We start from the raw sequence: 144179 nt of genomic DNA, 5'->3' as shown, positions 1-144179 counted from the left end.
TAAATTTACTAACTTATTAATTCCTCGTGACTCCACTATAGACTTGGAATTGCACTCTTGAATTCATAGAACGCTCTATAACAAATATAGATACGCTATTAATTATCCATTGTTACAACCATAATTGTCACTCAATCCTCTATAGACGGTCTACAATGAGATAGGACTAAAATACCGTTTTACCCCTCATTGTATTTTATCCTACACTTAGTTCCTTGTAAATGATATTTCAGTAAACTAATTTAATTACTGAAATGAGATCTCTATCATTTAACACCTTGAACCAAACTAAAAGGAAACCATCGTTTCACTTCTTCATCAGAAGCTATAGATGTTCATATCTATGATTAACACTCCCACTCAATTATACTACCGAGTTCCCAAGATGTAAGTATGGGCTAGTCCGTAGGGTAAGCTGGTAACGAACAAGTCAAAGAACTCAAATAATACAATCAGTTAGAATACTAACCACTCAGAATTGAGATTGAATTGACATATGGTCAACTATATGATATGACTAGAATAGATAATAACGGTATGTTTACTTATCTTATCAACTGTCAATATCGGTCCTGTCCGATGTAACAAATACATCCGATCTTATCTACTTTGCTAATGTTCTGGAAAGAACATAACACTGTAATGTGTAAGTAGATCATATCATAGATTGGCAAGTCAGTGTAAATCCGGTGCACTGACTAATCTTAGGACTAACTTATTTTTGAACATATAATCATATTTATATTCCACTGTGATTACGTCACTATAAATAAGATTAGCTATATGCTCGGGATTTAATAGAAGTTTATATTAAACAAATAATCATGAAAATAAAACATGTGAGCAAAGTGATTGACTAAGTCAAAAAATGATTTCTATTCTTTTATTGATAATAAAATGAGATTACAAAGAATTTGGGTTTTAATTAGGGCATAAAACCCCAACAAGTAACACATCACTTTATGAGGAATAAGTTTCCTAATCTCCTTACTCTTGTTAGGTTTGTAGCGGGGTGAATCACATTCTAGGCAAGTGTCCATATCTGCATACTCTTTACGATATAACACACAATCGTTCGGACATGCATGGATCTTCTCATACTTCAAGCCTATGCAATTTAAAGTTTTCTTCACTTCATACATAGACTCAGGGAAGCAATTATCTAACGGCAAAATCTCTTTAAAAGCAGCTAAAAATTGACTAAAACATTTATCGCTAACTCCATTTTATGCTTTTATGTTGTAAAATTTTACCATCGTTGGTAATCTTTGTTTCAGACAACCATTGAATAATGGTTTATCTGCATCTCTAACCAATTTATCAAATTTTGAAGGATCATCAACAAACTCTTCTTGTGCTTCATTGAGCCATTCCACAGGATGATCGTCAAAATCACTATAACCCAAATCATCAACCCCTCGCCTCCCGAATGGATATGGATTATTATTTTTCAATGATTCCCCATGCCAATACCATGTACGATAACTTGTATCAAATCCCCGACAAAATACATGATTTTTTATCATGGTAATATTTCCTTTTGTTCCATTACCACAATCTATACATGGACAATGAATTCTTTCCGGATCACTACAATTTGTTTGGCAAAATTCTAAAAATTGGTTGAATCCGTCTTGAAATTGTTGTGTTTCTCTATTCTCAAGAATCCATGACTTATCCATAATGATAATATCTACCTAATTCCTAAGTTGATAATGAAAAGAAAATTAATATAGTAATTGAAAAAATTATGTTCAATTATTAAATTATAAAATGAAATGGGCAGAGTTTCATTTATTTCTATAACATATCCAAAATTCATATGTATTTACAATTTCAACAAAAACAAAAACATTATTATTATATATAGTAACTTATAAAACATGTTCAACTAATATCATCAAAAAAAAATTGGGCAGAGTTTCATCTGTATTTATAGCATATCCCAAGTTATCTACCTATAAATTCACATCAAACAAAACATATAACAAACAACATGCATGTTCTCAACCATAAGTCACCGCAGCACACAGAAAATTCACAGATCATACTTCACTAAGACACACATATTCTCAATCTTCTGTTATCTCCGTAGCACACAATTTTATCTCAGAACCTACTTCACTATGGATGAATATCTAAATATCCAAACTCCTCTAACAATAGTTTGTAAATATAAAAAATAAAAATAAAAAATTAAGTAGTAATTATTACTCACCTTCAAAATTAATATTCAACAATTTCAACCTCACACTCAAACAAATATTTCCTACAATAAAAAGTTAAACATTAGTAAATATATGGTAATTGAATTGATCCTAAAATAATATAATTAACAAAAATATACTTTAAAAAACCATTACCTAAATAATATACAAAATTATCCAAGCAATAATTTTTAATATAAAAAATTATGTAAACAACATTATTATAAATAAAATAATACAAAAATACCCTAAAACCGAAATATACATTAAAGAAATCAAGTTTAGTGATCAATACACGTTTTAAACAATGAAAATGTCTTCCAATCCTATATAAAATTTCAAAAATATTAAAAAAATAACCATATAAACATACATTGAAACCACCATTAAACCCACACAATATTTCTTCATTTTTACCCTAAAACTTCAAAATAACTCAAGATTAAGTATATTTACATGATTTCAAGCTTTAATATGCAAGAAAATGGAAAAAAAAAAAAACAAAAAAAAAATAGACAATGTGGGGCTTACCCGTGGCTGGGGACGGTGGTGGGAGCTTTGGCCGTGCCTCTCTGTGAAGGGATGAATATGTGCAAATGAGAGGGAAAAATAGGGTATTGTGCTGAAGTAGGTGGAGACCACTTTTCTCCGCGGTTCTATACCCAAAACCGCAGAGAAAAGTGCTTTTCTTTGCGGTTTTGGGTCTAGAACCGCGAAGAAAAGTGTAGAAGGTATAGAACCGCGGAGAAAAGTGTAGAAAAGGACTACACTTTTCTCTGCGGTTCTAGACCCAAAACTGCGGAGAAAAGTGACTCATTCAAACTTTTCACTGCCTTTTTTTTAAAATCGCAATAAAATAGGGCACGGACATTAAATATAATTTTTTTGACTCTTTCAAACCTTTTCTCTGCGCTTTTTATTTATTGTTGAAAAAAAAACGTAGAGAAAGCCTATATTTGTAGTAGTGACAATTTGCAACTTCCAAGCAAATGTCTCACAATTAGATAGTTAATTTGGTAACCATTCACTAATTAGGTTACTAGGTGTGATATTTGAAAGATTTTGACTGTGTCTAGTGTTACTTATATCTCCAATATCTCATTTACTCACTCAACATCCCTTCTAATGAAGAGAAATACATCATTTATACTCACAATTAGCAACCTCTGAGCTAATAAATCATAACTTGAGAACTAACTTGGTAACGATCCACTAATTAGGCTACTAGTTATGATATTTAAAGAATTTGACTATGCATAGTTCCACTAATTGTACTAACATCCCCTAATATCCTACTTTGTTACTCAGGAGCCCTAATAATGAGGTAACCACATCATTTGTATCCACAAATTGCATCCTCCAAGCTAATCTCTCATAATTTGAGAACGAATTTGGTAACCATTAACTAATTAGATTACTAGGTGTGATATTTGAAATATTTGACTATGCCTAACGCCACTAATAGTGCTAACATCCTCTAATATCATATTTAGTTACTTGAGAGCCCTACTAATACAGAAACTAAATGTAAATCGCAAAATTAAACTAACAAAAAGAACACGAGCTTAACATTGAAATTAAAGAAACAAAAGAGAATTACTTCAATAAATAGCGAATTAGGGAATTTAATATCCTCTTCTATTAACTCTACTATTTCATTAATGCTAGATTTCACTATCACTCTTCTTATTAAGAGAGCAACTTTACAAAATATTTTATATTCAGATTAAGATATATAAAATTCGACCTAGATATGAATTTTCTATATTTTTATGATAAACTCACATATAAGAAGTATTAAGATCAAAAGCTTAAAAACTACATAAATAATATTGATAGTCTCGTTCAATATTAAAATCTATGTTCAATCAATTGTAGCATGTTTAAATCTCTCCTTTAAGATTTTGACTCAAACTCACATGGATTATGTAAAAGATGGCCAATCAATCACATATAATAAAAACAAATTGAAAGGATCTTAAAGAAGAAGAAAGAAATATAAACTTTGCATTAAATCATTGTAAAGTTTCAAGAAATTCAATTAAAAACCCTAAAAATAAAATTAGTTCATCAACATGGCAAAGAAATCCAATATCAGCTTTGGTCATAAGGTATTTGGGAAAGAATAAATGGAATAAATGAAAAGTTGGGGTAGATGAACAAGGACATAAACACTTTTTTTAATATGAAAAAGTCTACCCCTCCTTTGAGTATAACCGGTTGTGAGTAATAAATCCATTCATAAAGATTAGCCTGCCCCTACAAAAGTAGACTGTCAGCAGTCAATCAATTGTCAGTTAGTCCTCTCCTCCCAACCAATCTCCCCATCCACACGATGCAACCTATGGCCGATGAACGACTGGGATGCCTTGACGAGACCCGTCTCGCCTCCGTACTGGGCGAGACAACATCGGGGTCCTAAATAGACATATATATATTATATACAATGAAATGAATAAGTTTCTTTTGCTACATATAAACCTATACAAAGCAGCAATAGCATTCAAACCCCAATAATGGATCCAATTGGGACATTTATAAGTTTCTTTTGTTTTATGCTTCTCTATATTATCTTCATCTCTTCAAATAAGATTATTTTATCTATTCTATTTTTCTCTATGCATAAACCCAAGTGCACAACAACTTTACTTTTACGTTTTCTATTTTAGTGTATGATCTTTTTTAACACTAAAATACATATAAAGTAATTTGGTTAATTTACTAAAATATTTAGCAATTACGAGAAGGGAATTCACTCATTTGGTACCCTATGTTTTTGCAAAGTATCATTTTGGTACCCTCTGTTTTCAATAATACTCATATGGTACGCTGTATTTAAAATTATACATATTTGATACCCTAGACTCAAATTTGATAGATAAAATTTTGTTAATATGATCAAACTGTCATCAATTATATGTAATTAAGTAATTAAATTTAAATTTGGAATTTACATAATTGACAGCAGTTTGATTAAATTGGTAAAATTTTATTAATTAAATTTGAGTTTAGGGTACCAAATATGTACGATTTTAAAATATAGGGTACCATATGAACATTATTGAAAACAGAGGGTGCCAAAATGATACTTTGCAAAAATACAGGGTACCAAATGGTTACCTACCCTTAAGAGAAATACAAATGTTTGGTAAAGAAGAGAGAGGAGTGGATGAAGAGAGAATCCTTTATTTTTCAACAGGGAGAGGTCTCCCTCTAAACCATTAAATTCAATCTATTATGTAAAATATTATTATTATCTTTTTTAAAATGTAACTAACAAATATTTATACTACAAAAAAATAATATGTTAATTTAAATAACTAATCTCCTCTCTATTCTTCTAACGAAAATTATATTATCCTCTCCATCAATGTAATCTCGTCTTACTAAACTCCACAAACATCCTACTACTCTTTCCTTCAATTCATAGATATAGTTTTTTTTTTTAGAATTGTATGAAATTGTATTGATCAAAGCTAGAAAGAAAGAAGATAAATGAACGCCATAAAAAAATTTATTTATAATTTCTTCTCTTCTTTTCTCTCTCGGTGAGATTTCCCAGTGCCATGGCAAAAAGGGCAAAGATGCAAGGGAAAGCTAGGGTATCAGGCAAGAAAAAGAAACGGGGACTGACTTCTTCAGATCGGGGTGTTAAAACTAGATCCATGGATGAGATTTTGGGAGTTAAGGAGCTAGAAATTGTGGATGATGAAGATGAGCCATTTAAGCAAGGGGCAGTACTCTCACCTAGATCAACAGAGGCATATCTGAAGCGACAGAGTGAGATCAGGCGGGATTTTTTGAATTGGTTGGTGGCTTCTAATCGCACTGCACAGGACATTGCTACAGGCAAGTTGACATCTCCTCCCATCCTTCGTTCTGGGAAATTAGTCAAAAATCTGGATAGTAGCTTTGTGAGCTCGAAAACATGGGAGAAATTGCAGGATGAGGAACATATGGAGAGGACAATTGGGGTTAAAATCGAGCTAGAAGACATTGAAGAGGAAATAAATTACTGGCAATCGTCGATTGTTTGTTATGTCCTAGGTGCTAACCCACCTTGACATGTGCTAGAAGGTTTTGTGAGAAGGATTTGGAAGCATAATGGAGTTGATAAAGTTGGTACTCTGTCTCATGGTGTGTTCATTGTTAGGTTTCAGAATATGGAGGATAGAGATAAGGTCATAAACGATGGTTACATCTTCTTTGATAAGAAGCCTCTTATCAGGAAAATGTGGAAACCTAGTGATGATTTTACAAAGGAGGATGTCAAGACAGTTCTTATCTGGGTTCAACTTGGGGGTCTAGAGATAAGGCATTATTCAAGATTGTGGGTTAACTGGGTAAACCAATTCAGGTGGATAATATTACAAAAAGAAGGGAGAGACTACACTTTCCAAGGATAATAGTTGAGGTATCGATTACACAAACATTTCCACATGTAATTTCATTCATCAATGAATTGGATCAAGATATTGAGCTTACTGTGAATTATGAATGGTTGCCTGTTCATACGACATCTATATGCAAGAAGAAGGGGCCAATCACTGGTGCAACACAGCAAACCTGGGTGCCAAAGAAATCAGTAAACAGTATGCATGCAGAGGGGAAGAAGCAAGTGGTGGAAGCGGATGGTTTTCAAAAAGTTGTTAAAGGGAAAAAAGTGCCAACGTCAGTGGAAAATATCATAGAGGTGAATAATTCTTTTGAGATGCTGGATTCAAGGTTTGACTTGGATCAGGAGCAGAGGCAAAATATTAATGAGGGGGGAAATCCCTCTATCTCTAATGGATAGAATCATATGTTGGAATATAAGAGGGATTAACAACCATCAAAATCATACTGAGATCAAGCAATTGATCAACTCCAAGAAGATTGGTTTAGTTAGTCTCTTAGAAACAAAGGTGAAGAATAAAAATATGGGAGTTATTTACAATAGCTTATTTTCTGGTTGGTGCTTTATGAATAATAATCCTTGGGTAGATAAAGGAAGAATAATAGTGGCTTGGAATCTTTGTATGTGTACTATAGATATTAGGGTATGTACAAGCCAATTAATTCATTATGTGGCTCAATCTCCACACCTAAATGAGAGGTTTTATATTACCTTTGTCTATGGTTTCAATGATGAAGTAGGAAGGGAAATGTTATGGCAAGAGATTACCGGATTGGCCAGTAACATTGATGAGGCTTGGATGATTTGGGGGGGGGGGGGGGGGGGGGGTTAATGATATTCTTTACTCTGATGAAAGGGTAGGGAAGAAGACTAATAAGAAACCATCCAAAAGATTTAGAGATTGTTTGCTGCATTGCCAGATGGAAGACCTTAAGTACTCAGGGTGTTTTTATACTTTGAACAACAAGCAGCAGGCGGAAGACAGAGTTTGTTCCAAAATTGATAGAGCTGTGGTGAACTCGAAATGGGCAGATGCATTCCCGAATTCTGAGGTTGTTTTTCTCCCAGAAGGTGCATTTGATCATAGCCCGATCCTTTTCTCGTTTTACCAAGATACATACAAAGGGCATAAGCCCTTTCGGTACTACAGAATGTGGAGGGATGTAAAGAATTTTGGTGTACTTGTAAAAGCTAGTTGGGAAGAGGCTATCTCAGGTACTGCTATGTATAAAGTAGTCAAGAAGCTGAAGAGATTAAACAGGGAAGGGTTCGATGATATCCAAGTAGCTGAGTTACAAGCAAAACAGATCATGCTTGCATGTCAGGATGCTTTACAACAGGATCCTCTAAATGGTATTCTCATAGATAAGGAAAAGGAGGCTCGAGGAAATTATATTCAATTAAGCAAAACTTGTAGTATGTTTTTAGCTCAAAAAGCTAAGACAAACTGGGTTCACCTTGGGGATGAAAACACTGCATTTTTTCATGCATCATTGAAGGCAAGACGGGCGCATAACAGAATAAATTCAATTAAGAATGGGAGAGGGCTTTGGGTAGATAATTCAAAAGATGTCAAGGCTGCTTTTTTGGATTATTATCAGGAGCTTTTGGGGTACTACTATGACTGATAGGCTGACAGTTATTAAAACTATAGTGGAAATGGGACCGTTGCTTTCAGCTCATCATTTTCGAATTCTTCAAGCTGATTTTACTAGCAAGAGGTTAAAGGGATTTTCTATGCTATTCCTGGGATGAAGGCGCCAGGGCCTAATGGATATGGCAGCTTCTTTTTTTAGGATAATTGGGACCTAGTTGGCTCAGAAGTTTGTGATGCAGTTCTCTCATTCTTAAGATCTGGAAATCTCTTAAAAGAATTAAATGTTACAATGATTACACTTATCCCAAAATCTAAATGCCCAGATAATGTGAGCGATTTCAGGCCTATAGCTTGATGTAATGTGTTATATAAGGCAGCCACGAAGTTAATTTGTTCAAGATTGAGGAAGATTCTGCCTGATTTAATAGCTGAGAACCAGGGGGTTTTGTTCGTGGAAGATATATAGCTCATAACACCATGGTTTGTCAGGATTTGGTGCGTCATTATGGAAGGAAAAGTAGTCAACCGAGCTGTATGATAAAGATTGATTTGAGGAAACCGTATGACGCGGTGGAATGAGATTTTATTGAAGAAATGTTAATTGCTTTTAAGTTCCCCTAGAATTTTACTCACCTCATCATGAAGTGCATTAGAACACCGAAGTTCTCTTTGATGATTAATGGAGCAATGCATGGATTTTTTTGCTTCCAAGAGGGGTTTGAGACAAGGTGATCCGATGTCATCGTTGTTGTTTGTGCTAGGCATGGAATATTTGTCTCGGATAATGTTTAAGGTTGGAAATATGGCAGGATATAAGTTTCAAGATAGGTGTGCTCAATTGAGATTGAATCATTTGTGCTTTGTAGATGATCTTCTTCTATTCTGTCATGGAGATTTTGTGTCAATCTTATTAATGTTGAGGGGGCTCAAATTGTTCTCTAAAACATCTGGCCTTCTCCCTAATGTAACAAAATCAGCAATCTATTGTAGTGGCATGGCAGAAGAGGAAGTGAGAAGAGTGTTGGCTGTTTCGGGATTCACAAGAAGTCATTTACCATTCAGATACTTGGGTATTCCGATTTTCTCAAAAAGACTCAGTTCTGCAGATTGTGGAAACATCATTGATAAAATGGTTCAGAGAATTCGTATGTGGAGTTCGAGGAATCTCTCTTATATGGGGCAAGTAACACTTATAAACTCAGTTTTGATCTCAATTCATTCTTATTGGGCTTAAATCATGATTTTGCCTAAACTTTTGTTGAGGAAGGTGGAAGCAATTTGTAGAGCTTTTATTTGGAAAAGGATGGCTGAAGGCTCAGGTCCAAGTCAAGTAGCGTGGGAGAATATTTGTCTACCTAAATTGGCTGGAAACTTAGGTTTTCGCAATGTGATTGATTGGAATACAACAGCTATGGGGAAATATGTTTGGGCGATTGTTTCTAAAAAGGATAATCTTTGGGTTAGGTGGATACATAGTGTCCACTTGTCTTATGGGAATGAGAATTGGTGGAATTATACAGTCCTTCCTAATTGCAGCTAGTATTGGAAAAATGTAGTAGCAGTCAAGAACATCATCAAAGCTAAGATTGATTTGAGCACTTTTATCATTGAAGGATATAGCATCCAACAACGGCATGCCTTCCTTTATCCTATTACTGATCGAGTACAATGGAACAAAGATGTTTGGGGAGGACTCAATATTCCCAAGCATAGATTCATTTTTTGGCTGGCAATGAAGGAGAAACTTCGCACTCGAGTTTAGATTAGTAAATATGATCCATCCATTGATCGCTCTTGCCTACTGTGTGGAGATCAAGATGAAGATGAGAAATACTTATTTTTCGCTTGCCCCTACATTCGAAGATGCCTTGTTCGACTGAAAGCTTGGCTGAGTTGGAGAACTCGGGCAGAGAATATTGGCAGATTACTTCTTTGGATAAATAAAACAAAGCAAATAAACAAAGTGAGGAAGCAAATCATTATTGCTGATGTAATGCCAAGGAAGACAAATAATGTAGATAGAAATTGGTTTGAGCATATATGTAGAAACATACAGGGAGAGTTTAGATTGGGTGGTTCAGGGTATATGAAATTTGTAAGAATTAGTTTGATGTAATTGAGTTTTGCAAGCATGATTCTTATTCTCAAAAAAAAAATAAAGAAGATAAAGAGATTGAAGAGCAATTATTACATGTATGTAAGACCTTGTGAAATAAAATAATAGAAGAACTTTTTTCAAGAGTAAAAGTTAGATTATGCGTTACTATAGTTTAGTTTTGTCTGGTAGTTGTCAAAGTAAATTAATTGTGTGATAACACAACACAATGTGGTATAGGAGGATATAAGCACTGCCAAACAAAATCTTTTGGTTCATCTCAAAGGAGTTTGGGAAAGAACATACAGCAGCTTTGCATGCAAAAAAGCTGCAAAAATATATATAAACGTGAAATATAGAGAAGACAAGTCGAAAATCTCTCTTCCACCACATCCCATAAAGTACGAACTGTGTCATCTCTGAGGCCAGAGTCTTCCTTCCCAAGATAGATCCATTGTTCTTTCCCACCACCATCACTATAGTCTATATATTTTCTAATCTTATCAGCTAGCTAGATCTCTATTATTTACAGATCGAGTGAGCTTTAAAGCTAGCTAGGGTTTCGTCTCTCCGAGCCAGACTTGTTTCAGCACTATAGTGCTATCACCATATATACTACCAGTACGGACGTACATACTACTCATCATACTGATGAAAAGGAGCAATTATTCTAATGTGCCAGACTATATTATTTCAAACCCTATACATATATAGCGTACTGTTCTATTCTCATCAAAACTCATTTCACACGTTTCTGTTTTTTTTAATGTAAAAATGAAAAGTGTATATATGTGTGGTAATTAATTATTATTTCAAAAAAAATTAACAAGAGGGGTCAGCTTTTTTTATGCTTTATAATCATCACAAACCTTCTTGATGGGACTACACATGGTGTATTAATTAGATAAAAAAAATTATTATTGATTATATTTTTGTTTAATTTGTTGCAGCCGCCTACGTAAGACAAAGAGAAAAGAAAATGATGGGTCAGTGTCTGTGTGGTCTGATAATACTGCTGAGATGTTGTTGTACCTTGCTTATTTATGTTATTATTATTATTAATTTCCAAGTAAACGACTGTCTTTCTGTCGTCGTCTGCTATATTTTAGTGTATGGAATAATATTGGAGACTACTGATCGATCCAACTTAAGTCTAACTTTTACAGTTACTGGTGCAAGAATAAGCATTCATTGGCTGGTTCGTTTGGCTTCGAATTTAAGTGACCAAAGTTTTTGGTTTATGTGAAACTAGACCGGTTGAGTTTGAATTAGTAGCACCGTATTTTACATAATAATATCATATTCTTCTACTCTGCTACATATTCACAAACAGTAATAATTGATTTAGTTTTTAGGTTTCTTTAGCATTTGTTGAGGTTCATTATTGTTTCAAATGTTAGATTTATAATGTGAAGATGAATACAAAATTATATAAACTCAAACTCATCAACGTCAAACACAAAGTAAATAATTTTCATATAATATTTGAGTATATGAATGAAACTTTTTATTAGAAACATACTTCTTAAATCATGAATATAACGAGCCATTTGCAGTCTATAATATGCAAAACAACAAAAGAAGAGCAAGAGGGATGGATATACATGAATGCTAACCCACCATACACTCTCACCCATTCATCCATTATTTCCCTTATATCTAACTGTTTCACGAGTTTTTCGGAAACTATATATATTGATAAATAAGAGCTAAAAACAAAGACAAAGAAATGAACAAATTCACAGTTTTTACGTAGTTGAGGTGTTAATAAGCCTTAGTGCACGAGTCACTTATATTAAGCTTTAGAGAGTTTAACAATAGAGGTTTTCTGCAAGTTTAGCAACGTTTATGCATACAAGAGAAAATCGGGATCTTTGCTAATGTGCACGAATGACCCTATTTATAGGCAGTCATATGACTTGGGCCGAACTAATTCGGGCCCAATAAGGATATAATCATAAGTGCTCTCTAAAAAAGCTATAGTACAAGAGTGTAATGTAATTGCAAGTTATTAATCTTGGCCCATTGGGCCGGCTTAAGTGTAGTAGAGCCTTACAAGTGCCATTTGTACGTTGCTACAGACTGATCCATGTGGGCTACCAATGGGATCTTGGCGACTGGATATGTTAGAGTAGTGGCAGTACCGTTTTCTAGGAACATTGTTGTAACGCTCTGGTTAGCCAAGACTGTTACACTGTGTATTTTAATTAGTGCTAAATTCGCTAAACTAGTCATTTGGTCATAAACGTGCGACTAAATCTGATTAATGGTCCAGGGTTAAAAATTTTGGTCAAAAGGAATAGATATTTCGTTAAAACGTTAAGTTGTACATGGGATCCCATAGTAGAGTTGTTTACAGTTCCAAAAGGTTAATTACAACTCAAAAGTTACAACCCGTCGACCTAAGCAGCAAAAATATGGTTTAACCCTAGTTCCTCTGAGAAACTTTGGTCGTGGTGGTCAAGCAATCGCATATGTACACGTTGCTACCTAAGCTCTCAAACTCATGGCTGGTCCAGCTTCCCTTTCCCCTTACCTGCACCACATAGCACCTGTGAGCCAATGCCCAACAAGAAAACTTAAACATGCTCATAAGCAGTTAATAATACGTTACCAAACCATAATAAGCATGTGTAACGACCCCAAATATGCTAATAAGGCTTAAGGGCCTTGATTAGTGTGCCGGGATGGCATAATTGAGTTAAATGTGATTTGAGTGAGTTTATTGATTTAAATGCATAATTATGTGATTAAAATGCCTGTATGATTATATTGATATTAATGTGATATATATGGTATTTGTGAGAACCACATTATTATGTGGGTAGGTTTGCAGAGCACGACTCGAGGCGTTCCTTGGGCTAGATAGCGGGAAAAGTCACAACGGGGCTTAACAGTTGACTTTGGATAAGTCAGGGGTACTTCAAGTATCGGGTAGTTATTTAGACTATCGGGTTATGAAAATAAATATATGGAGATATATTTGAGGTTAGGAAGTCTAGGCGGAAATATTGGGGAATTTTACCGTTTTGCCCTCGGGGATAGTTTCGCACCCCGAGCCTCAGGATTGACTTAACGGGATAAGGGTAGACTAAATTTAAGGAAAATAATAGAACACAAAATAAACCGACCCTTTATTCTCAGTCGTTTCTCTCTCTTTTCTCTCAAGGAAAACACAAAGCACAGAGAAAAAGCAAGTGAATTGAGTTGGGATCTCTGAGAATTGAAGGTAGGATTTAGCAAATTAACTCAAGGATTATCCAAGGAACTTAATCAGGACTAAGGTAAGCATTGAATTCCCTTCTTTGTGGTTAGAAATTCTGAGTTTTGGCTGGGTATTGAGATAAGTGTGATTTTGATGTTTAAGGACAGAATTAAGGTGGAAAGCTTGGGAATTAACTTGGATTTTGCTTAGAGAAGTGGTTCAGCAGAAGAGGTAAGCTTCAATTTGTGAATTAGAGGTTTAAATTTGAGTGTGGTATGGCTGGTTTTAGTGTTTGAAGTTCTTGAGTTTCAGAAATTAAAAGTAGGATTTCAATGAGTTTTAAGTTAGGTTTTTAGTTGAATTATGTTGTTAGAGTCATTCTAAAAGTGTTGGGATTAATTGGTTTTGAATTAGGAAGCTTTGGGATGATTTTGGGTAAGTTTTAGAGGTTGAAAATAGTGGAATTTCTGGGCACGAAGGGAAGGGTTGCGGCTCTGTTCTAGAGCGCTGCGGCCCTAGGATGCAAAGGAGCTAGGGAGGCTCGGCCAGGGGTAAGCGCCGCGGCACCCAAAGGAAGGGCCGCGGCATGTGTCTTCTTCCAGGGGTGGCCATGGTTCTGTTTTAGGGCAGGGTCGCGACTAGGCTTCAAGGGCCGCAGCCCTTAGGTGTGTACTTGAGCATTTAGGGTTTTAAAGCACGGGAATCTAGCCTAGAGTTCTCGGGATCGATTTCACCACCGTGCTTGGTGGAATTCGATTTCCCGGAAGCTAATTTTGTACCCGAAAACCTATATTTGGATATTAATGGGATCCATTACCTTGGTTGTGATTAGGTGTTAAAGCTAGGGCTCGGGAAATGATCGTGCTCGAGGGACGTCGCTTGTAATTAATAAACGAATAAGTTAAAGGTAAGAAAACTGCACCCGGTTGTGTATTTGTAACGGGACTAAGGGTTCCCTAATATGTATACTTGAAAGAATGGTATTATGCCATGTAAATAGTAAACCAACAGCCTAAGCGTGCCAAGGTTAAACTAGCGCACAGGGCGCGGCTCGGCCACTGGTAGCCGAGGACAGCTTATTATGCACTGAGCTGGGTTTAAGCGGGCTGGAGTCAATGGGTTAAATAGAGGGTGCGGCCTAAGTCGTCAGCCTTGATTATTGTGTAATTTGACTATTATTGATGTTTACTTGTATCTTGGATTCTGATTTTATGCTGTATAGTTAATATGAGTATTGAGTGATTAAACATGCTTAAAGGGTTAATTGTTTGCTAATACTGTATGTGATGTGTATTATGTTTTCTTGCTGGGCCTTGGCTCACGGGTGCTGCGTGGTGCAGGTAAAGGCAAGGGCAAACTCAATCAGCCCTGATTTGGAGAGCTCTGCAATGACCGGCTGCTCAGCCGCCACGGTTGAGAGGAAGGCAGGGACGAGAGGACCAGAAATGTTTATTTTGCCTTATTATGGCTGATTACTGTTTATAATTTTTGAGATTTTGTAAACCAACTTTTAAACACTAATCTTTTTGGGATCCCATATGTAAAACTGTTTAATTTTATAAAATATATCTTTTGAGACCAAAACTTCTTTTTAACCCAAGCACACTTTTGTTTAGTGACATGTTTTAATTAAATGACTTGATTAGCAAGTCCCACACCTTTATAAACACACAGTGTAGCGGTCTTGGCTATCCAGGATGTTACAACTTGGTATCAGAGCGTCCTAGGTTTAAGGGTTCCTGAAGACTGGCTGGACATGTACATTTGCTGCTAGAGACAAGCTCGATTCAGGGTTTGGTAATGTGTTTATGTGCTTATGTGTTTATATGCCTGAAATGAGTTATGAATATTATTATTTATTGGATTAATAGGAAGCATGAGATACTGATAGGGCCTGGCCCTTGACTGCTGTATCAGAATATTAAGGCATGCTTATCAGCATTGCATTGCATGTAAATGAATATCTGAATGATTAACTGTATATTGTATACTAGTGAATGCTTTTATCTTAGCTTTAGTATGATAATGTTGGAGCATGCTTATTAGCAGCAGGTGCATGTGGATGAATGCCTATATTGTGAATGTTTGTGATTGGTTACGTTACTTTGATGGGTTTTGGGAGAAGCTTTTGCCCTATCATCATGGTTTAATTGCCGAGTCGTTGATTGCAGATTGACTTGGATAGCTATGCGTCCAAGAAAATCTACGCGACTAGCCGGCACTAGGTCTGGGGCCGGGGGTGATGACCAGGGCCATAACCCTCTGCTAGTCCCTGAGAATTGGCAACAACTCATGGCAGATATGCAGGCTCGATTACAGAGCCAGGATGAACAGATTCGCTTACTGCGACAGCAGGCTACATCGGAGAGTGCTGCCCTTATAGTACCACCTGCAGTGGTACTAGTTGTGCAGTCAGGAGAGGTTGGGAACAGATGGGAACAGTTGTATGAGCGGTTCAGGAAACAGCAGCCCCCGATCTTTGAGGGTGGACCTGATCCATTGAAAGTTGAGCAATGGCTAACCATGATTACTACAATTCTGGATTTCATGAGAGTAGAGGGGCATGATAGAGTGGCCTGTGCCACTTATATGTTGAAAGAGGATGCCCGCATCTGGTGGGAAGTGGCATCGCAGACCAGGGATGTTACCACTTTGAGTTGGGAAGATTTCAGAGACTTGTTCAGTCATAAATACTACAATGTTGCCGTCAGGGCAACAAAAGTTAATGAGTTTGTGAGTTTGGTGCAGGGCAATATCACCGTTACAGAATATGCCTTGAAATTTGATAGACTTGCGAAGTTCGCACCAGACCTTGTACCTACTAATGCTGCTAGGCAGGATAGATTTATCAGGGGGCTTAACGCTATGATAGCCCGGGATGTTAGAATTACAACGGTACCTGGAGGAACAACTTATGCCCAGGCCATTGAGAAGGCTCTTAAAGCTGAGGAAGCGGAGAACAAGATTTGGAGGGAAAGTGCGGTGAGGCGCGAGGGCCGTAGAGTGGTACCTCCTTCTTCAGGTACAAGTAGGGGTAGAGGCCCCAGTGACTTCAAGAGAAAGGCTCTTGACACTTCTACCGCTCCTGGTCCTGATAGGAGGGGTCGGGGTGGTCAGGGTGGCCGTTAGGGTGCCGGCGAGCCATGGCAGACCTATCCAGAGTGCCCGAGGTGTAGAAGGCGTCTCTTGGGCAAATGTCGAGCCAAAGCTTGTTTTGTGTGCGGAACAGTGGGGCATCTCAGAAAGGATTGCCCAACAGTGAAGAAAGGTGAAGCAGGGAAAGTGGATAGCTTGACTCTAGCTCGAGTATTCACTTTGACGCAGGCAGAGGCCGAGGCTAGTCCCTCGGTAGTGACAGGTCAGCTTTCTAGCACTGGCACTTCTTTTACTGTATTGATTGATTCTGGTGCTACACATTCATTTGTTTCTAGTAAAGTGATTGATAGGTTGTGTAGACCTAGTGAATATCAGACTACGGGGTTTGGGACCTTATTGCCTACAAGGGAACTGGTAATTTCTAGAAGATGGATTAGGGCATTGCCAATGATGGTTGATAGTAGGGAACTTTCTGTAGATTTGATTGAATTAGATATGGAAGATTTTGATATGATTCTGGGGATGGACTGGTTGGTTAGGTATGGGGTTACTATAGACTGCAGGAAGAAGATGGTGAATTTTGAGCCTAAGGGCGAGGATCCTTTTGTTTTTGTGGGTGCGGTGTTTGGACCCCGCGTACCCATGATTTCAGTATTGAAAGCCAGAGACTTGTTGCAGGGAGGATGCATAGGTTTTCTGGCCAGTGTTGTGGATACTACTAGGGTTATGCCGGCAGCGCCGAGAGAGACCAGATTGGTGTGTGAGTTCTTAGACGTATTTCCTGAGGATCTACCGGGGTTGCCGCCGCGCAGGGAGATTCAGTTTGAGATTGAGTTAGCACTGGGGACAGAACCAGTATCACGGGCACCGTATAGGATGGCACCAGCAGAATTGAAAGAATTAAAGATATAATTGCAAGAACTTCTGGATTTAGGGTTTATCAAACCAAGCTACTCACCATGGGGTGCTCCAGTTTTATTTGTGAAGAAGAAGGTTGGGACATTGAGGATGTGTATAGACTACCGGGAATTGAACAAGCTAACCATCAAGAATAAGTATCCCTTACCAAGGATTGATGACTTGTTCGATCAGCTGCAGGGTAAGACGATATTCTCGAAGATTGATCTTCGATCTGGTTATCACCAGCTGAGGATCAAGGACGAGGATATTCCGAAGACGGCCTTCTGAACGAGGTATGGGTACTATGAGTTTTTGGTCATGTCTTTTGGTTTGACCAATGCCCCAGCAGCCTTCATGGACTTAATGAACAGGGTGTTCAAGGACTTTCTGGATCAGTTTGTTATCGTTTTCATCGACGACATCCTAGTGTACTCCAGTTCAGAGGCAGAGCACGAGTTTCATCTCCAACAGGTTTTGCAGAGGTTGAGGGAGCATCAGTTGTATGCCAAATTTAAGAAGTGTGAGTTTTGGCTATCAGAAGTGACATTCCTTGGACATATTGTTAGCGCTGATGGAATTAAAGTGGATCTGTCAAAGGTGGAAGCAATCAGAGATTGGCCGAGGCCAAGGAACGCCTCGGAAGTGCGGAGTTTTCTTGGTCTAGCGGGTTACTACAGAAGATTTGTGGAAGGATTCTCCAAGATTTCTTCATCAATGATGGAACTAACAAGAAAGAATCAGAAGTATATCTGGACAGATAAGTGTGAGGAGAGTTTCCAAGAGTTGAAGAAACGACTGATTTCTACACTTGTGTTAAGTCTTTCTTCGGAGGAAGGAAAGTTTGTAGTTTACTGTGATGCATTGAGGATGGGTTTAGGCTGTGTGTTGATGCAGAATGGGAAAGTTATAGCTTATGCGCGCGACAGCTGAAGGAGTATGAACAGCGGTATCCTACTCATAATTTGGAACTAGCGGCAGTGGTATTCGCACTGAAGGTTTGGCAGCATTACTTGCATGGGGAGAAGTGTGAGATATACACTGACCATAAAAGTTTGAAATATTTCTTCACTCAGAAGGATTCAAACATGCGACAGAGGCGCTGGTTAGAATTGGTTAAGGATTATGACTATGATATCCTTTACCACCCAGGGAAAGCCAATGTGGTGGCAGATGCATTGAGTAGGAGGGGTCCAGGACAATTGTATAGTTCCATCCAGATCTCGAGAAGATTAGCTGATGAGATGGTTAGAGAAGGGATAGAATTGGTGGTAGGCCGGTTGGCCAATATTACTCTACTGTCGACCCTGCTAGAACGGATTAGAGAAGGACAGTTGGTAGACGCTCAGTTACAGGAGGTTAGAGAGAATGTCATAGCGAGAGTAGCTAAGGACTATTATATTTCTGAGATTGGGTTGCTTCGGTATCAAGGGCAAATTTATGTGCCAGACGACGCAAGGATTTGACATGAAATACTAGATGAGTCTCACACTACGCCATACTTGCTTTATCTGGGTACCACGAAGATGTATCAGGATCTACGGACATTATACTGGTGGCCCGAGATGAAGAAGGATGTGGTTGAATATGTGGCCAAATGTTTGACATGTCAGCAAGTGAAGGCTGAACATCAGCAACCAGCGGAATTGCTAAAGCCTCTAGGCATCTCAGAGTGGAAGTGGGAAGATATTATGATGGATTTCATGGGAGGTTTGCCCAGAATAGTTGGGCTTCATGACTCGGTGTGGGTGATAGTGGACAGATACACCAAGTAAGCTCATTTCCTTCCAGTAAGGTCGACATACACTGTAGATCAGTATGCAGAATTGTATGTGAGGGAGATCGTTCGTCTCCATGGGGTTCCAAAATCTATTGTGTCAGACCGGGATCCTATTTTTACCTCCAAGTTTTGGGGAAGCCTGCAGAAGGCTATGGGGACTCAGTTAAAGTTTAGCACAAATTTTCACCCTCAGACCGATGGTCAGACTGAGAGAACAATTCAGGTGTTGGAGGACATGCTTAGAGCATGTGTGATTGATTTCGAGGGATCTTTGAGCAAGTATCTACCATTGATTGAGTTCTCGTATAATAACAGTTATTAATCTACAATTGGAATGGCTCCTTATGAAATGTTATATGGAAGAAAGTGTAGATCACCCATTCATTGGGATGAGATGGGTGAGAGGAATTACTTAGGGCCAGATATGGTTCAGAAAACCAATGAGGCTATTGAAAAGATCCGAGCTAGGATGCTCGCCTCACAGAGCAGACGGAAGAGCTACGCTGATCCTAGGCGTAGACATGTGGAGTTCCAGGTTGGGGACCATGTGTTTCTGCGAGTTTCACCACTGCGAGGGGTGAGAAGATTTGGAGTAAAGGGCAAGCTGAGCCCTCGGTTTGTTGGACCTTTCGAGATCCTAGAGAGAATTGGATAGGTGGCTTACAGGTTGGCCTTGCCACCGTCACTGTCATGAGTTCATGATGTATTCCATGTCTCCATGTTGCATAAATATGTTTCTGATACAACACATGTGCTGGTGTATGAGGACTTAGAGTTACAGACAGATTTTTCCTATGAAGAGCGACCAGTTCAGATTTTGGATCGGAAGGATAAAGTTTTACAGAATAAGACAATTCCGTTAGTTAAAGTATTGTGGAGAAATAGCAAGGTCGAGGAGGCGACCTAGGAGCTCGAATCAGCAATGCGGGATCAGTATCTCGAGTTATTAAGGTAAATTTCGAGGAAGAAATTCTCATTAGGAGGGGATAGTTGTAACGACCCCAAATTTGCTAATAAAGCTTAAGGGCCTTGATTAGTGTGCCGGGAGGGCATAATTGAGTTAAATGTGATTTGAGTGAGTTTATTGATTTAAATGCATAATTATATGATTAAAATGCTTGTATGATTATATTGATATTAATGTAATATATATATATATATGGTATTTGTGAGAACCACATTATTATGTGGGTAGGTTTGCAGAGCACGACTCGAGGCGATCCTTGGGCTAGATAGCGGGAAAAGTCACAACGAGGCTTAACAGTTGACTTTGGATAAGTCAGGGGTATTTTAGGTATCGGTTAGTTATTTAGACTATCAGGTTATGAAAATAAATATATGGAGATATATTTGAGGTTAGGAAGTCTAGGCGGGAATATTGGGGAATTTTACCGTTTTGCCCTCGAGGACAGTTCCGGCACCCCGAGCATCGGGATTGACTTAACGGGACAAGGGTAGACTAAATTAAAGGAAAACAATAGAACACAAAATAAACCGACCCTTTATTCTCAGCCGTTTCTCTCTCTTTTCTCTCAAGGAAAACACAAAGCACAGAGAAAAATCAAGTGAATTGAGCTGGGATTTCTGAGAATTGAAGGTGGGATTTAGCAAATTAACTCAAGGATTATCCAAGGAACTTAATCAGGACTAAGGTAAGCATTGAATTCCCTTCTTTGTGGTTATAAATTCTGAGTTTTGGCTGGGTATTTAGATAATTGTGATTTTGATGTTTAAGGGCAGAATTAAGGTGGAAAGCTTGGGAATTAACTTGGATTTTGCTTAGAGAAGTGGTTCAACAGAAGAGGTAAGCTTCAATTTGTGAATTAGAGGTTTAAATTTGAGTGTTGTATGGCTGGTTTTAGTGTTTGAAGTTCTTGAGTTTCAGAAATTGAAAGTAAGATTTCAATGAGTTTTAAGTTAGGTTTTCAGTTAAATTATGTTGTTAGAGTCATTCTAAAAGTGTTGGGACTAATTGGTTTTGAATTACGAAGCTTTGGGATGATTTTGGGTAAGGTTTAGAGGTTGAGAATGGTGGAATTTCTGGGCACGAAGGGAAGGGCCGCGACTCTGTTCTAGAGCGCTGCGTCCCTAGGATGCTAAGGAGTCAGGGAGGCTCTGCCAAGGGTAAGCGCCGCGGTGCCCAAAAGAAGGGCCGCAACGCGTGTCTTCTTCCAGGGGTGGTCGTGGTTCTGTTTTAGGGCAGGGCCGCGGCTAGGCTTCAAGGGCCACAGCTCTTAGGTGTGTACTTGAATATTTAGGGTTTTAAAGCACGAGAATCTAGTCTAGAGTGCTCGAGATCGATTTCACCACCGTGCTTGGTGGAATTCGATTTCCCGGAAGCTAGTTTTGTACCCGAAAACCTATATTTGGATATTAATGGGATCCATTACCTTGGTTGTGATTAGGTGTTAAAGCTAGGGCTCGGCAAAGGATCATGCTCGAGGGACGTCGCTTGTAATTAATAAACGAAGAAGTTAAAGGTAAGAAAACTACACCCGGTTGTGTATTTGTAACGGGACTAAGGGCTCCTTAATATGTATGCTTGAAAGAATGGTATTATGCCATGTAAATAGTAAACCAACGACCTAAGCGTGCCAAGGTTAAACTAGCGTACAAGGCGCGACTTGGCCACTGGTAGCTAAGGACAGCTTATTATGCATTGAGCTCGGTTTAAGCGGGCCGGAGTCAGTGGGTTAAACAGATGATGCGACCTAAGTTGTCGGCCCTGATTATTGTGTAATTTGACTATTATTGATGTTTACTTGTATCTTGGATTCTGATTTCATGCTGTAGAGTTAATATGAGTATTGAGTGATTAAACATGCTTAAAGGGTTAATTGTTTGCTAATACTGTATGTGATGTGTATTATGTTTTCTTGTTGGGCCTTGGCTCACGGGTGCTGCATGGTGCCGGTAAAGGCAAGGGCAAACTCAATCAGCCCTGATTTGGAGAGCTCTGCGAGTTGAATGTACATGACCGGCTGCTCAGTCGCCACGGTTGAGAGGAAGGCAGGGATGAGAGGACCGGAAATGTTTATTTTTCCTTAGTATGGCTGATTACTGTTTATAATTTTTGAGATTTTATAAACCAACTTTTAAACACTAATCTTTTTGGGATCCCATATGTAAAACTGTTTAATTTTATAAAATATATCTTTTGAGACCAAAACTTCTTTTTAACCCAAGCACACTTTTGTTTAGTGACACGTTTTAATTAAATGACTTGATTAGCAAGTCTTGCACCTTTATAAACACACAGTGTAGCAGTTTTGGCTATCCAGGACGTTACAGCATGCCTAGTAGTAATAGGCCTACTCATGCATGCATACCATTCATAGAAATGACTACAGCGTCATATGGGATCAGTTGCTCTAATTAAATGATTAATGAATCATACTAGGGCCTAGCGCCAAACCACATGATTAATAAATCATATCGGGCTCAGCGCCTCTAGCGTAACAAATTTGCTAATAAGACTTAGAGTCTTGATTATCGTGTCGGGATTATTTAATTATGCTAATATGTGAATTTAGTGATTATGTGATTAGAAATGCATGTATAGGTGAATTAAATATGTATGTGGGCACAATTTGGTTATTAGAGGCTTGTTTGTAATTTTAGCCCGTTGAGGGCATAAATGCAATATATTTGTATGATGTGCTTGATACCACAAGAGTGTGGTGATATATTTGTGAGATGCGATTTGAGACAGTCCTAGGGAGTGGATTAGCTAAATAGTCACAACGGGGTCGAATACCCGGCTCGGGAGGAGCCTAGGGGTATTTTGAAAACATTGTTGGTGTTTGGGATTTACTGGGTAATGGGTAGTAATTTAGCGATTATTTGGGCATGTTGGGATTAAATGGGAATTTGTAGGAACACTCGAGGATTTAGCGGGATGTGGCGATTGACATAATTCCCCTTGGTGGCACTATAGGATTAAGATGACCTTAAGGGGTATTTTAGACCTTTTGGAGGCTGGGGGATAAGTTTGAACTTAGACATTACACAGCTGAGACTCTAGAATCACTTAGAAGAAACACATAATTCTCATAGCTATCTCACTTTCTCTCTCTCGGTTACCTCTCCCTCTCTTTGGTGCTTGGAAATTTGAGGAATTCTTGGGACTCTAGGCCAAGGAATTGGAGGATTGGAGTTGCTAAGCTTGGGGATTAGCTTAAGGTTGAACATATCTCAGAGGTAAGGACCTAAACTTAATCTTTTTTTGTATAATTCTGTTGAGAATTGGAAGTTTGCATGGGAGTTGGATTTTGATTTGGTTTTGAGTGTTTGGTAAGGGTATGTAATTACATCTGAATTGTTGTGATGTTTAGGCTATGTGGATGAGGATTCTAGAATTGATTCTAGGTTTTAATGGTGTTAGGAGTGTGAATTATTGATTTAGGCTCAGGGAAAATGCAGTAGAAAGCTTGGTTTCTGGGTTTCAGGGGCTTGCGCTGCGACCCTGTTCATCAGGTGCTGCGGCCTGTTTGAATATTGAGGCCTGGGGGCCTCAGAAATTTTCCTAGGCGCCACAACGCAGGGTATAGTGCACACGACCCGTGTCCTTCAGCAGAGAGAGCTTTGTTCTCTGACTTGAGCGCGCCGCGACCCTTAAGGGCTCGGCCATGCTCAAATTGTAAATATTGGTTGTTTGAGGGTTTTAAGCTCAGGAACCCAAATGTTAAGGCTCGAGGAGGATTCTACTACTCGGTTTAGTAGAATTCAAGGTCTCAGAGGCTAGATTAATATTTTGATGTTCTTATTTGGTTTAGGTCTTGATGGATGGTTATTATGAATGTGTTGTGACTAGGTTTTCAACAAAGCTCGGGTTAGAGGACTGTACTCAGGATCGCAGTACTCAATCAGCTCAGGACATAGGTAAGAAATTTGTTGTACCCATAGAGCAGGGCATGGCCTTATTGTTTGTGTTTCAGAGGGTGGCCCTATTATTTATGTTTAATATATGTGTGAATATCTGCGAATGTTAGGATGTGTTATGCATGTTTATGAATGAATGGCGAGGGCCGGGAACGATAAGGGCCGGAAACGGCAAGGGCTGAGAACGGCGAGGGCTGGGTACGACACGAGGCCGGGATCGACGTTGAGCACACTGAGTGCAGACTGCTAGGGCGAGACCCTCTAAGGGTAATGTATCCACTTACTCGGTGAAGACCGCAAACCCATGGCCTGGTAAAGCACCTAGGTCGGCATAGGTTGCTATGTGTTTAGTATGTCAACTGTTTGTGTTATTATTATTGGATTGGATTATGCTTTGTATGCATTGGGTTTTCTTACTGGGCTTTGGCTCATGGGTACTCTGTGGTGCAGGTAAGGACAAAGGAAATGTCGACCAACCATGAGTTGGAGAGCATGGAGCAATGGGTACATGTTCGACTTACATGGCTGCCACGACCAGGGTCATTTTAGGACATGTATTGTCACAATTTTCTTTTGTCGCTTAGGTCGACTGTATTTATATTTTGAGTTGTAATACATTTTCTAAACAGTATTTTGGGATCTTGATTGTATAACCTTTTTATGATTTCAATGAATGTCCAAATCTTTATTAATGTCGTTAAACGAAATTTATTTCAATTTAGTCACACTTTTAACCTAAAATCTTGATTAGCGAGCTAATGGCACATTTATAACTCACATGGTAATGGCTCTAAGGTAGTAGGGTGTTACAACTTGGTATCAGAGCGTGCCAAGGTTTATTGTTCCTAGAGATCGACCAAACATGTACGCTCGTTGCCAGTGACAAGCTCGACTCAGGGTTGGTTGGTATTTAATGAACTATATGTTTAATTTCTTGTTTAAGTTGCCCTGTTTGCCTGAATGTATAGATGGAGCATGATGAATGTGTTGATATGTGCATGATGCCAGGGCATGGCCCCCTTGACTGTTATATGCTATGTGCGATATGTGGAATTATTGATTGTGGCTGATTGATGAGATTGGGATGTGGTTTTGGATGTTGTTATCATGCCTGGTGTGCAGCATCAATGATTGCAGGCATATTGCAGTAATGCCTCGACAATCAATCAGAATCCGCGGCAATAGGGCTGAAAATGATAACGAGGGTTAGGACCCTCCACCTGCCCAACCGAACTAGCAACCGATGATTACCGAAATGGAAGCTAGACTTCATCTAACAGAAGAGGAGCTTCGAGAGTTGAGGCAAGAGGCCCCTCCTCGGGGTATTGGGTTAGAGGTTCCACAGGTTGTGGCACTAGTGCCAGCCCAACCTCCTATGGAAAATAGGTGGGAACCTTTGTACGAGAGGTTCAGGAAGCAGCATCCTCCCATATTTGAGGGTTGTCCAGACCCACTGTGGGCAGAGCAGTGGATGAACATGATTTCTGCCATCCTGGATTTCATGAGAGTGGAAGGGAATGAGAGAGTGGCCTGCGCCAACTATATGTTAAGAGAAGATGCCTGCATCTGGTGGGACGTTGTGTCCCAAAGGAGGGATGTGACAGTTATGACCTGGGAAGAATTCAGAAACATCTTCAATGAGAAATATTATAGTATTGCAGTTTGAGCTACAAAGGTGGACGAGTTTGTTAACCTGACTCATAATCGGATGACGGTTACAAGTATGCTTTGAAGCTTGATCGGTTAGCGAAGTTTGCACTGGACTTGGTGTCGACTGATTTGGCACGAAGGGATTGGTTTGTGTAGGGATTGAATGTTATGATCGCCCATGACGTTAAGATAACTCTAGATCCGGGAACTACCACCTATGCACAGGTAGTGGAGAAGGCCCTTACTACTGAAGGGGTCGAGGATCAGATATGGAGAGAAGGCACCGCTAGGCACGATGCTCGGAGGACGGTGCCTCATTTTACTTGATCTATCCAAGGTAGTGGCCCTAGTGAGTAGAAGAGGAAGGCTCTAGATTCTTCTGTTCCTCCTGGTCAGATAGGAGGGCACGGGGTGCTTACAGTGGTTGTCAGGGCGGGGGAGGCAACTTGAGGAGTTTCCTAGTGTGTCCTCGATGCAGGCAACGACATCAGAGAGAATGCAGGATCAAGGCTTGATTTGCTTGTGGGAGCATTAGTCATTTGAGGAAGGACTGCCCACAAGCCAGGAAAGAAGAACCGAAGCAGAGCGACAACCTCACTCCTGCCAGTGTTTTTACCTTGACCCAGACTGAGGCTGAGGCTAGCCCCTCGGTCGTGACAGGTCAGATTTCTAGTACTGGCTCTTCATTTACTGCATCGATTGATTCAGGGGCTACCCATTCATTTGTATCTCCTAGAGTGATAGATCGGTTGTGTAGACCTAGTGATTTGTATGCTAGGGGATTCCGGACTTTGTTCCCAACTGGAGAACTGGTAGTCTCTAGGAGATGGGTTAGAGCATTGTCAGTAGAGATAGACAGTAGGTAGTTATCTGTGGACCTGATTGAGTTAGTGATGGACGAATTTGATATGATCCTAGGGATGGATTGGTTATCAAAATATGGGGCGGCGATTGACTGCAAGCGCAGGATGGTGACCTTTGAACCGGAAGGGGAGGTACCCTTTGTATTTGTGGGGATAGTGAATGGACCACAAGTATCTATGATTTCAGCATTGAAGGCTAGAGACCTAGTGCAAGAAGGTTGCATAGGATTCCTAGTGAACATCTTGGATACCTCTAGGATTGTTTCAGTTGGACCATATGAGACCAGATTAGTATGTGAGTTTCCTGATGTGTTTCCAGCAGACCTGCCAGGGTTGCCACCACACTGAGAGATCAAGTTCATCATAGAATTGGCGCTAGGGGGTGGAGCCAGTATCTAGGACACCTTATAGAATGGCTCTGGCAGAGTTGAAGGAACTGGAGATTCAGTTGCAGGAGTTACTAGATTTGGGATTCATTAGACCGAGTTTTTCGCCATGGGATGCTCTAGTGTTGTTTGTCAAGAAGAAGGATGGCCTTAAGCATGTACATTGACTACAGAGAGTTGAAAAATTTGACCATTAAGAATAAGTACCCACTACCCAGGAGCTACGACTTGTTTGACCAGCTACAAGGGAAAACGATGTTCTCCAAGATTGACCTTCGGTCTGGTTACCACCAGTTAAGGATTAGAGAGGAGGACATACCAAAGATTGCATTCTGCATGAGGTATGAACATTATGAATTCCTGGTCATGTCTTTTGGATTAACCAATGCCCCAGCAACCTTTATGGACTTGATGAATCGGGTCTTCAGGGATTATTTAGACAAGCTTGTGATCGTATTCATCGATGATATATTGGTGTACTCCTAGTTAGAGACAGAGCACAAGCAACATCTTCGTTTGGTACTACAGTGAATGAGGGAGCATAGGCTATATGCTAAGTTCAGCAAATGTGAGTTTTGGTTACCCCAAGTAACCTTTATGGGCCATATTGTCAGTAAGGAGGGGATTCTGGTAGACCCAAGTAAGATTGAGGCAGTGAGAGATTGGCCCAGGCGGGGCAGTGTACCAGAGGTTAGGAGTTTCTTCGGATTGGCAGGGTACTATAGGCGGTTCATTGAGGGATTCCCTAGAATAGCCACACCGTGGACCGAACTGACACATAAAAAGACTAAGTATGTGTGGACAGACAGGTGTGAGAATAGTTTCAAGGAGTTGAAGCAGCGACTGATCACCACTCCAGTATTGAGTCTGTCGTTAGAAAATGAGAAGTTTGTAGTCTATTGCGATGCCTCCAAGTAGGGTTTAGGGTGTGTATTGATGCAAGCTGGAAAGGTGATAGCCTACGCGTTGAGACAACTGAAGGAGTATGAGCAGATGTATCCCACTCACGATCTAGAATTGACAGTGGTGGTATTTGCACTAAAGGTTTGGAGGCATTATTGTACGGCGAGAAGTACGAAATATACACCGACCATAAGAGTCTGAAGTACTTCTTTACTCAGAATGATCTGAATATGCGCTAGAGGCGTTGGAGGGAATTAGTAAAGGATTATGGCTGCGATATTCTATACCATCCTAGGAAGGCCAACGTGGTGGCCGACGTATTGAGTCGGAAGGGCCCAGGATAGTTATTCAGCTCGAGGCAGATATCAGATAGGTTAGCTGAAGAGATGACTAGAGCATGTATTGAGTTGGTAGTTGGTCAGCTAGCCAACATCACCCTTCATTCCACGCTCCTTGAGAGGATCAAGGAAACACAGGGGGAGGATCCCCAGAGCTAGAGTGGCTAAGGACTTTTCTATTTCAGAGGTAGGATTACTGAGGTATAAAGGTCGGATTTGCGTTCCGATTGATTATGATATCCGGCGAGAGATTTTAGATGAGTCTCATACCACTCCCTATTCCTTATATCCGGGTACGACGAAGATGTACCAAGATTTGAGAACCTTATATTGGTGGTCGGGAATGAAGAGGGATGTGGTGGATTATGTGGCCAAGTGTTTGACTTGCCAGCATGTAAAGGCTGAACATCAGAAGCCAACAAGGTTGTTGTAGCCTTTAGGGATTCCGGAGTAGAAGTGGGAGGATATCACCATGGATTTCATGGTTGGATTATCGAAGACTATAGGATAGTATTATGGATAGGTACACCAAATCAACCCACTTTTTACCTGTTAAGATAACTCATATAATGGAGCAGTATGTTGAATTGTATGTGAATAAAATTGTGCGATTATATGGGGCTTCAAGGTCGATAGTATTTGACAGGGACCCCACCTTCACCTCCAAGTTTTAGGAGAGCCTTCAGAAGGCCATGGGTACACAGTTGCAGTTTAGTACCGCCTATCATCCTCAGACAGATGGACAGTCTGAGTAGACGATTCAGATAATGGAGGATATGTTGCGAGCTTGCATGCTGGATTTTGGGGGGATCTTGGAGTAAGTATCACCCTTTAATTGAGTTTTAATACAATAATAGTTATCAAGCGACTATCGGAGTGGCTCCGTATGAGATGTTGTATGGGAGGAAGCGCAGATCACCCATCCATTGGGATGAGAAGGGTGAGAGGAGGTATTTAGGTCTTGAGGTTGTTCAGAGGACCAATGAAGCACTTGAGAAGATTAGAGATCGAATGTTCACCTCCCAAAGTCGACAGAAGAGTTACTCGGACTTGAGATGCAGGAGCGAAGAGTTTCAAGTCGACGATCACATGTTTCTTAGAGTTTCTCCCTTGAGAGGGGTAAAACGATTTGGAGTGAGGGGCAGGTTGAGCCCTAGGTTTGTTGGCCCCTTTGAGATTATAGAACGGGTTGGAGAGGTAGCCTACATATTGGCGATGCCTCCAGCTCTATCAGGGGTTCACAATGTATTTCATGTGTCCATGCTCCGGAAGTATGTATCAAATTCTATGCACGTGCTGAGTTATGATAACTTGGAGCTTGATCAAGATCTATTTTATGAGGAGAAGCCGATTCAGATTCTAGACCGAAAGGATAAAGTCTTGCGGAACAAGACCATCACCTTAGTGAAAGTGCTATGGAGGAACAATAAAGTGAAAGAGGCGACTTGGGAGCTTAAGACTGAGTACGAAATGCGGGATCGGTATCTTGAGTTATTCATGTAAATTTTGAGTACGAAATTTCTATAAAGAGAGGATAGTTGTAGCATCCCAAATTTGCTAATAAGGCTTGGGCCTTGATTAGCGTTTCAGGAGGGCAATAATTGATTTAATTATGCTAATATGTGAATTTAATGATTATATTGCATGTTTAGGTGAATTAAATATGCATGTGGGTCCAATTTGGTTATTAGGGGCTTATTTGTAATTTTAGCCCATTGAGGGCATAAATGTAATATATTTGTATGTTGTGCTTGATACCACAAGAGTGTGGTGATATATTTGTGAAATGTGACCCGAGACGGTCCTAGGGAGCAGATTAGCTAAATAATCACAACGGGGTCGAATACCCGGCTCGAGAGGAGCCTAGGGGTATTTTGGGAACATTGTTTGTGTTCGAGATTTACCGGGTAGTGGGTAGTAATTTAGCAATTATTTGGCCATGTCGGGATTAAATGGGGATTTTTAGGAACACTCGAAGATTTAGCGGGATATGGCGATTGACGGAATTTTCCTTGGTGGCACTATAGGATTAAGATGGGCTTAAGGGATATTTTAGACATTTAGGAGGCTAGGGGATAAGTTTGAACTTAGACATTACACAGCCGAGACTCTAGAATCACTTAGAAGAAAAACATAATTTTCATAGCTATCCCACTTTCTCTCTCTCGGTTTCCTCTCCCTCTCTTTGGTGCTTGGAAATTTGAGGAATTCTTGAGGACTCTAAGCTAAGGAATTGGAGGATTGGACTTGATAAGCTTGGGGATTAGCTCAAGGTTGAACATATCTCAGAGGTAAGGGCCTAAACTTAATCCTTTTTGTATAATTCTGCCGAGAGTTGGAAGTTTGCATGGGAGTTGGGTTTTTATTTGGTTTTGAGTGTTTGGTAAAGGTATGTAATTGTTTCTTAATCGCTGTGATGGTTAGGCTATGTGGATGAGGATTCTAGACTTGATTCTAGGTTTAAATGGTGTTGGGAGTGTGAATTATTGATTTAGGCTCGGGGAAAATGCAATAGAAAGCTTGGTTTCTGGGTTTCAGGGGCTCGTGTCGTGGCCCTGTTCTTCAGGTGCCGCGACCCATTTGAATATTAAGGCCTGGGGGCCTCGAAAATTTGCCCAAGCTCCACGATGCAGGGTATAGCGTGTCGCGATCCGTATCCTTCTACAGAGAGAGCAAAGCTCTCTGACTTGAGCACACCGCGGCGGGCTGGGCCGCGACTCAAATGGGAAATATTGGTTGTTTGAGGGTTTTAACCTCGGGAACCTAAATGTTAAGGCTTGGGGAAGATTTTACTACCCGGCTTAGTAGAATTCAAGGTCCCGAAGGCTAGATTAATATTCTGAAGTTCTTATTTGGTTTAGGGTTTGATGGATGGTTATTAGGAATGCGTTGTGACTAGGTTTTCAACAATGCTTGGGTTAGAGGACTGTGCTCGGGATCGTGGTACTCAATCAGCTCGAGACACAGGTAAGAAAACTGTTGTACCCATAGAGCAGGGCATGGCCCTATTGTTTGTGTTTCAGGTCATTTCCCTATTGTTTATGTTTAATATATGTGTGAATATCTGTGAATGTTATCCTGTGTTATGCATGTTTATGAATGAATGGTGAGGGCTGGGAACGGTGAAGGCTGGGAACAACGAGGGCCGGGTACAGCAAGTGGCCGGGATCGGTGTTGAGCACGCTGAGTGCAGGCCGCTAGGGTGAGACCCTCCAAGGGTGTTGTATCCACCCACTCGGTAAAGACAGCGAACCCAGGGCCTGGTAAAGCACCTGGGTTGGCATAGGCCGCTATGTGTTTAGTCTTTGATTGTTTGTGTTGTTATTATTGGATTGGATTATGCTTTGTATGCATTGGGTTTTCTTGCTGGGCTTAGGCTCACTGGTGCTTTATGGTGCAGGTAAGGGCAAGGGAAAGATTGAGCAACCATGAGTCGGAGAGCATGGAGCGACGGGTACATGTTCGGCCTACCTGGCTACTACGGCTAGGATTATTTTGGGAAATGTATTGTAACAATTTGCTTTTGTCGCTTAGGTCGACTGTATTTACATTTTATAAAAAATATTTTGGGATCCCAACTGTATAGCCTTTTTATGATTTCAATGAATTTCCAAATCTTTATAATTAATGTCGTTAAACGAGTTTTATTTCAATTTAGTCACACTTTTAACCTAAAACCTCGATTAGCGAGCTAATGGCACATTTATAACACACATGGTAACGACTCGAAGGTAGTAGGACGTTACAACGCCCTAGGACATAGGACTAATAATTCACCCCTGGGCCCATTTCCCTATCCTCTGTATAACTAGCCTTGGAGCTGACCCAACGTACCTGGCACTTGATTTTCCACGACCATTGGGTAGGACAAGCATATGATGCGCTCCTGATTAGGCCTAACCACATCGACAAGTGCTCAGCGCGCTATTTTTGCCCTTGACTGATAGGTCAATGTTTTTTTACCAGGGCTCAACGCTATTGCCGTCCTCGACTCATAAGTCAAGCCTTTCTCCATTATAAAATGCTAACATGCATTCATCATATAACAAATATCTAGATACACATCATGCACATGCTTAATCAATCATTCACATGCATAATCATAATCATGCACATTTACAGGGGCCCACGCCCAATCAAGACTATATTCAACATTCGGGCCAAGCCTTAATCATGTACATCATGTATTGGGTGCAGTTTTCTTACCTCAGATGCGAGTGTAATCTAAAATAAGAACGACCCTCAAGCACGATCATGATCCCAAGCCCCTAGCGATAACCTAGTCACAACCAAGTATAGAATCCCATCAATAATGAATAAATAAAGGCTTCCAGACCGAGTCCTAGCCTCTGGGATGTCGAATCCTACTAAACTGGGTAGTAGGATCGATCCCAAGCCCTTAGGTTTGAGTTCCCGCACTCAAAACCTCCCCAAGGCCCAAAATCCCTTAAACATCACGACCCCTAAGCATTTGAGCCGTGACCCACTCGAGTGAGAGGCTCGAGGCTCCTCCCTGACTGCACCTGCGCCGCGGCGCGCCATAACAAGCCCTGCGGTTCAAAAGGGTCAATGGCACCAGCTTCTTCCTCGTCCAAGAGAGTCACAACACCCCAAGAACAGGGTCACGACTCAACCTGCAAACTCTGTTTTTTCTCTGTTTTTCTCATGCCAATTCCCTCCAAAAACCTCTCCAAACATAGCCAAATACCATGACACAAAGTTCCCAATCAACTCAGCAGCCCAAAACCATCAAAACCCAAGTTACAATCCAATCAAAAGCTCATGAAAACCATAAAATCCAATCAAAGCTTAAAAACTGAAAAACCCATAACTTAAAGCTTAGATTACCTCCGATTAAGTCGTTTCCCAGCTAAATCATCTGGCTATCAAGCTTCTAATCTTCCCTAGAATCGTTATGACTCTAACCTTGCTTGAATTCGAGCTCTAAAACTCGAGTTTCCTTCGAAAATGTAAGGGGCGGTAAAAAGGAGAATGAGAGAGACAAGGAGAAAGTTTGAACGTGTTTCTGTTTCTGTCAAGTTACTTAGAGCTCAAGTAACCTTAAGCAAATCCCAAGGCTCGGGGTACCCAAACACGCCCCCAGGGTAAAATAGTCAAAATCCCCAGAATTCCCTCCTGATCTCACTAACTCCCAATATATCCTCGATTATTCATTCCCATTACCCAATATCCTGGTAATGTATTAAATACCCAAAATACCCCTTGACTCACCCTGAGTCAAATATTAGTCCCGTTGTGACTTCCACGCTAACTTGCTTCCTAGGATTGCCTCGTGCCGAGTAACTTATATATATCCACATAATAATGTGCTCCTACACATATATCACATACACTCCAATTATACCCATAATGGGCCAAATTATGAAAATTTCCCTTCTAATAAGAAACGGGCCAACATGCATATTTAATACACCTAAACATGCATATCAAGTCATATTATAGTATAACTCACATAATCAGACAATGATACACGTATATATCACATAAAAACATACTTTTCCATAGTTTGCCATCCTAGCCTCCTAATCAAGTGTATCATTTTCTGATAATGTGGGGGGGGGGGTTCGTGACCATGAAGAATCTTCGACTAACAAGACTAATTGCCGCCCATCAGTCGATAGATGGCCCGAATCTCAGGGGTTTGCAGTACGAGAGGGACCCCACTCTGAGAGAAGAATTGGCCCTCATTCACATTAAGGTGGTGGAGGTCGTGGTCAAAGCAGATGCAAAGAGGTCGAAGAAGGAGCATGCGCGCCTGGTGGAGCAGGCTAAGTCTGAGGAGCTGGATGCCTTGCTCGAGGGGAGGTAGCCCAACACTGGAGCTCCTGGGACCAGCATATTGGGGCAAGGTAAAATGCTTCCAATTTTAACTTATGCCCCTCACTTTGAGGGCTTTGTTAAGATTATGCAACAGTACCGGGATTATTTGACCAGGACTGTTAGCAATGTGGGCTTCCTTGCCCCATTGCCGTGGACACGCTAACCCTCATGTATTCATCCTGGTTCCTTCAATATGGTAGTTTTTTTGACCTGGATGACATTGGGGATCAGATTCATGCTTTTTTCCTAGGAGAATTAAGTCAGGCCTATGTCATAGACAAGGGTTTGTCCCAAAAGACTTAGACTTGTATGTTTCTTCTGTATTTGTTTGTATTTTCAATTTCGTTACTAATTCGTGTTTTATTTTCATTTCACTTGAACCAGACATATCTGATCTCGTGGCCGTGATGAAGGAGTTGATTGAGGCTAGGGCTGCCACGGCCAAGGCAGAAGGTCACCAAGGGCCCGACCAAGAAGAAGATCATTGAAATGATACTCGGGAACTCAGAACCGGCACTGGGGGCTTCACAGGGAGCTCAAGTTGCCACCTCGGCCCCTATGGCGCCTATTGAGCAACATCTGTCCCATCCTGCTCCTCTCCAAATCATAAACTTGGAGCATGAGCCTTCGAAAGGAGGTGGGACAAGTAAAAGGAAAACAGACTATGTTACCACGGCGTCTGCAGAGCGGGCCAAGAAGGCCAAGACAAAAGAGGAATTCACTATGGCTGAGGAGCATTCCTCTGGTGAAAGTCTTATCATTACGCCGGAGGTCTCAGAGGCTCCCGAGCTTCTCATTAACCCAACACTCCTTAGGGAAAGGGAGTCGATCATCGCGGAGGTGAGGATGAAGATTGTATCCCAGGTCTGGGACGAGGGGCGCGACAAATGGGATGAGGTGGCCTGGACCCTGATCATTTGCCGCAAAGTGGAGTTCATTGGATATCTAGAAGCCTTTAACACCCCCAGCAGATTGTGAATTGGTTGGAAGTCGAGATTGGATTTTGACCTAGGTTAGGGCAGGACGTGGCCCCGTTTGCTGCAGACTTGGTCGCCTTAGTGAGGATGTCCATGTCCACTCTTCAGCTAAAACGCTACGCCACATTGGTTAACAGCGATGCCTTCTTCATCTCCTAGGCCATTCGTCACCAGGCCACGACGGTAAGCCACTTGTTCGTCTCATTTTTGTTTATAGTTGTTAGTCCTTTTGTGTTGTTTCTAACTCTGCTTTGTTCCAGGATGCCTTGCTGGCTCATAGAAATGTGGACTTGGTGGCTGAGATGGCCATGAAGCTGGAGACGGATTAGATGGAGCTGGAGGGGGCCGTCAATCAAAGAGAAGCTACCAAGGAGGCCATCACCAAGGAGACTACCCGGGTCCAAGCTCAACACGAGGAAGTTTTGTCCAAGAAGGATGCTGACCACAAAAAAGTGGTGGATACCCTAGAGGCGGAACTATCGCATGCCCGTGATCCGAAAGCCTCGACCAAGGCACTCTTGGAGGCAACTAATGTTGGAAAAACAATCAGAGTGCACAACAGAATTGGCTTGGTGGGCCCAATTTATAAAAACAAAAATTTTCCATCTCTTATATAAACAATTTATATGTTTAAGAAAACATCCGGACAGAAACATTAACATGCAATATTATTAATCATCCAACATATATATAAATATACACATACTTATATATATCATATGCACATGTATACAAACGTTTTGAATCCTATCAAGTGTCCTTGAGTCCTATCAAGTGTCCTTGAGTCTTTTTGATATATATATATATATATCAAACGTTTTAAGTACTCAAACCATGATCTTCTAGAGTGTTCTCTACATCTCAAGATGTGTGTAGGCACATAGAGAACATGACTTTGTAATTTAGAAATCATAAGTTTAATCTCAACACACGAGACTTGGATTATGACTTGAGAAGGGTTAGTATAAATGAAGAAGAAGATGACGATTTCTTGTCTCACAAATTCTAAAACTTTTTTTGAATTCTTACTCTCTTGTTTTCTTCTTCTTATTATATAAAATATATATATAGATTATATATTACCTTATTATTCCTAATAATAATAGTAATATAATAATATCATAATGATGATAAGAATTTATTTAGGTTATATCTAACTTACCAAATTTGAAAAAATCTATTTTCAAATTATTAATTAAATAAATAAAATAAAACAAAAACAATACTGATACTGATACTTTATCAATACACTGCTACAAGCATGGCATAGTCCTTGGACTGTGTCATGCGTGTATAGCAGTATTCCCTTTTAGGGAATATTGCATTTTTTTTATTTTTTTATTTTATTAAAATCAATCATTCCATAAAATATGGTATCATCTTTTTAAACCATATTTCAAAATTTAAATTTTAAATTCAAAATTCAAATTGATGATCGTCATTATTATCATCTTTTAAAATTCAGTAAATAAAAAACTATTTTGAATTACCAATTTATTTTCTCCCCACTCAAATAAAATAATTAATTTCAAAATTTTATTTATTTATTTATATATTTCAAAATTTTATATTTTAAAAAATAAATATATTTTAAAAAATTTAATAATTAATTCCAAATTAATTATTCAACTTCAATTATCATATAATTGTATATTTAACCCGAAGAATAAAATTCTTCTAAAATTTCCAAATTACAATTTTTACCCTTGTATCAACTCTTACCTTGATATGATATTGATAGAGCCATTAATATCAACCTCTAATAAATATTAGAATATTAATCAAAGCTCTTTGATTAAATAATCATATTTATTAATCTCATGATTACTCCACTATAAATATGATATTGAACTCTTGATAATTGTAGACATATCTTTACAGAGTACTTTACTAAAGAATAAAGTGTCCATTGATATAATAATTATATACAACGTTAATCCTCTATTAATAGTTCATAATTAAAAAAGAATAAAATTACCGTTTTACCCTTTTAATTATATCTTGCTCCTATTGTACCATTGAATTTACTAGTGAATGTTGTGTCACAACAAGTTTGCGACGTTAGAGCTCATAACTTTTTCAGTTCCAAAAGTCAACCCAATAGATAACCATTATTCAATCTATAAGAAGGTATAGATTCCATATCAGTTAAACTATGTCCCCAGCCATATATCATTGAGTCCCTAAAATAATTGTTCTTAGCCAGATCATTTTGACAAACCTTAACATATGAATCAAAGGATCAGATGACATATATAGGAGTTCATAGCAACCTCATGATTAAGATCATTGTGTATATGATCATCATTTGATGTGTTTGATTAATACTATGAAATGATGTTTAAACAAGTATTAACAAATCACATCTGGTCAAGTTCTATATATCACTATATACAAAGTACCTTCACTAAAGTGTCCTACTACACTAGTGACCTGGATCTAGGTCACTTGTATTCATAATACTAGTGAACCATACTATCAGTAATTAATCTAAAGATTCCATAACTTTATTTTACTACGAACTGTTTCAAGTTTATTATCTTAATCTCATTCCTCTCATACCAATATGAGATTAAGACCACATAGATAAACTTTGGAATTTTCTAATATTTACTTAATATTATCAACATAATATCGGACATAGTTTATATATATAATAATTCAATTCAATTATTTATTTCATTTAAAAATATTTGTCAACTACAATTGCTTTACGAGCACTATTCCCAACAACTGAGGCCCAACTCCGTCAAGAGCGGGAGAAAGTGGCATCTCTCGAAGCCTAGACCTAGGTTTTGGAAGTCCAGACCCAACTGGAAATGAAATGGAGCGAGGAGACTCGCAAGGAGAAGAAGCAGGCTGATGAGTTGCTGGCGGCCACTTTTGACGAAGCCATTTACATGGCCTGACTCTAGGACAGGAATATGAATCTCTTCCTTTGTCCGGATCCTGTTGCAAAATGGGTCGAGTTTGAGGCCAAGGAGAAAGAGGACGCGGGGCTCCTTTCTGGGGATCAATAGGATGAAAATGCTCTAGACGTCCCGGATCAGACTGAAGCCCAGGCCCGAGCCTTTGTACTTTTATTTGGGGCTTCCTCTTTCCTTTTCTCTTTTTTTTTTTTGTAAACATATTTTTTATGGGCGCGAATGCGCTTAAGACAATTCCTTAGTTTACTATATTGTTATCATATTGATTTTTTCTTTGCACAATGATTCCCACTTTATATTCATTTATTTTTTCCTTAAAAATTCACTAAGTGTTTTACCACCATGCATGAATATTTGTGTGGAATCTTGGTTTCGATGGACAGGACCATCAGGGACAAATTGTGGAAGGTAATTAACTTATTCTGAAACCAATGTTCAGGTCTCAACGACCTGGACCGTTTTGGACTTACCAAATATAACTTAACTAATTTATCCTGACTTTATGGTTCAGGTTCCAACGACCTGGACCATTATGGATTTCTCAGATATGACTTAGTTAATTAACTTATCCCAAACCCGAGGTTCAGGTTCCAATGGCCTGGATCATTTAAAAAACTAACTTTAGTCAATTTAAACCTAAGATTCAAATTCCACCGATACTGGATCGTTATAGGGAAACAATAAATAAAGGTTAGACTATCCTGGACCATGCTTGGTCTGGATCAATCCTTTAGGAGTTGGGTTTTGAACTCTCCAGGCCATACGAATCCTGATTTGGACTGGGCTTTGGACCTTGCATCCTTTTTATACGAATCTGGATCAGGACTACGCTTTGAGCCTTGCATCCTCTTTTGATTTTAATCTTGGACTGTATAGATGGTCCTACCCCCCAAGTGACCAAATAGTGTAGTTTTAGGTCACTTGTTCGTGTAAAAATTAAAGACGAATGCGAACTTTTTCTTTCCTTGAAACATTCCTCATGATGTTTTGTTCACACCATTTTCATTAAATAAAAAATGCTAGAAAAAGCAGGGTTAAATCCTCCCGACTACTGATAGTATCGGCGGAGGTGTTATGCGTCCAGGCCCTTGGGACCTCTGTTCAATCTAGCCGCTTTAAGCGATATGTTCTCGGACATACTTCGTTTTGGATCTCATAGGGTCCTTACCAGTTAGGTCCTAGAACCCCCACTCTCAGATCTTAAGATGTAGGGAAGACTCTTCTCAGGACTAGATCGCCAGTTCCGAACCTTTGACACTTAACTTTCAAGTTAAATGTCTTGCGATTTTTCCTTGATACATCTTCAGCTGCACCTGTAATTCTTCCCAGATCTCTTCTATGAGATCTAGGGATTCCTGGAGTAAGGCATGATTTTGGACGGATCTTACGTATCTCATCTGTGAGACAGGACCATAGTTTCTACTAGGATGACTCTTTCACATCTGGACACCATTGAATAGGGAGTATATCCGGTCGATGTTCTTTCCGTGGTTCGGTAGGCCCATAGGACGCGGGGCAACTCTTTCGGCCACTTGCTCTTGCAAGCTTGTAGCTTTATCTTTAGTGTCCCCTTCAAAATCTTGTTCACGGCCTCTACTTGCATGTTTTCTTGAGACCTCGCAACTGCGGAGAAGCTTTTGATGATTCCATGTCTTTCACTGAAGTTGGTGAAGTGGATGCTATCAAATTACTTCCCGTTGTTGGACACGATTTTGTGAGGGAGGCCATATCGTCATACAATATTGTTGATGATGAAGTCCAGGGCCTTTTTGGAGGTAATGGTGCTCATTGGTTCTGTTTTGACCCACTTGGTGTAATAGCTGACAACTACAATGGCATATTTTACTCCGCCCTTCCCGGTCGGGAGGGGGCCTACCAAATCAATTCCCCAAACTGCAAAAGGCCACGGACTGGTCATCAGGGTTATCTCTGTGGGAGGAGCACACAGGATCTTCGTGTACCTTTGGTAGTGTTCACACTTGCGGACGTAATCTACACCATACTTCTTCATGGTTGGCTAGAAATATCCTTGCCTTAGGATCTTCTTAGACAAGCTGAGTTCGACTGTGTGATCACCACAAAATCCTTCGTGCATGATTGCACTCATTTCAGTCTCAGATAGGGCATGGACTGTTATATTATTTTATAATATAATGTAATACTATATTATAATATAATGTTTTAGATTAAATAAATGTAACAAAGAGTGTCACATATTGTAACATATAATAGAGAATTACAATATTTAGATATATGCGATATATCCAAATATGTAACATATTTGGTGTTACAAATTTGTAACTTTCAAATATTACCCTTTATTGTGTAAATTTGGTGTTACACAATTGTGGATGTCAAAAATCCACCTAAGAAAAAAATCTCTAGTTCCTGGTTGGAACACAGGGATAAGGGTCACTTAGTCATGCTATTGGGCATGCAAAGGGCACCGAGTACCCAGGCACCTCGCGAGACCCCTCCGTCTCGCGAGCCTATCACCCGCGTCTCACGAAGAGGCACCTAGGGTGCTATAGGTGTCCCACGCCAATGACCCACGAGCCCACCTTGCACCTCGCAAAGAATAGTCACGCATCCGTAGGCACGCCGCACGCCAAGGATGACGCACACCCCTGCGTCTCGCGCAAGGGGCGCACATCGCGCTTGGAGTCTCGCCCCAAGGCCTCGCACAGCAAGGCCGTGCGTCTCGCGCAAGAGGCACACCCCGCGCCTGGCATCTCGCCCCCAAATCTCGCGCCTGGCGTCTCGCCCCCAGGCCACGTGCCCGGCGTCTCGCCCCAAGCATCGCCCAGCGAGGCCATGCGTCTCGTGCAAGAGGCGCACCTCGCGCCTGGGCCTTGTGAGGGTGCCTCGGCCACACCCAACGCCCCACCTCGCCTCGCATAGAGAGGCTCGCCTCGGCTAAGTGCCGAAGCATCTATAGCCTCGCATAGCGAGGCCGTGTGCCTCGCGCCAAGTGAGGCATACCTAGCCTCGCCCCGGGCGTCTCGCGCACCAAGGTCGCCTCGTGCTTGGAAGGGGCCTCACGTGAGAAGGAGTCTTGCACCTTGCAGGCCTCGTGAGGAATTGCCTTGCATCAGGAACCTCACCTCGCGCCAAGGGTGTCACGAGGCCGTCTCATGCGCCCCGTATCGGGAGGGACAACCCTTGCATCAAGAGCCTCGCCTTGCGCCAAGGGTGTCGCGAGGCCATCTCATGCGCCCAATCTTGCGAGGCATAGCCGCGCATGTTATGCCCCACTCCATGTGATGACATTGCCTCCTAGGCATATTGAAACCATACCCTCCATTATAACGTGTAGGGATTCCAGTACTTGGATAATAAGCTACCATGTGAAGGTGAGAGCTCATGTATGGCTCGAGGTACTCATACATGTAAGGAACACACCTGCAAGCCAAGAAGAATTAGAGTACGGCCACGATGTACACGCCAGGCAAGTAGTGGCAGTACAAGAATGGTTCATAGCAAGCACTCCCTCAACACGCCTATGAGGTTCGTACCTGACAAGTAGTGGAGGCACAATATGGTACCACAATGGAAGCACTATATGCATGCCCCTGACACGTACTAGAGCAGACCACCATTCTTCTGACACCACTACCACCTGTGCCATGACCCTGACAGTGTACTCCTGTACTATTTTGTCCAAAGGGACCACTATGTATAAGGGGCCATCAGAGCCCAGCTATAAATAGAGTTTTACCCCTCAGAATGGGGGGTTGGAAAATTCATTGTATGCAGAGGCTATTGAGAAATATACAGAGGCTTGCTCCATTGTTCATCTGTATTTAATTTTTCCTTAAAGTTTATTCTAAGTCCTTATCTAAATTCTCCATACATATCTTTGAGTTTTCTGATCTAATTTGGTTGACGAGATTTCACCGTCAACAGTTTGGCGCCGTCTGTGGGAAGAACAAGCATCAAGCCAGTGTTCTTCCATCACTTCCAACAAAGAAAGATGCTAAGACGTTCAAAACGCCTACAGAAAATGCAGGATGATGAAGTTCGTCAGGATGGAGAGTGGAGGGCTTCTAAGAAAGACCCCCCTCCGCCTAAGCATGGAGGTAGACCGGAGGAACCTCTCCCCTCAGGGGAGGAGAAGGAAGCATCGTCCCCAGCTATCCGGCCCGACGGAGGTCATTTAGAGCCGCCGGTGTATCCACTTAACCACCCCCCATTGACACCACGCTCAGGCCACCAAGACCCAGGTCCCTCGACGCACTGGCCAGGCAAGGGTCCCGGGGTGTGGTCGTTAAGTTCCAGCTCAAGGACTCGCTCCTACAATGATGAGATTCACGAGTTGCACAAAAAGACTCGAAGGCTGGAAACAACGATAGAGAACATGAAGGAGGTTTTAAACAACCTACTGCAGGGAAAGTCAAGCATACCCCTCCCTAAGCGTATAGGGAAGAGGAGCATGAAAAAGGGGAAAACACTATCCCCATAGACGAGGGGGGAACCCAATTTTCAACCTGTAAAACCCCCCAGACAAAGTACCATGGGAGACCTAGCCCGACGAAATGTCCCTAGGAGCAAAGGCGGAGGGAAGATGATGGTCATGAGAGCGAGGCCGAAGTCCCCTCAAAAGAGGCACCCCCTGGCCTAAGAAAAGAGCTACATGGGAAGAGGTCAGAAATAAGAAACGCATCCCCCGTGGTTCCCCTAAGGAACACAACCAAGACAAGGGATCAACCCGAGAACCCACAAGACTCCTTATGCAAAAAGAGGAGGGGGCTAGACACCAAAATGCGAAGCCCACGAGGCAAGATCACTACTGCACTCGGGGGGCACATGGATGACGAAGAATTTGACCATGATTCGCCCTTCACAAGGGAGATTCAGGCTGAGCAAATGCCCACTGGCTTCAGAGAGCCTCGCATGACTCCATACGAGGGTACTACAGACCCAACATATCACTTAGACTCCTTCAATAACTTGATGAGGTTAAGAGGGGTCAACAACATGGCAAAGTGTCATTGCTTTGTCGTTACGCTTAAAGGAGCGGTGTACAAGTGGTTCAAGAGGTTAAGGCCAGGAACAATCGAGTCATGGCAACAATTCTCTGATGAATTTCTTCAGCAACACCATGCAGCCTGTGATTACATCATGCCAGCTACCGGCCTCGCTAACATAAAACAAGGCGAGAATGAAATTCTGAAGGACTACGTCCATAGGTTCAGTATAGAAGCAACAAAGGTGGGAAGTTTAACCAGAGTGAAGCTCAAGATAGCTATTACTGCTGGAGTTCGTCCAGGAAGTAGGTTATGGGGTAGCATGCTCAAAAAAGAAGTTTCGAATTTAGATGACTTCTTCGAAAGAGCACAGAAGTACATACGTGTGTGGAAAAGGGCCATAAGAACTTGAATGTTGAAGAAAGCAAACCTTCCTCCAGTCGCACTGCTACCAATACGTCTGAAGATTCCGTATAAGAGGGGACGTCGTGTTAGAGGGGTCACGGACCAAGGTAAAAATTGGATGAGGACCATCTAGCCATAAAAGTCCCGACCCAAGGGAGGATCACCTCAAAAAATCGTAAAAGGGTCTCAAAGAAGATACTTGCAAAAAGGGTCTCAAAGAAGACGCTTGTTAAAAGGGTCTCACAGAAGACGCTTGCAAAAAGGGTCTCACAGAAGACGCTTGCAAAAAGGGTCTCACAGAGGATGCTTGCAAAAAGGGTCTCGAAGAAGACGCTTGCAAAAATAGTACTATGCCTAATGACGAGAAGGACGCTTCTCGCAAGAAATAATAAGCGCACGCAAAAGTATGTAAAAGGATAGCTAGAACCCAAGGGGTCAACATATCCTTATGGATACAATCAAGGTGCACCAAAGAGAGGCCTACCGAACCCCCTTTCGCGGGGTTCCGAAGGACCTCGAGCATGATAAATAGAAAAGAAAAAAAAAGATAGTAAAAAGGAAGAGAATAGTCTACAAGAATGCCTAAAGGCCTCCCTATAGACTAGGGGGCAAGTGTGGATGTCAAAAATCCACCTAAGAAAAAAATCTCTAGTCCCTGGTTGGAACACAGGGATAAGGGTCACTTAGTCATGCTATTGGGCATGCAAAGGGCACCGAGTACCTAGGCACCTCGCGAGAGCCCCCCGTCTCGCGAGCCTATCACCCGCGTCTCACGAAGAGGCACCTGGGGTGCTGCAGGTGTCCCGCGCCAATGACCCACGAGCCCACCTTGCACCTCGCAAAGAATAGTCACGCATCCATAGGCACGCCGCACGCCAAGGATGACGCACAACCCTGCGTCTCGCGCAAGGGGCGCACATCGCGCTTGGAGTCTCGGCCCGAGGCCTTGCACATCGAGGCCGTGCGTCTCGCGCAAGAGGCGCACCCCGCGCCTGGCATCTCGCGCCTGGCGTCTCGCCCCCAGGCCACGCGCCCGGCGTCTCGCCCCAAGCATCGCCTAGCGAGGCCATGCATCTCGTGCAAGAGGCGCACCTCGCGCCTGGGCCTTGTGAGGGTGCCTCGGCCACACCCAACGCCCCACCTCGCCTCGCATAGAGAGGCTCACCTCGCCTAAGTGCTGAAGCATCTATAGCCTCGCATAGCGAGGCCGTGTGCCTCGCGCCAAGTGAGGCATACCTAGCTTCGCCCCAGGCGTCTCGCGCACCAAGGTCGCCTCGTGCTTGGAAGGGGCCTCGCGTGAGAAGGAGTCTTGCACCTTGCAGGCCTCGTGAGGAACCGCCTTGCATCAGGAACCTCACCTCGCGCCAAGGGTGTCACGAGGCCGTCTCATGCGCCCCGTATCGGGAGGGACAACCCTTGCATCAGGAGCCTCGCCTTGCGCCAAGGGTGTCGCGAGGCCATCTCATGCGCCCCATCTTGCAAGGCATAGCCGCGCATGTTGCGCCCCACTCCATGTGATGACATTGCCTCCTAGGCATATTGAAACCATACCCTCCATTATAACGTGTAGGGATTCCAGTACTTGAATAATAAGCTACCATGTGAAGGTGAGAGCTCATGTATGGCTCGAGGTACTCATACATGTAAGGAACACACCTGCAAGCCAAGAAGAATTAGAGTACGGCCACGATGTCCATGCCAGGCAAGTAGTGGCAGTACAAGAATGGTTCATAGCAAACACTCCCTCAGCACGCCTATGAGGTTCGTACCTGACAAGTAGTGGAGGCACAATATGGTACCACTATGGAAGCACTATATGCATGCCCCTGACACGTACTAGAGCAGACCACCATTCTTCTGACAGCACTACCACCTGTGCCATGACCCTGACAGTGTACTCCTGTACTATTTTGTCCAAAGGGACCACTATGTATAAGGGGCCATCAGAGCCCAGCTATAAATAGAGTTTTACCCCTCAGAATGAGGGATTGGAAAATTCATTGTATGCAGAGGCTATTGAGAAATATACAGAGGCTTGCTCCATTGTTCATCTGTATTTACTTTTTCCTTAAAGTTTATTCTAAGTCCTTATCTAAATTCTCCATACATATCTTTGAGTTTTCTAATCTAATTTTGTTGATGAGATTTCACCGTCAACAACAATATTGAGATGAATTTCATAAAGCCATATGTGAAATGGCTGTTAGAGATATGATTTTAACCCCAATAATGTGTTTTAGGGGTTACAAAATCATTTGGGAGGGTTTGGAACCCTTTGGAAAAACAACACATTTTCAAGTGCTGAAATTGGTCAGTGGCCGTGGCCTGTGGGATAGAGAGCAGTGGCTGCGACCACTGATGTCCCTGGCCGCGGCCACAGGTGTAAATCTGACCAATTTTTTAGTTTTTTCAATCTTTGTTGAACGGCTCAAAAAACCCAAATAACTCCCCAATCTCATTTTTAATTCTATAATAATCCAATTAATCATTGGTAACAGCCATGGGAGTTGGTGGAATTTGAAATTCAAAGGGTGTCTCTAAACTTTATAAATAGGAGCCTATAGCTCACTTGAAAGACACAACATTTCTATCCATTAGAGCACTTGGCTAGAAACACATTGAGGCTTGATAATTCCAGAAATCATTTCCAATATCTGAGAAAGATCCCTTAGTGCTTGAACTCTAAAATCTACCCATGACCATACAAGGAAAATATTCCTAGGATCCTCAAAGAGGATCATTACGTCGGGTTTGTGCTTAAGCAAAGAAGGAGACCACGTGGAGGATTCGAGCACAACTTTACCTCCATCACCCGAGCTCGGTGAGGCTTCATCATGAGCTTCGTTGCCCAAGACAGGCCGATCGTGTCGGTGGGATGCAGGGGCACGAAATCGTGAGCTCGAAGATCTCCTCCTGGGGGAAGTCTGCCAGTGGGGAGCGGCACGTGTTCCCACCTTGAGTATTTGCGGTATGCCGAGTCATACATAGACTGGCCTTCTTCTAAAAGGTTGCAAGCTTAGAGTCGGTCTTCATGGAGGAGGTAGGACAAAAACCTTCGACCATAAGGCAGTTGAAGCATGGCTACCCTATGCTCCACCATTGTTTTTGATGGGGTGGGGTGGTGGTAATTTACTGCAAAAACAACTAAGTATCAAGATTCTAAGCCTAACTATTCAATGGAAAAAAGGACAAGTATGATGAAATACTTACAGATGCGTTGGAAAGAATAATATCTGGAAGGTGCGAGACCGTTCGTCCAGAAAAAGGCGAGCTTGAAATTCGAAGGGTGATTTGGCATGTCCTCGAAAAGCTTTTTCTCCTTCCGGTAGCTCGATAAGTAGTAAAAGCCATCCCCTCCACGAGCTCGAGAAGGGTTGCTCTTGAGACAAAAGAGATATAATATCTCTTGTGGCGAAGGCCCTTGCCACTTTAGCTCGTGGTATAGTGACCTGAGGGCTGACAAAACCCTGAAGGAGTTAATTTGGAGCTGGAATGGGCGAGCCTGACGAAATCCAAAAAGTTCTTGAAATATGACTTCAGGGGAAGCAGAGCCCCTACCCTCACGTGTTCACAACTCCAGGCGGCGAGCTTGATTTTACAATCGGGATTGCCATCTCCCGGGGCAAAGCAGCTCTGTTCATTTGAGGTTGCTGGCTGGCATATCAGGGTGCCAGAGAACCTAAGGCCGTGATACGTGAGCAGCTCGGATATCTAGCTGGTAGATGTGACTGAGCTCCAGTAGTGCTCAGCCTAAAAAATCTCCTTTTTTGAGGCGGGGACTGAAAAGGCTTGGGAGGTGGAAGGACGTGATGAAGAGTCTTCCATTAGAGAAAATGAGAGTACACCAGGCTCGAAGGTGATGGTGACTTTGAGCTTAGGGTCTAACAGAATAGGCCTGATCTCGGGGTCTGGATCCGGATAAACAACTCGGAGTATCTTTCTCTTTTTCTCCTTGACCTCGTCTATTTGCCGTCGAAAGCAATCTCGAATATTTTCTTGCTCACACCTTTCTCTGTGCTCGCGAATCAGTCGCTGGTTTCGGGTGAAGGGAGATTCAGGACTGGGAGTTGATGGGAGGTAAGGGATAGCGAGCTCAGGCCCCCACCGATTCTCTAATAAGAAAGAAAATGGTGAGGGCCCAGTATATTGGAAATCACAAGGAAAGTATAATTTCGATAACGAGAATGCCTCAATCAAGATTGAAGTCTCGAAAGGGCGAGATTAACTCGAAGGTGATCCCCAAACTATTGTAAAGTTCGGGCTTCAAGCGTGCACTAACGCGAGTGGGGAGGTTAATATCAGTTTTATGGAATCCCGAATTTTCAGGAAAAAAGCTGGCAGTTACCCCAAAAAGGTGATATTTTTGGGATTTGTATATTTAAAACTTTAAATTAAAAATCCCTATTTCTTAGGCTACATGAAACTATCTCTCACCAGAAAAACCCCATTTTTACATTTTTACACAAGAGAATTTGGGTCTAAAACTGTGATTTTGATGACATTATAATATTTTGGATCGTAAGTTTGCTTAATATCGATCAAATAGCCTTTAAAACTAGTGAAAAACCAGTAAATATATCCAAAATACAGAGGAAACACGTAAAAAATATATATATACCAAAGGAAGAGAGTCGAGAACAGAAACTTACGCAAAGTTGTATGTGGATATAATGAGATCGTCATTTGAAGGAGCGGTTGCAGGAAAGACTTCACGGAGTCGAAAGTGCTGAAGTTATTTTCTTTCTTCGGTTTGGAGAACATGAAAAAAAGGAAAGCTCAGGTTCGCTCTGGTTCGTGTTTTTTCTCTCTGGATAATGAAATAAAGGTGAAGACAAAGAAGAAAAAAGTCTATTTATATTATATATCCCAGAGGGATGTCAAGGGTCGGGCAAATCTGAGCCTTTGGTTTGATTTGGAATTTGATCCAACAGATGGGGTATTGGCTGCAAAAAGTTGAGATATGAAGAGAAGTGGGTAGAAGTAGGGAGTACTCAAGTACTCTGATTGTGCAATCCTTAGCTGACACGTGTCCATACTCGAGTATGGTAGGTGGCCCGATTTTCGATAGTTGAAGTTCAAAAGTTTCCTTCTCATAGGATTCGAACCAATATTTTTTAGGGGGCAAAATGTTACACCCAAATTTCGAGAATAGAAATTATGATCTCGAAATACAGGCTCGTAAAATGTAAGCTCGAAATAAGCACGTTTGCCACATCATCAGCATTTATGCATATTGGGTTTGGCAGTTTCACTCGGCATTAAGATGACGACGATGGAATTAGTGAGCTCAGAACTGCGTGCGGTCTCGAAGATGTTTCGAGGTTACAAGTCAAGCTCGAAGCTACAAATACAAGGGTGTTGACCCTCGATTTGGCCAACGACACAGAGTCAAATGTACAACAAAGTCTAAAGCAAGAATGAGAAAAATGATCTAATAGAAAGGAAGAAAACACCAAGGAATTATAGTGGTTCGGCCCCAAAGAATGGTAATGACCTACATCCACTTAGTGATATTGTTATTATTGAATCTTAAAGTTGTGATCAAAGAACTAGGGTTCTTGAGTTTCACAAACCTTAGATGCATTACAATAAGACGATGAACAACTCACTTTAGCTTTTTTTTCTCTCAATATTTCGCAATAATATTCAAGAAATGAAAAGTTCAAAAGTCCTTTCCTTGAGCTATTTCATGCATATTTATAGGCTCAGGAGGGTTACACATGCTAACGTGTCCTATCTTTCCTTAATAATCGCGTATCAAGATAATAATGAAGAGATATTCAACACAGTTATTATAAGATTACAGCTTAAAAAGGAAATAACTTAAGTTATACGACCAGCCTGGTCGTATCAAAAATTAACCCTGACGATGCGGTGCACTTCTGGTCTATAGTCGAGCAATACTTTCACAACGTGTCAACCACATGTGAGAAAGTATCGCCAAGTCATTAGCAACCGTTTTTTAGGTAAATAAAGGGTTCAACACTTGTATAAATTTCTTGGTTTATTCTTATAGGCGATCGAACACCAGCCAGGAAGGTTTGAGCCTGAGCATTGCGAGCTCGAAGATGATGATCTCGATAAAGTTACTTGCTAAGGATGAGGCTAATCAAAATGATGAGCTCGTGATGTTGGTCGACCTCGAAAGTGTGTAAGTTATATGTTCGAGATTGGTATGCGTATTGGGTTTGGCAGTTTCACTCGGCATTAAGATGACGACGATGGGATTGGTGAGCTCGGAATTGCGTGCAGTCTCGAAGATGTTTCGAGGTTACAAGTCAAGCTCAAAGCTACAAATACAAGGGTTCAACACTTGTATAAATTTCTTGGTTTATTCTTATAGGCGATCGAACACCAGCCAGGAAGGTTTGAGCCTGAGCATTGCAAGCTCGAAGATGATGATCTCGATAAAGTTACTTGCTAAGGATGAGGCTAATCAAAATGACGAGCTCGTGATGTTGGTCGACCTTGAAAGTATCTAAATTATATGTTTGAGATCGATAATCGCGGGGTCAATAATCTAGTTTGAATACGGTTACTGTTTGAAAATCCCTATTTCTTATGGATTTGTTGTAATTTGATAATGAATCTCGATTATCATGGGATATTATGTAATTAATGCATTTATTTGTATTTATTTGAAATTTGATTTATAACTTCCCGAAATAATGGGGGAAATATATTGTAAACCAGTCTATAAATGGACTGGAGAAATTCATTTGTGAGGACGTTGAAATTGGTACTGGGAATACTCTGCTAAAATTGCTTTCTAAAAGCTTTGAGAGAATTCTATCATTCAATAATATTGACTCATGGACTATGCAGAATTTAACTGCTGAACCACGTAAAATATCGTGTATTTTTATTGATTTTCCTAATTCTGTGTTTAGTGCACTTCTATTATAAGTTGACGAAAAATGACGTCAACATTATGGAACTTTTATAACATATTTTTAAAAAAAAAACTCTACAACTTCATTTATTTTTTAGTAAAGTGTCAATTTATTTTAGATAGTTTTATACACTCCCATTAATTAAGAGAATATTATTATATTAATTGAAAATAAAAAGTTTACATATCTTGAAGCCTTAAGAACTCAACTGACCCTCCTTCTCCATCACACCAATTTTTCGACAACCATACTACCATGTCGACAAGCCTGTATACTCCAGCCATGCATGTATCACTCCAACTGCAACTCAAAGTCGTACATTATGTAAGGTTTTCTCGCTGAAAGTTAAGATGAGAAATTGAGAAAATATTTTGAAATTTTGGAAACTATAATGGATATTTAGAAATTTTTGGTGGGATATTTTTGTGGTTTTATGATAATTTTCTATTGAATTTTGAGGTTGGAGGAAGCAAAATTGAGCTAAAATTCATATTGTGTATAAACTTTTTGTTTCAATCTGTGATACAATCTTAATTATAATGTATAAATTTGGTAGTTTTAAAAATTTTATTTTAAATGTGCACATGGAGTTGCTAAATAATTAAAGTAAACATATTGATAAATTATATTATTATTTTTGCTTCTATTTGAGTCACATATTTAGTTCAATTTTTATAATAAGTTAGTTGGTAAGTATGAGTAGGAATATAATCTTTTATTACCAATAACAATTTAGTTTGTAACGTGTCATTTAGTTCAATTTTTATTATCATAAGTAGTTTTTTTGTAGGGTATTATTATAATAAATAGTTTAGTATATAACGAGTTAGTTGGTATGTTTCAGTAGTATTGATTGTGTTTTTCATTAATGATTATTTCATGAAAGAAAATGGATTGGTTTGTCTTTTAAAGAAGAAATTGTTCAAAGTAATTCCGCCCAGAAAAGATAACCTATGTTTAATGATATCTTGTTATAGTTCTAGTAATATTTTGGTATGGTTAGACCTACTCTTAGGCCATCTCCAACGTTGCCAGTATTGGAAAAAAAATGCTAAATGCTATATTTTATTAAATTAGTACAAATATAAATAAAATAAATACATAGCAACGTTACTAATAATGGACAATAATGCTAATACAATTATTGAATATTTGATATTATGTTGACTAGGAGAACCACCTAAATAATAGTAATATTGTTGGCACCAGTTGCAGATGCTCTTATGCTTCACTCTATCACTCCTATTAATAAAGTAACTGATATACTAGGATTTCCTATAATCAGGATATGTTACTCTCTCAATTTGTTAACATTCAAATATTCAAATTCAGGTAACAAGATTAAATACAAGAAAAAATATCTTAAATATATCTTAAATATGTTTTCTATTTTCAATTTACTAATTGCCTTTTATATTTGGCATAGAATCATTATGATACCAATTCTAAGGCATTATGTTTGTCTTTTGATTATTGTAGTTATTGTTATATTATTTTAATAATATAATATCACATTAAATAATATGACAAACACTTTGTAACATATTATTGAGAGTTATGAAATTGGACATATGTGTGTACTCAAATGTAATATATTTTGGAGTTACAAAATCAATTACAAATTTGTAACTCTCAAATATTACCCAATAATGTGTAGATTGAGAGTTACACATTTGTGTGTGAATTACATGGAGCCATTATGTAATAGGGCTGTTGGAGACGTGTTTTTAACTCCTATTAAGTGTATGGAGGTTACAAAATCATGTGGGAAATGATTTGGGACGTTTTGGAAAAACTGATTTTTTTGGAGGCTAAAATTGCCTGTGGCCACGACCACTGATTATCCCTGACTGCGGCCTGGGGGACAGAGGCCAGTGGCCGCGGCCAAGGATGCTGACAGCCAACTCCTACTTTTTTTTTCCATCTTGAACAGTTCTAACACCTCATGTAACTCCCAAAACTCTTTTTTAATCCCATAAACATCCAATTAAACATTGGTAACAACCATGAATGTTGGTGGAATTTTGAAATTCAAAGGGTGTCTCAAAACTTTATAAATAGGAGCCTATTACTCACTTGTAATACACACAATTTTCTATCCACAAAGCACTTGGATGGAAAATACATCATAAATGCTTGATAATTACAAAGAGTTATTTTCTTGAAAGATCCCTTAGTGCTTAGAAAATATGGGTAAATTGGACAAAAGTGTTGAACCTTGTTCTAGTGATCCCCACTACACTTTGGTTGTGTGAATGCGAAAGTTTCTCTGTTCTTCTTATTATTTTGTTCTTCTACCTCTTTTACTTTTTGCTTCTATCTTATATATTTATTTGTATTGTTGTGCTTTGAGTTATATTATTAATATATCTATCATTTTCTATTTCTATTAATTTGTATTTTTACAATAAAGCTATAACACTTATTTATCTACCACATTGTTTATTGTAACATTTTGCATAAAGTTGTATTTTTTATTTTACCATTTTCATTGAATAATATATATTCACTAACAGTTATTACAGTTGAGTACTCCTCTCAACTTGAGGTACCTCAAACTCCTTCTCGGAGATATCCTTCATTCGACATGCTTATATGCTTGGCCCTTCTGTGCCTGAGCACATTCTCTCGTTTGTGAGTGATGAGCCCCACCTAAAAGTTTTGTTTATTTGAAATTTTGATAAAATTTTAATCAAATATTTAATATAACTAAAGAAAATAACATAAAAGACCTCACCAAAAATTTAAATTTATAAATAGGTAATAACCCCTAGCATCAAGTTGACTTTTCCACAAGCCACATCAAAATTTACCAACACCTAACCATGCCAAGAATTGGCTCCTGTGTTGATCAGAAGAGAGTTATTAGGCAGTAAAGCATCTTTAAATTCCTCGTGTATATATCTCTAAAACGCCAAGAAGCTATAGGTTGAGCCTCACTATGCAAGAGTTTATGGTTGTATCTTGAATAATGAACTCTAATAATATAAAGCTTCAAGATTCAAACATATTTATAGAATTAAAAGACTTAGGGGTCATTTGGTATGCATGAATCTGGACACGGGAATAAGAATCTGAACACTTTCTCATGTTTGGTATTGGGTTTGAGTTTTTCTAACATGAGAATCTGTACTCCAGGAGTTTTAACTTTTTCTGATTTTAGGTTAAAGTGAAACCCATCTGACAAATAGTTTTCAGATACCCAAGAATGTGAAACACTTCAAAATTATTATTATTTTAAAAAAAAAAAAATCTTAAACCAATATTTTTTTAGTTAATGACTTATTTTATTTTTGAAGCTTATTGTAGGATTATTACAGTTCTAACCCTACACCAACAAAACACATCATTAGTCCCTTAAGGTCATTTCTGACCATTTGCACATCTGAGCTTTATATACCCAAAAAACGACCACACAATCAATGTCGTTAAACACTAGGTCTCAGTTTAAAACATACAGAAATACACACACAAATATTCAGTCACAAATTGAATAAACAAAGAGAGAAAAGGAGAAGAAAACACCAGAAATTATTTCAGAGTTCACCCCAAAAATTGGGGCTACGTCTCTGTCAAGCTGCCTCAGAGATTGAGCTTGAGTTTCCACTAATCAGCAATGGTGATTACAGAATATTGGAGCTTCCTGTCACAAGAATCGATCAGGTAAGACTCGTTTCTTCCTTTTGTACAGATCTCTCTCTTTTCTTTACTTTCTATTGATCTAACACTTTGTTCTTTCTTTGCATGAACTCTCTTCTTCTTGTTCTCCTCACCACGAGAGTTTACTCACTTTCTCTGGACCTTTCTCTCTTGGATCTTGGAGCTGAAGATTATTTCTGGTTATCTCTATAAAAAACCCTTTTTCTCCTGTTATTTATAGTTAGAGATCTGTTAGCATGTACGAGCTGGGTGTTAGTTACAATCTGTTGTAACTAATTTCTGGTTCTGATCTGTAGAGGCAAAGCCATTAGGTTTTACTTGTTATTTCTGTAAAGTAAATCTTTGTATGCTGATGTGGAAAATATGTAAAGGATCTGGTTATAAGTGGAATTTATTCAACACTTACAATATAAAAACAAATATACATATATCAAACTATAAAATGATAAATAATATTTATTTATTTAAATAAATTGATTTGCAAAGCATTTATATCATTACTTTAGTTTAAAATAACAAATGAAATATTATTAAAAATAAAATAAGGGTATTTTTGTAATTTTAAAAATTATACTTGATTCCAGTATTCAATAGATGTATTTTTTTAATTCTGTTAAAAATATTTCATGAGTAAAATTGTTTATAAATTATTTTGATGAAATATATTATTATATTAATTTTATGAAAATATGAAGGAAAAAAACAAATATATATATCAAACTATAAAATGATAAATAATATTTATTTATTTAAAGAAATCGATTTGTAAAGCCTTTATATCATTACTTAAGTTTAACATAACAAATGAAATATTATTAAAAATAAAATAAGGGTATTTTTGTAATTTTAAAAATTATACTTGATTCTAGTATTCAATAGATGTATTTTTTTAATTATGTTAAAAAATATTTCATGAGTAAAATATCGAGAAATATTTCATGAGTAAAAAATATTTATCGATTTGTAAAGCCTTTATATCATTACTTAAGTTTAACATAACAAATGAAATATTATTAAAAATAAAATAAGGGTATTTTTTTAATTTTAAAAATTATACTTGATTCTAGTATTCAATAGATGTATTTTTTTAATTCTGTTAAAAAATATTTCATGAGTAAAATTGTTTATAAATTATTTTGATGAAATATATTATTATATTTATTTTATGAAAATATGAAAACTTAACAGATTCCTATACACAACCAAACACAGAAAGTGATATTCTCAGGAATCATAAATAAGATTATAGTGCACAACCAAACACAATGATGTAAGTTTCCAGACTATCAGATTACCCTCTTCAACTTTCCCAGTAATATGAAAACTGCAAACTCCTCATACCAAACGACTCCTATAAAAAACACCAAACTAGATTTTCTCAGTTGTTCTTCTAAAAGTAAGAATAAGCCTCTCTTATTAATTTTTTATTTTTTTCAAGGTGATAAGAACAAATTATTAGATTTTGTTAGAAGATAAGGGAAAGAGTGTTTTAGGGAAACAAAATTTAATTAGAATGAACAAGCATTATGGTGGGACCCTTATAAAAAATGAAATAGTTGTACCAATGTAATTGGATTTCATTGGTAGTTACACTTTTCTAATTGGTCATTTTGTAGTCAACATTAGCTTTGTAGAGTGAAATTTAATCCTTCAAACTACATGATTTATATTGATTATTATTTTTTATAATAAATATTAGAGATAATTTTACTACTCGCGTGGCTTATATATAATTATAAGATTTAATTAATTAAAAAATTATTTATAATTTTTTTTAAATTATGAAATTATTTTTGATTAATTAATTGTTTTAGTTAAGTCATAAATATACTAGACGAAAATTTATTAAAAAGAATTTTTATTAAATAATTATTTTTTAAAATTTAATCAAACTAATAAAAAATTTAGTTTTAAAAAAAGTGCATATAGTTTTATTTGGGGCATTATATTTACACCCAAAAATATATATATGCACCATATTAATTAAAAAAATAATAATTTGAACTCTTTTTCTTAATATTTTTTTTTGACATTGTTTGAATTCTTTTTTTTTATTAATTTCAATAATTTTATTTTATCTTGTTTTCATAATTTCTTTAAAAATAATATATAACTTTTTTAGAAAAAAAATTTCTTTTGTTTTAATTTTTATTTTATTTAAATATTTGAAGTATATATTATTTATATGTATGAAAATGAATTTTTTTTAGAAAAATACGTGTATGAATTGATAAAATTATATTATATACTAATTTTTAATTAAAAAAAATGTCTTAGCTGCAAATATAATATCCTTTTATTTTTTTCAAATCACATTGAATATCCAAAATACCCTTCCCTAACCCTTAACACCCGTTTGGACGACGAAGATTTGGGTGAGCTCGACTTGGAGAGCTTCCTTACCTCCGTGCCCTAGCCGACGCCGCTCAGCTCCTCAACGTCGACGTCCTCCGCCTCGCTCTTGGTACTACTTTCTCTTCTTCTCCTAAACTATATTCATTCTTTTAGAGTTTCCTGCGTTTTCATTACTCAACTTGATTTTTTTGCTTCAACCCACCCAAAACACGGACGAACAAGCCAAAAACTTGATATTTTTTCTTAGTTTCAGTCTTCCAGAATTGAACCTAGGCTTTGTAATCTATGATGGGGTCGTCAAACTTTAGGGTCAACGCAGTTCAGGTTGAATTTCGAGGTTTTAAACAAAAAATTCATCTATTTGATCCTAGAAAACGACATGTTTTTCTCTGTGAAAACCTCATCACACACATATATATATATACATATCTATTTATATATTTTGTGTTCGTTGCCATTACCCACATAAGGTATCAATTACTGAGCTTTGGATTTGAATCTGCTGTAGTCTTTTATGTAAACTCTGCTCTGAATACATATCCGTAGAATCATGTTTTGACTCTGAATGTTATATATATGTTACCATTTTGACTCCTTTTTCCTTTCCTTCAAGCTTTGAAGCTTTTCATATAAAATATTATGTCAATATTTGGGGTAAAAAATATGTCTAATGTGTGGGGAGCATTGCTCTTTCTTTAAATTGTATGTTCCTCTGCTCTATTTGGTTGCTTCATAATTGCCTAAAGAAGCCAGTGAATTGATATTACCAAATCCCTTAAAGTCAGTATGACCAAGATATGTGTCAATGACTTGTTTTAGGTCAATCTGGTTTAAAGAATTCAACAGTCTGACTTCTAAACGCAGTAGCTGAGAAGAACTTAATGGGATATTCTAGTGGACGCGATTTCATGTTCTGCAACTTGTGTGGAACAATGCTAGTTATGCATTCGCCTAAGTATGCCGAATGTCCCTCTTGCGAGTTTAGGCGAAAAGCCAAAGATATTATTGGAAGAGAAATATCTTACACAGTCTCTGCCGAGGACATTAAAAGGGAGCTAGGGATATCACAAATTAGTGAAGAGAAGGTCGAACTATCAAAGATCAAAAAGAAATGTGAAAAGTGTGGAAACGATGAGGCTTCGTATTATACCAGACAGATGAGATCTGCTGATGAAGGGCAAACTACGTTTTACACATGTACCAAATGTTTACATCAATTTCAGGACAATTGAATATGTTGGAAGATTAAGATCTGTTTTAGGCCATTGGCCAATTTTGGTTTAATAGAGATATGAATGTGACTTATCAAATGTCACATAAATTAGATGTATTTTTTGGGTAGCAGTTCCTGTTCTTGCAATTTTGATTTCATTGCTTATTCTATATAAGTATTTTACTATTTTGTGTCTATGAAAGTGCCTGTACATTTGAGTTTCATAGGAGGCTTGTGCAGGCTGACCCAGTTTCTATCTATAGTGGCACAACTGAACCATACTTAATTACAGTGAGACGGTATTAGCAAACATTGTTGAACCATATCGAAAGTTACAACATTCTTGAATTGGAGATTTGTGTGTTATGGAACTCACTCGAGACAATTACCCATGTTTTCATAATATTGAGGCTAATGATGTCATATATTACTCTGTGCTATATAAAATTTTAAAAAAAATATTTCTTTTGTTTTATAACAGTTTGGTTTCCATATGTAATTTTATTAATTTGAATTGTGTCTTTATAAAGGTTAACTTATGTTCCATACATATCTCATAAACCCATTAATTAGTAGAATGTTCTTATTTCTTTTGTTCATTTAATAACAAATCCCATATGACCCTATTCTCTATGTTACTTTTACTCTCAATTTCTCTTTATTCTTGCCATTATCTTTGCTATTGTTTTGAGGACCCTAATTGGGTTATATCACTATCATTGATTCTATTCAATTTATACATTTTCTTGGAAACTAATTTTACGGTAGATATAAAAAAAAAATAAGGCAGTACCAAATAGTTTCATATATTTTCTTAAGCAAATAATATTTCACACCATATACATGCACAAAATTTAGAAACCGGTTGCCATATTGTTTTATCTAAGATAATTTCATGTATATATTATATTCACTAAGAGCATCTCCAATGAAGTACGAGTGCAGATATGGTAGGCCACCGAGCCATCTTCCTTGCAACAAATGACTCCGCTGTAAGCAAGCAGAAGCAGGCCACGAACAGCTTGAACAGGCAAAGGTTCTCTTTATCATGTTGGTGATCGCTCCTGCTGTCCACTTTGTCCCTTCATGATACAATCTGTTTCTTGCAAACCATAGTTTATAACAAAGATAGCAACCACATCCTTACTTGATGGGAAAGTCACTTGTCTAACATTGTTGAACCATATAAAAAGTTGCAACATTCAAGCATTGGAGATTTTCTTTCATTTTGTGGAACTCACTTGAGACAATTGCCCACCTATTCATACTATTGAGGTTATTGTGATCACTACTAATAATGTCATATACATTAAAACCTGATGAAGCCTTTAGAAAATATGCCTCAACCCAGTAATAATTAATAATTGTGTTAATATTAATAATTAATAATTGTATTAATATTAAGTATATTTATATATATATATGCTATTTTATACGTACTAAAAATTTATGATAAAATTAATTATCAATTTAGATTTATAAAATAACTTTGTATATTTTCAATATTATATATTGTAATTATACTTTTATATCATTTTCATGTATCAATGTTTATAGATTGGATTTTATATGTTTTATTAATTATTATTTAATTTAGATTTAAATGTGTACATTTCCAACATTAATTAATTTAGTTATAATTCTATTAAATTATAATATTCTCATAGTAATAAAATATGTTTGTCCCAACATTATTACAATAGAACCATGCCATGCTTTATAAAATTCAATTTTTTTTAATTATAGTTTAGTTTTTTATTAGTATATTAAAGTTCTGATCTTATCAGATTTTTAATCAAGAATTAGTGCTATTTGATTGACATTTTAATTGGTATAACGTAGGAAGTAGAGGGGTATATGGATATAGTTATTTTTTATCGCAAAAAAGAGGATCGATGGTGTCATCACACCCCTAATCTAGTGTCATTTTAGGAATCTATTAGAATCACAGGTAAAATGTAAATAAATTTATCTCATGCTTTCTCAATAACTTTACAAGGAGTCCATCAAGCACCATGGGTTACTTCAACCTAAATAGGAGAGGTAATAATTTCAACTTCTCTACAATTAGTGGGAGTCGATCTTGTATGTCCTGAAAAGAACTTTGATAGGTCATCATTTGTCATTATACCATTAGTATGAACGTTTTGGGTATAATTTGTCTTCCTTGGTTGATCGGGTGGTATTACTATAAATTTAAATGTATGTTAGATAGCTTTGTATCCAAACACCCTCACTCACTCCCTATTTATATCTTCAAAAACGAAAGATCATGTTCCTCTCATTAGCACTACTACAAAATTGGGCTTTCCCGACACCCAACCACGAAAGTCAACTCTGTTGACTGTCGTAATTGCTTAGCGGGACTTTACGCCGACAGCTAATAACTGTCACCGTTGCTTTTGACTGTCGCTATTGGCCCCAACGCCGACAGTTAATTCGAGACCAATGCCGACAGATAAAATGTGTCGCTATTGACCCCCAATGGCGACAGTTAATTCGAGACCAATGGCGACAGTTAAAATGTGTCGCTATTGACCCTAACGTCGATAGTTAATTCAAGACCAATGATGATAGTTAAACGTTGTCGCTATTGACCCCAACACCAACAGTTAATAAAAGTTCAATGCCAACAATCATAAAATGTCGCCAAAATTCAAATAAAAAATCTAAAATTATAATTAATGAATAGTATAATTTATAAATAAACTAAATTATGTAAATATATATTTATAAAAATTATGTATTTATTAAAAACTTTTAAAACTATATTTTTTTCTCTAAATTTTTCATATTATTAACTTTTGTATTTATAATAATTTTTATATCAAAATTTAAATTTATTATTCTTTAAAATATTTATAAAATTAACTATATTATTCTTTAGCATATTTATAAAATTTATATTAGTTAAAAAAGAGTTGTTTTATTAATTGGAAAAATATTGTAAAAAAATTAATGAGTAGTATAATTTTAAAAATAAACTAAATTATGTAAATATATATTTATAAAAATTATGTATTTATTAAAAAAATTTAAAACTAGATTTTTTTTGTTTCTAAATTTTTCATATTATTAACTTTTGTATTTATAATAATTTTTATATCAAAATTTAAATTTATTATTCTTTAACATATTTATAAAATTAACTATATTATTCTTTAACACATTTATAAAATTTGTATTAGTTAAAAAATATTTGTTTTATTAATTGGACAAATATTGTAAAAACAAATTATTATATAAATTTATTAGTTATGATTTTTTTATTAATATATATGTTTAAATATTTTTTTATAAAACCGTCTTGGAGCAATGCTGACACTTAAAAGGTGTCGCTATTAGGAAATTATAGAGTAGTTTGAATTTTTTTAATTGGGCAATACCGACAGCTATAAGTTGTCGCACTACAAGAAATCTGACATTTACCTACATATTTCTTACCTACTTATATTTATTTGTAGGTAAAAATGAGTTTAACCTACTAATATTTAATGGTACAAACTATTCGTAGGTAAATAATGCAAAATATATAAACTATATCATATTTATTTTTCGCTACCAATAAAATTGGTAGGTAAAGAGTTTTACCTACGTATATATTGGAGGGAAAATTTTAAACTTTTGGAGCTTATTTTTCCCTCCAATTTTATTTTAATTTTTAAAATTTTATTAAAATGAATGATGATGTGTACAACATTATCCTAGTGTGTGACCATATATAATTATTTTATAATTTACACATCTTATTAATACATATATAATATAATAAAAACATAAATAAATTTATTACTTAATATAATTATATATTTATAACCCTAAACCTAACTTATCTCTCAACTATTCTCCATTCTTCCAAACACTTAGTCACCTCTCTTCTCTCTTCTCTCTTCTCTCTTCTCTCTTCTCCGAGCCCATGGCTGAGAATAGCCGAGACCCTCCATGTCCATGGATGAATCCAGATGCCTTCTTCTCCATCGTTGAACCAAGATGCCTTCACCTGTTTTCTTGAACCCAGACGTCTTATTTCTGATATTGAACCTGAATGTCTTCATTTATAGTCTTGAACCCAGGTGCCTCATCTCCGATCTTGAAACCAAATTGCCGCCGTTAGACCTAAGCCACTGAGTCCATGACTAAGCCTCTATCATGTACTGTATACGCTTGTGACCCTTTATTCTCTCAGTAAGCCATCTTTGATCATGAGGCCCTCTGTTCTCTGTAAATAATTTTTTCTCTGTTTATTGTTTAGAATATGTGTAGTTAGTAATATCTGTTTTGGATTGCTTTGTTCGGATTGAGGATTTTGGATTGCTTGGACGCATTGAGGGTTTTGGATTGCTTGGAGGCTATGAATTTTTCAGATTGGCTGGTGGATTTGAGATTTTTGGATTGAGGTATTTTGTATGATCACAATGACTAAATCCCCAATAATCTGAAGGATTAGTGATGTTTCATTAATCTGAGGCATATTTTTCCATATTGGTGTATTGCCATGTGTTTTGGATTTTAGGTTTTCGAATTGCATAGTATATTGTTTCGAATTGCCGAGTAATCCAAATAAATCCACATAATAATGTGGTCTCTCACATATATCACATATATGCACATATATACAATTATGCCCATAACGGGCCAAATTACATGAATTTCCTTTCTAATAAGAAACATGCCTACAAACATAATTAATACTCCGAAACATGCATAACTAGTTGTATTATCATATAACTTACTTAATCATACACAAATATATCATATAAGCATATAATTACATATATTGTCATCCTGACCCCATAATCAAGGCCCTAAGCCTTATTAGGTAATTTGAGATATTACAGAAACTACATGATTTATATAATTATTATTTTTTACATTAAATATTAGAGATAATTTTACTACTCGTGTGGCTTATATATAATTATAAGATTTAGTTAATTAAAAAATTATTTATAAATTTTTATAAATTATGAAATAATTTTTTTAGTTAAATCATAAATATACTAGACGAAAATTATTTTTTAGAATTTAATCAAACTAATAAAAAAATTAGTTTAAAAAAAGGATAATTAAGCTATATAACCTTAAAAAGTTTTTCTATTAGCTTTGTAACCTCTATTTTTCAAATATTAGTTGCACTAACCTTCTCCTTTAATGAAACTTTGCTATTCCAATAATGCCCCTTTTATTTTTATATTTAATTTTAATTAAAAGAAGAACAAAAATAAGATGTTCCAAAAAAAATCTTAAAAAAAAAAATAAAGTTGATCCTTTTCTTCTCCATCCACCATTTCTTCTTCAAAATCTCTCCAAATCTATAGAAGAATTATGTTGTGACACACTTACTTATCTATTTCAGTGACATTGTTAGAAAAAAGCAATTACATTAAGGTAAAGTAAGTGAAAAACCCTAACTTTTTAATTTTTGATTTGAATGTGAAAATAAAGAAAGTTGCATTTTATTGGCTTAGATGTTTGTTTTTTCATGTAAATGTGATAAAAAAAAACAATATAAGTACATTGTTAGCTATATTATAACCAATTTTTGGTTTTTGAGTTGAAAATGGAGATTTTCGAAGTGAAACTCATGAAAAAGATGATACGCAGATCTCGACTGTGTACAGTTGAGCTCGACTGTGCACAGTTGAGAGCACTCACGAAGAAGATGACACGTAGATCTCGACTGTGCACAGTTGAGAGCTCAACTGTGCACAGTCGAGCTCAACAGTACACAGTTGAGATCTGTGTATTATCTTCTTTGTGAGTTTCACTTCGAAAAATTGACATTTTCAACTCAAAAACCAGAAAATGGTTATAGAATATGTACAGTTGAGCCCGATTGGGTTCATTCGAGATGATAATTACAGTAGAGCTCGACCAAACATGGGTGAGATACTAGTTCGACTATGTACAGTTGAGCTCAACCAAACAAGGGTGCATGGTTGAGCTCAATTGTTGCTCAATTATTTATGGTTAAAATAGTAGTTGAGCTCAACTGGACTTAGTCGACATTAGTATTTTAAATTTTGAATCTTTCTACATTTGAATGTTAGAACTAAATATTTTCATCATAAGTGTACAACCGTTGAAGGATCTGTTCCACTTTAACAACAATCTTGGCAACAGTTTTAGCATCATAAGAGAGAAGATATATGTGATAGGGAAGTTGAACGTGGAATAAAAGAAAATGAACAAAGTTTAATAGATGATTACTTTGACCGTGAATCCTACATTGAAAATAATATTTGTGATGCTGCTTCTGCACCAGGCGAAAGTTGTGTTAATATAGGTTATGAACCTATGGACCTTCTGAACAAAAGGACAACACATCATCTCCAACTCCAGATGACATTGACCCACTCAACTACCATGATCCACTACTATGATCCATCAGACCACCACGACTAACAAAATCAAGTCACTAGTGAAGACCCGTTTAGTTTCCTTGATGGATCAGATTTGGCAATTGGTCAAGAATTCAAGAACAAGGACGAGGTAAAAACTAAGTTGAATGATATAGCAATAAAGGCTTGCTTTGAGATGAAAATTAATAAATCTACCAAGTCATTATATGTGACAAAATGTATTGACAAGTCATGCAATTGGTCAGTGCGTGTAGCAAAAGTTACCAACTCAGAGCGTTTCTCAATACGAACTTATTGTAACACTCACACTTGTACCCTTATTAGTCGGAAAAGAAAGCATCGTCAAGCAACTGCTGCAGTAATTGCTAATGCTGTGAGGTCAGGTTTCGATGGCCAAAAAGAGACACTGAAGTCGAAAGATTGATAAATATTCCATTATAGAACCCGTCTGACATGAGTAGAGCTCGACCATGGATGGTTGAGCTTTGCAAAGATTGATAAATATTTCAGCATAGAGCTCTACTGATGTGAGTAGAGCTCAACTGTCAATGGTCGAGATTTGGAAGACTAATGATAATTTCATCATAGAAGTCAACTGACATGAGTAGAGCTTGACCATGGATGGTTGAGCTTTGCAAAGATTGATAAATATTTTAGCATAAAGCTCAACTGATGTGAGTAGAGCTCAACTGTTAACGATCGAGTGATTTGGAAAACTAATGATAATTTCATCTTAGAGCTCAACTGATATGAGTATAGCTCAACTATGGGTGATCTAGCTTGTGACAATGTATTTGATAAGAATAATTAAATCTTAATAAATGTGATAATTTTGTCTAGGAAAATTATGAAAATACAAATATTTTTGTACAATTAATTTATTAATTATATTCACAATTTTATTTATTAGTAAAATATTGGAATGAACATTGTTGTATTCATTAAATGTGATAATTTATGTATAGTAGATAGGAGACGTGACAATGTGTTTGATAAGAATAATTGAATCTTAATAAATGTGACAATTTTGTCTAAGAAAATTATGAAAATACAAATATTTTTGTACAATTAATATTGTTGACGCGGTTCTTCGGCAACAGGTAACTAAGAAAAAGAGAGAAGAGGATTAGTGCCAAAAGTAGAACCGTAATAGATATAAGATCTTAGTAAATAAAATAGGTGACTCGAGATACGTTTTTTAAGTGGTTCAAAGGTTAAAATCCTTCTACTCCACTAGTCAATATTATTGATATATTCTGGGTATTTGGTTACAAAATGTCTCTCTCCAGCGACTATTGTTCCAACCCTTATCAACTCCCAAGGTCTCCATATTTATAGGAGAAGGCACCTGGAAGCTGGTAAGGAGGTCATCCCGTGACCTTCTTATTTGTCATATCAACTCTGTGACATTCATGATTAATTCCTAAACCTGACACATAAGTATGGTCAAATTGATTAGATAAGGAGATAATGGGCCGCACGGCCCAACCCTGCCGTGGGTGTCTGAATACGCACGTTCCTGCAGCATGTCCGAGAAGTCAGGGAGATATCGGACACGTGATGTCAGATATATGCACGTTTATCTTGCGTGTGTTGACTTTACGAAGGGTCATGGCCTACATATCCAGCTCGTAGCACGAGCTGTGCACCTGACCCGACCTTCGGCCTTTCGATTCCTTGCTCCGGTCTTGGGAGTCTTGGCGAGTCCTTGAGGATTCCTCAAGCTGAGGGGGTACGACCTCAAGACAGGCTCTCCGACCTGGGGGATGTTTATGGACTAACCATGATTAGTCCGAAGCTCAGCCTGCTAATCAGCTCGTGGGAAAATCAGGGCGTACATCTGCCCCCCAAGCTCCTGCTCGTGGTATATGACGTCATATATAAGACCATAGTAGGGGCTTTTAGACTTCCCCACAACTCTTTGCATTCCACTCTTTACACAGGCGCCTGGTACGTGGCATGTAACGACCCGAATTTGTTAATCAGGCTTAGGGCCTTGATTAGTGTGCCTGGAGGGCAATAAGTGGTTTAATATGCTTATATGTGAATTTATGTGTATATATGATTATGATGCATGTTTAATTGAGTTAAATGTGCATGTGGGCCCCGTCTGGATATTGGGGGCATAAATGTGATAAATGAAATATATGTGGTATATGTGTGATATGTCTGTACAGCACGATCCGAGACAGTCCTGGGGAGCGGTTAGCCAGGGAGTCACAACGGGGTTGAAATCCGGACTCGGGGCGAGTCGAGGGGTAATTCGGGTATTAGTTGAGTTGCGGGATTATCGGGACATAGAAATAAATATTTGGAGATATATTTGAGGATAGAATGTCTAGGCGGGAATATCTGGGGAATTTACCATTTTTGCCCTCGGGGACGTTTTGGTACCCCGAGCCTTGAGGTAACCTTTAGACTTAAGTTATATAAAACAAATAAATGTGTGGAATTGTTTAGAAACCTTGAGAAACCGACCATACTCTTCCAAGAACTGAAGTTAGCCTTTTGCTCTCCTTTCTCTTACATTCTCTAAGGTGGAACTCAAGAAGGAACTCAAAAGAATTGGCTAGAATTAAGGGGATTTCAGCTGGGATGATTTAGGAGCTTGAAGCTTTAGGATTGAGGATCAAAATTCTGGGACAAAGCTCAGCAAGGTAAGCTCTAAACACTAAGGTTTAGTCTTTAATTTTCTGCTGGTTTTAGAGGTTTGCATGTAGTTAAGCTTGCTTAATCTTTGGGTGTTTTAGCTAAGCTTTGGAGCACACTTTGATGAGGTTTTGATGTTGTTTCTGTGCTGGAGTAATTATGTTGAATATCTAGGAGTCTTAGCTTGGTTTTGGTGGAAATTGGTTTGAAGAAAGGATGAAAAAACTAATGGAAAATCTGGGTTTACTGTTAGTGTCGCGGCCCTAGGAGGGGTGTGCCGCGGTCCGCATGCGCGCACAGTCGTGGGAGGCTGAAGGAGTTCGGGCGCGCCGCGGCCCGCGTGGTGGACAATGGAGAGCTAGCCTCTGTTTTAAGGCTAGCCGCGGCTCTAGAGGGTGGGGCCGCGGTCCTTAGTGTCAGTGAGGATTTTAATGATATTTTTGACTTGGGAACTTAAAGGGTAAGGCTCGGGATGGATTTTATCATTCGGATTGATAGAATTCAAGGTCCCGGAGGTTAGGGTTATGGTTTGAGGTTATTCATTGGATTAGAACTTGATGACTGAATATTGGTGATGTGTTGTGACTAGGGATTTCGACGAGGCTCCAGTGTGAGGACTGTGCTCGGGACATCGGTGCTCAAAAAGCTCGGAACTCAGGTAAGAGAACCCTTGTTCCCATAGAGCTTGTGTGCAGGGCTGAGCCCAACGTGTTTGAATGAGCTGATGTGCAGGGCTGAGCCCAGTGTGATTGAATGGAGGGCCGAGCCCAATATGTTAGAACTGTGGGGCGTAGCCCTTTATCTGATTATGCTAGAATTTTATGTATGCTTGTTATGCTTTGTGAATTATGATGTGAATGGAATGGCGAAGGGCCGGGAACGGCGTTGGGCACATTGAGTGCAAGGCCGAGAACGGCAAGGGGGCCGGGAGCAGCGCTGAGCACGTGGAGTGCGAGTTGCCAGGGCGAGTCCCCAGAAGGATACCTGGGATATCCTTACGGCATGGTCCGCGACCCCAGGGCTTGGTAAATGCCTGGAACGGCTAGGCCGTACGTGTTTAGCCATTGGTGGCATGTTGGTATGTTTGATATATATATGTGCTGCATATGTTATCTGCTTGTGGGTTCTCTTGCTGGGCTTTGGCTCACAGATGCTCTGTGGTGCAGGTAAAAGGGTACAGAGATGATCAACCAACCATGAGTACAGCAGGTGTGAGGCGGCGTGTACATGTCCGGCCAGCCTGGCCGCCACGGCCAGAGGATTTTGGGAGATGCTTGTAAATAAACTTTGATTTTGTCGTCTAGTCGACCTGGTTTAATTATTATGTTGTAAACATTTCTAAACTGTATTTTGGGATCCCAAGTGTAAACCTTTTATGATTTTCTATGGAAATTAATATTTCTAAGGTTTTCTCTCTGTTTATCGCTTAATTACACTGTTTGATCTAAAACCTCGATTAGCGAGATGAAAGCACGTATTCAAACTCACTTAGTAACGGCTCTAAGGAGGTAGAGCGTTACATGGCACATCGTGGGTGGTGACGGTACGTCTTACGAGAACCGCATTTAATGGCCTAGCCTAAGCCCAGCCGTCGTTTCGTATTTCGAGTGGAAGGCCTTGGATCCCTCATCAAGGCAATCCAAGAGCCTTCTACACGTGATCCTCCATGTATATAAAAGGGGGTGGCCACCCTACGCACGAGCCACCCTTTCATTCGAAAATTTTCAAATCTCTTTTCCTCTTTCCTCTCCATATTCCAGAAGAACGAAACCCTTGACTCGGTTGCTGCCATTTTCATCGTTCAAGAAGCTCAGGCGCGCGGATTTCTCCGAAGCTTTGAAAGCTATTACACCGACAAAGCTCCTGTCAACGCAACACTCTCGTTCATTTCCCAGTCATACACAGTAAGTCTCCTGACCCTGCGTATTTTGAAAACATGCTACTGTAGCTTAGGCAAAAAATTTCACTGTAGCCGCATGCAAGGGTTTTCTGGGTTTTGTGGATATGGGGGGTGACAGCCCTTTTTAGGTTAGGGTATATTTATTGTAGGAAATCGCTTTAGAATATGGGTTTCAGGATACTTTTCTGGGGAAAATTTCTGGGTAGGAGTTTTGGGAATTTTGGGTGCAAAACCGGGTAGCTTAGGGAACACGCCTCATAAGCGGTTTTGTAATCTTCTGCCTATTGAAATTTTCCCCCCAAGGCAAATTCTATTCTGAACCTCCTGACACACGAATTCCGAGTAATCTGGGATCTGTTGGGAGTATACGTGCGTGTTCACTGAACCGCGTGGTTCCACTCTCCACGAGCTGGGCTTATCGCAGCTCGTGCAAATAATAATTGCTTCTTCCTCTTGCTTGGGTCGCCTTTTCTAAAGTGTTTTCTTTTGTTCGCTAGGCGACCAGATGGCTCCAAAAAAGAATCTCTCCCAGAAGAACGTTGGAAGCTCGGCCTCCCAGCAGGAAAAAGGAAAGGCGGTGATGCCTAGCTCCCCGATCCCCCGTTTCGGGCCAGCAGTGGAGAAGGAGGTCAAGGTGGCCCCTGACGCATTCTTTGAGGCGGAGAGAATCGTCTCAAAGATAACCGATCAAGCGAAGATTAACAAGCTCTTCCTCACACACAACATCGCGCTGGGGAAAGCCTCCATCATTGCACGACCTGCTGCGGAGGGCGAGCGGAGCTGCTCGCCGCTCGAAGAGTCGTTCGCGGCCTGGAGCGGGGAACACTTTAAGGCAGGGACCTTCCTTCCCCTGGATCAGTACTTTGCTGATTTCTTGAACTTTGTGGGGTTGGCCCCATTTCAGCTCCCCCCCAACTCCTACCATCTGCTGGCAGGGTTGAGGTACTTATTCCAGAAGCATGAGTGGGAGGTCCCCACTCCTGCGGATATTTTATACTTCTTTTGCCTCAAGGCCAGCCCGGACCAGCGGGGGCGAGGCGACGGGTTTTACTATTTAACCCGTTTTCCCAACACGGCGGCAGTCATTGAGCTGCCTAGCCATCCTAATGATTTCAAGGACCAGTTCTTCATGTCAAATGGGTTCCGGAACTGCGAGCACCACTACTTCAATCGTCCTCGTAAGTGCTCCCGTCCTTAGATCGCTTTTAAGCGTTATTTTAGCTCCTCCCATACTCTACTCTAACTCGAACTAATCTTGCAGCCATCTTCGCGAGGACCGAAAAGTCTGTGACCCTCGGGGGTCAATATGACACGTTGGCGGGCTTGCCCCCAAGCGAGAAGGATTATCGCGCGCTCGTGACAGACGAGACGATGGTGTTCTGCAAGCTAATTTTTCCAAATCAGACCTTGAACCTGAAGAGGCCCCGAGGGCCGCCCCCAGCTTGGGACACCAGACCTGTCATCGTGAAGGAGGTCGCGGGCGCGGAAGACGAGGAGGACGAGGAGACCGAAGTTCCGCTCGTGAGGAGCAGGAAGAGGACCTTGGACGTCGTCCAGAGCATGGGCGAGGAGAGGATCCAATCCGGAGCAGCCGCGGGTCCTTCTGGCCAAGGTAACTCTAACTTGCTTAAGAGTCTAGATAGGGCCGCTGCAGACCCCCGGCTGGCTAGGTTCAATCCTAGGCAGATCGTCCATCGTCACAGGAGCGATCCGGACTTGAACACACTTCTGCTCCATTGTGTCGACCGACTCGTGCTAGATCACCAAGAGAGCCAGCCTAGGGGCACCGTAGTAGTAGATAATACCCTAGCTTTTAGGTCGATCCTATTCGAGGAGTATGGGACCAACCTACGCACCTGGCCTTCACTCTAGAGAGGTATTTATGCTCCGGGGCTTAGGCAGTATGTAGAGGAATCTAGCCCCGAGTCAGAACCGGACCCAGAACTTGCGCCAGTTCGGGAAATAATCGTCTTAGGCTCTTCCAGTTCGGGGGGTAGGATTTCCTTTAGTAATCGTATACTTTTTTAGCTTTAACCTTCTGCCTTTCTCTGCATGATTGCTAACTTGTAATAACCATGTTTTTTGTTTTAAACAAGAGATGTCTCAGCCCGAGGATAGCTTGCGGGGCGTGGTCTTCGGGGGGAACCCCTTAGCCGGGCCAAGACTGAAAAGGCTCCGGGGTTCCAAGAGTACTGCTGGGGTCTCCACCAAATCTCCGGCAAAGGAGAAGGAGAAAACCCCGTCAGCCCAGGTCGTGGGGGCGATCCTTCCTGCTGCCGGAGCAGGACAAATGCCCCCACCGCCTCAGCGAGTTCCGCCTGCCACCCAGGACGTAGGAATGGAGATCGGGACTCCGTCTGTGGCGGCCTCCGATGTACGCATCCCGGTCAATCCCCAGGACCTGGAGAAGATCCCAGAGGCCTTCCGGGGGCAGATGTACGAATCGGCGAGCTACGCCGTTAACGACATCTACAAGTTCACCGAGAAGGAACTCCGGACTATTGAGTCAATGAGCCCGGTTGACGTTATGGACTCTTCAATGAGCATGACCCTAACGGTAAGCTGCCCTATTCTCTTGAAGCTTTTACCATTATACTCTGCCTTGTTTTTCCTCTGAGACAGTTTATCTTTCATTCCTCACAGGGTGTCGTCGCCCTTCATCGGAGCATTATCAGGGCCAGAACTCAGCTCGATGACATGAGGACCGAGCACCAGGCCACCCTTCAGGAGGTTAAGGCGGCTAAGGATGCCCTGACGACCTCGAAGGGCGAGTTGGAGAGGACCCAAGTCGACTTGGAGAAGACCCGCTCGAAGGTCCAGGAGCTCGAGACATCCCTTGCCACTTCGCAGGCGGACCTTGAGGCAGCGAGGACAGAAATCCAGACCGCCCAGGCCGCCCTGGAGGAAGAGAGGACCATCTCGGAGCAGTCCATGCAGGATCTGTTCTATCACTGTTGGCTTCACAATCCGGAGGCTGACTTCTCTTTCATGCCACCGAATCTCTGGGCGCGCTTGTTGGTGAAGTTCCAAGCTCGCCTCGACAAAGAGACGCTGCCTTCGGAGACTGGGGAAGCCTCTGGTGCGGCAGAGCAAGGCGAAACGGCGACCTCCAAAGGGCCGACTGACGGAGCTTAGGGCGCTCTTCTCTTTTTTTTTTTTCTTTATATATTTTGAAGTATTTTTTGTAACCTTTGCATGAGGTGTTTTTACCTCGAGACAATTTGCCTTGCGCTTTTAACTCATATTTTTTCATGCTTTCGGCTACAATATATATATCTTTTTGATAAACTTAGTTCGTGTTAACCGCTATTTATATCTCGGGCTCTTTGAAAAGAACAGCGATAAATAGATTTACATCAACTTCTAAGTTTTATGACCTAGTTAAAACCAGGACCTTATTTAGAAAACTTAGTTTGTGTTAATTTTTTATCCATATCTTGAGTTCTTTAAGAAGAACAACGATCAACGGATTTAAATCAACTTCTAAGTTTTTTATGACCCGGTTAAAACCAGGACCTTATTTAGAAAACTTAGTTTGTGTTAATTTTTTATCCATATCTTGAGTTCTTTAAGAAGAATAACGATCAACGGATTTAAATCAACTTCTAAGTTTTTTATGACCCGGTTAAAACCAGGACCTTATTTAGAAAACTTAGTTCGGGTTAATTTTTTATCCATATCTCGAGCTCTTTAAGGAGAACAACGATCAACGGATTTAAATCAACTTCTAAGTTTTTTTATGACCCGGTTAAAACCAGGATAGGACTTAGTTAGCGTTAACCCTTATCCATATCTCGAGCTCTTTAAGAAGAGCAACGATCCATAGATAAGGATCAACATCTAAGTCGTTAAGGAGACCTGGTTATATCCAGGTACCATATGCCCCCCAAGTAACTGGGAAAGAGTCTTTCGTGGTTACTTTAAGATTACAATAAGATTACAATTGCAAATGTGCGTAAAAAGCTGATTTTTTATTAATATATAGAAAGTGGCCTTCCAGGCCTTACAAGTGGATCATTAATAATATTTCTTTAAGTGGATGGCGTTCCAAGTCCGTGGTACGGCTCCTCCATCAAGTCGGGCTAACTTATAAGTTCCCTCCTTGACGACTTCGATGACCTGGTATGGTCCTTCCCAGTTTGGTCCCAACACTCCATCTTTGGGATCTTTTCCGGCCAGGAAAACTCTCCTTAGGACCAAGTCGCCAACGCTAAAGGCGCGTTTTTTGACTTTAGAGTTGAAATAGCGAGTGATCTTCTGCTTATAATGGGCGAGATGGAGTTGCGAATCCTCTCGCCTTTCATCAACGAGGTCTAGGGAATGGCATAGGAGCTCGTGGTTCCGACCTTGGTCGTAGAACTGGACTCTATGCGACAGAACCTTAACTTCCACGGGGAGGACTGCTTCACTCCCGAAGGTTAGGGAGAAAGGAGTATGACCCGTAGGAGTCCGATGCGAGGTCCGGTATGCCCATAGGACCTGGGGGAGCTGTTCCGGCCAGACTCCCTTTGCTTCGTCTAATCTTTTCTTGAGGCTCGCCTTTAGAGTCTTGTTGACAGCCTCGACCTGGCCGTTAGCCTGAGGATAGGCTACAGAGGAGAAACTTTTCACAATCCCATGCCTATCACAGAATTCCGTGAACAGGTCGCTGTCGAACTGAGTGCCGTTATCGGAGACTATCTTCTTGGGCAGGGCGAAGCGACAGATGATGCTTTTAACCACGAAGTCGAGCACCTTTTTAGACGTGATCGTGGCCAACGGCTCTGCCTCGGCCCACTTAGTGAAGTAGTCGATGGCGACCACGGCGTAACGGACCCCACCCTTTCTGGTGGGCAGGGCGCCTACTAAGTCTATCCCCCAAACGGCGAACGGCCAAGGGGCCGAGATCATTTTCAACTCGACTGGAAAAGCTCGGGCAACTGCAGTGAATCGCTGGCACTTGTCGCACTTTTTCACATATGAGATCGAGTCTTTGGACAGAGTCGACCAGTAATAACCTTGCCTGAGAACCTTTAAGGCCAAGCTTTGCCCCCCAGCGTGGTCTCCGCAGAATCCTTCGTGAATTTCCTGCAGGATGGTCTTCACTTCACTTGGAAGAACGCACCGGAGGAGCGGTAAAGAGTGCCCACGTCGGTACAACACTCCATCGAGTGCCGTATATCTCGGAGCTTGATATAGGACTCGCCGCGCGTCGTTACGTCCCTCGGGCAGCTTGCCCTCGACGAGATATTCAAGAATGGGGGTTATCCAGGTCAGCCTGGCATCGATCATCTCGACCTCTACCTGATATCCTTCTATACTTGGTTTTTCCAAGAATTCTATTGGCACCAGCCCCAGTGTCTCTGTCTCTCCCGAGGTGGCGAGCTTGGCAAGAGCATCTGCATTGGTGTTCTGTTCTCGAGGTATCTGTTCGATCGATCCTCACCCAAACGCGGACAGCTCGGTTCTTACCTTTGCCAGATAAGCGGCCATCTTGGGTCCCCGTGCTTGATATTCGCCCAGAACCTGGTTAACCACGAGCTGAGAGTCACTGAAGCACTGGACGGATCTCGCCTTTAACTCCCTGGCTATTCTTAGGCCGGCCGGCAAAGCTTCATATTCTGCCTCGTTGTTGGAGGCCTTGAACCCGAACCTTAGCGCCGAGTGGAACCTATGTCCCTCGGGGGATATCAGAATGATTCCGGCTCCGGAGCCGTTTTCATTGGATGAACCATCTACAAAGATCTTCCATAACGATTGGGGCGAGGTGAGCTGAGATGAGTCCTCCGCCAGATTCTCCTGGAATCCCGCGCATTCTGCCACAAAGTCGGCCAAGGCCTGACTCTTTATGGCAGTTCGCGGTGTATAGAAAATCTCGAACTGACTGAGCTCGACCGCCCACTTTAACAAACGTCCCGATGCTTCAGGCTTTTGCAAAACCTGCCTTAGAGGTTGATCGGTCATGACGTGTATCGAGTGAGATTGAAAGTACGGCCTGAGCTTTCGCGAGGCCGTAATTAGGCAGAACGCCAGTTTTTCCATCAGCGGGTATCGTGATTCTGTCCCGAGGAGTCTCTTGCTGATGTAGTAGACTGGCTTCTGAGCTTGGTCCTCTTCTCGTACCAGTACGACGCTAGCTGCATCCTGAGTGACAGCTAGGTAAAGAAAAAGAGGCTCACCAGCCTTGGGCTTGGATAGCACAGGCGGTTCAGCCAGATGCACCTTCAGGTCGAGGAAGGCGCTTTCACATTCTAATGTCCAGTCGAACTTCTTGTTTCCCCGAAGCAGGTTGTAGAAGAGCAAACACTTATCGGTTGACTTGGAAATAAACCGGTTCAGTGCGGCCACTCTCCCTGTCAAGCCTTGGACATCTTTCCGCGACCTAGGTGAAGGAAGCTCGAGCAATGACCTGATCTTGTCGGGGTTTGCTTCGATTCCTCGGGTATTAACTATGAACCCCAGGAATTTTCCGGATGCGACACCAAAAGTGCATTTCTGGGGATTGAGCCTCATGCCGTATTCTCGTAGTATTTTAAAACATTCTCCCGGGTCGTAAACATGGTTGTCGGCAGTCTTTGACTTGACGAGCATGTCATCAACATACACTTCCATGTTCTTTCCGATCTGGCCCGCGAACATTCTGTTTACTAGCCTTTGGTAGGTAGCTCCGGCGTTCTTCAGACCGAACGGCATGACCTTGTAGCAATAGACATTAGTCGGGGTCATGAAGCTGGTGTGTTCCTGGTCTGCTGGATTCATCGCGATCTGATTGTAGCCTGAGTACGTGTCCATAAAGGACATGAGCTCGTATCCCGCCGTGGCATCCACCAGCTGATCGATCCTTGGCAATGGAAAACAATCCTTGGGGCAGGCCTTATTCAGGTCGGAGAAGTCAATGCAGGTCCGCCATTTCCCGTTGGGCTTTGGAACTAGCACGGGATTGGCGACCCAAATTGGAAATTTGGCTTCACGGATAAAGCCACATTTTTTGAGTCGGGTCACTTCTTCTTCTAGGGCTTCAGCTCGGGTTGTTCCTAAACGTCTTTGCTTCTGAGACTTAGCAGGAACACTTTTGTCCAGATGGAGCGTGTGCATGATGACACTCGGGCTGATGCCCACCATGTCCTCGTGCGACCATGTGAATACATCTAAATTAGCCTGCAAAAACGTAATCAGCTCCGTCTTCCTTTTGCTACAGAGGTTTTTCCCGAGCTTGACCATCCGTGATGGATTTTGTGGATCAAGGTTCACCTCCTCGAGCTCCTCAATAGCCTAGAGCTCGGACCTGTCTTCGCCTATCCGGGGGTCAATGTCCTCACCAAAGGCGACACTTTCCCCTTTGGCGTTTTGAGGTTTTTCAATCTCAGGAGCCACCAAGGGTTCCTGGGATTCCTCCTCATTCAGAATGGCCATAGCCAGCTGCCCGGTTTTAGATTTTCCCTTCATGGAAATGCTGTAGCATTCCCTGGCAGCAAGCTGATCGCCCTTGATGGTGGAGATTCCTGTTGAAGTAGGGAATTTCATGGCGAGGTGTCGAATGGAAGTGACTGCCTCGAAAGCTATGAGCGTAGGCCGGCCCAAAATGGCGTTGTAGGCAGCGGAGCAGTCAATGACCACGAACTCAAGTAGTTTAGAGACTGTCCGAGACTCTTCTCCTAGGGTGATCACCAGCTCGATCGTCCCTATCGCTGCCGATCCTTCTCCTGAAAAACCATACAGCATCATGGAGGTTGCCTTTAGATCGGCGACAGCCAGACCCATCTTCTCTAAGGTGGATTGGAATAAAAGGTTCACCGAACTCCCGTTGTCTATCAGCACCCTCCTTACTCTCCGGTTAGCGAGCTGGACTGCTACAACCAAGGGATCATTGTGAGGGAACTGGACATAGCCTGCGTCTTCCTCCGTAAAAGTAATTGGTTGTTTCTCTAATCGTTGTTGTTTTGACTGACGCTGCTCCGGGACGAACTCCACTCCGTTGTGAGCTTTTAGTTCGTTTACGTATCTCTTCTGGGCGCCTCTGCTCGTGCCAGCCATGTGCGGACCTCCAGAGATGGTGGATATCTCTCCTCCGATCACGGGAGGAGGGACGTCCTGATCTATCCGAGTCCCGGGCTGACCGGCTGGGACGTCTGGAGCAGGCCGACTCGCTGGGACCCTATTCCGTGAGTATTGAGCCAAGGGGCCTGCTCGGATGAGAGTCTCTATTTCATCTTTGAGATGCCTGCAATCGTCGGTATTGTGTCCGACGTCATTATGAAAACGGCAGAATTTGGAAGTATCTCTCTTTCCCTTGTGGTGTTTCAATGGTTTCGGCCTCTTCCAGGGGACCTGAGTAGAGTTGGCCAGGAAAATACTTTCCCTTGACTGAGTGAGTTCGGTATATGTCGTGAACACGGGCTTGAACTTGTCTACAGACTTATTCTTCTTTTGGCTGTGCTGATTGTTTTCGCCATTCCCCTTTCTTTTGCCTCCACCGGGCTGGTTGTTCTGTACGACGCCTGGGGTCGCTGCCACGACCTCCGTCCCTACTCCAGTGGGCTGCTCGGGAACCTGGTTGGTTCCCGCGGCTGAGGCTTCTGCTTCTTCCAAGTTTATCCATTCTTGGGCTCTGTTAAGGAATTCGTTAACCGAACTGAATCCCTTCCTCTGTATATCCTTCCATAGGTCTCCTCCGACAAGGATTTCGGTTCTCATGGCCATGAGCTTGGAGCTTTCATCCGCGTCCCTAGCTCGGGCAGCGAAGTTTGCGAATCTGCTCAGGTAGGCCATCAGCGTCTCACCGGGCTGCTGTCTCACATTGGCCAGGGAGTCAGCCTGAACACGGGCGGCCTGGGAGGCGCGGAATGCCCTTTTGAAGTCAGCTGAGAAGGTCTTCCAGGAGCTAATCGACTGTCTTTTACTTTGCTTGAACCACTGTCTGGCAGGTCCGGTCAGTGTGGAAGGGAAGATCAAGCATCTCAGCTCCGGGCCAATGTTATGGGCCATCATTAGGGTGTTGAACATCCCTAAATGGTCCGACGGATCTCCGTCCCCGTTGAACTTTGATAAGTGAGACATACGGAAACCGGATGGGTATGGCGTCGCTGCTATGTTGGGGGCGAAGAGTTCCATCTCGTCTCCCGAATCATATTCGTCTTTTTCCTTTTCTGGCAGGAGCTTCCTCATCAGTTCCTCCATCTGAGTTAGGCGCTCGAGGGTTTGGTCCTGAGATCCTTGGTTATTCCGGGGCTGTTCAACAGCTCCGGATCCATTGTACATGTTAGGTGGGTTATTGCCCCTCCTATCTTGAGATAGGTTGTTTGGGGCATTCCCTCCATTACGTACCTCGGATCGGGCCCCCCCGAGCAAGCCTGACTACCATCGCTAGCTCGATCCTCTCTGTGAGAGTTGAGGTGATCTCGAAGGTCGTCTCCCTGGGCGGTCCGGTGGCTTTGTGCCGAACTTAGTCGCTGACGTAGGTCTCCTCCAGAGAGATCACTCCGGAGACTGCCGATCCAATGAATCCTACTGGACAGGCTTGGAGTCCGTCTTCGGTGGTGAGGACCTGAGCTTTCTTCCGGCGCCCTGCTACGCCGGGAAGGTCCCGCTGATGGTGGGTTTCTCCTACTACTCCCGTAAGCTGGAATGTCTCGGGCGAGTCGAGGAGGAGACGGATATCTGATCGGAGACGGAGGATGCCTGACTGGAGAAGCGATCCTGGTTCTGTCTGGACGGATCAAGTTCGGTGGGGGCCTTTCGGCCCTGCCAACTTGCTGGTCTCGCGCCGGGCGATCTGGACGAGGCGCCGGACGGTCTTCGGGGACGGGCTGACGACGTGGGCCCTCCCCGGATCTCCTCCGGGAACTTCCTCGAGCTCTTCTGGGCGTCCTCGAGGATGGTTGAGAGCTAGGAGTCGACGTCCTAACCGAACGGCTGTATTGCTGTTGTCCGGTCCCAGGCATTTCCTCGAGGTTTGCGTCTCGATGGTGCGATGAAGGGGTGGAGTTGGCCGCTGGAAGTCTGTCTGAACGGCTATGCCTGGACCGATTACCCCGGCGAGACTTAGGAGCCTCACCTTGCCTCTCTCCAACGTTAATGTTGGTTGTGAGAGGGGGTAATCGGGCCAGGATATCCTGGATTTGCCGACTAGCAGTTGCTAACTGGCTCCTCAGCTGAGCGTTCTCCATCTCCACCGCAGTATAATAACACGGGTTCGGATTAGGTGGCCGGGGCGCCGAACTACTAGTATCGTCTTGGCCCGCCGGCTGGTTTCCTGGCCGCTGCTGGACTTCAGGAATTTGTTCATCAGGGATGGCGATATGATGAGCCTCCTGCCCATCATGTTGTTCTGTATCGTTGCCATGCCTGGATCGAGTAGTCACCATAGTTGGACGTTTGTAGCAGCACTAATCGAACTTGCTCTCAATGAAAGCACCAAACTGTTGACGCGGTTCTTTGGCAACAGGTAATTAAGAAAAAGAGAGAAGAAGATTAGTGCCAAAGGTAGAACCGTAATAGATATAAGATCTTAGTAAATAAAATAGGTGACTCGAGATACGTTTTTTAAGTGGTTCAAAGGTTAAAATCCTTCTACTCCACTAGTCAATATTATTGATATATTCTGGGTATTTGGTTACAAAATGTCTCTCTCCAGCGACTATTGTTCCAACCCTTATCAACTCCCAAGGTCTCCATATTTATAGGAGAAGGCACGTGGAAGTTGGTAAGGAGGTCATCCCGTGACCTTCTTATTTGTCATATCAACTCTGTGACATTCATGATTAATTCCTAAACCTGACACATAAGTATGGTCAAATCGATTAGATAAGGAAATAATGGGCCGCACGGCCCAACCCTACCGTGGGTGTCTGAACACGCACGTTCTTGCAGCGTGTCCGAGAAGTCAGGGAGATATCGGACACGTGATGTCAGATATATGCACGTTTATCTTGCGTGTGTTGACTTTACGAAGGGCCATGGCCTACATATCCAGCTCGCAGCACGAGCTGTGCACCTGACCCGACCTTCGGCCTTTCGATTCCTTGCCCCGGTCTTGGGAGTCTTGGCGAGTCCTTGAGGATTCCTCGAGCTGAGGGGGTACGACCTCAAGACAGGCTCTCGAAGCTCGGCCTGCTAATCAGCCCGTAGGAAAATCAGGGCGTACAAATATATTAAGTATATTGACAATTTTATTTATTAGTAAAATATTGGCATGAACATTATTGTATTCATTAAATGTGATCATTTATGTATAGTAGATAGGAGACATGACAATGTGTTTGATAAGAATAACTTAATCTTAACAAATGTGACAATTTAGTCTAGGAAAATTATGAAAATACAAATATTTTTTGTACAATTAATTTATTAATTATATTGACAATTTTATTTATTAGTAAAATATTGGCATGAACATTATTGTATTAATTAAATGTGATAATTTATGTATAGTAGATAGAAGACGTGACAATATGTTTGATAAAAATAATTGAATGTTAATAAATGTGACAATTTTGTCTAGGAAAATTATAAAAATACAAATATTTTTGTACAATTAATATATTAGGTATATTGACAATTTTATTTATAAATGTGACAATTTTGTCTAGGAAAATTATGAAAATACAAATATTTTTGTACAATTAATATATTAAGTATATTGACAATTTTATTTATTAGTAAAATATTGGCATGAATATTATTGTATTAATTAAATGCAATAATTTATATATAGTAGATAGGAGACGTGACAATGTGTTTGATAAGAATAATTGAATCTTAATAAATGTGACAATGTGACTCTACATGGTTGAGTTTGGTATAACCTTTATGATATGGCTCAATTAATATGAGTAGAGCTCGACTGATATGAGTAGAGCTCGACTATACATGGTTGAGTTTTGAGAGCCTTTACTGTATGACTCGACTGGCATGAATAGAGCTCAACTATACATGGTTGAGTTTGGTAGAACCTTTACAATATGGCTCAACTAATATGAGTAGAGCTCGACTGATATTAGTAGAGCTCGACTATACATGGTTGAGTTTTGAGAGCCTTTACTATATGGCTCGATTGACATGAGTAGAGCTCAACTATACATGGTTGAGTTTGGTAGAACCTTTATTGTATGGCTCAACTAATATGAGTAGAGCTCGACTATACATGGTTGAGTTTTGAGAGCCTTTACTGTATGGCTCGACCGACATGAGTAGAGCTCAACTATACATGGTTGAGTTTGGTAGAACCTTTACAATATGACTCAACTGATATGAGTAGAGCTCGGCTATACATTTACATTCCTTCGACCTTTTTTATTTTGGTTTGGGTTGGACATTTGTGTAAATTTGGCCTTTACATCGTCAATGCTAACTATTGTTTTCCCACGAAAGTGTCTGTCTCTAAATGTGTTTGACTTAGCTTGACTTTTCCAACCTTCTGGATATTCTAATCATTTTAGCCCAGATATTAATGCATTCTCCACCAACGAGAATCAGATCGGCACCTCATTAACAATAAACCACATCTCTGATTCTCTATCACAGTCGGCTTCCTGAATGAGTAATAACCACATCACTTGATTTGAATGTTCATAGTTCTTAAGTTCAAGAAAGTGGCCGAATGGAGATTCCTTGAACGATTTTAAGTTGGTCGATTCATTCTTTAGTACATCATTGATAAGTTTTGTGACATCATCCATCTTACTTTTTACACCTATCTTGCACTCAAAGTGTTCATTCTCCTCTAATATAGGCTTCAATCGAGGCATCTTTTCGATCTGCAATAAATTAAATATCATATTTCTCAATAATAAATAACATAAAAAATTAAATATATTACAAAATAAAACTTACTGAAAGTGTATTCTGTCGTGGCACAGAGGAAGTTCATCAACATGTGATTCTGATTGTTTCTCATAATATGTCACCGACTCTTCTTCATTATGTACCTAGTAATTAAATACAAGAGAAAGATAAAATTTTAATCAATAGAGTAAAACATATGTTAGACGAGCTCTACCCACTCCAGTTGAGAAAACCTATGAAAATTTCATTAAAATTTTGGAATCTCAACCATGTTTGGTAGAGCTCTACTTGAGCCTTGAAATCTCGACTATGTATGGTCGAGCTCTACTCACACCAGTCGAGTTCTACTCATACCAGTTGAGCTCTTTTCTACAACGAATTAGACTTTGGAAATCTCTACTATGTATGGTTGAGCTCCACTCACATCAGTAGAGTTTTACTCACACTAGTTGAGCTCTATGGTACAATTTCAATTATGTTTTGGAACTCTCGACTATTTATGGTATTTATTGACTCACACTAGTTGATCTCCATTCTACAATTTCAATTAGACTTTGGAAATATCCACTTTGTATGGTTGAGCTCCACTCTCATCGGTCGAGCTCTACTCTCATTGGTTGAGCTCTACTCACATCAGTCGAGCTCTATGCTATAATTTTAATTAGACTTTGGAAATCTCAACAATATATGGTTGAGCTCTGCTCACCGATCGAGCTCTATGCTATCAATTAGACTTTGGAAATCTCAACTATATATGGTCGAGCTCTATTCTATCAATTAGACTTTGCAAATCTCGACTCAAGCTAGTCGAGCTCTAAATTGAAAGTTCATAGCATTTTTTAAAATTTCAACCATAACCCTTGAGCTCTACTTGTTTTGGTTGAGTTCTACATTTTAGACCAATATTTTTCAAATCATGCATTTAGTGCTCTAAATTTATAGCCAATTGATTTCAATTAAATATATTATCTAATAAAAAAAGTACAAGAATAGAAAAAATGTATTTAACTTCATTTACCTCATTACTGGAGGTGTTGGTGGCACACTAGAATCCGACGATTTTGAGCACGACTCCAGACTAGATTCGTGAATAATCAACCGTCGTTGAATCGGTTGTTGTGGATCTCTAATGCTTGGTACTTTCGTCCGTGCCATGGAATCCAAGAAATAGAGTGTATAAGAGTTGAGCTTGGGTAATTAGACAGTCGATCTACCTAAAAACGCTAATAGAAAGTAAATTTACATAAAAATATCATTACCCACACACTATAATAAGATCTATTTGAATATATGAGTCTAAGGAAATTGACTTGAAGTGATTATGCACCATGATTGTAATCTTCAATAAAAACAAGATTGTTAACATATCAATTATAAAACTAAGCTAATATGTACACCCTTAATCACATATCCAATATATTTTTTTAACAAAAAAAGATAATGAAGTAGTACAAACAATGTAAATATTCATTTAAAATATAAAACCATAAGCAACAGCACATATAGTATATGAGTTGAAAATCTCAATTTAATTTAATAAAGTTAATTCATTGAGGCATTTTCACAAACATATGATTTGCATTCTTTAATATCATCAAGAATATATAAAGAAAAAAAACAAATTTATCCACTAATAGCAAAACTCTAGCAAGAACAAAAATCAAAGTAGTTGTCTATCAAGTTTTTTTAATCCACTTTAAAATTACATACCTTTGTTTGAAGACAAACTGAAGAAAAAAAACTGAAGAAGATAAATAGTGTGATCAAATGGCTAGACAAGCTTGGACTTTTAAAAAATACTAAGCTAGCTCAAATGGAGAGCACTTGAGTTAGCTGAGATAGAGAGAATGAGATGATCAGAGTCTGCTGAGTCGTATGAAAGGAAGTGTCTCTGTTGTGTGAGATGCTATGTTAAGTCTAATATTAATATTACGTTTTAGAGTAGGGATATATTAGTAATTTTATTACTAAAATTGTAAAAAAAAAATTAATAAAAAATATATACATATTTGAATCATAAGAGGATTATATAGTTAAATTGTTCGGTGAAGAATGTTATATAACTCAATACCCCTTAAAAAAAAGGTGCATATAGTTTTATTTGGAGCATTATATTTACACCAAAAAATATATATAGGTACCATATTAATTAAAAAATAATAATTTTAACTCTTTTTCTTAATTTTTTTTTGACATTGTTTGAATTCTTTTTTTTTATTAATTTCAAGAGTTTTATTTGATCTTGTTTTCATAATTTAAAAAAAAATAATGTATAGCTTTTAAAAAAAAAAATCTTTCTTTTGTTTTAATTTTTATTTTATTTAAATATTTAAAGTATATATTATTTATATGTATTTCTTAGAATATGAAAAGAATTTTTTTTTAGAAAAATACGAGTATGAATTGATAAATATATATTATATACTAATTTTTAATAAAAAAAATGTTGTGCAAATATAATACCCTTTTATTTTTCGCAAATGACATTAAATATCCAAAATACCCTTCCCTAACTCGTTTGGACAACGGAGATTTGGGTGACCTCGACTTGGAGAGCTTCCTCACCTCTCTGCCCTAGCCACCGCCGCTCAGCTCCGCAACGTCGACGTCCTCCGCCTCACTCTTGGTATACTTTCTCTTCTTCTCCTAAACTATATTCATTCTTTTAGCGTTTCGTGCGTTTTCACTACTCAACTTGATTTTTTTGCTTCAACCCACCCAAAACACAGACGAACAAGCCAAAAACTTTCTCTTTTTTCTTAGTCTCATTCTTCTAGAATTGAACCTAGGCTTTGTAATCTATGGGGTCGTCAAACTTTAGGGTCGACGTAGTTGAGGTTGAATTTCGAGGTTTTAAACAAAATTTTCATCTATTTGATCCTAGAAATCAACATGTTTTTCTCTGTGAAAACCTCATCACACACATATATATATATATATATAATATCTATTTATATATTTTGTGTTCATTGCCATTACCCACATAAGGTATCAATTACTAAGCTTTGGATTTGAATCTGCTGTAGTCTTTTATGTAAACTCTGCTCTGAATACATATCCGTAGAATCTTGTTTTCACTCTGAATGTTATATATATGTATATATATATATATATATTACCATTTTGACTCATTTTTCCTTTCCTTCAAGCTTTGAAGCTTTTCATATAAAATATTATGTCAATATTTGGGGTAAAAAACATGTCTAATGTGTGGGGAGCATTGCTCTTTCTTTAAGTTGTATGTTCCTTTGCTCTATTTGGTTGCTTCATAAGTGCCTAAAGAAGCTAGCGAATTTGTATGTTTCTCTGCTGTATTTGGTTGCTTCATAATTGCCTAAAGAAGCCAGTGAATTACCTTCATAATTGCATAATTTCTCTACTCTGTATGTTCAGGTTGCTTCACAAGGAAGGAAGCACCAAAAGCGCATTTGAGTTTTTCTTATCACCTTCGTCTACGGTCTCCGACGAAGTTCCACCGTCTTCGGCTACGAAGTCTCTTTCTCAGGTACCTTTTTCTTCTTTTTTTCATTATTCTTTACTGTTAAAAGCGGTTTTGAACCAGATCAAACTAATCTGGTGGAACTAAGTTTTGGGCTTTTATTGAATCTCAATTAGGAAAAAGTAAAACAACTTGTGTGAAATCAAATTCTTTTGCTTCTTTTTCTCAGTTGGACTTGTTAGAATTTGGTTTGAATTTTAGAGTGAGGTATGTGGATTAATTTATGTGTAAGTAGGCTTTTGATTCAGAAAAAATATTGGGTTTTGATTGAATTTGTTTGTAAATAATGCCCCAATATGATTTTTAATAGCTATGGAGGCTTGACTAATCTCAGCCAAAAACTTAATTTTAATAAGTTTAAACCTAACAACACACTACACTGTCTTACAGAGAGCACATGTATGATTTTCTTTTGGGTTTCTTTGTAATTCCATTTTCACCCTTAGTTTTTGTTGTGAGTGTTCATCCAAAACACATAAATTTAATCTAAACTAGCCCATTCTACGTACTGTTTCATACTTTTATGTGTGTGCAATATGAAGTCTTTGATTCATTTGTAGGAGTATCAATCTTTTCCTATTTTGGGATTTTATATTTTTGTCTTGTAATTCAATAGTCTCACTTGTATGTCTACTTTTCAAGGTTCTCAAGCACAAATCAAGGTTCCAACTCTTCTAGAGAGATCAGTCCAAGTTGAGTGAACCTTATATGGCAGATTCTGAGGAAAAGCCACAGGCTGAACAAGGTATTTATTTGCATAAGTCGTGTGATACTATTGTCTTTGGTATCTGTTTATGTTGTATTTCTTCTTGTTGTTGTTTGCCATTCGTCCAACATTATTTGTCCCTTACATTTTCAGTTTGCAACTTTTTTCGAAAGGCGACAAAGAACAAAAACATCAGAAAGCGAACGGTTACTGAAGATGATGAAGAATCAAATACAGATAGCACATTTTTGCATAGTCAGAAAAAGGCCCCAAAATCGGACAATAAGCTTTATTTTTCTTCTGGACCTTCTAAGAGCACCATACCTGCGGAATCAAATGTAGCATCTGACACTCCCGTCTTTCAGTTTGAGTCTTCGAAGGAAATTCAAGTCCAACATGACAGCAGAGCAACAGCAACACTAGAGACCGAAACTGATTTCACTAGAGATGCACGAGCTATTCGTGAAAGGGTACTTAAGCAGGCAGAGGAGGCTTTGAAGGGAAAGAAAAAGGGTGCTTGGGATGAAAAGCTGTACAAAGGGGTAAACGCCTATACTGATTTTAAGGCAGGATTTCGAAGGGAGCAGACTGTTGCCAGCGAGAAAGCTGGAGGGTCACATGGGCCACTCAGGGCTTCTGCTCACATTAGAACTTCAACAAGATTTGATTATCAGCCAGATATCTGCAAAGATTATAAAGAAACTGGTTATTGTGGATATGGAGATTCATGCAAGTTTATGCATGATCGTGGGGATTACAAGTCTGGATGGCAGATGGAAAAGGAGTGGGATGACGCAGAGAAAATAAGGAAGAGAAATTTAGCATTAGGAGAAGTAGGTGATGTGGATGATGGCGACGAGAGTGATGAAGACGATGATGAAAATGCATTGCCCTTCGCTTGTTTCATTTGTCGACAGCCTTTTGTTGATCCCGTTGTAACAAAATGCAAGCATTACTTCTGTGAGCATTGCGCATTGAGGGTAATCTTTCTTCTTGGTCTTGTGAATTTTTTTGTGCCTTTTCTCTTCATAAAAAATTGCCTAGTCTAATTTTTGGTCTTGTAACTTTGCAGCATCATACGAAGAACAAGAAGTGCTTCGTCTGCAACACGCCTACACTTGGCATATTTAATACGGCTCATGAGATACGCAAAAGGATGGCTGAAGAGGGCAAATAATGGCTGCTCAATGGGGGGTTTTTGTTCTTAAGTTAAGTAAGTAGGATGTCTTCAAAAAAATGTAAATATGCAATTGGATATGTTATTGTTATCTTCAGATTATAACCCTAATTGCAATTCCTAAAAAATTCTTCAGATTATAATCCTAAGATTTACACGTGTTTAGCTTTACAAACTCTTCTTAGGGAGGATTTAACAAATTGAAATATTGCCATAGTTGTTGGGTAGAGTTTAAAATCTATAAATATATTTCCACATTCAAAGAACAGAAAAAGAAGCCAAATCCAAATTGTTTGTACTTTGTTTCATCATCTTGTTTGATAGAAAAAAAAAAAAAACCATTCAAAAAGAGTTTAAAAAACATTCACCAAAGAAGGAAGATTTTTGTGAGAGAGTCAACAAGCATCACACAATTTAGTTAGTCTTTCTTGATTTTATTCTTTTTCATTATTAGATGGAGTTCCTGAGTTCAAGTATTTTTGTCTATTTATTTTCATCTTCCTTAAAATAATAAAATAAAATAAAACTGTTATAGCTTATATATATATATATATATATTTATAGGAGTGCCAAATGCCGATGACTCTTTTGTATTTTGGTGTAAATAATTTACAAATGACGCAAAAATTCATATGGCAAAAAATTACTGTTGTAATTGGTAAAAATAGATGAATTTTTTGTATCATTTTATTTAGGGGTATTTGTGGTATAAATACTTAATATTTTACACTTGTTATGGTTAAATACATATTTTTTTTTACGGTAAAAATACTCAATGTTCAATATATGTTAAAGATAAATACCTAATTTTTTTTCTTTGCGTCAAAAATACCTCATGTCTCCTATATTGATCTGTTAAATTAGAATAATGAATTGAAAATATGGTTTAAATTAATACAAATTTAAAAAATACATATTTTGAAAACAAAAATACTTAAATTACAAAATGATACATATCTGGTGAGTATTGAAAAAAATAATGTTTTAAAAATTTTAAGTATATTTGTTGCAAAGAAAAAATATTAGGTATTTATTTTTAAGATATATTGAACATTGAATATTTTTACTGTAAAAATAAAAAATTAAATATTTAACTGTAACAATGTAACAAGTATAAAATATTAAGTATTTATACCACAAATATCTATTTTATTTAAGGCAAATTCTTTAGTCCCTAAGGGGACTTAGTCCAACAAGTGGGACCTAAATAATTTGCCAAGTGTCAATCTTTGAACAATTTTGGTGTTTTTCTTTTTTAAACTTTATGCTTGATTGACCAGTTGTGTAAACCGAATCTAAGAAATTGTGTTGATATGACTGTGAAAAGTAATGACAATAAAATAATTTGTTGTCCAAAAAGTGTATAGTCGAGGGCAATAAGGTAAAAAATGTATTGTGTTTGAATTTATTTACATTATTGGATAAGTAATTTTTTGATGCGGCTAAGTAATTTTTAATGAAATTGTCAGTAATAACGTTGTATCGAAAAGTAAAAAACCTTGAAGTAATTTTATTTGTTTTTTTGCGTATAAGTAACATTTTTATGCTAGTAAGTAATATTTAATTGAGTGATGAGTAATAATGTTATAGCTGAAAGTAAAAAAACTTGAAGTAAATATTGTTTTTATTATTATAATAATAATAAAAAAATCCAACAATGACTAGAATCCAATGAGCACACCTCATGAGCCTTAGTTGTTTCATGATCATCATAGAGAATTTTATTAGCTGTATTACTCATGTTGACAACATTGCACTAGTAATATATTTTCGACCAAATGATAATTAGATAAATGGTACTCATGTTAACAATATAAGAAATTTATTTGGTTCAAACAAGTATGACCTAAATCGAGTGGATGAGACTAACACTCTTTAGTAAGCACAAATCGAGCTCAGTACAAAGTTATATAATCTGAATAAGAACTTTGTTTTTATTTTTCAAACTCTCATCAACATAATACAAGAACTTAGTACAGCCTTTGTCAATGCTAAATACAAGATGATATCTAAGTTACATATTCTCTCTATAAAGCTATTAATATAATCTATTGACCAACTTGAGTCTAAAGATCGTTTTCACTCACTAAAACTGCCAAATACTAAAACTGCAGTTATTACTGTTTTCTGTTGTGACAGTTGAACTGTGATTAAGTCTAATTTTAGAAAGTTTGGGAGCAAATAGTAAGTTAAGAGATTTTAACTTTACATGATATTATGATGAAAATTTTAGTCCAATAAGTTGATGTAGAGGAATGCAGACTGCATCTAATTTGCATAATTTGTACATCAAAATTGTTCATTAGTGCACACTCTGTAAAGAGCCAAAAGACAATTTTACAATGTACATAATTTCAAGTCAAGTTAGTTAAACAATATAAAACTCGATGAGAGTAATGATAAAATTGAAAGGAAAAAAATGATCAATAACAAATGAAACTTAACATGACAAAGAGTATGTGATTATATATTTATGAAACTGCTAATTATTATAGGGGAAACACATCTATACATTGTATAGACACAATAAAAAAGATGAGATTATGAGTTAGAGAAGTACAAACCTCATCAACATTTTATCTATTGGGATGCGCTCATGATCAAATTTTAATCCTACCGTCTATATTGTTGTACACAAATAACAATATAAAAAGAACTTATCATTTTCCCATTTGAAATTGATTAATCAACTAAGAAGCAAAGCTGCAGATAACTGATATGACATAAAACAAACAAATAATGCACTATGAGTTTCACTAATATATATATATATATTTTCTATTAAAGCAGCGAACCGAAATCAATCTGCAAACTTTTATCATCAATCTAAAATATATGCAATCAACTCTATTGGATTTTTGTTTATTTCCTAACAACAAAATATGATTACTTGTACATGCTCTCTCGAAGTCACAACCACAAAAAGCTGGAAACATTGAAATAAATGGCCTGAAATTAGTTACAGCAAAACTCCCAATGATCTATACTTACAATGCAAAAGAAATAAATAAAAGAAGGCCTAAAAGAGTGATTGAAGCACCTTAAGCCTACAACATCACTTATAAAGATTACAAAGCACATAAATAATAGGAATATTAAATAAATGAACATTTCATTTAGCTAATATTTTAAAGAGAGAGGCTTAACCTTTTCTGGCATCATTGCTTCATCACCTCTATTCTCAGCATTCATGTGATTCCTCTAATGTTTCATCTTTATTGTATCAAATATTTAAATTGGATTAATGCCAAGAACCTGGAAAAAAATAATAATAATAGAAAGAGAACCAAATTATGTGTGTGTTCATACATATATATATACATAAAACTATTTGTCATTCAATATAAACAATTCATATATTATCACATGAAGATGATATGCAACAAAATAATATTAGCATGAAACAATACCCGAAACTTAAAATCCAACCTCATGAAAATAGTAACATAATAGCAGTAAGTTGGTGTTACTTTTATTAAGTTTAAATTTCCAATAGATTTGCTTCCATAAAAATAATACATAACTTCCAATAGAGATTTTTTTTTACAGAAATATAACCAAAAAAAAAAAATATGCAAAAGGTAGCCGGTTGCTAAAGGATATGAATGGATATATGTGTATTTTAACATATCCTTAAGCAAACACCACAATCTCACCATCCACCATGAATCCAATAGCTGAAAAATTAATGAAGGACTAAGACCATCAAATACAAGTGAGGGACTAAAGAATTGCCCTTTATTTAAAGAGAAATGTTATATATCACGGTGGAATTTTATCCCGAGCCACGTGGCTGTACTTTTTTTTCTATTTTTAATTGCACATGGTTATACTACAGGACTGAGTTTAATTTTAATAATAGGAACAAAAAAAGAACAAAAGGAGTGCCACTATTTTTCTTTCTTCTCGGTTCCTTTATCTCTTACTACTATGCTTATACACAATATATATATATATATACACGACAATTTTTTTATACTTTAAACTCTATCGGTAGAGCTCTCAGTGTTTCTCGACCCGTAAATAGTTTTCGGCGCGATTTTTTTTATATGACCGTGTATATTGTAGCTATTTAGAGCATTCTGCAAATTTTCAGAAAATTCCGAATAGTTTACAGGACCGAAAACTAGGTTCAAACATGCTGTTTTCCACGCGCATAAAAAAAATTAGTCACACATGTAACAATATGTTTGAACTTAGTTTTTTGTACTGTAAACTATTCGGAATTTTCAGAAAATTTGCAGGATGCTCTAAATAGCTACAATATACACGGTCATAAAAAAAAATCGCGCCGAAAATTGTTCACGGATCGAGAACAGTGAAAGCCCTACCGGTAGGGTTTAAAGTGAAGCCCTACCGGTAGGGCTTTCACTGTTCTCAATCCGTGAACAGTTTTTGGCGCGATTTTTTTTTATGACCGTGTATATTGTACCTATTTAGAGCATCCTGGAAATTTTCAAAAAATTCTGAATAGTTTACAGTACAGAAAACTAAGTTCAAACATGTTGCTTTTCACACGCATAAAAAAAATTAGTCACACGTGCAACATGTTTGAACCTAGATTTCGGTTCTGTAAACTATTCAAAATTTTCTGAAAATTTGCAGAATGCTCTAAATAGCTACAATATACATGGTCATAAAAAAAAATCGCGCCAAAAACTGTTCACGGGTCGAGAAACATTGAGAACTCTACCGATAGAGTTTAAAGTATAAAAGAATTGTCGTGTATATATATTGTGTATAAACATAGTAATAAGAGATAAATGAACCGAGAAGAAAGAAAAAAAGTGGCATTCCTTTTGTTTTTTTTTTTTGTTCCTATTATTAAAATTACACTCAGTCCTGTATTATAACCATGTGCAGTTAAAAATAAAAAAAAGTACAGCCACGTTGCCCGGGATAAAATTCCACCGTGAAATATAGCATTTCTCTTATTTAAATAATAATCTGGAAAGAGAATTATAAAAAATTTGAAGACTATTTTGCAAATAATCATAAAATATAAACTATTATGAAAAATGAATATAATATATAAAACCAACCAGATATTTGATCCTGTGTACACAGTCCCAAATTCATGTGGTAGGAGTGTTCTATCTAACTATTTATTGCGACTGACCGATACAAGTCTAATAAAAGCTATTTATGATTTTTACCCTGAACTATATTACTACTGTATCGTGCCTCTTAATTTTTTCAACACATGTGACTAACAGAAGACTGACATAACTCTTTACATGCTGATATGTCTTGGCCATGTGAGCGCCATGCGTTTATTTTTAAATTAAAAAATCTATAATCATATTAAAAATTAATGAATTAAACACTAAAAAATAGAATTAATAAATCAAACTATTTTTTATACATTAAAAAAAATAAAAATCATATTTAAAAATAATAAAATTACACCCATGATGCTGATATGGCCAAGACACATCAGTATGTAAAGAGCCATGTCAGAATTCTGTTAGCCACATGTGTTGAAAGTTAACGAAAGTCCTTCTTTACATTACTATGAATAATTCGGAGAGAATTTTTAACGACCTGAAAAAATTAGGAGCACGATAAGGTAATCATAATAGTTAAGGTAAAAATCCTAAATAGCCTAAAATAAATATTCTATTATTAGCTGGAATAATAAATAATTGACGTGGAAAATAAGAAAAGAATATAAATATGAGTGAGAGAGATGAGATGAGATGAGCTTCTCTGAGCCTTAAAAAGTCTTATATTTCTTTCTTTGGATAAATAAATAGGAATAGGATAATATTTTGTTTATTTTCAACCCAAAATATAGAAATAAAATTAACAACAACAACAACAATGGCGATTCTTTCTTCAACTCCTCCGGTACTCCCAATCTCACACCGATCACGGACTTCTACAAGCCCCTCTTGCTTCACCACTTCATTGGCTCCCACCATCACCACCACCACCACCGCCTCCGCCGCTCGTTGCCGTCGCCGTCCCCTCTCAATCGTTGCTGTCTGTACAGATAACCAGACCATTCCTCCCTTCACCATCGACCACTCTACCGTCTGTGTCGCAGAGGCCTTCGCTGAGGACCAGCTCTGGGCCACTGCTTGTCTCCGTGTTCGCTCCTTCTATGATTTCCAGTCAAACTCATTTCGTATCGAAGTTAGTCTCTTTGCTCTTATTGACTTCATTTTATCTTCCTTTCTAACTGTTGTTTGGTTTCTCAGAAAAGAAAATGGGGGAAAATTAATTATGCTTTGTTAAATATTAATTTTTTTTTCTAAAGGGAAAATTGACTGTTTATTCTGTATCATTCTTTTCCTTGTTCCATACGCAAGTGTAAAAGCATTTTATTTTTAATTATAAAATGTGAAAATTATGTTCTGGAAAAACTAAATGGGGTTATTAATTTAGTTTTTATTATCTGTGGTTATCAATTTTATATCAGTATGTGATTTAATTTTAACTCATGTATGGCTTCTTAAGAGTTTAAGTTCAACCCAATCAGTCTAAGTTTGGTGTCGTAGTCCATAACTACATTATGTTATAATGATAAAGTTATAATATAATGAGGTACTCTATCATTTTAAATTGTGTAATTAATTGAATAAACTGGACAGGTAATTTGAGATCATCTGAATGAAATATAGTGTAATTTAATTGTATTCTTTATCATAACTAAGACTCGATTAATCTTAAACGGGAAAAGAATAAAAAAACAATTTTGCAACAGGAAATATATATCTAGGATAGTGATTTTTTTAGAAAGAATAATGGTTTGAATCTTTTCTTTCTATCATGGTCAGATTTAGAAAAGCTGGTGCCCTGTGTTTTGTTGTTGAATAAATAATCACAGACTTGGGTTGTTTAGCAGAAAAGAAATGCATCTCTTTGTATGTAAGCTGGTGGATGGTTAACATTAGGGGAGGGGGGTGTGGTTTGTTCCTATGAGGTCTGGGTATGTAGTATAATGAAGAAAAGAGAAAAAAATTCATAGATGGTAAATGGTTTAATTATACACTTTCTTTTATGCATAAGATTTTGAGGTGCCTTGAAGATGATTATGGGATTCTTGGTTGTACCTGTTATAGAGAATCTCTCTGCATGAGCAGAGAAGCCTTTTCTGATCATGGAAAGAGATTGTGATATGCTGATGGTATGTTTTCCTTGTCAAGTGTCATTAGGATCACAAAAAGCACTTGGCAGAGCGTGAGTTTGAAGCACTGAAAGAACGAATCGCTGGAAAGAGGGAGGACTTTAAAAGAGTGTCTTGCATAAATGCTACTGTTCCGCTATCTCAGATATCAAGTCTTTCTGAGGATTTTTGTTCTGCATGCAAGGTTTGTTGGCTTTCTTTCTTTGACCAGACCTAATACTGTAAGGCAAGAAGGAACAAAGTACATAGTAAGATTGTTGGCTTATAGTATATACTTCATAAAGTGGTGCGGACTAATCTTATATTCTATTAGCTGTTTTGGGTCTATGTTTCTGTAAACTTCTGGACTACTTTTCTTCTCAATACTGGTTTTCCATCAGTACAGGCATTAAGGATTTGATATCATGCATGATTCTACTTTGTTTTAGATATATTTTTCATGTTAAGATTCCTGTGAAATCTTTATGATTGGAAGTAGAGACACTCTATAGATAAGAGTTAGAGGGAAATTGCTTCAAACGAACCTTATGCAAAACCAGCTTATCCTTCTGATGGAAATTTTACTTGCAGATTTTAGTTATTAGGCTTGGTTTTTATTATTTAAATTTTTATCTGGGTATTTTTTTTTCTTTCTTTATTTATCATCATCAACTTGTTGATATCTTTGATACATTAACCTGCTGTAACTTAATCTAGTTAGATGTAACTATATACTCATAGAAACACACATATCAGTTTTTGTTTGTTGTTATGTTGACAGATGTATTCGGGTGTTTTATAATTCTTCGCAGTTTTCTTACAATGGAGAGGAACGAGTGGTAATAGGGACGCTTGATCTTAACCAATGCATTAGACTTCCAGATGAAATAGCTGGAAAAAAACCAGAGGTATTAGACCAGATATTAGTGTATGAATTATGAACAATGGGCATCGGAAAATGGTTGTATGCTTGAAGTAGTTTCTCTTTTTAGGCATGCTAATTTGGCAATAGAATTGCTAGCTCAACTTTAAAGTAATTCAATGTAACAACTAAAATTTATTTTCACTTTAAATTATATGGAGATAAGTTGTCTGTCTTTGTTGTTTACTGTGAAGCATGCATGTCATTGCTTTGGCTTATTTTCGACTACTCTAGTGGTTATCATGTTTTTCTGAATACTGTGTTAGATGGACGGTTGCTGAAGTGGTCTCTCATCATTTTCAAACTCAATTCTACAAGGATTTTCATCAATAAAATCAGAATGTTGATTCTTATATAGCATTCTGAATTTTTTTAACAAAATAAATGGAGCCCTTCATATTTTTGTTCTTCTAGAAGATTTTAATTTAAAAATGAGATGAATATATTTATTGTCTTGAACATTCTGACTTGTATACACTGAGTATCCAACGACAACAAAATGCAAATTCAGCTTCAGTGTTGTATCGAAAAAGGACACCAATGACTGTCTTCAAGTAATGGGTTTAGGAATGCATTCTGGTTCTTGTCTTAGAAAATTGTTTTTATCTGTATGCTGTTTATAACTACTTAAAAGGATAAAAACAAAGTATTTAAGATATGTAAGGTGTTCATTTTGACAGGGGATTGGAGCTGATTTTGCAAGGGCGTATCTGAGCAATGTATGTGTAGCAGCAGAACTGCATAGAAATGGTTTAGGCTATGCAGTTGTGGCAAAGTCGAAATTAGTTGCTCAAGAATGGGGTAAGTGTTCCAATGATCCTCTCTACAAATATAATAGTTCTGAATTCATTGACATTCTTTAACCAAATGAAAAACAGACACACGTAACAGAATGCAGGTGGATCCTATTATTCTTCTACTTCCAGCAAAATTGATATTCAAATTGTTCATGGAGGAAGGAAAAAAAATAAGGAAAAGGAGATAATTTATTATCTATGCTTTATTCAACTGAATTCTGTGAGATTTTCAGGTATATCCGATCTGTACGTGCATGTAGCAGTTGAGAATGAGCCAGCAAAGAAGTTGTACTTAAAAAGCGGTTTTACTCATGAAAGCGATGAACCAGCATGGCAAGCCAGGTTTCTGGACCGACCGCGAAGGATTCTTCTATGGACTGGTCTACCTGGTGTGCAACTATAATTATATTCAGTTAGTTTAGCTTTATTATCTTGTGTTATGATTTTACTTGATTCATCAAAATGCCTTAGTTGCTTTCACGGGATCAAAAATTGATATTCCTCCTTAACTTGTAAATGTAAAGCAATGTATGTCAAAGAATAAAATATCACTTGTAATTTTTAGATGAGAAACAATGCCACGTCTAATGAAATACTCATAAACAAATAAATGTTAAAATAGTGTTTGATATTAATGAATTATGTTAATTTTTATGGAATGAGTACTTTATCTATGTTATGCATTTTGGAGTTATTATGAACCATCAAACTGAACAATATTTACAGTGGGAGTTAACTGAGGCAAATTTATACCAAATTTGATGTTAGACTTGTTATATCAAAATTACCCTGTTTTCCATCAAGTAATATGTACAAGACATTACAATAATTTTGTATTAAGAAGAAGATTATAATAAAATAAAAATTAAGATACTCTTGTATAAATTGAAACCAAGCAGGCTCTTTCTCAGCATAACTAATATAGCTCCATTGAAGCAACTTTACAATCCCAATTAAAGTAAGGCCTTTAGCAACATGTTTCCAAGCGTTAATGCTCAACTAAATAAATATTAAATGCAGTGAGAGTTAATTAAGGCTCATTATCATGTTATAAAGTCCTCTGTGGTATCTTTTAGTTATTAGCTTTGTTAGTAATATGGTTACGAAAGGAGGAGCCTGAGCTCTCTTGTTGCAGGATTCCTTAGGAGTGGTGTGTGAAACATACTAATAACTGAGTATGTATCATCATTATCCAAATTTATGGCCAATCATAATAAGTAAGTAAAAAGGGTTTGGAGTTTCCAACTCCATTTTTTTAGGTTTGTAAAATAAGAGGGCATGTTAATCCAATTTAATTTAACATTTACTTTTTGAGTAATGATAGACACGCTTGGACTGCACACTATGATATGTCATTATTTATAATCACACAAACTAAAATATTTGTAAAAATAATATGTAATTTGAAAGGAGTAATGAGAGACACACTTTTAATTTACACACTATGATGTGTCAATTGTTTATAACTACATAATTTACTCTTTGTTTGGTATGGTGGATTGAACGAGGAATGGATTAAAGGCTCTGGAATGAAGCAATACATCCTTAGCATATTTATGTTTGGTAAGAATGAATGAAAACAATTGGTGGAAATGGCTAAGAATTGCAAATTTTTGGACCCATAAAAATCAATCCTTCAATATATGGGTGAATTGTAGAACAAAAAAGTAAAAAATTTCTTAAACAATTAAAATGAATAATTTATTAATATTATTATTTATTTTAAATTGTAAAAAAAATTGTACTATTTTATTTCTTTCTTATTGTACCAAACAATTCTAAGAATTGTCACTATTATTTTTTTTCATCTTTTTAGCTATCATTCCCAATTAATCTATTCTTCCTTCTCCCCATCCTTCTTACCAAACATAGGGAAAGGGACCCACAAAAAAATATTAAATAGTTGATATTTGTGATGCATCATAGTGTAAAAATTAAAATTGTATAGTATTACTCATTTGAGAGTATGTCTATCATTACTCTTACTTTTTTTTTCAATAGGGGTATTTATTTATTTTAAATTAGGCCCTCCATTATACATATAAACTCAAATTTCTCATTACCAACATTACAATCAACTTGAAATCCAATTTAATTGTACTTTTCTTTTTAATTTTGATCTAATTTAGTTCAATTAGAGCTTTTAACATTCATCTCAATTTCAATTACCATCCTTTTCTTATTTATCTTTTTTTTTTCTAATTGGATTTCAATATGTGATGTTAAAAAATTATAAACAATTCTAATGTAATTTTTTAGCATAGTTTTTTTAGGGGAAATTTTTAGAACAATTACTTGTAATGTTTTTCTTTTTCTTCTAATACCTATTTAATTAAATAAAAATATAATTTTCCCGAAAAAAATATAATTTTTGTCATCTAATAATCAACAATACCATGTTCATTGAGTATAATGATATTTTTTTTGACAATGATATATAATTATGAGTAATTATATGTGCACCACAATATGCGCCCAAAATCAAATTTGGTTTAGAGTGTTTAACCACCCTTCTCTACTCTTACCATCTTATTTTGATCTAATTTGGTTTTGAACTATTTCGCAATTTGGTGAAACAATGAGGCAGAGAAACAAAGCTGTATTTACTGGAAAACCATATTTACATAGCTCAGTTTCAGAGAAAACAGAGGAAGCTCAAAATTTCTCACTCAGAAGAGTATTCACACTCTGCTTGGCTTTTCAGTTCGTAAATGCTCTGTTGGTGCAGACCTAATTCAACCCAGATGAGCATTGGCAAGCCCTTGAAGTTGCTTACCGAATTGCATTTGGGTACTTTTAGTTTACCACTGTTTGTTTGTTATTTCCTACTTTTGAGGCAATGGAGTATTGAATTTGTTCTTATTTTTGTTTAATTTCTCTAGATATGGTCTTTTGACGTGGGAATGAAAGAAGGGCGTTCGTAGCTATTTGCATCTTTTGATTTTTGCTTCGTTTTACAAAGTTCTGGTCTTAGTAGGTTTGAATTCTGCTTTGTTCATGATAAATGATGCCTTCTATACACTTGTTGGGTTATGTTCTTTAGCTATCATATTTAGACTAGGCTTAATTTTTTTATCAATGAAAGTAATTGGAAATTTAGATTTCATTTGGACATGTTTCATCACCACGAATTGAGGAACTTACAGGTTGTATCTTGAAATATTTTTCACATTGGGAAGCTTTTGCTGAGCTGAGTGGAGTCTTCATTGAGATACTGTTTGTATGAACCATCTACCTATCTCTTTTTCTTCCTTTAGCCACATGGCATAGTCTTTAAACCTTAAGAACTCAGCTGACCCTCCTTCTCCATCACGCCAATTTTTCGACTACCATACTACCACGTCGACAAACCTGTATACTCCAGCCATGCATGTACCACTCCAACTGCACCTCAAAGTCGTACATTAACTTGTGTAAGTTTTCCTCGCTGAAATTTAAGATGAGAAATTGAGAAAATATTTTGAACTTCTTGGAAACTATAATGGATATTTTGAAATTTTTGGTGGGATATTTTTGTGGTTTTATGATTATTTTCTATTGAATTTTGAGGTTGGAGGAAGCAAAATTGAGCTAAAATTCATACTGTGTATAAACTTTTTGTTTCAATCTGTGATACAATCTTAATTATAGTGTATAAATTTGGTAGTTTTAAAAATTTTATTTTAAATGTGCACATGGAGTTGATAAATAATTAAAGTAAACATATTAATAAATTTTATTATTATTTTTGGTTTTATTTGAGTCACATATTTAGTTCAATTTTTATAATAAGTTAGTTGGTAAGTTTGAGTAGGAATATAATCTTTTATTACCAATAACAATTTAGTTTGTAACGTGTCATTCAGTTCAATTTTTATTATAATAAATAGTTTTTTTTTTGTAGGGTATTATACTATTATTATAATAAATAGTTTTTTTTGTAGGGTATTATACTATTATAATAATTATTTTTATATATTTTTAGAGAATTTATTTTGTCTTATTACGTAATTAGATTTTATATTTTGATAAATTATTTTTTAGACTAAAATCAATTTTAATGAAAAAAAAATTAAATACAATATGACAGTTTTTAAGTAGAATAATTTTATTTTTATTCTGAATTGTTAATTTAGTAAATTATTTATGATTTTAGTTGAGAAAATATTAATAGATCGAGTTTAGGTTATCAACCATTTTACCAAATAAAATATTGGATCCAAAAATTAATTTGTTAAAACAATATCCAGTGACAAAATAATTTACAAAATAGTATAAAGCCTAAAAGAAAATGGACTGGATTTGTCTTTTAAAGAAGAAGAAACCCAGGTGACTCCCTCTCGGCTCTCTCTCCCTAACGCCGAGCTCCATATCCATCTCCATCTCTGTCTCGATCTGGTCTCTCTCTAACGCCGAGCCTCTGCACACGACAAACACCGAACCAGGCGAAACCCAGGTGACTCACTATCTTAGCACATATATATATATATGTATATCTTACATATATTATTGAATTCGTAAACCCAGATGCCTGCTTATATTTATATATATGTATAATATATAAATATGTATAACCCAGATGCCTACTGCTTATATATATGTGTGTGTGATGCTATTGCCGAATTCGTGTTTGTACGATAATTGTTGGGACTTCTCAAACTTTGGTTTTGTTTGTGGAACCTGGTGTGCTCTACCCCAATTTTCTTCATTTTTCAGAGCTTTTCGGCAATATAATCTCTGGGTTTGAATCTGTTTTTTTAATGTGATTGATTGGAAATTTTATAGGATATATGTAGGGGAATTTGTTTCTTATAGTTTAGAATTGATTGTGCCCAGGAGAAATCCAATAGAGTGGATTTTCTCTGTTTCTTGTTTCTCTTCATATTTTTCATTCTCTTAATGTTTCTCCTCACTTTAAAATGACACCTTAGGAATTTAGTCTCAGTGTTCTAGATAGTTTCAAAGATTTTTTGGTGCCAAGATTGTTGTTTCTATTGTATCTGATTTGTAAAACATGTTTCTCTTTTCTCAAACGATGTTGGGTATGATATTTGGGGACATTCTTGTTCTATTTTTTGTTTTTATTTTTAATAAGTTTTAATATTCGTACTTTTCATGCATAGCTGCCATCCAAATCCTATCTCATCTCTCTTTGCATATATATTTAATTTATTAGTTCATGTATATGACTTTTCAATTCTTATTTTCAGTTTACCTTTCACTTCTTTTAAATGGTAACTTTTATTAGTTTATTAGTTTTGGTATTATGAGCGGTACCAAACCAAAATTTGCACACCCTAATTATTGTCTTGGAGTTTATTTTGTCGATTGGTGTCATTGGAATTAAGTTTAATTTGTTTTGATAATTGAATTAGGAAAAGGTTTAATTAATAATCTTTAGTTCTTTTTTTTCTTTCTTTAAATGTAAGTTTTGATTACGTTTTTTGTCCCCAGATTAGTCTAATTATAAACCTAATTAAGGATATATTAGCCCTGGTTGGCATAGTTTCCCAAAGTACTTTTCTTATGATTTATTTATAAAAACTCTTGTAATAATTGTTTGGATTTAACAATTCAAACTCTTATGATTTATTTATAAAATCTCAGTTAGCTAGCTAGGTGTGCTCTTCAATGAACTCATTATTTATTTTATTTTTTAATTATTTGTTTTAGCTCAAAACATTCTGGAGGCCGAAGGTCCCTGGTTTGAAAGTTTTCTTTCGGTAAGCTTTCTGACCTCTAAATTCAGAATTGGTTTAATAAAAAATGTACTTTACTGAACAGTAACAACACTTCTGCTGCATAGCCTGTGTGGCTCCTTAATCATATTTATGAAAGAATGCTCTCTTGGTATACGTTTGTGAAATGGTTATTGATATCAGACAGCACACTTTCATAGCTAAATTTAATGGCATAAAGCCCATTGCATACTCTGAGTTTCTTGAGGACCTCTGTTTTTTGCTCCTTTCTCGTATGAGTTGATATTTGTTCTGCTGTATCACAGCTGCAATATACTTGGATATTCAAGTAACAAAATGTATGTTGTTGAAAGTGAAGTATATGCCTTTGATATATTACTACAATGGCCAACAAGTCTCATTATATTGTGATATGTTTCCAGGTTCCTTAATAGTGTCTCATGAAAAAGGCATATGACCAAAGATAATTAGTGGATAATTTGAGTTTAGGGAATCATTTGGCTATCTTATACTGTTGAATAAATGAAAAGTATTACTGTAGGATTTGTTATTTGTTGTATTAGTTATTCTCTTGATAGCACATTTAGTTGTTATCTCTTCCCAATGAGTTTCAGGTTGACAAAAGCCATATGTAGTAAACTATTTTGAAGTATTTCTTCCCCATTACAGTTTAACTTAGTCTTCATTATTATTATAGATTTTTTCTGTAGTGATTTTGCTCATTTATAAGTTTTGACAGTTACACACTTTTTGGGATCATGAAAGGTGTCAATACATAACATTTCTTTGATAGCGTGGGTATTACTCACATAGTGAAGCATAAGCAGGAGGATCACTGTACCTTAGTCTTAATAATGTTTTATTTGCTTGTGTTAAGTTGAGAACTCTTGATTTTCTTCAATAGCCACAAAGATATCATGCCACGTTTTACTTCGTTTGGAGGTTGTATTTCCTATTGGAATCTAACCTTCAGTTTTCTACTATTCTTAGATATTACACATAGATATCGAAGATTCAAAGAATATTCTCACTTTTATTCCATTGGCGCCAGCTTGTGTGGTAAGTTCTAGCTTATACTTGCTCTTAACATGTTTTCATGTGTATGCAATAAAATTTTAATCAAATATTTAATATAACTAAAGAAAATAACATAAAAGACTTCACCAAAAATTTAAATTTATAAATAGGTAACAACCCCTAGCATCAAGTTGTCTTTTCCACAAGCCACATCAAAATTTACCAACACCTAACCATGCCAAGAAGGAAGCCAAGAATTGGCTCCTGGGTTGATCAGAAGAGAGTTATTAGGCAGTAAAGCATCTTAAAATTCCTTGTGTATATATCTCTAAAACGCCACGAAGCTATAGGTTGAGCCTCATTATGCAGGAGTTTATGGTTGTGTCTTGAATAATGAACTCTAATAATATAAAGCTTCAAGATTCAAACATATTTATAGAATTAAATAAAAATATAATTTTTCCCGAAAAAAATATAATTTTTGTCATCTAATAATCAACAATACCATGTTTTTTGAGTATATTTGTATATTTTTTTTGACAGGGATATATAATTATGAGTAAAATTATATGTGCACCAGAATATGCGCCCAAAACCAAATTTGGTTTAGAGTGTTTAACCACCCTTCTCTGCTCTTACCATCTTATTTTGATCTAATTTGGTTTTGAACAATTTCGCAAGTTGGTGAAACAATGAGGCAGAGAAACAAAGTTGTATTTACTGGAAAACCAGATTTACATAGCTCAGTTTCAGAGAAAACAGAGGAAGCTCAAAATTTCAATCCCTCAGTCTCACCCAGAAGAGTATTCGCACTCTGCTTGGCTTTTCGGTTCGTAAATGCTCTGTTGGTGCAGACCTATTTCAACCCAGATGAGCATTGGCAAGCCCTTGAAGTTGCTCACCGAATTGCATTTGGGTACTTTTAGTTTTACGTTCTTTCTTTGTTATTTCTTACTTTTGAGGTAAAGGGGTATTGTTTTTCTTCTTATTTCTGTTTTTCTTTCGCTAGATATGGTCATTTGACATGGGAATGGAAGAAGGGCATTCGTAGCTATTTGCATCCCTTGATCTTTGCTTTGTTTTACAAAGTTCTGGCCTTACTGAGTTTGGATACTCCTTTGTTCATGGTAAATGATGCCTTCTATACACTAGTTTATATTTATGCTTCCTCGGTCCTGCTCTTTAGCTATCATATATAGACCAAGCTTAATTATATTTATCAATGAGAGTAATCGGAAATTCAGATTTCATTTGGACATGTTTCATGACCATGAATTGAGGAACTTACAGGTTGTACCTTGAATTATTTTTCACCTTAAAATGCTTTTGCTGAGTTTTAGATTCACGAGTTATAGTGTGTGATTTATGGTATTTTGAAGTTGTAATGACTTGCTTAACTCAATGTTTTGTAGATAAATGCTCCAAGGGTGCTGCAATCCATGTTTTCTGCAGTTGGTGATTTGTATTTCTACAAATTATCTGTTGTGGTTTTTGGTGAGAGTGTTGCCAAATGGGCTGTATCCTTCTGCATATGCTCTTCTCTAGAGCTTTACATATTTTTAATTCTAAGTTGTTCTTACTATTTTCTAAAGACTACCATTTTAGACACCAAGAGTTTTTTTATTTTTTATTTTTTTTATATATGAGATGTACGTACTTAACTTTTTTCTAGCTCTTTGCCCAATTGACAAATTGGTTCATGTTTTTCTGTATCACCCGTACATTGTCGAATTCCTTAGAGACTGTTCTTACCCTTGTTAGCCTATACTACTGGCCTTGTTTGCGACCATCTTCCAGCAAACTTTCCTTGAAAGCAAGGAAGTGGGGTTTGGCATTGGCAGCATTAGCTTGTGGTATACGACCAACAAGTGCCATTGTTTGGCTGTATGTAGGCATTCTTGAGCTATTTGAGACACATAATAGACTTGGATTCATTTTTCTGGAAGTGGCTCCAATTGGGTAAGGTACTAATCCATCTTCTTTATATAATATAATTTTGACCATTTTTCTAATTCTTGGTGTATATAGATTCTTTTATCCTTTGCAACTTGTATTTGCAGTGGCTTAGCAAAATGTTTTCCTCAGCAAATATATACTTTGAAAATCAAGTTTAAATATAAAATGAACCGGTTACTGAGTGTCAATTGATGATTGAAACATAAAAGAAGAGGAAACAGCATCTTTAGGAAGCTAACTGATCAACTGAGATACTGTTTGAGTGGAGTCTTCATTGAGATACTGTTTGTATGAACCATCTACCTATCTCTTTTTCTTTCTTTAGCCACATGGCATAGTCTTCTAGACAAATGGAAGACAGTGGGTGCATTTCATGAACTCTCTCACCCAAGTTAGATTATTCAAACATCAGCAGTAATTACCATTACAGTTATTGCAGAAATAGATAGCTTTAGTGGACTGGACAGTACAACATTCTTGGTAACCTTCAATATGTTAATTCGTTTAATGATATATTGGTGTTTATGTGGAGTTTATAATATTTGTCTGGTTTTCTTTTTGGCTAATGTGTCAGGGTCTTGGTGCTTGGGCTTACATCTATTTTGGATCGATTGATGTACGGTTCATGGATAATAGTCCCTCTTAATTTTCTGAAGTTCAATTTTCTTTCCTCTGGAGGAGATTATTATGGAACTCACAAGTGGCACTGGTACTTTAGTCAAGGATTTACTGTTATGCTCTTCAGCTTCGTACCATTTTCTATTGCTGGAATTCTGCAGTCCAAAAAATGGAAGCTTTCTGGTCTTATAGGATGGGTTTTAGGACTTTACAGTGTGCTAGGTCACAAAGAATTCAGGTCTGTATACCTTTTATATATAACCATTGTTTCTGTGAAATGTACCTTTTTGACCTTTGGTTCATTATTCCTAACCCTGGGTTACAGGTTTGTCCTTCCTGTGCTTCCTATAGCCTTGATGTTCTCTGGATATTCATTAGCCAGAATAAGCATATCATATTCTCCCAATAGTAAAAAGAAAGGCTCTTCAAATGTTTCTAGCAAATGGCCTCCAAAAATGCTATTAGCCATCTTCTTCTTACTAGTTACCAATATTCCAATGGCCTTGTATATGAGTTTGTATCATCAGGTACAGTTTTTTGCCCTTTCATAAACATCTATCTTTGTATTTATTGACTCTGTAATACTATTAGAATCATTCTTTTGGGCAACATACCAACCTTATGAATTCAAGTTGACTTCCATATTTCTAATTGTTAAAACTATATACTTTCATTCAAGTAAGAAAGATTTCCTTTTAGTAATGATTAAAAAACTGTGTTCTGCTTGGGTTTCTTTTATTTTCTGACATGTGCATGTTGGACAGAGAGGAACTGAGGATGTAATGAACCATTTATCGAAAGAGGCGCTCCATGAAAAAGTGAAAAGTATTCTTTTCCTAATGCCCTGTCATGCAACACCTTACTACTCCACCCTGCACCGCAATATACCAATGCGTTTTCTGGACTGCACTCCAAGGTTTGGTTTCTTTCTGCTTATGTGGACATACTTTTCCTCCATAATATGCATTTCAATTTATACTTCTTATTTTTGCTTTGGCTTTTTGTTAACAGTGACACAAAAGGAATCCCAGATGAGTCCGACCAATTCATGATGGATCCTGTTGGTTTTACATCTGAATATGCGAAAAATTGGTCTTTACCTAGTCATATTGTATTATATGAGCCAGAAGAAAAGCAGTTGAGGGACTTTTTAGTCTCACATTCTTTCAGAGAGGTAAATTCTGGGACTCTTCCATTGTAACTGGTGTAAGAATTCTGTTCACATTTCTACTACTAGCAATTTTTGTTCATGTAGCTGGGTTTTGACAAGTTACATTTACAGGAGAAAAGGTTCTTCCATGCTCACTTCAAAGTGGATCGTGATCTTCAAGCCTCGGTTGCTGTCTATGTTTTGACTGACCAGTGACCATCTTGAATGGACTGGAGTTTGCAATTCTAATCATGGAGGCTTCTAACACTCTCTCAGGCTTCAAATTTTTTCTTGAGTTTTCCTTCTTGCTTAACATGTAATCATACTTTGTTCAAATTTTGGTCCACTGATGTCAACATAACATGATACTATTTTGATGCATTGTTTCAATTGTAACAGTTAAAGAACATGTATACAGTAAATTAATCGCTTTTGATATTAATATGACCATTGTTTTCATGCTGTTTTGCCTGTTTTTCCTTTTTAAAAAAGGAAAAAAGAAAGCTTTTGTAAGCCTTGTATGCCCTTTTCTCTGTTTCCAAGGTTTGATTATCATTCATTTCTTTGTCCAAAATGATATCATAATACAAAGATACAATATAACTGTAAAATCAATATGCCAACAAACTAGCCACACATTAAACACAAATTGTCATTTAATTTATGATAATTACACAACCAAAGAACAATTTAACATTCGAATTTGACACAACACTGTTTATCAAATCAAAGAGTGGAAAAAATATACACTGAAGTTTACATTAGAAGTGATGTTCATATTTAGTGATAGAAGAAGAGAGAAGCAGCATTTGACTAATAGTTTTTGCCCATGTCTTGTAACGTTGATAATCATCTCCCATATCTAACTTGAATATCCCTTTGCTTGTGGTCAAAACCAGAAGATAACATGTCTCAGTGGTAGCTTCAGCATCTGAATCCTTGTACAGTTCAGCATGTAAATCAAGTACAATACCTGAACAGCACAGAAACAAATATGAGTTTTATTATTTCTTCAATCAAATCACATCATAAAGAATCAGTAATATATTACTTAGAAGAAGATAGAAAATAAAATGAATGTGTGACATACTTTCTTTCTTCTTTTTCAACAGGGAGAGCTTCTTTATCTGCAGTACTACCTGTAAAAGTTGAGACAGGATTGAAGTTAGGTACCAAGTCAAATACAATCACAAAACATAGACCCCATCTCAACTCTTTGTTCTTTTTTCCTCTGATTCACCAATCAAACTGTTTGGTTACTAAGAAAGAACACGACAACAGAGTTGGAAGAGGGAAAGTTGGATCCAGACCTTTCCTTCACTGCTTAGAATCACAGACACTGATCTTCTCAAAAAATCCCCTGTTAATCAAATTAGCAAAAAGGGCATCAAAGTTTGTTCAAAATTATGTGTGTATTGGTGTGAAATAGTTGGTGTAGTAAAATTTTATGTACTTACCATCTGGAGTTTCAACACCAAGCTCAGCACCCTTTGCAAGTACTGATCTATAAGTCTCCAAGTCAAAACCAAGCTCATGACTTTCCTCAATAGGCAAAATGGGTGCAACCCCATTTAATTTGTTCTTGCATCCTGTTCTTACTTTTAATGTAGCAGCTCCTTTCAGTGCTGCCATAAATTTTACACAAGATCATAATAATAATTAGAAGAAAAAAAAGTTAAATAATCAAAAGGGTATTATCAAAAAAGCATCTTTTCCTTTTCTATACCAGTAATTGGTGAAAAGTACATATTATTCTTTTTCATGTCACTTTACAAAATACAAAATGACATTCTAGATAGGATGATGAGAATTTTTGAGTGTATCTCGAAAAACATTTTTTTTAAAAAAAATCATGAAAGCATCAAATGATTACCATTGTGATTTATCAAATTATACAGGGTTACACAAGTGAGTTTAATAATATTTACCATATTAAGTAATATTACCTAAAAAAAATGAAAAAGTAACCAGGAAGAAGGAGAATCGATATATAGTCTTTTGACAAAATGATTTATTTTTTGAACTCATTTTGCATTCTGGTCTAGCTTTGATAATTTTTTAAAAAATGATTTTCGGCACTCTAAATACCTGGTCGAAAATTTTCAGAAAACTGGTAAAAAAATTTAAACAGATAGCTGAAATTTTTAGACAACTGAATGAAATTTTAAACCGATATCATTTTGAAAAAAATTATCAAATTTCGGCTAAAATGCAAAATAAGTTGGAAAAAAAATGTCATTTTCATCGATGACCTATCTCTCTATATATACATTTATATAATAAGAATTGATGTGTATATATGTGTACATGTTTTAGCAGCAGTAGCAAGAGTGAAGATATCAGTTGCGTTGGTTCCAGTGATAGCCGAGCCAATGACACAGCTGAGCTGCTCCCTCTTAGCGCCCATTGCTTCGGCAACTTTGGCGCATTGGCTTGCAACCAATGCAGCCGCCGAGGCCACAGCCGCTTCCTTAGCGTTGCTTGAGTCCTTCTTAGAATTCTCCGCCGCAACCACCGCCAGAGCCGCCGCCACACCAGCCACCGATATGGCGGCGTGGACCTCCGCTTTCTGTAGCCTCTCTTCCTCTTTCCTACGCTGCTTTATGTCTTTCAGCCATTTTTTGATCGATATAACGTTCTTGAACGGCACTGCCTTCCATGACATCTACAGTAATATATTATATATATATTTATTACGTACATATATATACAAGTGTATTTATTTATTTTTTACGTAATTATATAAATATTTAATTAACGTAACTTGTTAAGGGAATTTACTTACCCATCTCTTTTTGAAATAGCCGTTGTAATTCAATTCCGGATGCATGGCTTGTTGCATCCATATCCATGACTGAAATATATATATATACCACAAATTATAGTGAAAATTATTTAATAGAAATTTAATCGAGTTACGATTATTTGTAGGGTACGATCTTTAATTATTCATCTAAAATGTTCATCAAAATTGTATCCTACCAATAATTATTAAAATAATATATTATATATATACTCTTTTTATGTACCTTAACATCATTGGATTTCCATGGAGGTAGAGACTTGGCATCAGCATCTTCCATCTTTGTGCTCTACAAGTGATGATAAATATTCATATTATTATTATTACTTGACTATACAAGTACAATTCAATTTGGATTTTGTATATATAAATCGTAAGTTGAAGTAATTAATAATTATAATGCAAAATGAAATATAGTCCCGAACTCGATCTCACCATGTATGGGGAACTCTTGGTGTTAGTATCGATCTTCTTAATGATCATGGGATTCTGATCAATCAGAGCCATTGATTGGTGATAATCTAACGGTAACAGTTGCTGGTGGTGATCATGATGATGACTATCAGGTTGGAGAGCTTGTACTGCAAAATTACACCAAGCATTGGAAAGAAAATCCAATGTCTCAGGATGAGCCTCTGAAGGGCTTGGAGTTGGATTAAACAAACTCGAATCCATCCAAGTAAACAAGGAGAGTAAAATAAGAGTGGAGCTTTAAAACCAAACAAAACTATATTGAGTTTAAATGAACAAGAGCATAGGCTATATATATATAATTATGTCTATAAATAATACATAAAATGTTAATTATACGTGGTACATATACCTAACATAAAATAATGCATGGTTATATATATATATATATATATGCTTGAATTAAGTTGGTAGTAGGGGAACAAATAATGGTGTTGTGTCACTAAAATCTTGTGTGGTTTGGTTATGATATAAATTTAAGTACATGATGATCGAACATGTGTATATATATAGAGAGAATTTTGGTGTTGAAACTTGAAAGGGAAATTGTCTAGTAAGTACAGCTTACTGTATCTCTTTTTCTACGAAATTCACAGCTAGAAAGTTCTTCTTAAAAGAATAATTTTTTAAAGCCAGGTATGATATCAAGGTTGGAAAGGGTCTACATAGTACTGTTTTAGATATAGATAATATAAAAGAGGTTTCCAACAAGGTGACCCCTATATAGTACATTTAACATAAAATTATTCTGATTTTGATTTTGGAGATATCAGTTTCCCTAAGCTCCACATGCTAAGCATATAGGATTTATGAGGATAAAATTGTAAAAAGAGTCAAATAAGTAGCCTTTTCTTTTTTTGTAGCTTTAAATTAAAACCATAAGTTTGAGGTTAAGTACCAAAAAAGCTATATTTTAGATAGATTGGGATTAGGTTTTTAAGAGCTGTCTCTATAGGGCCACCACATTAATAATTATTAACCGGTTTAAACATAATAGGCCAGAGAAAAAGGAATAGGAGGAGGAGCATCATAACGAAGCATGCACAATTGGGTCAATTTTATTAATTTTGGTTCAATGGAAGAGGACAAGTTAGTATGATTGATGTGAGTGTTTTTGATGGAGAAGAGTGTAGACATGAATCATTGGACTCGAGTACTAATTGTAATTAAGTACACTAGAGAAAACCAGTTTAATATTCTTGACAAAGATTAGCTTTCTGTGAGTTTTATTAAAAAGGGATTATGAAAGTTAGTTGAGAAGCTTTAAGGGTATTTTTTTTAATAACTTAACAAAAATGGTAATGGGGTCATGATCCTTGATGGGTTTTGGTTCATTAGGGTTTTTTTTTTTGAAGATTTGGTTAAAGAGGTTCTCATTGAACTCATGTGACAAGCAAACACTTTAATTCATAGCTTTGATGCTTTAGTATTGTTTAGTAGAGATTTAGAGTACTAAATACCAATGGGGGTCGGTGCATTGTTTCTTGATTAGTTTAATTAGCTGAGATTATTTAAAGAACAAGTAGGATGAATTCTTAAAGAAAGGCTATTATGCTTGAGATGGCTAGCTACTAAAAGAGAACATTTCCTAATGATGCCTTGGCTTGTAGATTAATAATGTAGCTAACCAACATGCACGCTTTCAACTCAATACAATTACAATAAATAACTAGAGTAGAGCAAAAGTTACATTTACTTTAGTTTATATATAAGTACATACATAGATATAAGGAGTTAAATTTACTGACTTTAATATTTTAAATTTATGTATAAGAGGTTAAATTTACTCATTGAAAGATATATATGGAATCTGATATTAAATTTAATTAATCTCTAAATATTGCGCATCATCATGTGGTATAAGAGGCACCGTATATAGTGTATATTCATCTAATTACTAATTTGATGCAAATTAAAACTGTATTTTAGTTTAATCATAGTGCATATAATAATAGACAATTGCTCATATCATTGTATATTCGACTTAGGTCTTAGGAAAATAAAAAACAATTAAACACCAAATATATGTAAGTGATATCCATGTAAATTTATTTGTTTATATAATAAGATACTTGTGGTTTTTGCATCCTAATATTATCTGAAAGATTGTTGCTATTTGACAACTTAAGGTGTCCAACACCACATGATGTTGGACACCCCATGATTGATTAGCAATACCCCATAATACTTATTAAATTCAAATAAGTGAGACCCGATTAGATTGAACCAATAACGATATGTCACTTACTTGTGGTGTTGGGAATGGTGACTTTTAGCAATTCTCTATCTAAATTATGTTTGTTCTTTTAGTTTTTAAATAAGTCTCTATCTTTAAGATTCTAGGTCCCCATTTTGATGCCCTAATTATGACTATGTGTGTTGTTCATTATATTAATGTATCAAATTTGGCTTAAAGATAGCCACAATAGAGATTGGGATGACGTTTGTCATCTTTGTAAATGTAGGCATGTTCATTATGACTATTAAAATTGCATTTTTTTTAAGAACAATAATTATTAATCCCCCTCTACTCAAGCTACATAGTTCACTTAATTTACACAGGGGCGCCAGGTCCGTGTCTAGGGCCCCACACAATCAAACCCAAATCTTTTTATATATAAAAATGAGAGTTTTTTAAAAATATGGCTCTTATGCCATTATTGTGCAAAAATATGACAATTATACTTTTGCTAATTTGTATGTGAAAAATTATTAAAGAAAAAAAAATTATGAGAAACACAATTACAAACTAACTAAATATGGAAGTTAAATTTAAAACCAAAACACATTAGCCAAACATGGATACTATTGTAAAATTAACATTCCACTCTTCTCTCTTTCAAACCCCATCCACACAAACCCCTTCTCTCTCCAAACCCACACAAACCCATTATCTCTCCAAAACCCAGCCGCACCATCCCCTCCACCTCCAGCGATCCCAAAATGACGACCCCATCCAACACTGGCTACCCTCCGTTCGAGAGCCCCAACCATTCGAGACCCCAGCTCCGCCCGAGCCCCACCATCCAAGCCCAGGTGTGAATTCGCACCTTCTCCGCGTCGTAACTCCGAGCCCATCCCCACGGCAACTCACACCTAGACGTGAACCACCCTCCTCATTTCCATCTCCGTTGTCGATCCCGAGATCCATCATCACCCCTCTGCAACTCGACCCCGAACCCAACACTCAAAGTAGTGAACCAAGAACCTGAAAGCTCCACCCTAGCCTCGTCGCACCCAGGCGAGTCCCAGCCCCGACTGCCGACCATTTTCAGATATGATTTTTTTTTTCAAATCTGAATATTTTTTATATTTTCAAGGTGATGCAAGGAGGTGGTCGAAGTGAAGGGTCGGTAATGAGAGGCAGGCGGCAACTAGGGCTCTTGATGAGGGAAGAGAAGAAGATGGGAGAGAGAGAAATGGGGTGGATCTATTTTTTCTTTCTTTCTATCTTTAGGTCTGTGGTAACTAGTTACCTTCCCGTTATTTGTGTGTATATTTCTGGGGGTAACTGGTTATCTTCCCGTTATTTGTGTGTATATTTTTGGGGGTAACTAGTTACCTTCACATTCTAATGTGTGTGTATATTTCTGGGTTCTGTATGGTAAATGGTTACCTATGTTACTAAAATTATAGTTACTTCTTCTTCCTTTTTTAATGAAGCGTTCTTCCTCTTTTTCCTTCAAATTTGATGTTTATTTTCATATTTAATATTAGTAACCCGTCACCCCTCTTATGGTATCTGGTTACCCATTTTATGACAGAAAGTTACTCCTTTGAGAGTAATTGGTTACCCCTTCTGGTACATGTTATTTAACCTAGCTCTAGGATTTTTTTTTTACATAACTGTCAAAGATCAATCATGCAACTGGTTACCTTACCCATGATTTGAAAAAAAGAAACGTACAATCTAAAAAAATATATTTATAATAATAAACGCAATTCGTATTAAAAAAAAAAAAGAAAAAAAATTGCAAAATAACCAAATTTTTTTTAATATAAAATTAGTTATATAAAAATAATATAAAAAAAACAAATAAGCTAAAAATATAATAATCAAATTACAAACACACCTTCCCAAATTAATAAAACTTGATTAATAGTAAAACTATGGCATAAACTAACTTTTATACAAAAATATGAGAAAATAAACTCATAAAAGTGAAATTTCTAAAAAAAAACCATAGACTAATTTTTTTTTTTTTTTAGAAAAAGCCATATTTTTGCACACTTTATTAAAATCCTCATATAAAATGTAATTTCCTATATAAAAAGACTTCAGAATTTTGAAAAATTGTCACTTTATATATAATTTTTTTTTAAAAATAACATATTTTGTATAGGACCTCCTATAACTCAGGGCCGACCTTGATTTACTAATAATACGTCAAAAATAAGGGATTTTACACCTATATACTATTTTTATTAAAATATTACATATATCTAACAACATTATTTATTTATAGAAATATCTATTTCATTAGTACGTGACTCTTTAATTCAGGGAATAAGTTACCATTTGAATATTTTTCTAATTTAAACAGAATAAAAGATTTCAAATGAGGTTTTGAATTTAAATGTAATTTTTTTGTTATCTCCATTTTAGTAACATTTTTATTGTGTTTATTGTTTACCAATTAGTAACATTTTTGTAACCATATATTTATTTATAGGATTTTGTTTAGTAGTTATTGTGTATTTTTTCTTAAATAGTAGTCATTGTGTTTTTAAAAACAATTTTATAATTATTGTTTATAATTTTTATACTATTTTGCTTATAAAATGTGTGTTCAGTAGTTTTTATTTGTATTAGTGACAATAATGTTTATAATTTTGAAATTTTGTGATATATGTTGAATGTAACTTTTGTTGTGTTTATTGTTACCAATTAGTTACATTTTTGTAACTATGGATATATTTATAGAAGTTTTTTTAGTAGTTATTGTGTTTTTTTTTTGTTAAAAAAGTATTCATTGTGTGTCTAATAAATTTATATAAATGATTTTATTAATTTTTATACTATTTTGTTTCTAGAATTTGTTTGGTTATTTATTATTATTATTTTTTGCATTAGTAATAATTTAAAAATTTTGTGATATATGTTGCATGCACCTGTTGTTGTGTTTATTTTATTTTGAAAAAGTAGTCATTGTGTTTGGTAATTATTTTATTAAATTAGATATTATTTTGTTTCTAGAATTTGATGATCTCGTATTCACCACACTCTAATAAAATCTGATTTGAGGAATAATCAATATTAGAGTGCAATATGGAGAGAAACGTTTCTGGTGTAAAAATAAGGGATATATAATAAACAAGAATATAAATTATATATTAAAAGTTACTAGATATTAAAATAAGTTTTTAAATTGAAAAAAAAGGTATTAGTCAACTAATAATTTTAACAAAAAGTAGAAAAATGGTTATAAAAGTATATAATTATTTTATAAAACCCGTTATATATGATAGTTATTGACTCATAGGCAATGACTTGGTTAAGGAAACCAACCGGAGCCGTAGCGAAAGTCAGTCTTCATAGAACACTTGTCGCTGCTTATAGTATATTTGTGTAGTTATATCCGTATTTAATTAATAAATGTTGTACTAATACATAAATTCCCCTAAAAAATGTCTTTCACACAAAATAACATTTGACCACATACATTCGTCCATAAATAGATCTTAGATTTTTACCAAAACTTATTATGTAATCTAGTTTTTTTAGCATAATATTATGATTTTAGAGATATATAGGATTAATTACTAAGAAGATTATTAATAGCCAATTATTATAGATTACTCGTTACTTTCTTCACTCTTTCTTAATTAGTTTTGTCTGAAAGTAATCCATATACAAAAATGAAATGATTTTGTTTAGAATCATTCACATAATTTTTTTATTATTTTAATATAATAAAGCAAATATAGATATCGTGGCTATCTACGAACCGCAAAATGAATCTATATTATATATGTTGCTATAGTTTCCTTTTATAAAACATTAATTAAAGTTACACTATATATACTCACTCATGCTCCATCTCAAAATTCTTCATACTGATCAGTACACCTTTAATAATGATAATTCATTATTTTATTAGTGATCATATACATTGATTTAAAATTAAAGTTATTAGGTGGTAATTCTTTCCAATACACATTATTGACGATTTCTTTCAAATTAATTAGGTATTCACAAATCATTTATTGTACTCAAATATTACTTTTTAATTTATTACAGTTCAGTTTATGGTTAATTAGTTAGGCTTGGTTTGTTAGCATTCTTGGTTTAATCAATTCTGTTTTATTTTAGTTAGGATTGTTATCATTGATTTGGACCTTACTCAGCCTTTATTTAAGCTGATTTGGTCCCCTGTTTATCACACTTGGCAGAGACTTTTTGACTGAATAATAAGTCTTCTTTAAAAGTAATTTTTTGTTGTTAAAATTGACATTTAATCACAAAACATCCGTATTGCAACTAGAGATACACATTTTCCCCATTGGGACGGGGACGTGCCCCTAATGGGGCGGGGAATCCCCGTCTAAATGGGGAACGGGGCGGGGATAGGGATAACTTTCGATCCCTGCATGTTAAATGGGTCGGGGACGGGGATAGCACTCTCTGCCCCGACAGGGTCCCGTTTAAATTTTTATATATTTTATATGTATTTTATATCTTTTTTATGTGTTTTTGTAGTAACTTTAGAATAGTGCTTAATATTTTAAATTATAAATATTGTGCAATATTTTAATTTACATATAATTTGCAATTTTTATTTTAAAATTTATTTTTTAAATAAATGAGTTCCCTATGAGGATACCCCGTCTCAATTAGGGATTCCCCACCCCGTCCTCGACAGGTAATAAGCAGGGATGAGGATTAGAAATATTAATGGGGACGGGGACGGGGGGAGCACCCCCGCCAATTCCCCACCCTGTGTACATCACTAATTGCGACTAAAAAATTGTCACTAAGTAATATATTTGAGTTGTTGTGATGGTCTGAATCCATTTTTTTTTAATAGTAGTGGTAATCGTCATTGAAATGCAAAAGCCAAATAGGTAATACAACATCCACTAATTAAGGCCACACACACGTTGGTAACCCAGGTCACCAAACCTTGGTACTATCTAAGCTCAGGGATAATAATAATTTTCCCATGGAATGGTTTATTGTATTCTGAATCCATTGATTATAACACATTAAAAGGATTTAAAAAAAAAATGAAATGAACATCGATTTAATTTTTTTTTTTTGGTCAAGAAGAAATAACCTTCATTGAACAAATAAGCAAGTACAACCAAGGACAATTTGTCCAGAAAGTACCCAATTACAACCAAACAAGCTACAACCTCACATTACATACAAGAAAGTTTCCTTAAGAAAAGCTTAAGATGAGGATGAGCCTTCCTACTATGAACACTGTATAATCTGTATTGGACTAAGGTAATTACATCTTTAGCTATACAAATAGCTGTTAAAGAGTAACCATCATAAATGCATCTATTCCTCCAAATTTGATACACCACAGCTGCAAGAATCATATTAATAATCATGCTCATACTGTTATTATGACTAAAATTGAGCCCCTTAGTCCAGTCCGAGTATCTGGAAGCCCAAGCACGATAACCAAGCCAAGAAAAGATGCAAGTCAGTATTCTCTTAGATAAACAGCAATAAAAAAACAGGTGGTTATGACTCTCCCACTGATCTTCACAAATTGGGCAGAGTGGGCTGTCAAGAGGAATGGTGCACTTGGCCAAGTTGTCTCTAGTTAGGAGGAATGAGTTAACTACCATCCATAATAGAAACCTGATGCTTGGGGAGAATAGTGCGACACCAGACTGCATCCTTATAGGCCTCAATCTGCTGGTTTAGGGAGCTGTTAAACAGCTTTGATGGCCTGAATGTCCTAGAAATACCAGCAACCAAAACCTCTCCCTCGCTGAATCTTTTTCTAAGATGACAAAGCTTGCGCCAATACCAGCTACTGTCTTGCTTCATAACATATTCCCAAAAGTTTGCCCCCTTTAGGTAAACATGCTGAATCCACTTAACCCAAAGAGAGCCTTGTTTAGTAGAGACAACCCACACATACATGGCAAGAAGAGCCCTATTCCAGCTAGCTCCATCCCTTAGACCAAGACCACCATATGCCTTAGGCATGCAAACTTGATGCCAAGAAGCTAAATGTAACTTACTTCGAGTTCCCGAGGCCCCCCAAAGAAACTGTCTGCACAACTTCTCAACCTCCTTGATGATGCTTTGAGGTAAAGTAAACACTGACATCCAGTAGTTTCTCAATCCAAACATGACAGTTTGTATGAGAAGTAATCGGTCAGCATAAGACAAGTGCTTACTTGACCAGGAAAATAGTTTTGTTCTCATCTTTTGGAGTATAATTTCACAGTCCACATGCTTCCATTTAGTAGGCCTCAAAGGCACCCCAAGATAATGCAGAGGGAAAGACCCTGCTGAAAGTTGAAGAACCTGCAATATCTCAGTCCTATCAGCTGCAATAACCCCTCCAAAATAAACTTGAGACTTCTTAGAATTAATTGACAGCCCAGATGCAACATTAAACTTCCTAATAGAGTCCATAAGAACAGTCACAACTGAAACAGAGCCTTTGCAAAACAGGATAACATCATCTGCAAAACACAAGTTTATGAGCTTCAAGCTCTTACACATAGGGTGAAACCGAAATGAAGAGGATCTGGCATCCAGTTGTAAGCATCTGGTCATGTACTCCATAATGAGAACAAAGAGAAGAGGGGACATAGGGTCCCCTTGTCGCAGACCTTTCCCCCCCTTGAAATTGCATTGGACCCGACCATTAATCAATAGAGAGTAAGAAGTACTCCTGATACACTTCATAACCCAGCCAATAAACTTTGATGGAAAACAGTAGGCCTTCAATAGATTCTCCAAAAAATGCCAATCAACCCTATCATACGCCTTGCTAAGGTCGATTTTAATCGCACAACGAGGAGAGGTAATAACTCTACCATAATTCTTAATTAAGTCTTGACGAATCATGATATTGTGAGCTATAGATCTACCACGAGCAAAAGCACCTTGATTAGATTGAATGAGATATGGAAGCACCACTGTCAACCGGGAACACAACAATTTAGCCATGACCTTATACAGAGTCGAGCAACACGCAATAGGTCTATAATCAGAGGCCTTAGCTGGACTAGATACTTTAGGAATCAGGGATAAAGTTGTTTCGTGCAGCTCTTTAGGAAATTGGCCTGTAGAGAAGCCATGAATGATTGCTGAGCAAATATCCTGACCAATATCCTTCCACAGACTTGAAAAAACCAGAACCATAGCCATCGGGACCAGGCAATTTAGTACTAGGAATACTAAACAAAGCAGCTCTTATTTCCTTAGCAGAGAAAGGTTTTAATAGATAGAGTTGCTGCTTCACTGACAGCTTAGAGCCTAAAGCTAAACAACTCTGATATACTATTCCTGTAGCCAAACTTGAACTGCCCAGATGATTCTTAAAATGCTCAACAAAATGGCCTACCACCTCCTTGAAATCATCTATCAATAACCCATGTTCATTAATATAAGAGACAATGGAATTCTCAGCTTTCCGCTTCTTCAAGAAGGCATGAAAGAAAGAGGAGTTCACATCACCCTTCCTAATCCAGTTAATCTTGCTTCTCTGGACAAGGAAACTATGATAAATTTGCTCTTGAGAGTGAAATTCGGATGCCCTCTCCTTGACTACCTCTTGCAACCGAAAGTCTTGAGGCTTCTCTTGAGCTTGATGTTGGGCAGTTTGAAGAGCTTCTAGAGCCGACTGGTAGCCAGATCCAACATCTCCAAACCAGTCCCTATTAAGCTTCTTAAGATGATGCTTCAAACGAACTAGCCTGGTATAAATTGCCCTCAAACCAGAAGCATTCACAGGGGCTCTCCAACTATTCAACACCAATTGAATAAAGTCAGGGTGGCTGGACCAAAAGTTATAAAATTTGAACAGTTTAAATCCCATAGCCTCCAAAGGGATATTAGAAACAACACATGAGCAATGATCCGACACCCCCTCCCATTGATACACAGCCAAACAATGCGGGAATAAGTCCAGCCACTCTTCATTAATAAGAGCATGATCAATTTTGGAATAGATCCTTGCTAATCCTTCTTGATTGTTTGTCCAAGTGAAATAAGAACCCATGCTCTTAATAGCTTCAACTTTAGCATCAATTTTCCACCCAATAAGATCAGCCAATTCAAAACTTGTTATAGGGCAACCACCAGACCTATCACCACCTGAAAACGGGGCATTAAAATCCTTTAGAACCATCCAAGCTTTGACAGAAAGAGATATTCGAGTTAGATCACGCCAAAGGCTCCTCCTATTATCAACTGAATTGAACCCATAAACAAACGTGGTATAGAAGACATGCATGTGGCCAACCAACTTAACCTGGCAGTGAACCAATTGAGGAGAGTCTTCCAAGATACTCAAATTAGCTATCCCCTTCCACCAAACAATTAACAGTCTTCCTTCTGTGCTTGGGCTGGAAAAATAGTCCCAATTAGGAAATTTATGTTCCATGAACTCACCAATTTTATTACCACGTAATTTAGTTTCCATTAAACCACTAATACCAATCTTATTCTTCCTAAACATTTCTTAGACTGAAATTTGTTTATTCACCCTATTCAGCCCCCTTATATTCCAACTCAAAATAGGACATTTATCCATTAGGAGAACTACCAGCAATATTCCCTAACTTACTACCCCTTTCCTGTTCCTGCAGAACACCAAATTGATTTCCCTGTTTTTGAGCCGGGGCAGCCCCATTAGTGGAACCAACAATATGGCCTTGTCTCTGAGAACTAACCCGCCTGGGAGTTTGCCATTGCCCTTCCCTGATCCGCTCCACAGCCAACCCAGCATTAGTATCCTCTGAAAGAGACAAGTCACCTTCACCCGCTTCTGAGTCTTCAGTAGGTGTAGACCCCTCCCCTTCCTTGCTTAGGTTCCTTTCCTTAGCCCCCTCTGAACATTCTGATCTATCCAGAGGTTTCTCATCAGTAGTATGAGCTACTTTTTCCACCCAAACTGCCTTATGGTCCTTCCGACATTCTGCTATAGTATGTCCAAACCCAGAGCAGCTTTTACACTTAGTAGGCAACCACTCATACTCTATTCCTTGTTCAACCACCTGACCATGTTCATTGATAAACTGGAAACTACGCGGAGGAGTATCTGTGATTTCCATCTCTATTAACTGTAACGCTCCAAACTCCAGGGACCGTTACGGTGTGCCTTGTAAACAGTGCCAAACTCGCTAACCGAGTCATTTGGCCAAAATCGTGAACTAAGTATGATTAGCGGTTTAGGGATTAAACATTTTGGTTAAGATGTAACGTTTCACTAGAACGTTTAATATATACATTGGGATCCCGAAAATATAAATTTAAGAGTTTATTACATAAAATATTTACAACAGGTTGTTCTAAGCGGCAAAACAGGGTTCAACCCTAGTTCCACTTTAAACCTCGGCCGTGGCGGTCGAGCAGCTGCATATGTACACGTCATCACCTAAGCTCTTCAACTCAAGGATGGTCCAGCTTCCTCTTGCCTTTACCTGCACCACATAGCACCCGTGAGCCGAAGCCCAGCAAGAAAACATAACACTTTTCATAAACATTATCAAATGATTATCATTATAATCACACTGGATCATAAAGCTTTTAAGCAAGCAAATGAACATCACATGATTTTAGCGGGAGAGTGGCTGCTAGGTAAGCCACTAGCCTCCAAGCTCTGTTTTCTAGCGGGAGAGTGGCTGCTGGGTAAGCCACTAGCCTCCAAGCTCTGTTTATTCATCGACCCTCAAGGTCGGTCAGGCATTAATGCTCCTTGAGTCATTCAATGCTAGTAGTCGATTAGATCTAATCTCTGTTGGCTTGCGTGATTCACGCTAAGGCCGTTCTGACAAATAAATCAACGCTACCTGACCTGTGTCCAGTATCACTGCCGAACCTGACAAGTAAGTCACAGCTTCACAGCTGATACTAACACTTTTGTCGATTCTGACTGAAGAGTCAGTGCATACACAAGTAAGCAATGCTATCAATATATATCATATGCCAGTTATCCAAGAATAGGGCATTCAACATGCTTACTAAACAGTTTCTAGCATAGTCATGATCATGCACAAACTCAGAGACTCAAGCTCTGGCCAATCTCATATTCATCATTCATGGCATGCTCTAATCATATGTTTCTCGTGCATCACATGCATCACACTTAATCATCCAGCATGCCTCGTTAATAATCATATGCAAATGGGCAAGATTGTCAAGCATTCATTATGCTATCAATGTTTACATTTAAACATCCAACATGCATCAAGAATAGCCATGCATGTCATGCTCAATAATCAACCAACATGCATCCATAATAGCCATGCATGTCACATATGCACAGGGTGCAGTTTTCTTACCTTGGGTTCGAGCGAGAATTAATAAAAGAAACGACCTTTGAGAACGATCAGCTTTTAGTCCTTTAGCGGTCACCTAGTCATAACCAAATATAAAGTAACATCAATAAAAACGATCAACTTAAGTTCCCAAATCAATATCTAGCCTCCGGGACATCAATCCCCACTTAACCGAGTACTAGGACCAACCCCGAGGCCTAAGGTAGACATCCCTAGGCTAAAAACACAATTTTGGTCAAATCTGCCCTGATGGGCTGCGACTCACCACAGCAATGCTGCGGCTCACCCTCCTGACAGAGCCATTTTCACCTTTAGAGCCAACACAGGCCGCGGCTCATTTCGCAAATCAGCCAAGAAACTAGCACGCACCAGCCAACTCTCCCTTGCGTTTTCCCTTGGAACCAAGCTTTCAAACCAGTTCCAAACCTTCTCCAAACACACAATTAAACCTCTAAACATCACCCATAACTCACCCACTTCAAAACCCAAGTTAAACATCAATTAAAACCCCTTTAAATCCAAACTTCCAACAAGAAATCAAAATTGAAAAACTAAGAACGAAAACAGAGTACCACCTGAATTCAATGACTAAAACTCACCTCAAACACAGTTTTGAATCCCCTTTAATGATTGAAACAAGTCCCCTAGCTGCCACCTTTGATTTCCTAGCTCAAAACCCCAAGATGGCCTCAAGAACACCAAAGAAGAGATGGTGAGGGATGATGTACGGGTTGAAGAAGAAAACCCCTGTTTTGGCTCTGTTCTTTCTACAGCCCTCCTAAGTCATATATATCCCAACTCCAAATGACCAAATTGCCCTTAAGCCAATAAAAGCCTCTAAACCATTTCAAGGGTAAAATTGGTATTTTCCACCTATCCCGTTAATCATAATTAACGCTTCCCAATTCCCACTAATCTCCATATTTTCAATTTCCAATAATTCATATCCCGTTACCCTAAAATCCCCGGTAACGCTATAATCACCAATATCATCCCGAGACTCACCCCGAGCCCCGAACTTAATCTCGTTATGACTAGACCAAAAACTTGCTTCTCATGATCGTCTCATGTCGAAAAGCTCGAACCAATCCACATGTAATGTGGTAAAATTATAATTCACCCATATGCATAAAATTACACAATCACGCCCCCCAGCGGCCAAATTACCAAAATGCCCTTGCATTTAAAATATGAGCCCATATGCATGCATTCACCATCATATAATAATATAATTCACATAAACATACATATACTCATTAAATATCATAATAAATCAATTATGGCCCTCCCGGCCTCCTAATCAAGGTCCTAAACCTTATTAGGAAATTTGGGGCATTACAACTATCCCCTCTTTACAGAAATTTCGTCCTCGAAATTTATCTGAACAGCCCGGGATAAGAATTCCGCACAACCGATTCCAGTTTCCCAGGTCATTTTCTCGACCTCACTATTTCTACAACATACCTTAAATCAAGGTATACTTTGCTCCTCAGAACCTTATAACTCAACTCATGAGTTCTTCTAACCCATGTCCACCGCATGGAAATGCACAAAACAATGTACAACCATCAGAACCAAAACTATGGTCCAATAAAAGATAATCTGACCAATCCAGGACTCAAAATGTCATACCAATCTAGGCTCAACTAGCCTTTACTCATCACCCCTTTCCATGGTGATTCTTTAGGAAGACACAACTTCCTACCTGGAACTCCATGTTTCTGCTTTTCAGTTTAATATTACTTTCCACTTACTCTAAGAAGTGAGCATCCTTGCTCCAACCTCTAATAACCTCTATGGTCCCTTGAACCATCTCATGATCCAGATGTAACATCTTACCCATCTCATGCCAATGCACAGGTGATGAACATGTTCTACCATACCTTATTTCATAAGGTACCCTTTCAACACTGGACAGTTCTTCCTCTGATTACCATCAGCCTGTGAACAAATAACTGTACTAAATTTCATCTGTATATTCATCACCTTCCCTCATCCTTCTATATCCTGGAAGTAACATTAGAGTCTTCATCTGATAAGATAGACCTTGAGTTCACGAAGGCTCTCTATTCTTCTCACAAGGAGACTCAGATATAGATCAGCTGTACTATTCACCTGTCCTTACTGATATAATAAACTCCCTTGGGCTACCAGTCCACAATGAATTAATACCCATTTCATACCGATCCATTAACCTGGGAACCTCACCGCGAAACTCATCGCGATGCTCACTTATTCCCTCTATGAAATACCCAAAGGCTATAATGGCCTTGCTGTTTCCTAATACACTGTCTCGACCTGCTAACAGGTAAGAGCTTTACTCGTGCCTCGATACACGCCTCTTCATCTTAGGCCATCACTATAAAATTTCCATGTCATGTTCCTCTAAGATTCATCCAGTAATCTCAACGCCTATCGGATCCCAAGTCCGATCTCTACACCACCATAAATTCACGTCTGTCATTATACAATCCCTTAGCTAATCTAGCTAAAGCTTTCCATTCAACCTTGCCCATCTGTGGCTCACCATAGCCATCTTTCCTTTCTATCCTTCTTGAGATAATAATCTCAAACAATAAACTGGCCACTCGGCCCGCCAGAAACTCTACCCAGTCCTGGTCTGATTCTTTAATCAACATGTTACATAGGCAATCACTTTTCTCTATCACTAGGATGTCATAACAATCCACTAACTGGTCCTGGTCTATAAAGACCCAGCACCTTTTTCCCCAAGGCACCTAAAATATCTTTTTACCATCCATGGACACTCCTGTCCCCAAGGCACTCTACATTTTTGGTAATTCTCCGCAGAGAAAACCCCACTATACCATCGTCCAAGACGATCACAAACCCCATTCAAATCCACCCTTGAATGCATTATTCATCTGATTCACAAACACTTAGCATCTAGCCAACTCTCAAGATATACTCAGCACCCGCAGTGCTCTAATCTGATACTAGCTCAATCCTTTACATAATTTTCTCACTCTGATCTCTAACTGGTCTTAACCAGATCCAAGATCCACCTTAAAGGGTTCCATCTTACTCAGCAACTAACTCTTTAATTCTTATAACTCCACTGAGCCACTCGAAACATTGTTTACATCTGATTCCATCTCTGGCACTAAATCAATCACCATTCCAATCTTCTTTTAATAAAAAGAAAGCCTGACAGACCACTTGGGAACACATTCAGAACTCACAGGTTAGTCCAATCTGTCCTGATCTCACTAACACAATCTAAGTGGTATCCACCACACTAGCTAAGAGTTTCATGCACCTCCCTGCACAAACTCCAGCCCTCACATCCGGTATCATAAACATAAACATATCAAATCCATGCACAGTGCCAATTGTCACAAGACTTTCCGCTCACAAGCTCAAGAATTACTACACTTTCCTTGCCATTCAAAACTGTTCTTTAATTACTCAACCAATCCAAACCCTGGATCAAACTAAAGCCTGTCATAACCAGCTTTATCAGAATCCCTGATGAGTCCTTGCCATAACTCAATTTATCTCTTAAGTTGCCAATACCGTATTACTTCTCCCATCACAACATACCCATGTGATCCACATATCAACTTTATGCCTCTTTATATGCAACAACCAAGGAACAACATGGTACCAAAACCAATCAGCACAACTCAGAAATCAACACAAGAAAACTGACCTGCCATCTCTGAAGAGCTAGTCTCAGTCTCAGACTCTGATTGTCCTAGAACAAACACTCGAGCTGGAGTCGAGCTGTCTATCCTCATCTTCTCAAGCTCCCTTAGCCTTGAGCAATCCATTCTTGAGATGTCCAACCATGTCACATAAGAAACATGCTTTTGCTCGGAATTCTCCCAGATGACGCCTCTGTTGACCCAAACTCTTAAGTCTCCTTGTTTTGATGATTAACAAATATTTGATTATTATTTGTTACTAATGATTTGTTGTTTTTGTAGCAAAAACCAAAGTGAATTAGCATTTCAAAGTCAAACTTATGACCAAGGGCAAAATGGTCATTTTACCAAATTTTCCGGAAATGACCCGAAATGGATTTCAAGACTAAAGAAACTCAAGATAAAGGTTTAATTTCATTTCTTAGTCTTTTAAAGTGATTGCAAGTTTACTTTAAGTCATAAGTATAAAATTTGGCTCACTCACATACTAAAAATGGTGATTCTTTAAAAATGAGAAATAAATATCCTAAATTCACTTTTAAGAAAATACATCCCGATACGGTCGTAACGCAATTGGAATTTTTGAAATCGGATAAACGAGCTAAAAGTTATAAAGAATTGAAAAACGGGAAAATAGGCTAATTCGGACTTTTGCTCTCTGTTTGCCATCCGGAATTCCGGATTGGCAACCAATTTTCCGGTTGCTCCCAGACCGGAATTCCGGTTCCCCATCTGAACTTCCAGTTCGGGCAGACAGCTTCGAAAATTAACCCCCAACGGCTATAAACGGCTAGTTTTTTCCCAAACTCTTTATAAACTCGTTTTTCACTCAAAGTTGGTGGTTGGCTGAGCATTTATTACATATACCAAACCTAATCCATTGATTTCAAAGAGCTATCAAAGTTTAACTCATCCAAACACATATTCACACACTTGAGCCAAAATTTGTATTTATTTCTTCTAAGTGTGCTTGCTAATCACTCTAGGTTTCTCATTGTATTATCATACTTCTAGAGTGATTTTTGCTTGTAATATCAAACACATTCCCATATTGAGATTGAGGTGAGGTTGGCACCGGTTTTGTAAACAACCCGGTTAGAGTGAGATTGGCACTTCAACAATCCGAAAAAGAGGTTGATAGTCCTTGGTGGTGGAAAACTATTGTAAGAGGTTTGGAAATACCTTGGTGAAAAATTCCCGGCTGTAAGGGTTAGTCAAGCCCGCTAACTTGGCTCGATAGTTGAACTCAAAGCTAGGTCCATAGCTTTGAAGACCAAGGACGTAGGTGGCTTAGTTCTACCGAACCTTGTAAAATTCGAGAGTTTGCAATTTCTTAACCTTCAACTCTTTACATTACAAGTTTGATTATTTGCTATATCTATTTGATTGCCATATTATTTGCTTTTACTTGATAAATTTGATTTATTGCATAATTTGGCATATTAAGTTCTAAATTTCCGAAATTAGTTTAAATTTCCAATTCACCCCCCCTCTTGGAAACATATCTTGGGTTAACAGCCTCTTCCACCGGGTGCATACTATATCCGTCTTCCAACTTTTCTTCTTGCTTGTTCCACTAAGTGGAGGTACCACTATCTGAGCACCATGCTCCGAGGCACTCTTTTCCTCATCTCTGATGCTCTCAACAACAAGAGCCTTCTCTACCACCTGAGCATAGGTAGAGACTTCATGCACTGGGGAAACTCTGATGCCCTGAGCTATTCCAGGATTCAATCCTTGAACAAACCTTTCCTTCCGAGCCACATCTATGGGTACCATGTCTAAAGCAAACTTGGTCAACCCATTAAATTTATTAACATACTCAGTTACTGATGCCTTTCCCTGAACGAGATTCAGAAACTCATTCGTCTTGATAGCCTTGGCCACATCACAGTAATACTTTTCATTAAGAAGCTGCCTAAACTCTTTCCAATCCATCACATCTGTGTCTCGTGTCTGGGATATCACTTCCCACCACGTCTGAGCATCATCTTGTAATACATATGTCGCACAGATCACCCTATCGTGACCTACCAGCCCCATACTATCAAGAATGGAACTGATCATGCCCATCCATTGCTCAGCTCTGAATGGATCTAGGCCTCCCTCAAAGATTGGAGGATAAAACCTCAGGAATCTTCCACAAAGAAATTCCCATCTATTCTCAACCCTAGGCTGAGCTGAAACTGATGTCACCTCTGGCATAGCAAAGGAAGAGGTACTCCCCAACAGACTCCGTTGTTGCTTCAAATACCTGATCTCTTCTTCCTGCCTCTGCAATCTTAATTGCAAATCTGAAAGCGTCTGCTGAACATTCAGAGATGCAGACGAAGAACTAATACCCTGGCTGTAACTCCTAGCCCCTGTATAACTATCACCAGGCCTCATACTCTGCCTTGAATATAAACCTGCTGATTCAATTTGCAGTCAATAACTTGACCTATTAATCACAATAACCATATCAAGGGCTTTTCCCACGGGATAAATCTTACCACACCACAATCATAAACCACTTGCAGTGCTGCAAACATGCCCATGGCATTCATACTTTACTCATATTCCCTGCTCTTCCAATACTCAAACCATGCCTCCAACCCCAGCATGAAAATAACACAGTTATATATTCACAGAGCAGACAATCATATGATCACAGTCATATAAATATTCACGGAGCATATAATCATATAGTCAAGAGCCAGGCTCTATCAGAATCTCATGCTCCCTAATACAATGTACAGGTAAAGCATTCACATTTTATTCAAACAGCAATGCACATAGCTACAGAAATAGTTACCATTCCCTGAGTGAAGCTATCTTCAGTGATGAGTGTACATGCCCAGCTTGTCTTCAGGAACCATAAACCTTAGCTCGCTCTGATACCAAGTTGTAACGCCCCAAACTCCAGGGACCGTTACGGTGTGCCTTGTAAACAGTGCCAAACTCGCTAACCGAGTCATTTGGCCAAAATCGTGAACTAAGTATGATTAGCGGTTTAGGGATTAAACATTTTGGTTAAGATGTAACGTTTCACTAGAACGTTTAATATATACATTGGGATCCCGAAAATATAAATTTCAGAGTTTATTACATAAAGTATTTACAACAGGCCGTTCTAAGCGGCAAAACAGGGTTCAACCCTAGTTCCACTTTAAACCTCGGCCGTGGCGGTCGAGCAGCTGCATATGTACACGTCATCACCTAAGCTCTTCAACTCAAGGATGGTCCAGCTTCCTCTTGCCTTTACCTGCACCACATAGCACCCGTGAGCCGAAGCCCAGCAAGAAAACATAACACTTTTCATAAACATTATCATTATAATCACACTAGATCATAAAGCTTTTAAGCAAGCAAATGAACATCACATGATTTTAGCGAGAGAGTGGCTGCTAGGTAAGCCACTAGCCTCCAAGCTCTGTTTTCTAGCGGGAGAGTGGCTGCTGGGTAAGCTACTAGCCTCCAAGCTCTGTTTTCTAGCGGGAGAGTGGCTGCTGGGTAAGCCACTAGCCTCTAAGCTCTGTTTATTCATCAACCCTCAAGGTCGGTCAGGCATTAATGCTCCTTGAGTCATTCAATGCTAGTAGTCGATTAGATCTAATCTCTGTTGGCTTGCGTGATTCACGCTAAGGCCGTTCTTACAAATAAATCAGCGCTACCTGACCTGTGTCCAGTATCACTGCCGAACCTGACATGTAAGTCACAGCTTCACAGCTGATACTAACACTTTTGTCGATTCTGACTGAAGAGTCAGTGCATACACAAGTAAGCAATGCTATCAATATATATCATATGCCAGTTATCCAAGAATAGGGCATTCAGCATGCTTACTAAACAGTTTCTAGCATAGTCATGATCATGCACAAACACAGAGACTCAAGCTCTGGCCAATCTCATATTCATCATTCATGGCATGCTCTAATCATATGTTTCTCGTGCATCACATGCATCACACTTAATCATCCAGCATGCCTCGTTAATAATCATATGCAAATGGGCAAGATTGTCAAGCATTCATTATGCTATCAATGTTTACATTTAAACATCCAACATGCATCAAGAATAGCCATTCATGTCATGCTCAATAATCAACCAACATGCATCCATAATAGCCATGCATGTCACATATACACAGGGTGCAGTTTTCTTACCTTGGGTTCGAGCGAGAATTAATAAAAGAAACGACCTTTGAGAATGATCAGCTTTTAGTCCTTTAGCGGTCACCTAGTCATAACCAAATATAAAGTAACATCAATAAAAACGATCAACTTAAGTTCCCAAATCAATATCTAGCCTCCGGGAAATCAATCCCCACTTAACCGGGTACTAGGACCAACCCCGAGGCCTAAGGTAGACATCCCTAGGCTAAAAACACAATTTTGGTCAAATCTGCCCTGATGGGCCGCGGCTCACCACAGCAATGCTGCGGCTCACCCTCCTGACAGAGCCATTTTCACCTTTAGAGCCAACACAGGCCGCGGCTCATTTCGCAAATCAGCCAAGAAACCAGCACGCACCAGCCAACTCTCCCCTGCGTTTTCCCTTGGAACCAAGCCTTCAAACCAGTTCCAAACCTTCTCCAAACACACAATTAAACCTCTAAACATCACCCATAACTCACCCACTTCAAAACCCAAGTTAAACATCAATTAAAACCCCTTTAAATCCAAACTTCCAACAAGAAATCAAAATTGAAAAACTAAGAACGAAAACAGAGTACCACCTGAATTCAATGACTAAAACTCACCTCAAACACAGTTTTGAATCCCCTTTAATGATTGAAACAAGTCCCCTAGCTGCCACCTTTGATTTCCTAGCTCAAAACCCCAAGATGGCCTCAAGAACACCAAAGAAGAGATGGTGAGGGATGATGTACGGGTTGAAGAAGAAAACTCCTGTTTTGGCTCTGTTCTTTCTACAGCCCTCCTAAGTCATATATATCCCAACTCCAAATGACCAAATTTCCCTTAAGCCAATAAAAGCCTCTAAACCATTTCAAGAGTAAAATTGGTATTTTCCACCTATCCCGTTAATCATAATTAACGCTTCCCAATTCCCACTAATCTCCATATTTTCAATTTCCAATAATTCATATCCCGTTACCCTAAAATCCCCGGTAACGCTATAATCACCAATATCATCCCGAGACTCACCCCGAGCCCCGAACTTAATCTCGTTATGACTAGACCGAAAACTTGCTTCTCATGATCGTCTCATGTCGAAAAGCTCGAACCAATCCACATGTAATGTGGTAAAATTATAATTCACCCATATGCATAAAATTACACAATCACGCCCCCCAGCGACCAAATTACCAAAATGCCCTTGCATTTAAAATATGAGCCCATATGCATGCATTCACCATCATATAATAATATAATTCACATAAACATACATATACTCATTAAATATCATAATAAATCAATTATGGCCCTCCCGGCCTCCTAATCAAGGTCCTAAACCTTATTAGGAAATTTGGGGCATTACACTAACACCCTCGCAAACTGAACACGAGAACGCTCCTTAGTAAATTTATCCACTAAAAGAGGTTTGCCAATCGTACTGACCAACGCACTGAGACACTTGCTCCCCCAATACTGCAGACCAAGATCATGAAGACGAATCCACAGCGGAACCGAACAAACCAAGCGAATCGCACTAAGATCAGCTGTCCATGGCCTCACAATGACGGGTTTCCTATCAAATTGAAGAACTCCATTCTCAAGAACATGGTCTCTAGTTGCTTCATCATTGAACTTCACCATAGTCATTCTAGAAATTTGGGCTATCCCTAGATGACCCCAAACCCTTTTTATGAAACCTTCAAACACGACCATTGGAGGATTTGCTCCAAGAACCATGCATACCACGGCAGAGCTCCAATTAGTAGACTGAATCCGTACCTCTTCAACATCCACTTGAGCCAGCTTCTGCCCATTCCTAAAGATAGGTTCAGTGTATTCAAGCTTTGGTTCAGAAAAGGAAAGCTTACTCGTTCGGAATTGTTGCCAATGAAGCTGTGAATCCGACTGGAAATCCCCTTCCATGACCCCGTCACCATCTTCGCTCCTGTCCGCCCAAGCAACATTGTTCACCTCGGTACCCAATCCATCCTCCATCACTTCAAAAGGCTGGGAGCCGTTACCCTGTCGATCCATCATATCATCCTGCATACACCCAGGCCCAGACCTTTCACCCAATTGCTTACCCTGCCCTAGATCGGCAGCAACATCTCCTTCGGATCCACTCACTACCTTCTGTTGAACCTCTTGCACAACCTGCTCGGACCGATCATCTGGTAAAATATCAGGCTTACGAATCGGCTTCTTCCTCTTCGCCATGGAGGGGAGCAACCCGACCCCTCAGCTTCCTAAATATATATATATATTTTGGTGCTTTTGGTTTAATATGTTAGTAATTATTTAATAATATATAAAAATTATTAGACTTATCGAGTTACATACGTATATGTAAAATGGTAACTCGCTACTTCGATTATTTTTTTTATTTGAATAATTTTCTCCACTCTAATTAGATAATCTGAATAATCATTAACATCCGTAATCGTGAGTTATATTTTGGGAATTAACAAAAATACTTAAAGATTTAAAAAAAATATTAAAAATATAGAATCTGAAAAAAAAATTAAGAAAAATACAAAAAGTCATAATCGTAAATACAATTTTTTTTTTTGTAAATAAAATATACAAATATGTAACAATAAAGTTTTTTTTAACTAAAATTTATAAATTTGTAATTTAAATTTATACATTTGTAACTATATGTTATGATTTTGTAAATAATATTTACATACTAAATAGAAAATTATAACATTCAATTACAGAACTGTTATTAATATTTTTGTAATTTTTTTAAAATTCTATAATTTTTGAATTTTTAAAAAAAATTTAAAATGTTAAGAGTAATTTTTCCATATATATTCATGTCCAATCTCAAACTATTTTATCAAACAGCTTGGGCCTACTTCACCCTATGCCCCATCAATGTAAGCATTAAAAGGTTTGTGGGCCGAGTATTTTGTGGCCCATTAGTATATCTGACAGATGATGGGCCTAGAAGCTACAAGTGTAAGGCTAGAGTTTATGTCTAATATTTTTATAATAGAGAATTTAAGTACAACACAAAATATGGATTTAAATGTTGGCTTTGTCTGAATATATATATAAATTCAGTAAACATGTATAAAGTTTAACGAATTTTTTTATATTAGCTTATTATATATGCAAATCATTTTCCAAATCTCTATAATTTTTTTATTTTTAAAAATTGATTAAATTTATGTTCATCAATTTGTTTTTCAATTATACATATGAAAATAATGTGATTTTATTTTAAAATTTTATAACACACCATTATGTGTAAATCTTAATTTCTTTTAAGCACCTCTAAAATTTAAAATTTTAGGACTGAAATGCCCCTTAATTAAGTGTGAAAAATATAAATTGACAGAAAAAACCACATTTTTGAAGCATGTATGCTCAAAATATGTTATCTCATGAGTATAATAAAACAAAACCAACCTCTAAAAATAAAACGTGAAAAAAATGCGTAAAAATAGACAAAATATATAATAAAGCCCGATTTTTTTTATATTAATTAATTAAGGGTTATTTGAGGCGAAAGTACACAAGTTATATTATGTTTGTAGCACTTAAGTATTCAAATTATTTTTTTGGCGGTGAAAATATCTTCCATCTATGTGTTTGGTGCAGTTTGGTACAACCGTCAATTCTCATCATTAAGTTAGTCTGTAAAACGTAAGTAAAAGTACCAAATCAAATGAATATTTACGGCGAAAGTACTAAATTTAAAAGATGTTTGCGAAGAAAGTACCAAATTTAAGAGATGTTTGCAGTAAAAATACCAAAGTTATAAGAAAATTTACACTATGTAGGCAGACTTAACGACGAAATAGACAACTGTATAAAATTGCACCAAAATATATACAAAATGTACTTTTGCTGTTACAAACACAATAATTTAAAAAATTTCATCTCAAATATCCCATTAATTAATTGCAGCCCTTGTAAAACACTGATATTCTGCCACTTGATTTTATTCTCTAAAAAATATGAGAATAGCACATATTCTTCATGATGTCATTCTCAATAAATATAACCCCTAAAGCCTAATAAATAAATCAAAATAGAGCTAGAATGGATAATTACAAAACTTTTAATTTTGGCTGGCTTATGTAACCCTCCTTCACTTTTTAAAATTAAGAAAATATTCCACACAAATTTAGTTTACAAACAAAAATTTACACTTTACTTAAAATTAAATAATTGGAAAGAAAATAAAAGAGATAAGAATATTCTTATTAGCCAATATTTAGGCCGGTTAATGTCAAACCTCAAATTTAAATAAATATTATGGAACAACCATTTAGTTGTAATTATTGATAAATTTAGAAAAACTTTAGAAACAAAATTGACATTACATGCAGATTATATAAAATTTAAAAATTACATAGGTTTGACGAAAGTGAGAGTACTTTTATTTTATTATAATTTGGACTAACTTTGATATGGAGTTAGGGGTACATTTGTTTATATAAATTGAAAGATAGGGGAGTATTTTGTATTTTCAAATATTAGGTAAATTATTCTCAATTTAGTTGATTTGATAATATATTTTTTGTTATATTATCTCACTAAATAAATAAATAAAAAGAGCTAGCTTTGCGTTATTAATATCAATAAATCTCATATAATAATAATAATAATAAAGAAACAAAGAAGAAAAAAATTGTGAGTAATGATCATGATGGCCCCTATTTATAAATAATTCACATGATGAAGAGACAGAGTTAGCCATTAAGTGAGATTTAGTAGGTGTGATTAGCCAATTAATTAATCTAATAACAACTGATCAAGTTCTTTTGTCAAGTTCAAGGGTCAAATCTATCAATTAATTAGAAGTGTCGATTGACATGAATCACGATATGAGTTTGTGAATTGCGCTCTAATAAAAAAACAGTAAGAGCCACAAACAATAACGTGCAATCTATATTTGTTTAATTTTATTAAATTTATATTATTATAATATAAATTTAAAATAAATAAATAATTATACATATAAAAGAATGATATAAATATATTAAATATTAAATAAAAAATTAAACTAAAATATTATTATAATTTAAAATATATATAATATGATAATATTTTTAAATGTAATTTTTTTTAATAAAATTAAGATTATGTATTATATATATATTATAATTATAATGATATTTTATAATATTTAAATTTATATTAATATAAGTATTATATATCAAGTGTTGTATTAAATATTATTATAATAATTGAATTCATATTAATATAATTAGTACAAAATGAGAATTATGTATTATTATTATAATAATATTTAAATTTATATTAATATAATCATTATATATTTTGTCTTGTATTATATATTATTATAATAATGATATTGTATAATATTTGAATTTAAATTTAAATTTATATTAATATAATTGATAAATAATTATTTTTGATTAATATTAAATGTATATTCTATTAAATATTTAGAATATTTAGTTAAAATTAACCAAATAAACCGTTAAAATAAAAAATTTCCTTTATCAACACATTTTTTTTTATGCAGAAGAGATATATTGGAATATATTGCTAAGTAGTAATTAAGTCCTATAAATATATATCTATATATATATATATATATTTGAGTCTCCTATCTTCTTGATCGTAAGTTCATGGTTTCGCGTTTAAAATCCATTTATATATGTGTTTAGGATTTCTGGTTTGGTTTTTGTGTTAATTAGAAAGATGCATTAGATTGTTGTTTTTGAAAAAAATCAGTGTCTATAGGCAAATAATAATATTAATCATATATATATATATAAATATGTCACTCGTTGGGGTAGCTATTTGATTATTTACGGCACTTGAATATTTTTTTCTAATTTTTTTATGACGTTTTTATTTACGATGGTGTATAATGTGAAAAATAAAGTTGAAATAGTTGAATTTTATATATATATATATATATATATTAAAAGACAGACACACGTACAGTAATTTTATTTTCAGCCTTATAAATTCAAATTTTTTTAAAATTTGTCTTAAATACCAATGAAGACCGTCAAAAAAAAAAAAAATTATTTAAGTACCGACTAAATCCCTAAGGGCTTTTGCAGTAAAAAAAATAAGTGGCTGCTATATATATATATCACACTATTACGGATACGAAAATAATGGGAAAAATTGGATTCAATTGTCAACTGTTCCTATCGGAAATAGGATTGACTCCGGATTCGAGCCATAGCACATGGTTTCATAAAACCGTACGATTTTCCTGATCTAAATAAAGCAGATTTTACATGAAGAAGATTTTTCTCAGCATGTTCTATTCGATACGGGTAAGAGAAGAGCCCGACTCGGTATTCTTAAAAAAAAATAGAGAAATTCAGAACCAAGTCAAGATGATACGGATCAACTCCTTTTTCTTGCGCTAAAGATCTTACTATTTTCGAAGGAACTGAAGTTACATCTCTTTTTCATTTCCATTCAAGAGTTCTTATGTGTTTCCACGCCCCTTCGAGACCCCGAAAAATGGACAAATTCTTTTTCTTAGGAACACATATAAGATTCGTCACTACAAAAAGGATAATAGTAACCCCACCATTAACTACTTCATTTCTAAGGGTAATGCATTACAGTGATTAGACTCAGGTCTTGTCGTGATCTATCTTTAATTAGAACGTTAAAAGCTTTTTCTGCAACCTTCAATTTATGATTTATAGATATCCAACTGCTAACTGCTTCAGAACTTTTGTATAAGTTCATATTAATGTGAACATGTTACTATGGATGAACGTTTGTGTTGTCCATATCATAACACACCATATATTAAGATTCCATATTAGCCCTAACAGACTTGATTATTATTATTATTATTATTATGCATGCACATGCATATTGATAATATATACATATATATATATATATATAGATACACACATATACCATCAACATCATGGTGGACTTCCGTACATGAGTAAAGTTAGATAGTCTACTACTATAAGAATATATATATATATATATATATGTATCTTTTTTATTTTTATCTTTTATAGCTTAGACTAATTGGAAACCAATAAATTAATTTACTATGAGTTATTATTTCAAACTCTTTAATGGCCATAATGCAGTGCTCCTGACACACTAGTACGTACAAGTTACAACTACACAATTTCTTTTTTCCTTTCAGAAAAATAATGATTCGAACACAATTATAATTATGGTCTCAGATGCATGGTAAAATTCCATTGCATAAAAAGTGAGTAGAGACCGTTATATATGTATATATCATATCATATATATAAATATATATGTTAAGATTATTATTATAATTATCTTTTGGGTTAATTTGTTTTCTTTTTGCTGTCATTATCATAAAGTAAATTTGACAAAGGCAGAAGAAGGTTGCACACGGGTGTCTGCACTTTGGCCTTATTTCATTGATGTTATGTTATTTAGGTCACTATACCAACCTTCTCTCTTATTATACATACATATATATATATATACACACACACACAGACATATACATACACATATATACATACATGTGTCGTCCATAATACATTAAAACCCATCTCAGTTGTTTAGCTAAAAAAAGTAGTAAAGAATAACACATATATAACTGTATAAGTAATACCCCTATTGGTAATTCATTGAATTTGTTTCCTTTTCTCTCTCTCACACTCGCTATCATATATGTCTTTCTACGAAAGTGAAGACACAATTGATTAATTTTTTTAAAAAATTTATATTTGTATTGATTAATTTATCTTCATCAAGATATAATTAAAGAACTAGACATGTCTCACATACACAAAAAAAAAATGTTATTAGATATATATACATGCATTGTGAAACTAATATAAGTAGAGAGATAGAACAAATAGCAAAAAAAACATTCATTTTTTTCACTATATATATTTATATATAAGATTCATATATACATTGCTTTAGCTATATATATATACTATAGCATCGTCTCTTAATTAACTCTCTCTCCTTCTTCACATGTATCTAGCTACCTAGTTGGTCTTGCCAAAAAGGAACAAGCTATAGCAGAGGATAAAAAGTATACAAAAAAACAGTAAAAGTAGTACTAATTGATAATATTATTACTTAATAAAACTTTCATTATATATTAGCATAATATATATTCTTACTTGCCATTATATACGAGCTCATGATGATCATCAGCGGCGTTAGAAAGACACCTCATTACATCAATCTGAGCTCGAAGAGATAATATGTAATCTAGGGTTTCTTTAATCAAAGACACTTCATCCAAACACTGGTCTCCACCAGGCACAAGCCGTTTGAGAATTTGTGTTCTCTTCCGAACCAATCTCTTCGCTAATAAAGAACTCGAAACAACTTTATTATAACTTTTCCTTGATGATCTATAGCTGCGGTTCATCATCATCATCATCATGGCTTTCCTACTTCGAAACGACATCGTATTCATGCCGTTTGGTGATGGATTTGAATGAGCTCGATTACTATCATTATTATTGTTCTTCATGCTCATCATCATCGTCACTCTCTGGGAAAGGATTTTGCTGTAGTTAGTATTGGCTGCTGAGCTGTTCTGCGAAGCTTTTGCTATGACGGCTCGGCTCCATGAAGTCTTGCCCTTCTTGGCAAACGCCATGGCTAAGTCTGCAGAAAGCTTTATGGCATTTTTTCTCTCCAAAACTCCCATCTTCTTACTCGAAGAGCTACATATATGGAGACCCTTTATCCATCTCTTGAGGAATTCTTGCTTGAGCTGGATAAATTTTTTCATTATTGTCTGCAAAGAAAAGAAGAGAAGTTATACACAATATCTCTCTCTCTCTCTATATATATGTGTGGTATAATCAATGTAATATATAGTGCATATATATATATAAACATATATACCTTAATTATTTGTTTAGCTTGAGAGTTCTTGAATTGGGCAAGAAGCTATATAATCATTAGAAGTATAAGAGAGACAAGTTTTGCAGAGTGATGTAGTTCCTACAGATCCAAGAAAGTGTAGATATCGATCAGAATATTGTGTTATTAATTGTGTGTTAGAGAGAGAGAGAGAGAGAGAGAGAGGAATGGGAAAAAGGAGAATGTGAAGAAACTCAATATATGTGATTGAAAAGAGAGAGAGAGGACAGAAGAGTAGTGGTGGGCCTAAGAGAGAAAGACACAGCACATGCAGGCACATGGGAGCCCATGGCCCACCAACCAAAACCTAGAAGAGCTTATAATAAAAATAATTAAAGTCTATATAAATTTTTATATATATATATATTTATATACATATATGTTTATCTGTTAGTTTTGTAGTGTAGAATAAAGGTCCCCTTAATGTAATGCAAACCAAACATTTGTAACTTGTTGCTGTGAATACAAACAAAACCCTTTTGCCTTAATAGTATTCTTCTCTCCATGAATTCTTGGGCGGCCCCATATAATATGATATACTGTGACCATGGAAAATAATTAAGTAAAGTTATCACAAGAATTGTCAAACGCAATATTATATGTAAAATTTGGTTTAGCATCTCTTATATTAGAGGGCTTTTTTTTTTTTTTTTTTTTTTTTTTAATTATGCCCATACCTACATGTGACAAATTAATAAAGATGTGTGACAAGTCTAAAAATGAAGGTGTTTTGGCATGGATTTCTAATTTAAGGAGTGAGGTGAGAGATGGGAATATATATTTGGGGCCTCCATTTTTTTTTTGTTTTTAAAAAAAAGGGCATTTGCCCCTTTGTTCTTTCGACCCCCCCATGTTATGTATACTATGAAATGATGATGGTTTTGTGTGTGTGATACCATTGGTTAAAATATATGTAAGAAGAGTTTTATTAGTTTGATTTGATACATGGTAGTGGATGATCTCATGACACTACTATACATAAAAAATATATGTAGGGAAAAAAACAAAGCTTCTTATATATGCTACTTAATGCATATATATATATATATAATATATATATGGTTGAGCAACTATAAAATCTATTTTATAAATTTGGTTGTCATGTCAAATTTGTGAGACGTCACTTCCGATTTTAACCATAAGTAGATCGCGATAAAGAATAGGAATATAGTCCATATATATCCATTTTCTCTGTGCATGTGACCCCAGAGTTTTAGATTTACTTCTCTCATACACCAAGTGTTGAAATATAAATATAAATATATATATATTTATAGAAGAATGACATGATTAAGAAGTTTTATTATTATTGAGTTATTTTTGTGTGTATATGCTAGTATAAAGATGATTTCTTTCTATTTTCTTGGCTTTATTTATATATAAATATAATAGTTTGATGTGATTTTTCAGTCCCATACTCATTGGTAACAAGCACTCCTTTTCGTATTCATGTGCACAATTTTATTTGTAAGTGATGTAAAATTATTTCAATTATAAATAAAATTACTTACAATATTTATATATATATATCAATATAAAAACAGTCTCGATAATGATTACATTCTATTTCTACATGTATCTATCTATGAATTAGATATAATGCTTATATTTGTTTTTTCTTTTTTAAGATAAATGAAAAATTCATTTAATTGTATGGTCAATTATAGCTCAACGGGTCAAACATATAATGCTCATAGATTTATGGAAGAAGATGACAAACAAAAGCACATAAATTATATATAAAAAAAAAGGATATGCAAACTCTCCAACTAAAAACATATCGACATTCAAGTAATACTTGATGTACAATAATCTTTAGGCGAACAAAACATCATTATTAACACCAAGATAAAATTTAAACATACAACTAAAAAAACAAGAGGAGAAATTAACCCACAACCCAACTACAAATAATGTGCAATAATAAAACAACACAAGATGTTGATCACTATAGAATATGAGAACATGTCTTCCATCGCCATCGCTGACTACTGTTGATTTTTTCTAGTCACAACATGTCCATCTCGCCACTCTTCTCATCCTATTTGTCATCTCGCAACCACATACAACCAATACCATCAAAATAACGACGTAGTAACTACATATCTCATACACCCCCACCATATTGTCAAACACGAGCAATACCAAGGTGATGGGACACGATGATAGAGAGGTTTGGCTAGTGGTGGCTAGGAGAGGGTGTAAAAGATAGGAAGTTGGCGATTAGAAAAAAAATGAGGACAATGATTTCTAGAAACAAATGCGGGAAGTGTTTGTTGCAACTCACTTAAGATAATGCTTCAATTGAATTGAATTAAAATGACTAAATAAAATAAGTACATTTATAAATATTCTTAAATAAGATAGCTTTGAGCTTAATATAGCTAAAATAATGGAGTAGTATATATAAATGATAGATCATGTAGCTAGGGATTTACGTCTGTATATGTATATGTGCATAGAATTTTATCAAGAGATAGAAGACTAGTAGTCTAAATTGAATCTTCTTGATTTCTGTATACAAAGAAATAATTCTAGGGGACACATATGGACTACTCTATACAAATATATATGAAGACAATTATAAATGTATGTTTTTCCATGAAAAAATATAGATATAAAATTCAAAAAGGAGAATGATTTTTTGGAGGTAAGAGAGAAAAGAAGGGAATTGGCAGGATCCGGAAAACATGCTGGAGCTGAGTGGGCAAATGGAATGGGACCTATAAGAAGAGGAAATTTAGGGCATGGGATATGGCTTTTTGGCAGAGAAGAGAAAGAAAAAAAAAGATTAATAATTCTCCACATGGAGTCCACATGGTGATAGAGGTTTTAAAAGTATTATAGCCTTGTGTGAGGCCTTTTCAAAGTACAAATATTCATCAATTATTAGCTATATCTTTTGCCTTCTCTAGTTCTCTTCTTAGACACTGAAATATTAATATTATTAATGTGGACCTACCATCTACCCATTTTTTTTACTTCATCTATTATTCTTTTTTATAATTAACAAATGTTTTAGAAAAAACATATATTAATTTTCTTTTTCTAAATTTTTTATTTGAAAAGTACAGTCTTTGGAATATATATCAAAGGAGAGAAATAACTAAAATAAATGCATTTTTTACACTCTTTTTTGCACTATCTTATCTCAATAATGCATAAGTACATGTGTATTGCACTAAAAAGTTATGATATTATTAATAAACGATATAGGCTTTGAATTATATTCACATGTTATGCGTTAATAATGAGTATGAAGAGTGCAAAAGAGATCAGTTTCTTTGGTACTCTCATTCTAAATAAATTAATGTAACACAACAAAATTTAAAATAATACATATTGTACGCTAATAAACTGTTTGAATCTTGATTTCGGCATTATAAATTATTCAGAGTTTCTTGAAAATTTATGGGAAGTTCCCTATAATTACATTATACACTGTCATATAAAAAAAAATAGAGTTACAATTTATCTATATACTGAAAATACTAAAAATATCTATAAATAATAGTACCCATATATAATTATATACCATATAAAAAATAAACTCTTGAATGCTTGCAACAAAAATATATAGTTTTTAATCACAACAGAATACACTGAAATTAATTTATATTGTTAATAAATACAAACATTACAACATAACATACCAAATTAATTACAGTGTTGTAAATTTTTAGAAAATTATAAATGTAGTTAGTATAAGATACCAATTATATAAGAAATTACACCATATATACCATATAATACATATTTATATAGCTACAAAAGATAATCTATATTGTTTTATATATATTTTGTGTGATAAATTTATGAAATCTACCTCAATCTGCTCACTAATTGATTTTTCAGTTGAGGAAAAACACAATTAATCACAGAAAATAAGCTTAGTATTTCTACATGTATACAAATCTATCCAATATTTTTACGTATCCTCATACTAAATATTAAAATATTTATATATTAATAACAAAAATTTACAAGATTAATAACAATATTTCATTGCAAATAAAAGATTAATTAAAATGAATCTTACTATTAATAACAACACAAATTTGAAATTTTCTCGTAGAAGTAATACCTTATTCATGACAAATTAATAATAATTGTTTTTTTAATGTAAATATATATATACTAAAAATAACGTGCAATACTCATTTGTTTAATTTAATTTATAAAATATTACTTTATTTATTTTTAATTTTTAATTACTATATAAATTTTAAATAAATAAACAATATCATATATTATAAAAAAAAATAACATAAACATATTGAAAAAAATAAACAAAAAATATTGTCTATATATAGTTTTAAGAAAATAAATAATATGACAATTTTTTAAATGACAAACTATCATACTTACCTCTTGCTAAGCATACCTTAATGATTGGGGAAACAACTTATATATTCTTAATAGAAGAATGGTATTATTATACTAATTTCTTATGTAGTTATACAGTCAAATCATTTGTACATATACGATACTTATATAAAATGTATTTATAATATATGTTATTATTTAATTATATGAATATATATATATGTTTATATTAGTTAGATTAAGTAATCATAAAGAAGGATAACATGTTTTTAAAAAATATATATAGATGATAAAAAAATAATAAAAATTAAGATTATTTATTAAATATTATTATAATAATAATGATATTTTATAATATTTGAATTTATATTAATATAATTATGTTTTTATCGGGTATATTAATATAATTATTAAATATCTAGTTTACTATATTTGTTAATTAGTTAAAAATATATATTCTATTAAATATTTGTAAGATGGGAGAAAAATAAACTATTATATATATTTTTTGACATAAAATATATACATTATGTTATCTCACAATTATTATGACTACATATAGCCAAAATTGTATTGATACTCAGCAATTCATCGCTATTTAAATATTTACTATAAATGATTACATATAATATAGTTTTTTGTGATGAGTTTGGTAGTTGGCCAAAAAAAAAATAATGAATATCTTATTAGTATATGAAATTAATAATGACACATTTTTTTAATTATAGTTTTATATATAGTTAATAACTATACAAGATTTAATATTTATGTATGAGATATGACTATTATATGAAGACATAATTATTAAAAAAATCAATCCATGTGTGTATATATTTGGGATCGATTCAATCCACACATACTTTTACATTGTATTTGTTATCTTTAAAATTGAAAGCTCTTTAGACAAGTTTGAGATTTGTGTGTAAGATGCCAATTTGTGCCTTCTATGATTATCCTCGTCAAGGAGAAAATACCAAGTTGATGAATAATAATGATCGTTATGATCATTTTGCTATACAGAGAATAATTTCAAATTATTACTTCCTTATCTTTATGGTTGATATATATATATATATATAAATATATATAGAAGATTTTTCAATAGTTACTATCCATTGATGGGTACTAACAATTATGATGATGTGGCAACATAGTGACCAACAAGTAAATATTTTTTTCTACATTAATTTTGAATTTAATTATTTTTTTTGCCATAATTAATGATGTTTCCAACTAATGAGAAACACTAGCTATATTTATAAATTGACATATATTTGAAAAACGAAAAATTTACAAATATTATATTTTCATAATAAATACACGTTTTTTCATCAGGTAACCCTTCAAAAATTTAGAAAAAATCAAAATTTATTTTTAGAAATATTAATTAACAACTATAAATATGAATCATTGATCTTAATCCAATATTTAACATTAAAGTAATTATCCATGAGTAGTAACCATTAAGAGTGCACCCATATATATACTAGGTCTTAGTTTTAAAGTTGTAAACATTGTCTATAATTTTAATAAAATTGGTTCACTGTTTTTAAAAAAAAATATATATAATAGAATAAATTATAGTTCTATAATATTTATAAATATTTATATTAATAAT

At 36.9% G+C, this 144179-nt stretch overlaps 7 protein-coding genes across 12 annotated transcripts; 4 read left to right on the top strand and 3 right to left on the bottom strand.

Annotated features, from left to right (window-relative positions):
• Positions 1–56271: 56271 nt before the first annotated feature.
• On the top strand, positions 56272–57718 carry LOC133783045 (DNA-directed RNA polymerase I subunit RPA12). The gene is made up of 2 exons (XM_062222570.1): positions 56272–56428; positions 57139–57718. Exon 2 carries the CDS (start codon positions 57201–57203, stop codon positions 57549–57551), a length of 351 nt encoding a protein of 116 aa, XP_062078554.1. The 5' UTR covers positions 56272–56428; positions 57139–57200; the 3' UTR covers positions 57552–57718.
• Positions 57719–83658: 25940 nt separating this feature from the next.
• Positions 83659–86730, top strand: LOC133783043 (zinc finger CCCH domain-containing protein 1-like). Its single transcript, XM_062222569.1, has 5 exons — positions 83659–83831; positions 84599–84710; positions 85347–85449; positions 85564–86390; positions 86483–86730. Exons 3-5 carry the CDS (start codon positions 85413–85415, stop codon positions 86585–86587), a joined length of 969 nt encoding a protein of 322 aa, XP_062078553.1. The 5' UTR covers positions 83659–83831; positions 84599–84710; positions 85347–85412; the 3' UTR covers positions 86588–86730.
• Positions 86731–92298: 5568 nt separating this feature from the next.
• On the top strand, positions 92299–96076 carry LOC133783042 (GCN5-related N-acetyltransferase 7, chloroplastic). 2 transcript variants are annotated; one of them, XM_062222567.1, is made up of 5 exons: positions 92303–92725; positions 93748–93903; positions 94511–94606; positions 95301–95421; positions 95651–96076. In XM_062222567.1, the coding sequence occupies exons 1-5, from the start codon at positions 92411–92413 to the stop codon at positions 95818–95820; spliced, it is 858 nt and encodes a 285-aa protein (XP_062078551.1). In that variant the 5' UTR covers positions 92303–92410; the 3' UTR covers positions 95821–96076. The 2 variants fall into 2 exon arrangements, with proteins under 2 accessions (XP_062078552.1, XP_062078551.1); XM_062222568.1 differs by lacking the exon at positions 94511–94606 and having other exon boundaries at positions 92299–92725.
• A 2253-nt stretch (positions 96077–98329) lies between these two features.
• Positions 98330–106298, top strand: LOC133783041 (mannosyltransferase APTG1). Of its 5 annotated transcripts, none has more exons than XM_062222562.1 (12): positions 99689–99852; positions 101070–101119; positions 102086–102154; positions 102794–103028; positions 103122–103239; positions 103525–103629; positions 103785–104071; positions 104643–104924; positions 105012–105213; positions 105451–105602; positions 105698–105860; positions 105969–106298. In XM_062222562.1, exons 4-12 carry the CDS (start codon positions 102805–102807, stop codon positions 106050–106052), a joined length of 1617 nt encoding a protein of 538 aa, XP_062078546.1. In that variant the 5' UTR covers positions 99689–99852; positions 101070–101119; positions 102086–102154; positions 102794–102804; the 3' UTR covers positions 106053–106298. The 5 variants fall into 5 exon arrangements, with proteins under 5 accessions (XP_062078550.1, XP_062078546.1, XP_062078547.1 ...); XM_062222563.1 differs by having other exon boundaries at positions 102656–103028; XM_062222565.1 differs by lacking the exon at positions 101070–101119 and having other exon boundaries at positions 99691–99852.
• Positions 106299–106395: 97 nt separating this feature from the next.
• On the bottom strand, positions 106396–109314 carry LOC133785903 (VAN3-binding protein). The gene is made up of 8 exons (XM_062225117.1): positions 109075–109314; positions 108866–108928; positions 108622–108690; positions 108144–108489; positions 107294–107461; positions 107147–107196; positions 106927–106975; positions 106396–106809 (listed from the first exon to the last, which is right to left on the bottom strand). Exons 1-8 carry the CDS (start codon positions 109312–109314, stop codon positions 106598–106600), a joined length of 1197 nt encoding a protein of 398 aa, XP_062081101.1. The 3' UTR covers positions 106396–106597.
• A 9044-nt stretch (positions 109315–118358) lies between these two features.
• On the bottom strand, positions 118359–119768 carry LOC133785901 (uncharacterized). The gene has a single exon (XM_062225116.1). The coding sequence runs from the start codon at positions 119766–119768 to the stop codon at positions 118359–118361; it is 1410 nt and encodes a 469-aa protein (XP_062081100.1).
• A 17391-nt stretch (positions 119769–137159) lies between these two features.
• On the bottom strand, positions 137160–138404 carry LOC133783040 (transcription factor IBH1-like 1). Its single transcript, XM_062222561.1, has 2 exons — positions 138218–138404; positions 137160–138107 (listed from the first exon to the last, which is right to left on the bottom strand). Exon 2 carries the CDS (start codon positions 138099–138101, stop codon positions 137475–137477), a length of 627 nt encoding a protein of 208 aa, XP_062078545.1. The 5' UTR covers positions 138102–138107; positions 138218–138404; the 3' UTR covers positions 137160–137474.
• Positions 138405–144179: the final 5775 nt, after the last annotated feature.

This window comes from Humulus lupulus, chromosome 6 (genome assembly GCF_963169125.1).
Source record: "Humulus lupulus chromosome 6, drHumLupu1.1, whole genome shotgun sequence".
Taxonomy (NCBI): domain Eukaryota; kingdom Viridiplantae; phylum Streptophyta; class Magnoliopsida; order Rosales; family Cannabaceae; genus Humulus; species Humulus lupulus.
This window is presented reverse-complemented; position numbering and strand designations above follow the sequence as displayed.

Excerpts from the sequence above, each read along its gene's own strand:
- LOC133783041 (XM_062222562.1), top strand. The coding sequence starts at position 102,805 with ATGAGGCAGAGAAACAAAGTTGTATTTACTGGAAAACCAGATTTACAT. Across the intron at positions 103,240-103,524 it reads TGGATACTCCTTTGTTCATG|ATAAATGCTCCAAGGGTGCT; the intron begins GTAAATGATGCC and ends AATGTTTTGTAG. Across the intron at positions 105,861-105,968 it reads TCTCACATTCTTTCAGAGAG|GAGAAAAGGTTCTTCCATGC; the intron begins GTAAATTCTGGG and ends TTACATTTACAG.
- LOC133785903 (XM_062225117.1), bottom strand. The coding sequence starts at position 109,314 with ATGGATTCGAGTTTGTTTAATCCAACTCCAAGCCCTTCAGAGGCTCAT. Across the intron at positions 107,462-108,143 it reads TGCTACTGCTGCTAAAACAT|CACTGAAAGGAGCTGCTACA; the intron begins GTACACATATAT and ends AATTTATGGCAG. Across the intron at positions 107,197-107,293 it reads TGGTGTTGAAACTCCAGATG|GGGATTTTTTGAGAAGATCA; the intron begins GTAAGTACATAA and ends TTTGATTAACAG.
- LOC133783040 (XM_062222561.1), bottom strand. The coding sequence starts at position 138,101 with ATGAAAAAATTTATCCAGCTCAAGCAAGAATTCCTCAAGAGATGGATA.
- LOC133783043 (XM_062222569.1), top strand. The coding sequence starts at position 85,413 with ATGGCAGATTCTGAGGAAAAGCCACAGGCTGAACAAG. Across the intron at positions 85,450-85,563 it reads AAAGCCACAGGCTGAACAAG|TTTGCAACTTTTTTCGAAAG; the intron begins GTATTTATTTGC and ends TTACATTTTCAG. Across the intron at positions 86,391-86,482 it reads GTGAGCATTGCGCATTGAGG|CATCATACGAAGAACAAGAA; the intron begins GTAATCTTTCTT and ends GTAACTTTGCAG.
- LOC133783045 (XM_062222570.1), top strand. The coding sequence starts at position 57,201 with ATGGGATATTCTAGTGGACGCGATTTCATGTTCTGCAACTTGTGTGGA.
- LOC133785901 (XM_062225116.1), bottom strand. The coding sequence starts at position 119,768 with ATGTTTAGGAAGAATAAGATTGGTATTAGTGGTTTAATGGAAACTAAA.
- LOC133783042 (XM_062222567.1), top strand. The coding sequence starts at position 92,411 with ATGGCGATTCTTTCTTCAACTCCTCCGGTACTCCCAATCTCACACCGA. Across the intron at positions 94,607-95,300 it reads TAGCTGGAAAAAAACCAGAG|GGGATTGGAGCTGATTTTGC; the intron begins GTATTAGACCAG and ends TCATTTTGACAG. Across the intron at positions 95,422-95,650 it reads ATTAGTTGCTCAAGAATGGG|GTATATCCGATCTGTACGTG; the intron begins GTAAGTGTTCCA and ends TGAGATTTTCAG.